This window comes from Phocoena sinus, chromosome 5 (genome assembly GCF_008692025.1).
Source record: "Phocoena sinus isolate mPhoSin1 chromosome 5, mPhoSin1.pri, whole genome shotgun sequence".
NCBI classification, from domain to species: domain Eukaryota; kingdom Metazoa; phylum Chordata; class Mammalia; order Artiodactyla; family Phocoenidae; genus Phocoena; species Phocoena sinus.
Window position 1 is genome coordinate 50,633,372 of NC_045767.1, and position 144,179 is coordinate 50,777,550.

Sequence of the window (144,179 nt, forward strand, 5' to 3'; positions counted from 1 at the left end):
ATGACTTGAACCAGACCTATGTTCTCTGTTTTAATGTTTACAAATTGCAACGTTTATCTCTCACCATTTTTTCTTGCCCTGTGCCCCTTCTATTCTCTGTTTTTGAAACTCATGATATATGCAAGTTACATAGAATGCCAAGTATAGGTCAAAAGCCATCCTTATGAAAAACAAGATAGAGTCTGCTGTTTAATGCAAGGTAGTTTAATATTTCAAATAACACTTTTCGATTTTGTAGTGGAGAGGCAATATGAAATGACTCTTGAATCTCTTACTTCTACTCAAAAAATTTGATCCTAACCTAAGTGTCCAATTCTAGTTTTCTTGAAGGAAAGACCAGGCCTATTCATCTTCATATTTCCAGTGTCTGGCACAGGCCTGGTACACAGTAGGTACCCTCGAAACACTGGCTGAATGAATGGATGGCTGAATGAATGATCGTTTTCCATTATATTTTATAACATTATAAAAATAGCGTTTTGTTGGACTGTTTATACTTTGGCTTGGGCCATAGAATCTTTCCAATTATCTCTGTTTTATTCCCTTATTATTATCTTGAACCATTTATTCACTCCTTTCCTTTGCTTTCCTCTCTCCCTCAATTTTCTACTTCCCCTTTAAAGAGCATGATGAATATTAATTATGTTTTAATATATAAAAATAGCACCCTCATTGCCTTTGATTTTTCTTTGACTTGTCCTTACTCTTTTCCACATCTCTTTTGATTTCCCATTATTTTATGTGAAGTTAAATCTATGAGTCCCCTTTTCTTATTTTATCTTCTCACTTCTTGCCTTTGCAGCTGCCTTTCACTTTGCTTTAACTATTTTTTTTCTCATTGTGTTCAAATTGTTTATGGTCATATCCATCACTTTATACAGGTAACATCTAAATGCAAATATTCTCCCAGAAAAATTACAGGGTGGCAGAGGAAAATAATGCTTTGAAATAAACACTGTATATTCAATTGGCTTCTGAATTGGCTACAGCTAAACAAATGCCTAATAGCAGTCCTTAGAGAGACAAGATTAGTATGTTTTGAAATTAGAAGTTATCTTTTTCTTTCTCTAACTTCCCTTTCCTTTTTGTTTCTTTTATAATATCATAAAGGATTCTTGCAAATGAAGAAGGAGATTTTAGTTGAAACTTTTGGCTTCTTATCACGGAGTACATGTGTGTCTTTAGACACACAGATGAAGAAATGGAATCTGGGAGGGAAACATCAATTTAACTTGCACGTAAGTCATTTTAGACCAAAGAAATGAAGATTTTCTATGCCATCCAGTCCTTTTGTCTTGTATGTGACTCATAAAAACATTCTTAAAGGGTTCAAAACCATGAGAATCATCAACTGTACTTGACTAAGTTAAACCTCTGGTTAATGATGGAGCCAGTATTGTCTAAAGTCGGATCGGAGTCTACCTATGGAAAGAGCACAGGTTTAGAGACACCAAACTAATTTAAATGTTGTTTTGGCATTTACTAGCTCTGTGGCTTTGGGCAAGATGTAACCTGTTTGAGCCCCCAAAACAGGGTGAATTCTAATGACCTCAAAGGATTTATGAGAGTGAAATTAAGCATTGCCTACAAAGAACTTATGAGAGTATCTAACACTCTTTGGAACTATAACTTATAAAGTCGCACCACTATTATTATTGATAATAATATATACGTAATAACTGTAAACACTCACTCTTCTTGAATATGCAGTGATATTTCTCACATTCTTGCCTTTGCACATGCAGCTCTCTTTTCCTAAAATGCTCTCCCCTGAGTTCATCATTTAACATAGTGAACTTTTATTCATCCTTCAAAACCCATCTGTTCATAAATCATATCTTCAGGAAGTTTGCCCTGACCTACTTGAGGAGAACTGATGACTTCACTCATTGAATCATTCAACCAATATTTACCCAGTGCCTTCTGTGTCCACACACTATTCTAGCAAATAGGGAAATGGTTGTGAACCAAACATTTTAAAAAATCCCTGCCTCATGGAGCTTACATTCCAGTAGGGGACATGAACAATAATCAAAATAAGTAAGTGAAATGTAGAGAATGAAAGATAGCTATCAGTGCTATGGAGAAAATAAAGCAGGAAAGAGTACAGGATGCTAAGCCTGGGGGAAGGGGTAGTTTCAATTGAAACAGGTTGGTTGGCAAAGACATATGAACAAAGATGTGAAGGAGAAAGAATGAACCACTTGGAAACTAGGGGAAGAATGTTCCAGAGAGAGAAACAGTAAATGCAGTCTCTGGAGAGCCACATTTTCTTTATGTTACCTATGTCCCATATCTAATTCTATTAGTACATTGATTAAAATATTTTGTAATTCTCGATTATTAAAATTTTAATTAAATATATTTTATATTATATAAAGTATATATTTTAAAATTATGTATTTAAGTGTCTGAGGCTATGAGGCCAAGGATTGTGTCTTATGGATCTCCGTATTCTTATTATGTGGTATAGGATCTGGTCTTCACCGGGTGCTCAAAAATGTCCATTCAATTAAACTTAATAATGACGCTAATCTTCCTTGACAGAGTGGGTGCAGCGTTTCAACTGCCGACCGATCAGGTCAGGAAGTTTTGTCATGAGTTGGTATTTTGCTGTTGGTTACAAAGCAGTGGACATATTCCTTTGGGTTCTCTTGCACTTTCCTCCCCTTTTGTGAAACAACTTCCTCGAAGTTTACTCTCTGATCAGAAGAAGGATATTTGGGATGCAGTGGCAGCAATTGGCGTTGTACAATAGAATAGACAATCGGTAGATTTTAGCTTGTTTTGGTAGCAGTTCTCACTAGTTTTGCTGTTTGCAGTAATTAAGTGCGAGGCATGGCATCTTAAGGATGGAAGGGACCTAGTAGCAGCTAGTTCAGGTGTCATGAACTCCCACGCCTTACAGAGTCAGGTAGGTGACGTAGAGTAATGGGATTCTGGCTAATGGAGGGCGACACGTTGTTTAAACATGCCAACTGTACATCAAATCCAGACATTTGGCCTCAAGCTTAAATGAAGTTTGACTATCTTTAAGGTGTTTTGAAGCAGCTGTAAATCTGTATGTTGTGTAAAAACTCTTAATTTTTCAATGTTGGCAACATATTTAATTTAAAAAAGTATATACATATATATGCTGAAACAAAATGCCAAACAAAACATGCCTGGGTCCTGAATCCAGTCATTTTTAGTCTTATATTTAGTTAAACTCTCCCATTTTATTGGTAGGGAAAATGAGATGTAGAAAAACCAAATGCCTTGTCCAGTCATAGAGTTCGGGTAGGGGCAGGGGCAGGACTGGAAGCTCCCAAAATCCAGGCAATAGTGGACATTATTTCATGTCCTCAAATGCGGATCATGTCTCCTTGTTTTAAAATAAACATGCGGCTCTGATATTCAAATGCATTCATAAACCTCATATATCCTTTTGCTTTCAGTTTGTTTGAAGGCTTAGTGTAGAAACAGTTTCTGTTACATCAAAGATCAAAACATCGGGATTTGGAACATTATGTGCTCATTAGAGTTAGTGTCAAACCTATCTCCCAGGCTCATACCTACCTGCCATTGAAGGGAACACGTCTCATCAACTATTCATGGAAGACCCCAGGGGCTTCCCCTTGAGAGAAGCTGAACGTGTAATTTTCACCACTGCATGGCAACTGCCACATTTCCTCCACCTCTGCCTCTGCTCTCAAACAACCCTTTAATAGTCACTGGTATTAACACTGATGTAAGTTTGACCTACCAAATTCATGATTCTTAAATTGGCTCCCTTAATTTTGCTTGAGGCCAGCGTCTCTACACTAACAGCACGCTATGGAAAAAGGGAGAATTCGGTCCCTACTCACACATTCCATCATGCCATTTTTTGTTATGCTGATACCAAGGAAATCTTTGTTGCCTTTCCAATGTTCCAGAAAACTGTGTGAGTGTATTTGTGTGTGTGTATGCATGTGTGTGTAACACAGAGATTGATCTTTCAGTTTTAATTTATAGACATTATCAAAGGATAATTTACTGATATGAGAAAATAATAATGATACAATACTAAATACTAATTAAATATTTTTTGATAATTTCAGTTTTCATAATCTGAAAACATTTATTAGAAGTTAATTGTTTAATTAATTAATGTATTTCTTCATCCATTTTTTTAAGAGTTAGGTTTTTTGCAATATAATTTACATTACTAAAAGTTATCCTCTTAAGTAGACAGTTTGATGAGTTTTGACAGGTGTAAACAATCTATAACTACAATCATAATCAAGATATGGAACAATTTCTTCCCCCCAGAAGTTTCCTTGAATCCTTTTTCAGTCTATCTCTGCCTCTCACCTCAGACCCTGGCAACCAGTGATATATTTTGTATTCCTATAGTATTGTCTTTTCTAGAATGTCAAGTAAATGGGCTCATACAGTCATGGACTCATATGTAGTCATTCACATATGCCTTTTTCCATGTAACAAATGCTTTAGATTCCTCCATAATGTTGTATTATCAGTAGTTTGCTCCTACTGTTGAGCGGTATTCTATTGTATCAATATACCACAATTTATTTATCCATTACCAGTTAATAGAAATTTGAATTGTTCCCAGTAGTTGGCTATTATGAATATCACTCTTATGTGCATTTGCATGCAAGTCTTGGGGGAACAAGTGTTTTCATATCTCTTAGAGTAGGACTGCTGGATAGTATGATAAAGGTATGTATAACTTACAAGAAATTACTCCACTATTTTCTACCGTGATTGTATCATGTCCACCAGCAATGTATATGACTTGGAATTGCTCCACAAATTTACCCACATTTGGTATTATCAGTCTTTTAAATTTTAGATATTTGGGATGGTTAATTTTATGTCAAATTGATTGATGAGGCCACAGTGCCCAGATATTTGGTCAAACATTATTGTGGGTGTTTCTGTGAGGGTGTTTTGAATGAGATTTACATTGAAAATGGTGGAATTTGAGTAAAGCAGATTTTTCTCCATGATGTGAGTGGGCCTCATCTAATCAGTTGAAGTCTAGAATAGACCAAAAGGCAGAACTGCACTGAGCAAAAAGGGGTTCTGCCAGCAGACTTCCTTCATCTGCAACATTAGCTCTTCTTGCTTTTCCAGCAGCGTGGCTTTGGACTTAAACTGCAACTTCTTCCTGAGTTTCAAGCCTGTTGGCTTTTTCCATCAGATTTTGGATTCATCAAGCCTCCAAAATTGCAAGACAAAATTTCTTAAAATAAATCTTTTTCTCTCTCTCTGTATACACATCCTATTGGTTCTGTTTATCTAGAGAAATCTAATACAGTGTTGTTGTAGGCTTATGATGATGTATTATTGTAGTTTTAATTTGAATTTCGCTGATGACTAATGATGTTGAACATTTTTAATGTGCTCAGGGTCATTTGTATATCATCTTTTATGAAGTGACTCTTCAAATAATTATCCATGTATATTTTGGGGGAATGGAGAGAGCAGGATTGTTTGTCTTCCCATTATTAACTTGCAAAAATTCTTTACATATTCTGGATACAATTCCTTTATATGATATGTTCCTTCCAATCATTTTCTCCCCATGAGTGGCTTGTATTTTCATTTTCTTAATAGTGTCTTTAGAGGAACAGGAGTTTTAAATTTTGATGAAACCCAACAATCAATTTTCTTTTATCGTTCATATTCGTGTCCTATTCAAGGAATTTTTACTTATTCCAAGTTTGCAAAGATCTTCCCCTATATTTTCTTCTAGGCATTTTATAGTTTTAGCACTTATATTTAGGTTTATGATTCATTTAGAGATAATTTTTGTACATGTTGTAAGGTAAGGATTGAGATTCATTTGTGTGCACATGGTTGTTATCAAATTGTTCCAACACTATTGTTGAAATCAGGCTATCTTTTCCCACTGAATTACCTTTCACTTTTCAAAGAAAAGCAATTAATTGATATTTGTGGTTCGATATATGAATTCTCTATTCTATTTCATTGATCTGTATTTCTCTTCTTATACCAATGATACTGTAAATTTAGAGTGAATCTTGAGGTCAGAGAGTATGAGTCTTCCAAATATTTTCATTTTCCGGATTATTCTGGCTATGATAGATCTTTTGTATTCCCATATAAATTTTATATTCAACATGTAATTTTTGCAAAAACATGTTGTGATTATCGCTGAGATTATGTTAACCATGTAGATATATTTGGAAATAATTGATGTCTTAACAATAATGAATCTTCCAGTTCATGAGCTCTGTATTTCTCTCCATTTCTCTATGATTTCTTTAATTTCTCTCAGCAATGATTTGAAGTTTTCAGTGTTCAGATATTGAACATATTTTGTTGAATTAATCCCTAAATGTTTTATGTCTTTAATGCTATTGTAAATGGTATTTAAAAAAATTGATTTCCAAGTGTTCACTTATTGTGTGGAGAATTATAATTGACTTTTGAATATTGAGCCTCTATTCTGAAACCTTACTTAAACTCATGTATTAGTTTTAGTAGTTTTAAAATTTCTTAAGATTCTCTATATAAATGATTTTGTTTTCTGCAAGTGGCAATAGTTTAAAACAATTCTTTAATTAATTGATTAATTCTTTCACCATTAAGTATAATGTTATATATAGCTTTCCTGTATATACTCTTTTTCAGGCCCAACAGGTTCTTTTGAATTCTTAGATCACTGTGAGTTTTTTTCATGATGAAAGCTAAATTTTTTCAAGTGTTTTTTTCTGCATTTATTAAGATGATCATTTTTTTAAAACATCTTTATTGGAGTATAATTGCTTTACAATGGTGTGTTAGTTTCAGCTGTATAACAAAGTGAATCAGCTATACATATACATATATCTCCATATCCCCTTCCTCTTGCGTCTCCCTCCCACCCTCCCTTTCCCACCCCTCTAGGTGGTCACAAAGCACCGAGCTGATCTCCCTGTGCTATGCTGCTGCTTCCCACTAGCTATCTGTTTTACCTTTGGTAGTGTATGTATGTCCGTGCCACTCTCTCACTTCATCCCAGCTTACCCTTCACCCTCCCCGTATCCTCAAGTCCATTCTCGAGTAGGTCTGTGTCTTTATTCCCGTCTTGCCCCTAGGTTCTTCAGAACTTTATTTTTTTAAAAATTCCATATATGTGTGTTAGCATATGGTATTTGTCTTTCTCTTTCTGACTTATTTCACTCTGTATGGCAGGCTCTACGTCCATCCACCTCACTACAAATAACTCAGTTTCATTTCTTTTTATGGCTGAGTAATATTCCATTGTATATATGTGCCACAACTTCTTTATCCATTCATCTGTTGATGGACACTTAGGTTGCTTCCACGTCCTGGCTATTGTAAATAGAGCTGCAATGAACATTTTGGTACATGACTCTTTTGGAATCATGGTTTTCTCAGGGTATATGCCCAGTAGTGGGATTGCTGGGTTGTATGGTAATTCTATTTTTAGTTTTTTAAGGAACCTCCATACTGTTCTCCATAGTGGCTGTATTAATTTACATTCCCACCAACAGTGCAAGAGGGTTCCCTTTTCTCCACACCCTCTCCAGCATTTATAAGATAATCATTTGTTTTTCTCTTTTCTTGTTTGTCTATTTAATGGTTTACATTGATTAATTTTCAAATGTTGAACCAAACTTTCATCCTTAGCATAAACCTCACGTGTTCATGATGTATTATCTTTTTTATGCATTGCTGGATTCAATTTGCTAATTTTTTACTAATGATTGTTGTGTCTACATTCATAAGATATATAGATCTGTGGTTTTTGTTTATTTTTATTTGCTTTTGGTATTAAGGTAATATTAACTTAATGAGCTGGGGAGTATTCCGTTTCTTCTATTTTCAGGAAGAGTTTGTGTCAAATTTGTAATATTTCTTCCTTAAATATTTGGTAGATTTCATTAATGAAGCCATCTAGGCTTGGAGTCTCCCCAACCCCTTTATACCTCTGATTGAAGGCTTTTAATTATAAATTTAATTTCTTTAATAGATATAGAGCTATTTATATTATCTATTTCCTTTGGAATGAACTTTGGTAATTTGAATCTTTCAAAGACTTTGTCTATCACATCTAAGTTGTTGAATAAACAAACAGTTGTCATAAAATTCTGTTATTACCCTATTAACATCTGTAGGATCAATAGTGATGTTCTCTCTTTTATATCTGATCTTGGAAATTTATGTCTTCTCTTGCCTTTTTAAAATAACTTATTAGTATAGTTAGAGGTTTATTAAGTATTAAACTTTTTTAAAAACAGCTTGTTGTTTTATTGATTTTTTCTATTATTTTTCTCTTTTCTATTTCATTGATATATTCATTTTTTAAAAATTTGATTACTTTATTTATTTATTTTTGGCTGTGTTGGGTCTTCATTTCTGTGCGAGGGCTTTCTCTAGTTGTGACGAGCAGGGGCCACTCTTCATCACGGCGCACGGGCCTCCCACTATCATGGCCTCTCTTGTTGCGGAGCACAGGCTCCAGATGCGCAGGCTCAGTAGTTGTGGCTCACGGGCCGTTGCTCCACGGCATGTGGGATCTTCCCAGACCAGGGCTTGAACCCATGTCCCCTGCATTGGCAGGCAGATTCTTAACCACTGCGCCACCAGGGAAGCCCGATATATTCATACTTTTATCTATGCTATTTTCTTTCTTCCCCTTACTTTGGATTTAATTTGCTTTTCTTTTCCTAGTTTCTTAAGACAGAAAATTACAGTATTGATTGCAAATTTTTCTTCTTTTTTCATATAAACATTTCAGGCTGTAAAGTTCTCTTTGAGCACTGCTTTAGATGCATTCCCACAAAATTTGATATGTTTTCATTTTCATTCACTTCAAAATATTTTTTAATGTTCATTGTTATTTTTTCTTCAAAATGTTTATGTGTTATTGGAAGTGTGTTGTTTATTTTTTAACCATTTATTTTTTTTAATTTTTTTTTTTTTTTTTTTTTTTTGCGGTACGCAGGCCTCTCACTCTTGTGGCCTCTCCCATTGTGGAGCACAGGTTCCAGACGTGCAGGCTCAGAGGCCATGGCTCACGGGCCTAGCCGCTCCGTGGCATGTGGGATCTTCCTGGACTGGGGCACGAACCCATGTCCCCTGCGTTGGCAGGCAGACTCTCAACCACTGCACCACCAGGGAAGCCCTAACCATTTATTTTTTTGAGACTTTCCTTGTATTTTTTCTGGTAATGATTTTTAGTTAATTCCATGTAGTCATAGAACGTGTGTGTGTGTGTGTGTGTGTGTGTGTGTGTGTGTGTGTGTGTCTGATTTCAGTTTATTTATACTGATTGAGATTAGGTTTAGTTTTCAGAATATGGTCTATTTGAACGTCTATGGTCTCTCTGAATATCTATGGAATGTCTATTTACAGTGGAAAAAAATATGTATTCTGCTGTTACTGAGTGGCATGTCTTGTAAATATTAATTAATTCAAGTAATTTCTTAATATGGTTCAGGGATTTTACATCTTTACTGATTCTTTGTCTACTTATTCTTTCCAATACTGAAAGAAGAGTGTTGAAATTTCCAGCTACAATGGTTCATTTGTCTATTTCTCCTTTCAGGTCTGTCTTGTATTATGTATGCTAAACACTCGATATATTTTTTTTTTTTTTGCATTTGAACTTTCTCTTTTCTTTTCTTTTTAAATTTAATTTTATTTATTTTTTTATACAGCAGGTCCTTATTAGTCATCAATTTTATACACATCACAGTGTATATATGTCAATTCCAATCTCCCAATTCATCACACCACCACCACCACCACCCCCGCAGCTTTCCCCCCTTGGTGTCCATATGTTTGTTCTCTACATCTGTGTCTCAATTTCTGCCCTGTAAACCGGTTCATCTGTACCATTTTTCTAGGTTCCACATATATGCGTTAATATATGATACTTGTTTTTCTCTTTCTGACTTACTTCACTCTGTATGACAGTCTCTAGATCCATCCATGTCTCAACTCAATATATTTTATATTATTTATTCTTTAAAATAATTCTTTGTGTAAGGCCACTATTGTGAATAAGTATTATTATTATCTCCTCTTTGCAGGTAAGAAAACATACAGATAGAAAGGTTTTATAACTTGCCAAAATAACATACAGTATTTAAGTGGTTTAGCTAGGATTTGAATCTAGGCATTTTGACTCCAGAACTTATTTGTACAGTAAAATATTAAATAAAATTAGAAAGCTAAATAACTATGTTAATTGTTTAAAAGAGAACAAGATAGAGCTAGGAAGCCAGTATTGGATATCTCTCTGTGATGGATTATGGGTGATTTACTTCTTCATTTTATAGTTCTGTATTTTATAAGCTTTCTACAATGAGCATATACAACTGTTACAAAAAGAAAATGTAATTAAATCATTATTATTTTTTTTAAATTTACTGGAATCATTATAAAGAAGGCAAGCCATTGGATTTTAGTAAATTACCATGATATTTATTTGCCCAGTAATTTGCCATAATCCATTTAACTATATCCTTAATTTTCTTTTTAAAATTCATCTAATTTTGCTATAAATAATGCTGTGCTAAATACTATTGCATATAGCATTTAACTGTATTTCTGATTATTTCCTTGGTATAAATTCCTAGAAGTGTATTACTGGCTCAACTGTACAAATAGTACTATAGTTTTTTTTAAGTTTATTGAGCCACATCAGAGAGTAGATGCACAGAATAATTTCCTATCTCAAACACCAGAAGTTACACAGTTTTCATAGTTTAAAGTAAAGGACCTACACAGTTGGACTAGGAGAAAAAAATAGAGATTCTGACATCTCATTATGTCTTAAATATTTAACTAATAGCCATGCTTTGAGAATGTGATTTTATACAATTACCTAAAATATTTTCTTACATTTGATATCTACAATGACATAGGGTTAGATGAAATTATTCTTAAAGTAGATTTGAAAAGAAGCTATACATAGTAGTGATCTCTCTAATTTCCTTGAGCCTTGAGGGCAAGTGGGCAAGGGCTTGTGAACATCATAAGAAATAAAAGAAAACAAACAGTACTTAGTCTGTGAAACCAAGATCGGAGATTCCTATGCTCGTAAGGTGTTCAAAACATTCAAATCAGGGTCACTTATTACATTGCGTGTGGATTAATCCAATGTTCCTGAGATTTCTTCAGATTTTCTCTTTAATTTATGCAGTTTTTATTCTTTTTTAAAACTTAAGTATAGTTGATTTACAACGTTAGGCCCATCTCTGCTGTACAGCAAAGTGACTCAGTTATACACGTATACACTTTCATTTTTTTATATTCTTTTTCAGTATGATTTATCCCAGGAAATTGGATATAGTTCCCTGTGCTATACAGTAAGACCTTGTTGTTCATCCAGTCTAAATGTAATAGTTTGTATCTACCAACCCCAAACTCCCAGTCCATCCCTCTCTCTCTGCTCCCCTCCCCTTGAGAGGTTGTGAGATCAATCACAAGTCTGACCTCTATGTCTGTGAGTCCATTTCTGTTTTGTAGATAAGTTTATTTGTGTCATGTATTAGATTACACATATAAGTGATATCATATGTTATTTGACTTTGTATTTCTGACTTACTTCACTTATTATGATAAGCTCTAGTTGCATCCATGTTGTTGTAAATGGCATTATTTTGTTCTTTTTTATTGCTGAGTAGTATTCCATTGTATACATGTACCACATCTTCTTTATCCATTCATCTGTCAATGGACATTTAAGTTGTTTCCATGTTTTGGCTATTGTGAACACTGCTGCTATGAAAGAAAGACTCATATTTCTTATTCCATATTTATTCTTTTTAGTAAGGAGGCTTATGTTATCCTATTTGTTAAAGAATAGTTGAAGAATTAACAGAAAACAATTTTCTAATTGTTCTGTCACCCAAACAAATGCATTCAAGTTTTGCCATGTTTTCTCCCACCTCCCTTTATGCCTTACCCACCCTCCGCCCCTGGCCAGGTGGCATCTGTTTGGTTTTCACAGGGTTGTAATGACATTTATCTGTATTTCTGAATCTGACTCTAAAACAGAGAAATGTTAAATGTCTACTTTCTTTCATTTTAAGTACTCTTATGATGAAAGATAATGAATGAAAACAAAATTCTTTTCATTTGACTTTTTCTTTCCAGATGGTATTGTGAAATATCATCAGTGCCTCAATATTCGTGGAGATTCATTCCTGGGACCAATTCAGTCAAATTTATTTTATAAATTGATGTTCCTTCTTAGCTTTGTGGTGAGCAGGTTAGTTTTTGGACTAGTGGATATTTGTACAGGAAAATCCACAACCTTTTTATACCAAAATTTATTCACTATTCAGGTGTTAATTTTGTTCAACTTTTGGTTGGCTGATAAATACATGATGTCTTAGCTCAGGCTGCTATAACAAAATACTGTTGACTGGATGGCTTAAACAACAGACATTTATTTCTCACCGTTCTGGAGGCTGGTAAGTATGAGTTTAGGGTGCTGGTATGGTGGGATTCTAGTGAGAACTCTCTTGTTTTGCAGACAGTTGCCTTCTTGCTGTATCTTCATAGGACAAAAAGAGGAAAGAGAAAATAAGCTCTCTGATCTCCTCTTATGAGGGAACTAATCTCATCATGAGGACTCCGCCCTCATGACTTCTTCTAAACCTAATTATCTCCCAAAGTCCCCCCTTCCAAATAGCATCACATTCACGGTTAGGCCTTCAAGATATGAATTTTGGAGGGACACAAACATTCAGTGCATAACACACACATATGAAGATATACATATATAACAGAGAGAAAGATACATATGAAGATATACCAATAGACAGATGAAGATACAACTAAGAAACCTATATATACATAATGTATCTATTTATATATTTCAAAAATGCATACATGTGTATATCTATATCTTCATATATATCGTCACATATATATCAGCCAACCAAAAGTTGGAGTACACACACACACAGTCATATGTAAATATAAATGTAATGGTTTCTGAGTTTTCATATAACTAAGAATGTATTTTTCTTTCAAGCATGAAAGGGACTGTCGTAGAAAGCTTCTTGTAAAAACCCTTCTCTAGCCCTGTAAATGTTGCCACATTGCCATCAGACTTCCACTGTTTTAGATGAGAAGCTGGAGGTTAATTTTTTTAATAACTAAATTTAGTTTTTGTTCCTATATAAATAACTGCCCACCATTTTTTCTATGTAGGACATTTAAAATAATAATTGTAATACAAAATTTCTGCTGGAATGTAATACAAAAATTTTGCCAAAGCAGATATGCTTAGTCTTTTCATTTGTTTTGCCAGTAACTTTATAAGCCTATCACTGTTGTATTACTTTTCTATTGCTGAATAACTAATGACAAACTCAGCATCTTAATACAATACCCATTTATTATCTCACAGTTTCTGTGGGTCAGGAGTCTGTACACAGCTTGATTGTGTCCTATCTTATGGCCTCACTAGGCTACGTCTAGTGTTGACCGCTTCCAACTCATTCAAGCTGTTGGCAGAATCCATTTTCCTACAGTGGAATGACTAAATGCTCTGGATTTTTGTTGCTTGTAGGCTGCAGGTTGCCCCCAGCTCCTAGAAGATTTCTGGTTCCATAGGCCCTCTCACAACATTGAAGCTTGCTTCTTAAAACCAGCACAGAGAATCTCTCTTTATCTACAAAAACAGGATTTTATATTATGAAGTGTAATCACGAGAGTGACATTTCATCACCTTTGCCACTTTCTTTTGGTTAGAAGTAAGTGATAGTTTCTGCAGGTACTCAAGGAAGAGGATTACAGAAGAGTCACTTTAGGGTGTGTCCACCACAAACCCACTCAGGAAATATTTTCTTTAAGTCTAATGATTGGTTCTCCAAATATTTCATTTTTTCCTTAGCAACAATAGTAATTCATGGTTTTCTTAGACTGGGATTCTGTATTTGTAAGGACCTTTTAGATGTTAGTGACAGAAATTCAGTTCTAACCAGTTTCAGCAAAAACAGGAGTTTAATGTAAGGATCCTGGGCTAGGTTAAGGACCACAGGCTAGGCAGAGTTGAAAAGAGCAATGGAAAAGTCAAAAAGTAGCAGGAACAATGGAAGTGAGGAAAGTCTGTTCTTTCAGTGGTTCTTGTCTCATCTCTGCCTTGCTCTACGTGTTGCTTTTCTGTTTCTCTCTCTTGCTACACACTGGCTTTCTTTGCCTCAGTTCTCAGGCTCGACAACAAAGGAATAAATGAATGAGCAAACATAATGCCATTGGAACACTGTTGGTAGAGACTAGTGTCCAGCAACTGTGAGCTACTGTTTTGTTCTCTTATTAGTGTTAGTTTTATTATTGTTGTACCTTACATATTCTGTCGCACCTGGGGAGAAGCTCCATTGCTAAGTAAGGCTGGAGAGGCAATCTTATAGTTCTTCAGGAGAATTTCAACTTTCTCTCCTTTTCAGAAAATTTTATTGCTTGCCTTTTTCTTGTGCATTCTCTAAGATTTCAAATATTTCTTCTCTATCACCCATTCTATTTTCTACTATATCAGTTATACTAATTTCAGTGCAGAATTTCTGTAATTAACTCTTTCTTTCTCCCCAGACTTTCTTTTCCAACTGTTTTGCCTTTCTTCACATGCTATTGGTCTTTCTATCACAGTCTATTCTCTCCTATGGCTTTCTGCTTTGCTTACATAGAGGCCATACTGTTTATATACTTGTAAGAATATAAAACGTTTTCATAGAGGCCATACTGTTTACATAGAGGCCATACTGTTTATATACTTGTAAGAATATAAAACATTTTCCAAAACTTGTTTCTAGCTATTATAATACATAGTTTTCAGAGCAGAGATACGTTTCTTCTCTGTGCTCTTAAGATGAAATTGTTTTGTTTCTTAATTTCAAAATACCCCACCTCTATGAGGTTGTGATTTTATGTTGAGTTCTCTTATGTAATGAAGATAGACCTTTCAAACAGGTACATAAAAGATGCTGCTGTATCCCTTCACTACTCTATCTCTGGGCTGGCTACTAGCTTCCTACTACAAGCATCTGGGATTCTGCACCTGAGGCTTCTCCAACATGCTTGGGTACAGGAGTGCCAGAGAATTGGCATCCCTGAGGGTAGTCCTCATGGGGGTAGCCCAAGGTGGAATGGGAGTTGCCCAGCTTCTTAAATTCTCAGTGGGGACAACTTTAAGGCATGCTCTAAGCTCTTTCCCAGAGGTCTGCAGTGGGTCTGAGCACCAGTTTCTCATAGCAAAACTTGCTTGTTAATGCATTTGTATTGGCTGCCTTCCCTTTTGTTCATTACTTCTTCATTCCCTGATGGAAGCTTCTTGGGACCTCCTCCCATATAATCTACTTGCACCCCAACCTTATCTCAGGCTCTTATTCTAGGGGAGCCCATCTTAAATCTAGTCATCTGTCAACAAATCAGGTGAATAATTTTCTCTTGGGTGCTAATTAGATTATTGTTTTGGATTTAGAGCTGGAGAGCAAAGTGAGGCACATTGTTCACAATCTCAAACAGATTTTCATTTGGCTCTACATTGGTCAATTACTGCTCCCTGCCAGTGAACAAAGGTCAGGAAAGTTGTTCCACCAAATGTACTCTATTTTCCCCATCTTTGCCTCACTCACAGTCCTTTATTTGTAGGGCTTATAAGTTGTAGTGCACTGAACCCTTTGTCTTCATGTTTCCTCTAGTTATTTTCTGAAAGTCTCCATCTAGGACTAGATACAGAACAAGATGTTTAAGTTGGAATAACACTCTATCCAAAAGAACAGAATCTACAGAGACCCAGTTTTTTTTTGTTTTTGTTTTTTAATTAATTAATTAATTTCTTTTGGCTGTGTTGGGTCTTCGTTTCTGTGTGAGGGCTTTCTCTAGTTGCGGCGAGCGGGGGCCACAACTAGAGAAAGCGGTGTGCTTTCACATTGCTGTGCACGGACCTCTTACTGTCGTGGCCTCTCTTGTTGTGGAGCACAGTCTCCAGAAGCGCGGGCTCAGTAGTTGTGGCTCATGGGCCCATTTGCTCCATGGCATGTGGAATCTTCCCAGACCAGGGCTCGAACCTGTGTCCCCTGCATTGGCAGGCAGATTCTCAACCACTGCACCACCAGGGAAGCCCTGAGACCCAGTGTTTGAATGCATTCAATTCTTTATGAAAATGCTGTGTTCTGAATTTGCTGTGGTCAAGAGGAAAAACATCAATTCTGCTCCAAAGAAATGCATAATCTAGTATTGCTTAATATGTAGTCCATAGACCAGCTGCTTCAAAACGATTTGGGGAACAGATTCCTGGCCCTCATCTGAGAGCTACTAACCCATAATTTCAGAAACCTGGGTACTTCTTGTGAATTCTAAAGTTTGTTAAATGACTGATCTAGTGGTTAGTGTAGACTTTTTATTTAATTAAGAGAAACTCAGAGTAAGAGAAAAATGATCTTCTAAGCAAATCATTTTTTGATTCATTTTCCACTAATGTTAAGTCATTTAAATTCAGTGTTTTAATTAGAAAGAGTACCTATCTCCATTCTCCACCCATCTTCTTTGAAGAGACCATTTTGGTGTTGATTTTTCTGTTGGTGTAATTCTGCAGCAATATATTCTCATGTAGCTTCTAAAAATGGTGTGTAGGAAACATTTCCTGAGTCCTTGCTTGAAAATATTTTACTTCCAAATTTTATGGATAATTTGGCTGGGTATAATACTCGAGGTTGAAAATAATTTTTTTCTTAGTATATTTGTGACACCATTCTATTGCCTTCTAGCATATGGTACTGCTGGAAAAATATCAGTCTGAGTTTTCTTATTTTTGTGTGATCAGTTTTGTCTCTCTAAGAACTTTCAGAATCTTTCTTTTATCTTTGGGGTCTTAAAATTTTACAGATTTTAAAATTTGGTGTGGTTTTCTTTTTACTTATTGTGCTGGTACTCAGTAGGTTGTTTAAGCTTAATGCCCTATATTCTTTTGTGTCTCTGGGGAAATGTCTTTCCCTTATTGCTCCAATAATTTATTTATGTATTTTTAAAAAATCCTTTTATTTTGGATGCTGAAACATCTATATCGGTATTCTATACATCATACGTTTGATTGTGTGTTATCTCTCTCTTATCCTTTGTTTTTCTCTACAGTCCAGGGATTTCTGAATTTTATTGGTCATTCTTTATATAGAACTTTGTTTATTTTGGCTTTTTCTTCTTCATGCTGCTTCTTTGGAAATTTTTGATTTTTAATTCATATTTTTAAAAGACCCTGTTAATCCATGTGCGTTTATTTCTCTTCTGTTGTATAGTTTGTATTCCCATTGACCTTAATGATAATATTAATTCTTCCAAGAGTCTAGCAATAAATTGACTTTAGTTTTAGATTTTGGTGTTGTTGCGAGACTGTTTTATGTCTCTATTTGGAAATTTTCCTAAGAAACTTGGAGTGCCTACATCAAGAGCCACTAGTCATATGCCAATTAAAACCAGAATCAGATCCTGTGTTTTTCAAATTAAGTTTACAAACTTGGCTCTTAAATTAATAAACTATGTAATAACATTGGCAGTGTATCAGTTCCTCCCAACTTGTGTTAAGTATTCCCTCACTGGTAATTTCCTTGTCCACATATTGGACCTAATTGAAAAAATTTCTACCTAACAAATGTGATGGATTCATACTTCCAAGCCATTATTTGCACATCTTGGGGGGTATTTTAAGTCAGAGGCTTAAGCCAAGTAGTTTTAATGACCTGAAAAGGAAGTTATCCTGGGGTAATTTATTAAGTGTATGTATGTGTTTTTTAATCTGTTTTTGTCCACTGGAATCCTTAAATAGAAGAGAAACCATCCAAGACAGGTATTTTCAGGCTAGAATACCATGGCGCACATCTGCCTAATAAAGTTGTTGTTGAAGCCCTTCCTGTTGACTTTTAACCTCGGGGTCTGTGTAAAGTCCCTCATTCATTAAGCAGTTGATTCCATTAGCAGCAGGCTGTGTCTGGGATCCTGGAGACCTTGCACCTGGCCTGCTTTATTCCTGACAAATCATCTGATTTTATTGATAGCCACCTGGAAAATTACATTTAGGGCAGGGGGCTCAAGCACACAACTTAGAACCCACTCCTAAAAGAAGCAGCAAGAGGCAACCTACCCTGGTCACCTATGCAGCCAGTCCATAGAAATAGGCATTTTTGAAGGAATGACTCAATATTACTTTGCCACGTTCACTCTGCTATTTCATCCTCTAAGGGATATTTTAAATGAGGCAGGTTTCTCTTCCAGTTTGCATTGCAGAAGGGGAAAGGACAGTTCCCAGCCTGCCATCAGAAGCCTTCAGCAGCCCCTTGACTGGAGTCCCTTGTCAACTCCTATATTATTCTGTCCCCCAGGCCTCACATGATGCTTGTGGGGTGGTGCCTAGCAGTTCTGGAATAGCAGTGCTTCTGACCCCACAGCAAGTCTTCTTTCTGGCTGCCACATTAGATCAAAAACTGTGTGGGATTATCCCTTCAGGAGGCAGTTCTCCTTTTTCAGTTGTTAGCAGGTGTTTCTGAACAGATTCACACTCTCTGGGGAGATGGGAAGCGTGTCGGTGTCAGAGGGAGAGATTTGCTTTGGGTTAGCAGTGATGATGGCACACCTCCACACACTTCATGCAGCTCCCCGAGTTTCATCCAGAGCTCAAAAAAGGCAGAGGCAAAATTGATGAAAATGTTTTCCTTTTGGGGCAGAAGGAGCCAGAAACATCCTAATTACTACAGGAAAAGGAAGAGGCTTTGTCAATTATTTTTCCAAGAAGATGGAAAGCTTGAGGGCACTCCCTGAAGTTGAGTCAGGAAACTTATTTTGAACAGGAAAAAAAAAAACATTGCACATAGTCTTAGAAATGAAACCATCTGTGACCCTGTTTCTTCAGATTTGAAAAGAATGGAGCTTGAGGTTTCTGTGGTTTTTTTTTAGCAGCTTAGGTCTTAGGAGCTCAAGTTCTCAAAAGTGTGCTTCTCCATAGCACTCTACAGTTGCATGTAACTGATCATCACTGATTGGAGGGGGGATTGACTTAGTAAGAAATCAGAATGGTTAAATACCACCAAGAAATAATAGCTTTTGCGTAGATTATGCAGCCTTACTGCTTTCAAGAGCAAGCAATTACTCAAAGTAGACCAAATGAAGTATTGCAAAGCAGAGCTCTTCAGGAAACCTATTTTAACATATAACTTTAAAATGGTTTATAATTCATGCAGCAAATAGCAATAATAAATGTTGTGATAATTGTTTGCATGCCATGCCTCTTGGAAAGAGTTTGGAGTGGAGAAAATTATACTTTCTTTGTACTGGATGGACCTGGGTTTAAATTCCTTTCATACTACCTATTCATTGTGAGATTTTTAATCCACTTAGCTGCTTAAAGATGTGTTACTCACATCTCAGTTTGACAAAACTGCAACTGTTATACGTTACAGGGGTGTTAATAGGAGTAAATTTTTTAAAAGTACATCCACAATTGTTGAAAAGTTTTAAAAATGCAAGTTAGATTCTCATTGCACTTAGAATGAAATCTAAACTCCATGCTAGGAGCAAAGGACCTTACATGCTCTAGCTCCTGCCTCCAATTCCAACTCATCCACTCCATTCACTCTTTGCTTAGCTCTGCGTCCTCCTCAGCTTAGATGATTCCCACTATATTCTGACATCAGTATCAATGGTTTCTTCTTATATATAGTGCAGTATTGTGATTTATAAGAAATATATACTTGGTCATTTAGATGATCAAAATATATTTCTCAGGCTTCCCTGGTGGCGCAGTGGTTGAGAGTCCGCCTGCCGATGCAGGGGACACGGGTTCGTGCCCCGGTCCGGGAAGGCCCGTGAGCCATGGCCGCTGAACCCGCACGTCCCGAGCCTGTGTTCCGCAATGGGAGAGGCCACAACAGTGAGAGGCCTGCGTACCGCAAAAAAAAAAAAAAAAAAATATATATATATATATATATATATATATATATATATTTCTCATAGATATTTGGTCTTAGTCCACAGTTCTGACTCATAGTTCCCCAAACCCTTGGAATTTCCTTTGAAGAGAGTAATAAATGTGTCTTCTGTTATGTTAATGAAGTGACTTTGGGACTGTACCTAGGGCTGGGGGAATGATTGTCCAGAGAATCAACTGTGTGTTTTAGGAGCTTCAGGAAGGGAAGGAGCTGGAGATAAAATCAATCACCAATGGCCAATGACTTAATCAATCCTGCCTATGCAAATAGGCTTCCATAAAAACTCAAAAGTAGAGGGTTCAGAGAGCTTCCGGGTGAACATGTGGAGATTTGGGGAGAGTGGGCATGCTCTGAGAGGGCATGAAAGCTCTCTCTGCACACTTTCCCCATAGCTTACCCTATGTATCTCTTCTATCTGGCTCTTCCTGAATTATATCCTTTTACAATAAACTGGCAATCTAGTAAGTAAAATGTTTCTCTGAGTTCTGTGAGTTGCTCTAGCAGATTACTCAAACCCAAAGAGAGGTTGGGAACCTCTGGTTTACAGCCAGTCAGTCGGAAGCACAGGTAGCAATCTGGACTTGTGACTGTTGTATGAAGTCCAAGGAGGGAATCTTTGGATTCTCTAATTTATAGCCTGTAGATCAGAAACACAGGTGATAACTTGGACTTGCAACTGGCATCTGAAGTTGGGGTGGGTAGTCTTGTAGAAATGAGCCCTTAACCTGTGAGACCTGATGGTATCTCCAGGCAGATAATGTCAGAACTTACTTGAACTGTAGGACACCCAGCTGGGGTCCAAGCATTGCTTGTTGATATAGGGGAACCATGCCCCACCCACGTGTATCTTGAAATTGGGGACCAGAATTCAAATTAGATACCTTCCCTTAACCACATGTCTCTATGTAATATGGGGTCCACAAGCACTACCTCATTGATTCATTCATTTAACCATATTTATTGAGCACCTACTACATGCTGGGCATTGTTCTAATAGAACAGTACTGAACAATACTGCACTAACTAATACAGTACTAAACAATCCCCAGTAGGTCCTTGCTTTCATGGAACTTTCATTTGCATGGGGGAGACAGATAAAAAAACAAGCAAATAGTAGGATGATTTTACATAGTAAAAATAACTATTAAGAGAACAAAATGAAGGAAGGAGCTGGTGTAGTTCAGGTAGTCAATGTCTCCAATAAGGAAGTGATTTTGAGCTGAGACCCCAGCTCAAGCCAGAATCCTGTAACAAATAAGAGGTAAGTCCCCGTAAAAAGAGAAGCTTCCTATCCTGCTCTATGTTAAAGGAGCAGGAGGTTTTGTGAATAAAATAAGCATGGCTAAAAGTGCTCTTCTGCAAGACAGACTTGAGCTGTCACATCACTCTTTCCCACCGAGTTCTTTGTCTTTAGGTGGGCAATAAAACTTTCCCAGGAAACCATCGTGACAGCTGGGGGAAAGGACCTATAATAGGGTCCAAACTTATGAGGTTTTACTATACACCATCTCAAAAGGGGAACTTTTGAAAGCACAGAATTGGATGTGTGGCTGTTGTTCTTTTTTATTGTGAAGAAAGTTGCGTTCCCCTCTCCCCTTTCCTTGGATGCCCATGTCTCCAAGACAATCATTACGTGGCCAGCAGAAGGGTCCTCCTCACTGAATGTGCAGATGGGCTGTCCACGTGGTCTAAGGCTGGTACCACTGCTTCTGGGTTCACTAGGCATTTATTTAGTCAGAGCTATCCCCATTCTGACTGCTTCCGGCCAGTCGATCTGTCCACTGTGGCTATTTCTCCTTCCTTCCCTTAAAATCTCTCCCTCATCGCTTTAATATGTCTTCAGGGAGTTTCTTCTCTCCTCAGTGTGGTGCTGGGAGAGTGTTTTTCTTGAGTTCTCACTTAAAGAGAATTATGAAGCACTGGAAAAAGCTCTTCTGTTGATTAGGCTTTTTTTCCTCCATTTTGGGGAAATCAAATGACTGAAATATAAATTTGATTTGAACAGTTCTTCAATATATTTTTTTCAACATTGACAGGAATTTTGCCTCTGCATTTTGATTTTGTACATTTAAAAAGTGAACCAGAAAGACTCTTAACCACTAAAAGTAGAAATTTCAAGAAGCAATCTATATACAAACCAGCAGAAAGGATTATGATAAAATGTCTTTTTGCACGTCTGATCTGTAAACACATTTAATGGCCCACTCAGAGGGTGATGGTATTATTATTGCAAGTAACATATTCTTGGAAGATGAGTCCCAAATCAATTTTTAACTGTTCCAAGGATTTGAAAAGTCTGTCAAATATGGTTTTAAAAATTGCAGCACTCACATAGGCCTGTTATTTTATATAAAATTTGGAGAAAAAAAAGAAAGACAGGGAAAACCTTTATACTTTTGCTAATGGGCTAGGCATGCATAAGTCTAAAGAAATATTCACATATTTCATAAAAAACATAATATGGTGTTGCTCCAGATTAGTGGTAGGTTTCAAATTTATTCTGTCTATTCTCACATTGTTCAGGAATAAGAGAATTCTTTTCCTATGCCATTGCTCCTAACATATTCTAAATACTCTCATCCTCTGAGTGGTACATTGGATGGGTTCCTTTCCGCAGTTAGTTTGTGTAAAGCCCTGTATAAGTGTCAAAGCATAGACACATCACTCCAAATGAGATGACCAAACATGAGATGGACTTCTGAGGATGAAACTTGAAGGCAACTGAAAGATCCTCTAGATGATGACTCAGAATGCAGCCAGTTCCCTTGAACTGTGATCTAATTCTCTTTCCGCCAAAACTCACTGTTTTTCAGTGTCATCTTTTCTCACCCGAGTGGCTCCTCTTTTCCACTTTTCTCCATTTTACATCTTAATATCTAGACATTGGGAGTGAGGGAAACTAGCTCTGCCAGAGTACATGGAACTCTTTCACCTCCCTTACATAGGCACCAACTGAACTTCATAGTGGAGTTTCTGGGTTTTGTGTCTCTGATTCTAATCTGCGGTACTCACATTTAGCTGTTTAGGTTTAAGGATTAGAGCTGAACAGAATGAGATCCCAGCTGAGCCCCAGCTGAATGTGGCTGCTGCCAGGCACAGACCAGAAAAAAACGCCCAAATGACACCTGACTCTGAATAACTTTGGGTGGTTTATTATTCAGAAAGATGTCTTCTCTTAGGACTTATATGTTAATGTGTTTATAAACCCCAAACCAAAAAAAGTGGCATGTTTATTGAAGGGTGCATTAAAAATATTGGTGCATCAAAATACAAAGGTCATATCCAAGACAAAAGAGGAAGAAAAAAATTCTCTCAGGATTGTTGTAGCCCAATTTTTGTTTTCCTAAGAACTTGATAGTCACCAGTCCACAAATTTGAATGGAGGGAAGATTTGGAATATGCTTATGTGAAGAATGTACTCATAATGCCCTTGGTGGCAGCATCTTAAGTTTTGAAAATTTGGAATAATTATAAATGAAAGTCTTCTTGTCTATGGTGTTTACATAAATTGTAGGCTCTCCAATGATGCTGTGTCAAAAACTGCTATTCTGTGTAAAAATAAGAAGAGATAGTTTGAGGATTTATAGCCAGGGGCTCACATACAAAAGAAGTGGATTAGATTCATTTGTCTCAACCTATTTAGCTACACTTCTGATGGTAATATTGCTACTTGATAGGTCATTTCTCTTTTTTGAAATTCTAAACTGTCACCTTAGAAACCTGACTATTTATTATTATGTGCCATCCTTCAAGACCAGAACAAATCACAAAAGGAGATATATAAGGTATTCTTTTAATGCCAGGATTTAGTATAAATCACAATTTCTTCTTTTCTCTGGAAAAAGAAAGGGGCAGAAGACAGCGATGACAGGGGGTACCTGTGCTTAGTTATATACGATTTGAGACGAGTTAATAGCATGAAATATATTCATACAGTGAACTTCTGCAAATGTGAAATTTCTGTGCTTCATGATCGAAATTCATTACCAATGGAAAGGATTAAAACCAGAGAAAATGACTGGGGAAAGCTGCTTGAAAACATACCAGGCTTGAAAAAACAAGAGAAACGCAAGATAAAACTAAAAAGAATGATCTGGCACTAAGAGAGTTTAGTAAAATTTTATATATATGTACATTTATAAAATCTTCACAGATGATCATGAATGTATGGATGAAACTATGATAGAAAAATTTAAAGGCTGAAATTGTACACATATTAAAACAGAATAATGGCAGCATTTATGGAGGAAAAATACTGTATAGGCTCAAATTTATGTTGGCACTAGCCATAAGACCTCTCTCCTTCCACAAATGTCACCATTTAAAAATCTTGGTTCAAATTCACATTACTTTAATTCTGACATGGAAACTAGTAAAAAAAAATGTTTTAACTTGGATTAATTTGCAAGTGATCTAATTAAAGAAATGAGGTACATTTGAAAAGGGGCAATTTTATGACTTTTAAGTTCACATAGTAATGAGAGTCTGGCTAACATATGTCAACCCCCTTCCCCATCGCCTTTCATCTAAAGACATTTATCAGTGTATTTGGCACTGTGTCTCATGTTCATTCATTCACTCAGTTGTTTATTCCATAACTATTTGAAAGACATCATAGAAGGTGTTCATAAAGCCATAGCAAGAAAAAAACAGACACTGTCCCTGTCTTAGTGAAACAAACAATCTAGTGGAGGTGATGGACATTAACTAAAAATTAGAATTGTGATACATACTCTGAAGGAAAGGGACATAACTGTGCAAGATCATAGTAGAACTTGACTTGAGAAATCAAGGATGATTTTCCTGAGGAACCAGCCTCCTGAAGCAACAGAAGACTTAATCACTGTAAGGGAGGTGTGGGCAATTCACCAAGAGTGTCTCAGGCTCAGAGAACATCGTGTGCAAAAGCTGGTCCTGTGTTAAGGGGGGAACTGTGCGTAGGATGAATTAAAAGGAGAGTATGGCTGCCACTTGGGCGTTCATTGGAATCATAGAATCATAAAATGTTAAGGCTGGAAGGGCACTCAGAATGCTCTAGATCAATCTCTTTATTTTACAGGTGAGGAAACACTCAGAGGGGTTAAGTGACTTGGCCAGGGTGACATTGCTATTAAGTGGTAGAGTTGGGATCAGAGCCCAGGGCTCCTCATTACCCTTTTAATGCTTTCCCACCACACCATGCTGATTCTTTGTATCTGTGTTAATGAGTAGATCAAGATGCTTTGAAATTAGCATAATAATTATTTGTGTATAAATACTGCATTTAAAATACTGCTGTATAACAGAGCTTATCCTTTACCATACACACCTGCTAACTGTCAATGTATTAGTCCTAAATAAGTGAATAATAATTGACTTATCATCATAAAAGGGGTCAGATCACAACCTAGGCTTGAGATTTGCCTGAGTTAACACAAATCCTGAATTAAGGGATTCTAAGTTAATGATATTTTACTGTAACTCATTACCTTATTCAATAACTATAGTGCTGGGTCCTAGGCATAGTGCTGGGGCTAAAATGGTCTCATTTTAGTGAATTAGATCCAGTTACTCCTTTCAAGGAGCTTGCAACCCAGTGATAGCACTTACACACAACATTTTTTTTTTTTTTTTTTTGCATCCGAAATCTGATATCAGTGTTTTGAGGTAAGGCCTGGCACCAAAAGGATGAGATTTCTGGTCAGAATTTTTTTTTTTTTTTTTTTTGCGGTACGCGGGCCTCTCACTGTTGTGGCCTCTGCCGTTGCGGGGCACAGGCTCCGGACGCGCGAGCTCAGCGGCCATGGCTCACGGGCCCAGCCGCTCCGCGGCATGTGGGATTTTCCTGGACGGGGGCACGAACCCGCGTCCCCTGCATCGGCAGGCGGACTCTCAACCACTGCGCCACCAGGCAAGCCCTCTGGTCAGAATTTTGAAAGAATACCTCCCAAAAGAATGTTTAGGGCAGATAACCATTCTAAGATGAGGAAGCTTCCAGCTTTGGGGTGGGGAGGGGGGTTAGGGAGAGAGGAGTGGGAGGAGATTGCAATTGTTGCTTAATTAGACCTTGGTTAGGTCTCCAGATTGAAATTACCAATTGTATTCCTATGACAGATTGTACTACCCTGGAGAGCTGGTGATGAAATCCCGCGGTTGAATTACACTGCACTATAAACTTCATTTGTTCTTAGGTGCTTAGTGATTTGCTGTAATAATGATCATCCATTTGCTGGACAGCTGAGATTTTTTAAAAGCTTGATTGTTTTTGGCATTGTGTTATTAATCCTGGAAGAATGCAACACATTTGTAGCAATTCTCTGTTTGTACAAGCTAGAATATCCATGTCTTATAAATGCTGGCCATTTAATACCTGTGCTTTAGACCCCTGTGTTTTTCCTGGCCATTCTACCAAAGGGTATATACTTTTGTTTTTCATTAACACCACCAGGAATATGCCCATCTCTAAAATTTCAAGGGGATTAATTTTAGCTCTGTTTTATGGACAGAAAGGCCAAGAAAAATCCCCAATGAAGGGTACATGCTGTCGATCTTCTTTGGTAGATGAAAGCCAAACCATTTCAGACAAACCCCTTTCTAAGAAATGCACTGCATACTTCGATCCAAATACTCATCTGATGAGAGTCTAAAACCCCTACTGAATTACACTGGATGAGAACCCTGATTCTTTCAAGATCACTGAAGAAATCGACTCTCATCTCTGATTCTGATACTTTTTAGCCCATCCATCTTGAAAATGTCTATGGAATGATTCTGTTGTACCTTCAGAAATGAAATTCATAGGCATGGATTTTCTCACACAGCAACTTTATATACAAAGATGAGAATAGCAGAAAGGTCATTTCCAAAGAAAGTGACATTTATTCTGTATTCACTGAAAAGCCAAAAGAGTTTTCTCATTCACCCACACTGACTGAGCCCTGCATCTCGCCCAGCAGAGGTGAAAGAGGCTGCTCCTATCTGCTCGTGCATCCAACTTCAGGCTCAAGACCTGTCCAGACAAAATGGCTTCTTTCAAGGATGAACCTGCTGTGTTCATCAGAGACTTTATTTTGTTTATAGTTCAAGCTTGTTTGACAGGTTTTGTTTACTTTGTTCAATACAACTAAGCAAATGCCTGCCTCCTTTTTGGATTAGTTTTGCACTAGTGTTACCCTCCACTATTTTCTCTTATAGGGTAAGGCATTAGCTGTGCAGATTTATACATACATATATATGTATGTATATCATATATATGGATATATATGTATGTTAGTGTATATACATATATGCATGTATATGAATGTGCTGTGCATACATGTATGCATATATATGTATCGTTCAAAGTCAGTGATTTCTAAAGAAATGTAGCCAGGCATCAATTATTGACTCTAATGGAGACCAAGACCAAGAATAGCTGCATAAAGTCAAATCAACAAAGACTGTCCAAACCTCGTATTAACAATGGTTTTGACCTCATTTGCAACAAAATCTTTTCCCAAAGCTCTTGCTGCCCAGACTATCTGCACCAGGTTTGGAACAGCAAGTGCTGCAGAGAAGTCATGCAAGTGCTTTACGTGAACTTGAGAGACAGTTCCCTCTATTCCCACAGTGCTGCTGAGGGATGGGGGATGTGGGTGCTGAAGCAGAGAAAGGGGGAGAATGCCAATGGGGCGGAAGGGTCTCCTTGCATTCTAGTTTTTCCTAAATCAGAGCTTTATAGCCTCTATCCCACATAATGAATAATTAAGAGTTTATTGTATTTTCCTCAATTGAAACTTACTTCACTGGAAGACAGTGTTGCAGAAAGATTCAGCATACAGACTCTGAGTGTAAAGCATGCCTGTGTACCCACCTACTAGCTGTGGAACTCTGGGGACACTGCTTAGCCTTTGTGCTTTTGAATCCTCATCTGTAAAACAAATTTCATAATGGTCCCTGCCTTACTGGGTTATTTTCATGATTAAATGAATTAATACACGTGAAGCAACTGTAACAAATCTTGACATATAGTAAGTGCTCAAAATTGTGAACCATTTGGGAATGCCCCATCAGAGACAATTTAGGTTATTGGGAAACTAAAAAGTTTGAAATGTGAGAGACAATGTTGTTATACTTAGGGCTGACCAGGACCGTAAATCTGGCTGTTAAAATAATAAACAGAGTAATTATTAGAGAATTAACAGCAACTCTTATGAAATTACATTTGAGACTTGAACCTTGCTCGAAATTCTTTAATGTTTAAGACCTATAAATGTCAGAGCTCACTAATTTCTTTGGCTTTCAATAAATGCCAGTGACTTTGAGAATTGCTATCCCTTTAGCTTATCTGGCAAGAGCACAAGCTTAAAGGGTATCCAAGAGGGCAGTGATTATAGTGATGACCCATCCTCTTCTCAGCAGAAAATACAGGTTACTGAGTTCAACCAGCCTTTCAGACCACAGAACTTCTGGGGGAGCTTTTGTGTAGAGTCACTTGAACTAGGTGCTGAATGGGATTTCCAAGGGCAGAGAAGACACAGCCCCTTCTGTTAAAGGGTGCTCTATTCACTAGGAGAAATATGTTGACATACATATAAGTGTATATATATATATATATATATATATATATATACACACACACTAATGTCTAATTCTTCTGGAATCTGCAGAGAACAAGATAATTTTATCCAGTAAAATGTTTCAAGTAACCAAACTTGTCCCATTTGGGCCCCCAGAAAGTGATTTAAATATTTCAGATGGAAATCTTCCTAATAGAAGATTTTTGCATTCATTCAATAATGCAGGATCATCATTACAGACATCAGTTATTGAACTGTGCTGTAGTGTAGGGGGCTACTGAGGTATGAAGGACTGGTTGCCCCTGTCCTAAATGACCCCAGATGGATATCCTTTTTATGGGGCTTCTCTTTCTTTCCTTATGGATACACAGTTAGCTTGCCTTCACTTTCTCTCATTTCTTAGTGGGTTGGATATCCAGAAAAAAAAAATGCCGATTGTCAGAATTCTGCCCAACAGAAATTAATTAGGTCTACAATGGTTTTTTTTTTTAATAAAGGTAAATGCAAGGAGACCATTATCTCTTGAGTACCTCCTGTGTGCTAAGCATTTCTGCATACATCGTTGTCATTTAGTCCTCTAAAAATTATTGCAACATAAAGGATGTTACTGGGGTTCAAAGGGTGTCCTAATTTGACCTAGATGAGTGCTTCTCAAAGTTCAGTGTACATAAGAATCACGAGAAGAGCTTGGTAGGACAATTTCCTGGACACCATCTCCAGAGACACTGATTCAGTAGGGCTGGGGTGGGGCCCAAACACTTGCATTTCTAACAAGCTCCCAGATGATGCTACTGTTGATGGTCACTGATTAAACTGCCCTCGATGATACAGCTGGGAAGTGTCAGATGGAATTCCAAGCAATGAGTGTCTAACTTCAGAGTACATTATTTCATAAACTCACACTGTCTTGACCATGTTGCCATAAATTTTGGCTGGGGAGACATACTTTTGGCTTGGAGTCTGAATTACGCTACACATAGGTCCATTTGGTAGAAAAGTCAATAGCTCCAGACTCAGAGATTTGGTTACCTAATTAGCTCCTATGCTCTTACGCACATGTCAGTATTTATTTCATTTCCATACATATTGTTGGCCAGGTATTGCTGTAGGTGCTGGTGACACAGCAGGAAACAAGAGATGCACAAATTCTTTTTCCTCATGGAGCTTACATTCTTTAAAGGGGAGTTAGACATAAAAAGAAAAGCAAATAACAGAACAAGGTAATTTCAGAAAATGATAAGTGCTGTGAGACAACTAACAGGGGCTGGAAGGATAGGGGACAATGAGTGTGGGGAAGTTCCTCTGGACTGGGCAGACAGGAGAGGCCTCTCCCGGGAGGTGATATTTGAGCTCATACCTTAGTGACATGAAAGAAGCAGGACATTTGAAAATCTGCGAGCAAATTCTTTCAGCCAAAGTGAAAGGTTTCTGATTTGGGGAATTAGCTTAGTGTGTTCAAGAGAGAGAAAGAAGTCCAGTGTGTCAGTGGGCTGTGCTGGTGGGGGGGTGGATGGGTGAGTTGGGGAGCAGTAGGAAACCAGGAGAGAATTAGAGAGCTGGCACAACAGAGCTGGAAAACTAATCTTTGTACAAGTGCTACATTATGGGAAGGAAGAAAGATAAAATCATGAATATTAATAGAATAAAAAAGAGATTAGGAGAAAGGCTTTGAGAAGGGCTTTTTATAAACAAGGACCTGAAGGCAGAGAAGTAGTTACTTGGTTGATATAGGTATGAAGGAAACAACTTGGAGAGATTCATTGAGAAAACCAAGCTTGTATAATGGAATGAGTGAAAAATTGAAGTATTAATTCCATTAGATGTTAATATCTGTTTATGATCAGGGCTTATTTATAGACGCCTGGCAAGAGTTAAGGGCAATAGGAATGGCCTGGAATTTAGTTTGGTTATATGTACATAGGTAATTAAGTAGGGCTTAATGACCACTATGAATTAGAATCACCTGATGCTTAAAGGATACAGCTGCCTGGACCCCGTTCTGGATAAACTAAATTGGAATCTGTGGGCAGTTGGGCCTGGGGTGCTGTGTGTAGTTTTGAGGCACACACCACCCCCAGTGTAGAATCATTATCCTAGAGCAGGTGTTAGCAACCTTGACTGCACATTGGAATCACTTGGTTAAGCTTCAGAAAACAACCCATGCCCAGGTCTCACCCCAATCAATTCATTCAGAATCTTTGGAAGTTAGAGGGTATTAAAACAGCAGCAGCAACAACAAACCTTCTGGCCAATTCTAACATGCTGCTGCCCTTAAGGGATACTTTGTAGGGCTACAAAGATAATGAAACCACCTCCTTGCCCTCTGAGTTTACACTCTAAAAGAGAAGGTGTGAATCAATGCAATGTAGTGTGCCCCTCATAGAAACATTAAAAGTAAAAAGTGGAGGAAAATTAGAGGTGAGAGAGATTAATTCTGTCAATGAGGGGTGGCATAGGGTGACCAACCTGTCCCAGCTTGCTTGGAATTCTCCTGGTTCTAGCACTGAAATTCTGAGTCCTACAAACCACTTAGTCCCAGGCAAACTGGGATGGTTTGTCACCCTACGTGGTAGTAGAAGTTGCAGATGAGAGATTTGAATGGTAAAATGAGCCATGTGCCAAGTGGGCCATATGGAGGTACAAGTAGGGGTGGAGAGTCAGTGGCAGGCTGTGAGGACAACGTGCAAAAAGGCACAGCATGGGTTGAGGGCTTGGAGACATCAGGAGTTTAGTTTCATTGGTAGAAATGTATGAAGGGATTATGCAAGATGAGTCTGATGGGGCAGTTCAAAATCATCACGGGTCTGCCTTATGTGCCCAGAAGTTTTGCATTTTACCCCAAGGCATTGAGGGGGTCGTTGATAATGTTGAAGCAATTGGTGAGGGAACATAGTTGTAGTTTTTGATTTTCATCTTAGAAAGATCCCTGGATGAAGGTATGGTGTCACGTGCTTATTTCCATGGAACAACGCTGACTCATTGGGGGACTAACTCCTTTAACCTCTCTCAACATGCAGATTCATTAGGAAAATGCAGGGGTCACACTGGTACAGGGCAAACTTCAGATGAAAGCGTTTTCATTACTTCTATGGATTCTTCAGATGAAACAGCCTCGAAGTTGCCGCGTATTCAGACACTGGATCCATGAGTTGGGTCTCAGCCCATCTTGGCTTAGCCGCATGCCCTAAAAAGCTCATCAGCTTGAGTCTTGAGGTAGCAGCTCTGAAGAACAGAGCTTGCCCCCTAACACAGATGGTGCTGGGGAGATTAATGAAGGTTAGTTTCAAAGGGTTTTGTACTCTTGGAGGAAATTTCCTACATAGATGTTTCTTCTATAGTACAAATGACAGTAGAATTGCAGCAAAATAAAACATAACCAATTTGGGAAAGACCACACGAATAGTAATCCAATTTTAATACCTGAAGCGTCGTAATATAACATTAATGTTTGGTGGATGATACATTTTGATGTCACTATTTTACCAGTTTCTCTGCTTCTTCTCCATGCACTGGCCCATTTAATGGAATGGGTATTAAATACACTCCTTGTTGACTTTCAGCCGTATCTCTTAGCTATGTTACTCTCCCCTAATTTAAAACAAAATAAATAAACAAACAGTATACCATGCCCTTAGTTAACAACAGTATCACAAATAACATAAACAGCAATAATAAAAAAAAGTAAGTAAATAAATACAAAGTTAAACATTAATCCTTGAAGGAGATATAGCTACATAATATAAATTATTTGGAATGCTTCTGTATGAGAGATTTGTTTCTTTTCCCCATTTACTTATTTATTCAATCACTTATTTATATCAGAACGGGCACATGGATATTTATTTTTCATTATTTTAATCACATGAACCAGGAATCATGAAACAGCATCCTTCATGCCCAAGTTGGAAGGCACTTGTGCAGGAGATCAGCTTCTATATCCTACCTCCTTCCCTCATCCCAGGTGAAGCTGTTGACTCTTCTTAGTATAACTGGACACCTCCCGAGGGAAATGTAGCTCTTACCAATAATTGCCATGGTATCCCAGGGATGCCCAGATAATGCCTTCCTGTATAAGCAAGAAAAGCAACCTATGAGCCCACGTTTCGCTCTATCTTTTTCTTCAGCAGCAACTTAAGGTGGATGCATTCTGCTTTTCATTCTTGTCTCAGAATTCTTTCTTGTTAGTCTTGTAATATGGAAGCTTATCCAATTTATATCTGCCCTTCAAGGGCTTATATTTGGTTGAGTATTTTTTTTTAATCTCTAATTTGATCTGGGACTAATGTCAGATCATTTTTTCACAGCTCCAGTATATATCTCTCATAAATGCACATCACCCACATCTGAAGACTGAAACAAGGGGGCATGCTGTTGGATAATGCAGCCAAAGTTGCTTGTGCAGTTGTTAAGAGTAACAGAGCTATCCTTTAAGAAGAAGCTCAGTTCCTGAGTCAGAGCTTGTGTATACTTGGGGCTTATTCAGATAGTCAACGGAATTCTGAAATGCTTTCTGAATTTCTAAATGAAAGCCTCTCTCCACAGAGCTGCTCTTTGCAGGAGGGCAGAGGGGTATGAGTAGAGGGAGGAAAAACCATATGTGGGGTGTGTGTGTGTGTGTGTGTGTGTGTGTGCATGAGCACATATCCAGGATCCAGGAAGCAGGCAGGGAGCAAGAAGCCACGTGCCTCACTCCCTTTTGCTGTTGTTATTGTTGTTTTGCTTTTCACATTTCCTTTTAAGCAACTTTGTGTCCAGAAGGCTGTATGCTCACATTGGGCATCAGCGGAGAGTGGTCAGTATTGTAAAGGCCTTTCCTGTTACGAGAAGTAGGAGGAGTGAATATGATGGATAAACTTGTGGAATGCTAGTGAAATGCCCTTGGAGGCTGAAAATGTTCAAGCCAGCTAACTTACTGCACCTATCTTTAAGGCTTAGTAGAGCTATGCAGATTTCCCAGACATGACAGTCAAATACAAAGTGATTAGAAGCAGAGGAGAAACAATGACAACCAAAAAGATGAATTGCCTCAAGGAACTTAAATAGAACAATAAAGAAAGTCTCAAATATCGTATCATAGACCTTGGTTTCTGAATGCCCTTAAAGAGCCAGTTACCTGAGAGACTGAAACCCAGGAGTTTCTTATTAACAACTTAAAGCAAAGCTCAGACCCCTTTATAAATCTTCAATTCATTCAGGCTTTCACTCTGAGATGGAGTGCTGGATGGAGTGATTCTTTCCCCTGATGGTACTTAAGAAGACCTGATTTGGAAACACCACAATAAAACTAACTCAAATTCCCAAAGCAGAAAATGCATAAGCAGACATTTATTTCTTCTTCGATATAGTGGAGATTTTCTATAAATTTAACTTCTGATTAGAAAACTTCTTACATTGGAAAATTTCAGCAATGAAATTTCAGTAATAAGCCAAATGCAGGTCTGCTTGAGGTCGAATGAAATTTAGATGAAAAGTCTGGGATTATCAAAAAGAATGAGGGAACTTCAAGTTTCTGTACATTCAAGGTCAACGGGTTGGATTCTCTCATTTTTGATTTTTATGACAGCACATAATTTCTGTTCTAAGTTGGCTCCCTGCTTTTCTTTAAGCAATAAATTTTGGGTTATGATAGTAAACCTCACTTATAATGAAGCCTGTATCTCTCCCTATCTGAATATTTCTATAGCACCTGTCACTTTAGCATGCCAGGGATCACTTCCTTTTATAGAAAATAACAAAAAAAAATGTAACATGATCATTTGATTTTCTGGTAATAGTTTATAGCAGGATGTTAATCCAGTCATTTAGCTATTGAGAAACTGAGGCATAAAGAAATAAGGTCAATAGTAAACAAGTCCTATTGAACTCATCCTCCTCTAAAATAGGGTGCAATACTCATGAAGCATCAACTTCTATGCGTAGTTTGTCGTTTAATTCGTAGCGCATACTCTTTGTACCCACTGTTGGAAAATCACTCTGGTACTGCCTGTGTTCCTCTCTGTGTTGTTGCCTTGAATTCTGATGTCATTACTATACCTTTCTTATTCACTCTTTTCAATCAGTTTGTGAATTATTTAAGGGCAGAGAAAGCGCTTTGAGCTTGTGTGTTTCTCTGTCATAATGCCTAGCATAAATACTCGAACCCCGTTCGATCCAAATGACAGTTGTGACAAGAGATGCCCACTGAGCCATTGCTGGGGACCTCTAGTTTTTACTCAAGGGCTCTCACTTGTTGTGTGCCTTTATAAAGGAGTGAGTAGAGGCTGAAGGTTTTGGGGGAAACCAGAGAGAATTCTTATTCTACAAGATTTTTCCTGAGGTGGATGATGTCTACATTGTTCCTCCTATGGAAGACTTACCTTTTATTCATTCCATATTGAATAAAAGGAAGGACTCTACTCTACGGAAGGGATTTATGGCTGAAAGCTTCCTTAATTATGGGCTAGTATAATAAGTCCTTCCACTATCTTAATGGGGGAATTACGAAGGTCCTTAATAGAAATTGACAGGATCCATTGCCATTGCAAAGAAGGTTCTGTTATGGTCTGGAGTACCCTCCCAACCATCCCTCATTAACATCTCAGACCATAAGGTCTCTGAAGGAAGCACTAATGGTCCACCTCGTTATGATCTGAGGATGACTGCATGACATCCGTATCCATTGAGATGATAATGGCCCTGTAAAAACTGTTATGATGTCAGCAGAAGAAAAAAAAATCTCATTTACACTTTATAATCTTTGGTTTCTAATATACCACAGTATCTAAATTATACTAGAATTATTTTACAAATCTGGCTTAATAGAGGCAGTGCACATGATACTCTGAAAAAAATCAAAATTCTCTCTTAAAACAGCTGTTATCACCCTTATATACTGCATAAATGAAGGGGAAGATTAGTAATGCTCTCATAGTACTGAAATACTTATGAGTAATGGAATAAAATACAAAGACTTACATTTCCCTAATTTACATACTCATTTACTCCTGGGAGTGAAAAGCAGTTCTGTTTTTAGAACGTTCCAAAACAGCAGAGAGAAAAGCCCATAGTAGTAATAATCCTAATAGGAGTTATTGTCAACCCACACTGAATACATATTATGCATTATGTCCTATGATAAGTAATTTTCCTGCAGCATCTCCTTTTAATCCTTGCAAAAGCATCTCTGAGATGGGCATCCCCATTACCCCTACTGTACAGATAAGAATAGAAAAGTGCAGAGTGGTTAAGGATCGTGTCTATGATCATTCAGACGGTCCACAGTCAAGGTGGGATTCAAACTCATTCAGCCAGACTTCAGAGTCATGCCGTGATTACCAGGAGTGTGTTAGGGAAAGTTGTAAATTTCTGAATCAGGAGAAATGGACTCATGCTTGGCCACTAACTGTGCGACTTAGGACAAAGTCTTTCACCCCTCCAGACTTTTGGACTAGTAAATCTTTGGAAGCATTTTTCAACTCCAACATTTTTACTGGCAAGGACATCACAATAACAGAGCTGAAATCAGAATTTTCACATCATTCCCACTATGGCTACTGGTATTTACCCTTAGTGATATCGTTTTTTTCCCATTATAATCCAGTTCAGCTGAACAGTTTTCCCCTTTGGTGCCAAACTGTGGATTTTAACATAACCTAACTGTTTATAGGAAGCATATGAGAAAAGCTATCTTCTGTTACTGTTTAACTTTGTAAAGTGTACAACACACCATTTTTTCAATCAATCTCTATTTGACTGAACAAGGGAAAAATGGAGATGAATATAAACAAAAATCTATTAGTCAAATGCTAGTATTGCCTGTTTATAGCTCTAAGCATTTTCCGGTGTATAAACATAAGAAATCAAGTGAACATTTTCAAGAGATTTCTCTTTTGGCTTATATTTAATAAAATCAGCAGAAAAGGGGGAATCTTACAATAAAAAAAGCGCTGTAGGGGTTCTTCCAGCCTTAAGCTCAGTTAGCTATTTGTCAGAACTCCATCTGCAATACCCACATTCTTCCACTAGAGGGGTGAATTGTTCCTAATGAATAAGGCCTCAGTGTTTGGGGGAGGGTACAGCCTAGGGCTGATAACTTATTGTACGATAATATTGTGGGCTCTGAAGATACACTTGGAGTGGCTTTTACCATAACATTCCTACTCAGTGAAGCTAACTAGAGGATAGCGAGTTCTTGAAAAGAGATTTTAAATATCAAGCCCTAATGGACATACAATCTATTTTGATTTGAAATTATTTAGGCAATGGATGGAAAGAATTTGACCTTTCTACCCAAGATGTAGCAAAAGAAGATAATTTGGCTGCTTGATGACGTGAAGATGGGGACTTCTGAATATCTGAGGGGAAGCTCACTGAGGACCCCAAAGCATTTACGGCTTCTACAATTGTTTTGCAGCAAAAGAGTCATTACAATTTTTACACAAAACATGATTCATTAGGACAGCAATAGGTCCAGGAATAGAGTCCAAGATACTCTACTTTGTTTTTGAAGGTGAAGGGGATGCATTACTGCAGAGTTTACATCCTCTTTGCTCCTGTGCTCACGAGAGACAATGAGCCTTTGACTCCAGCAGGCAAAATGTTGAAGGATAGAAGTGCCATAATCTAAAGGATTGGTTAAAAAGGTATATTAGTATATCCTGACAACCACTGTTTAAAAAGTAAAAGCCAAAAACTGGTTTCTAATGTTCTGGCAAAAGCAGAAATGCTTTAAACAAATTTCAAGGTCTTTCCAGTCCAGTGTTGTACTTTGGCTTTATGTACACAGAATATAGTCATCCTTTTGACATGCTGCTGCTGAAAGAGATGCAAAGATATAAAAATTCATGGAAAGAAGGCAGTTCAAAAGAGACATATTATTAAAAGAAAAAAAAAGCAGGTCAAATGTTAGGAGTTTATTCTCTAGTAGTTTCCAAACTTCACAAGGTTTTCTAAGGATCCTTTCCCAAGGAAACTTCACATGGAACTGTCCATCAATTCACAGTCCTTTCTGTTTGTGGCATGGGACAGTTGCTGATGCCTAAAGAAATATTAGCTGGAAGTTGGGATAGCTTTTAAATTTGTGACAAACACATACACACACAGAGCCAGTCCTCATTATTCACAGATTTTGTATTCTTGAACTTGTCAACTTGTTAAAATGTATTTGAAACCTCACAATCAATACTCATGGTATATTTTGGTCATTCACAAACCTGCACAGAGTGGAGAAAATGTGAGTTGCTGATGTTCTGAGCTAAGTCTAACATGGTGATGCTTTGTTTCCTTGTTTCAACTCTCATACTATAAATAAGTGTCCTTTCGTGGTCTATTTAGGGCCACGTTTTTCAAATTTTTGTGTGCTTTTTTTTTTGGTGATTTTACCATTTAAAATCGTCCCCAAGCACAGCACTGTCTAGTGTTCATGAGTGCAAGAAGGCTGCGATGTGCCATAGGGAGAAAATACATGTGTCAGGTAAGCTTCGTTCAGGCAGAAGTTATAGTGCAGCTGGCTGTGAGTTCAGTGTTAATGAATCAACAATATTATTGAATAAGGTGTTTTTAAACAGAAATACAGATAAATTATGCTAATGTATTTATGGGTTGACAAAAATATTGTAACCAGAGTCTCATAGGAACCTAACTCTTTATTTCTCCTAGGAGCAGTGGTTTGTAATTGACTGATTCAGTTTTTGTGGAGATTTTATAAACACAGTGACTGTGTATAATGAGAACCACCTGCAGAGAGAGAGAGAGAGAGGGAGAGAGAGAGAAAGAGAGAGAGAGGAAGGAGGGAAGGGAGAGGGAGGGAGAGGGAGAGCAGAGAACAGAGAAAAGGATAAAAAATGTGAGTATTAAAATAGTATTAAAATGTCTTTTGTTTTGGAATATTCATCTCTGCTGACAAAGGCATTTATTTTAATTTTTTGCATTAAATCAAATTCAATTGAAGTAGATCAAATACTCCACAACCATAAGAGAAGAAAAAAACAGCATGACAACAAAGACTGGTTTGAAATCAGTAACAGCAATTCAGTGTCTACTTCATAGCTGACTATGAAGGAATTCCCTTAAATATGAATAGTGAAATATCAGAACAGAGAAGAAAGAAGATTAAATACATCAGCAATTATAAAAAATGGAGATGTGGATTCCACATTAAGGATATGTCTGCCAATAGCAGAGACTTAGGTTCTAGGCTGACCTGAATTCCATCCCAGCGCTGCCAGTTACTACAAATGTGATCTTGGGTGATTGATATAAAAGCTTTAGCCTCAGTTTCTTCATATAAAAAATGGAAATAATAATATCCTACTCAGGTAGTTTCTGTGAACTTTATGTAATTTATGTAACACACGTAGCATAGTGATTATTTTACCTATGAGCATTGTTTCCCTTTTTTCCTTTTTGCTAGTGTAGTGTTTGTTTGTTGTTTCATTGTCTCACATTTGAAGGAAAATGAGACCATGATTCAAAACTTTTTATTTAGGGTAAGTCATTTATTGTGTCCAGCCTCATCCAGGTCTGCAGCAATTCCCTAAAATTCCTGTGTGGGTCCTTTGTCAGCTCCTGTACCCATTTCCTACAATAGCTATCTGGAACTATCTTCGATTTCCTCATGCTTCTCCCCTACCACTTCCTCTGTGCCTCTTTATAGATAGCATGGATGCCTACTTCAGAGAAAATAAAGATTTTCAGAAGAGAATTCCCTCAGCTTCCCCTGCCCCGTCTCTTATGACCAAATTATATGCATTCACCCCTATCATTTGTTTTATATCTTTTATTAGGTTCTGGCCAATTTGTGGAGTGGTATGCTAAGTGCTTTACATATTTATCTTATTTAATCCACACAACAGCTTTTTGTAGTAGTTATGACTCTTGCTACTCCAAGTGTGCTGAGTTGAGGAAGATTCTAGGCTAAATCAGAGGATGAAGTGAAAGAGATCTGTGATGAATTACTATGTGTGCTGTGGGCACATGAATAGGTTTTGGTGGTCCTTATGCCACGCAGCTGGCGTCTCAATTCTTGCCAATGTTTCAGTCTCCTAATGGAATTCTTCTCTCTCCGCCTGCCCCTTAAATGTTGGCATTACCCCGTGTCATGCCATACCTTTCCCTTTGTGACTACCACTTCAGTTGCATCAATTGACTCAATCACCAATGCCAGACACTTGGGAGTCATTCTCAAATTCTAGCTTTCCCATTACCCTGCATAGTCAATCAGTCAAAACATCCTGTTGATGTGATGCAGACAATATCTTTGAGATCTGTCCTTTCTCTTCTTTTTCTCTACCAGTAACTTTGTTCAGGTTCATATCATTTCTTACCTGGCTTATTGCCACAGGCTTCTAATGGGTCTTCCAGCTTTTTATCTTGATCCCTGCAATCTGTTCTCCCCAGTGCTATCAAATGTGAATCTTTCTGAAACAGAAATCTGATATCACTGCTTTGCTTAACTTCCCACAATGCCTCTTTATGACTCTTGCCTAAAGGAGCATCTCCTTGGTTAGCTCATAAAAGTCTTTCTGGTCTGTCCCTTGCCTACTTCTACAGACTTTCGTCTCATCATTTACCCCTAATGCTCACTCTTTTTTTTTTTTTTAGGCACATCTGACCACTTTCAGCTCCTTAAACATTGATAACATACTGTCTCTTGCCTTTAAGACTTTGTACTTGTAATTCCTCCTTACTGGAACCCTCCATCTTTTGGTTGTCTAGCTAACCTCTTCATACTTTCAAGAATGCACCTCGGGCTTCCCTGGTGGCACAGTGGTTGAGAGTCCACCTACCGATGCAGGGGACACGGGTTCGTGCCCTGGTCCGGGAAGATCCCACATGCCGCAGAGCGGCTGGGCCCATGAGCTGTGGCCGCTGCGCCTGCGCGTCCGGAGCCTGTGCTCCGCAACGGGAGAGGCCACAACAGTGAGAGGCCTGCGTACCGCAAAAAAACAAAACAAACAAACAAACCAAAAAAACGCACCTCAAGGGGAATTCCCTGGTGGTCCAGTGGTTAGGACTCTGTGCTTCTACTGCAGGGGGCCCAGGTTCAATCCCTGTTCAGAGAACTAAGGTCCTGCAAGCTATGCGGTGTGGCTAAAAAAAAAAAAAAAAGCATCTTAAATACCACCTACACCAGGAAATGTTCTTTGAACAAAGCCCCTTACAACGTGTATTAAATATCAATATTTCTGCAAAATCCCACTCTTAACTCTCATATATTTATTTATTTATTTATTTATTTTATTGAAGTATAGTTGATTTACAATGTTGAGTTAACTTTCTCATAGAACTTCACACATTGTTTTGTAATGGTCTATTCACTTGTCTGTCTCAGTCTTTGAGTTCACTCAGAAGCAGATGCTGACATAAGAATTTGAGTACAAATAGTTTATTAGGAAGCTGAGTCCAGGCAACTCTGGTAGGGGAGTGGAGAAATGAGTCAGGGGAAGGAGGAAAGCCAATAAAGTGTGCATCATCATACAAGTTACCATTTTGGCAACCAGAACATAAATCAGCTGAGGAACTCTGGAAATCAATGTCAAACATACGTCTCAATTGTTTCAAATGGAGGGTGAGGGAGCTGATTATTTATACACCAATATCCACTCATGGCTGTTTTGAGGGGCTATTGCTAATGGTACGAGAGTGTTGGTGGACAGGAGATAACTCCAGGGCACCATCAGCCTGCTGTGTACATAAGCCCTTAGCAAAAAGATGAAGATACTATGAGTGAGAAGTTAGGCTGGTGTGCACAGAAATATAAGGCCTGAGAGAATATGGACAGAAACTGACAGCCCACGCAACTACTTGTATAATAACCTACTTGAGAACTAGGGCCAGAAAACTGAATGCTTAATGTTAAAATATTAACTTCTCCAATGTAGCATATGTAGTAAAACTTAAGTAAATATTGCAGTCCAGTTTTGTCTGACTTCAAATTCTGAACTCCTTTGCTCACACCAGACAGCCACCCGTTCCAACACAAAATAAGAGAGAGGATGAAAATGAAGAGTGTAAAGAGAAGCTTACTATATAAAACAGGTACACTTGGGTGCTTTAGGGATGCTAAAATGTGCTTAGAAAATTTCAGTTCAGCTTATTACGTGCAAGGAACTAGGTTCTTTCCTGTGGGATCACAAGGATTAAGAGACGGCCTCATTCTTCAGTATCTCACAATCGTTTATGTGTGTTTGTATTTGTATATATGAGTGGGTAAGTGTGTGGGGGGTGGTATAGTAGGCAGGCAGATATGCCAGTTCAAGAAAATTTTCAAGAAAAAGATGCCCACTCCACCAATCCAATTTTTTAATTTAAATCTTTTAATGCTTCACCATAGACATAAACACTTCTGGGATGAAATTGCTTATCAGGGATAAACCATAGTACAGTGAAAAGAGCAGTCAATCAGGTGTCAAAAGCCATGGATTCTAAGCTTGACTTTGCATCAAGTTGCTGTGTGACTTTGGATTCATACTGATTTTCCTGGCCTCAGTCTCCTTATCTGTGGAATGGAGTGGTGGTGAAGGGACTTTATTATTTTAGGAGCTGTAAGGTGACTTCCAGATTTATAGCTGCCGTGCCATGCCTGAAAACAAGCTGTAAGCCAGGCAGTGTCAAATGAATATGTTTTCATTTCTTTTTTTCCAAAATGAATTTTGTGACGGTTTAGTATTTACTTTTTCAAAGAATCTTTGCGTTTTCCTTGTAATGATTAAAGGTAACTCATTGATATTCCAAAGAGGACATTTGTTAAGCTTTTATTTCACAGTATAACCCCTTGCACATTAATAGTCAGAAAACTAAGACTTAAATAAATAGAAATTACTGTTTGTCCCAAGGATTAAAGGAGAACAAGTTTGTTATTGTCAAATAGATTTCACAAAGAATATTAGAAGGCCATGCATAAGCTTTATAATAGGACAGGACAAGTTCAATTTTCCAAATTAAGGCCTCAGAAGAGAAAGCTTAATATATAAATAATATACATTTTTAGAGTACATATATTAAATTATAATTAATTATGTATATATTTATATAGGGTATAAAGTTTTTAAATAAAAGAATACACATATATGTAAATAAATACACCCAACAAGATGAGATTCAAATATGGCATCTTATGTTTGTCTGGCTTCTTTCAGATCAGAGAATAGCAATAAATATCTAGTAGGTTCCCCAAAATATTGTTGATTATTTATTGAGTTTTTTCTGCTGTTAGGAGCCCCCCCCAAAAAAAAACTTTCTGTAGTAGGTTCACAACCTTTTAATTTCCTCGCATCTTGAGTTGAAAACAACTCAAAAATGAAAAACATAGAATTAGTCCCCAGAATAAGAGAAGGCATATACATGACTAGAAATATTGAAATTATCTATATTATGTATTAGTTGTATATTTAATATATTATATATGCTATATGTATGTTAATACATATTATTAAAAATGTATTAGAGGTGTTAAGATTGCTCTCATGTTAAGAGCCAATCTTATGTGAGGTCTACTCCCCAAACTGTTTTCTGAAGTTTGCATTTCTTTCTCAGAGATGCTCAATAATCATTATGTTTTAATTGCAGTACAAGGCCCCAGCTGGAGGCTACATTTTGGTTCCTTTGGCAGAGGAAGCCCTGTCTGGGAGAAATAAAGTTTGGGAGAACATAAACATGGCTGCTGAGGCACTAATTCTGCCTTGGACCCTAGAATTCTGTTTAAGCCTTAGGAGAGAGGAAATGCAGACAGAAATCTAAGACAGTGTTTTCACATGCTACTTCCTCTATTGAGGAGAGCCCTTCCACAAAATCCCTGATCTCCTAGGTAAAATTATGCATAATTCAGGTTTAAGCTTTTGGGGTCACTTACTATGGGAAAGATTTCCCTACATCCTTCCCAACTTCTGATCAGAACAGATATTTATGTTATTCACTCTATAGCTCGCTACACTTCTTCATAGTACTCATCACATTAATAATTGACTCTTAGAGTCTTTCTCCATGACAGCAGCAACCAGGCTTATCTTGTTCCCTGATATATCCTCAGAACCCAACATGATACTAAATTATGTTTGTTGAATGAATGATGAATGGTCTAAGCCTGGCCCAAAGAAGAAACCCTATCAATTGAATATCTAATTAATCTTTGACCATTTCAAAAGCAAGGAGGTCACTAACTTGCAAGTAGGTCATTTTGATTTTGAATATTTTATAATAACAGAAAGCAAAGGAAAATATAAAACAAGACCACCAGGAAATAAATTTTATAACAATTTAATTGGCAAAAATTAAGTCTGTTAATACCAAGTGTCCGATAGATTATAAATCAACATGATCTCAAACACATTGCTCGTATAGACATATTGGAAGACAAGTTGGCAATATCTCTCATAGCCCAGTAGTTCCACTCTTACATATAGACCCAAGAGAAATACTTCCACATTTACAATAAAAGGCATGTATGAGAATGTCCATAAGAAGTGCTATGCATAAAAGCAAAAGACTGGAAACAACTAAATGCCCACTAGTAGGACAAAGAATAAATAAATAAATTATAATAAATATATATATAATGAAATATTAAACAGCAGCAAAATAAATAAACTCAGCTACATACAAAAACATGAATGAATTTCAATAATAGGATACTGAGCAAAAATGTCCCAGATGACATGCTGAAAAATACCCTTTACTGTAGTTAAAATTAGGACCTAAAGTAAACACATATACTTGAGGTATATCTGTGTACATAATAATACAATGCTAAGAAACAAAAAAAATGATAAACACAAGACCCAGGATAGTTCTTACATCAGAGAGTGGGCAAGTCGGAGGACAAGGAGATTGTTTCAAGTCTTAGGTTGGATACTGCATTCACAAAATTTCATTATAATACCACTACAATTGGATGCATGAATTCATGCATGAGTAGATGAATAAACCAACAAACAAATAAGCAAACAAGCAAATAAGTGAGGAACATGAATATACGACTATTCACAATCCAAATGTACCAAGGTTTGTGGTTAACATCATTTTGTGCATCTGAAGTCCATTAATACTTAGAGCAAATTATGAGACATGACTTTTTTTTTGCGGTACGTGAGCCTCTCACTGCTGTGGCCTCTCCCGTCGCGGAGCACAGGCTCCGGATGCGCAGGCCCAGCGGCCACGGCCCACGGGCCCAGCCGCTCCACGGCACGTGGGATCCTCCTGGACCAGGGCACGAACCCGCGTCCCCTGCATCGGCAGGCAGACTCTCAACCACTGCGCCACCAGGGAAGCCCGAGAGATAACATTTTTTTACTTTAATTGCCAAGATTTGATTATTTTACTGACAGAGACCAAGATCAAATACCAGTCTTTCAAACAAGCAGAAAAATTCCTGAAACATGATCTTATTCTGTTCTTTTTGTTCATTCATCCATTTATTCAACCTCATTCTAGAAATATTTACTGAGCATTACTACGCACTGGCAACTATATTCAGTATACTGCCATCAAGTAGTTTAAAAACCCAATCCCTAAGATACAAACTAAAGGTCAATCCCAGAATCAGAATAAACCAATAATTATTATAATGGTAAATGCTTCAAAAGTAGAAGTAAATCGTATCTACTGTGGGAGGATTCTGAGTGCTTCCAAAGTGAAACTCAAAGATTGAAACTAATCTTGGTTATCTGAGGAAACTTCTCAGGTGAAAGGACATTTGAATTGAGACCTGAAGAATGCATAAAAGATATTTAGCTGAAAAGGAAAGTATTTCAAGTAAAGTAAACAGAATGCTACAACAGCTGGAAATGAGAGAATGACTCATTAAATGAGAGAATGACTCATTAAATGAAATAAAGTAAGTCTGGTATGGTCAGAGACAATGAGAAGAATAGCAAGAGATGAAATCGGTGAGGTAGGCTTAGTCACATTGATGAAAGCCTTGAAAATTATGTTATAAAGTCTGAACCATACCCAGGAGAAATGGAAGTCCATTTAAATTTTACAGCAGAAGTATTGTAATAGTGGATTTCCACTTCTTAAAGATCTTACTTTCTTATAGATGAGGAAAGAATTGGAAGAGGGACAGGAGTGGAGGATAGAAGATCAGTTAGGAAGCTCTTTCAGTGTTTTATGGGAAGGATGACAGATGCTTTGATTTGGGGATTTGTGATGGAAACAGGAAAAAGTAGTCAACTTTGAGAGATATATCAAAGGAAGAATATATAGAACTTGGTTTCTGATTAAGATTATTCTTTACTTTTGTTGTTCTCTTATTGTTTTAGTCTGATATACATAATATTTCTATTTATTTATTTTGATTTATGGCTGCATTGGGTCTTCATTGCTGCATGTGGGCTTTCTCTAGTTTTGCTGAGCAGGGGCTACTGTTCGTTGCAGTGTGCGGGCTTCTTATTGTCACGGCTTCTCATTGCAGAGCACGGGCTCTACGTGCATGGGCTTCAGTAGTTGTGGTTCATGGGCTCTAAAGCACAGACTTAGTAGTTGTGGTACATGGGCTTAGTTGCTCCATGGCTTGTAGAATCTTACTGGACCAGGGCTCAAATCCGTGTCCCCTTCATTGGCAGGTGGATTCTTAACCACTGTGCCACCAGGGAAATCCCCATATGTGTTTCTTATTTACCATGCTTAAGATTCACTGGTTTTCCTGTGTCTCAGTGTATTAGGGTAATTAACACTAGCTGCTGTAACAAATAACCCCCAGAGTCATTGATTTAACATACTACAAGTATTATTTCTTGCTCATGCAAATTTCAATGCAGATGTTCCTGGGTAGTGGCTTTCCTGGGCTATTATCCTCTAAGGAAGAACTCTGAAATCCAGGTTTCTTCAAATTTGACATGATTTCATCATGTTTAGTGGAGAGAGAGAGAAATGGGGAATGGGAAATGTGCACCTACTTGTAACTATATAAGTCAGTAAGTGACCATTTCATTTTTTTTTTCTGCTTACATTCTTTTTCTGAGAACTAGTTGAATGGCTCTCCTAAATGCAGGGGGGCTTGAAAAACTAGGTTACTGTGCCAAGAGCAGTCTCCCACACTGAGAATTAGAATCTTTGAGCATTTCACAGCTATTAACCCTTCAAATATTGTCTCTAGCTCATTCTTTGTATTCTCTCCCTCTGAAACTCCATTTAGAAGCATATGACCTCATTACCTTCCATATTTTAAAACAATCTTTCATATTTGACACCTCTGCTCCTTTGTGCTGGATCTTAGGTATTTTTTTTCAGGTTTCTTCCAGGTTACTAATTCTCTCTTCAGCTGTGATTAATCTTACATTTCACACTTTTACTGAGGTTTTTAATCTTAATGATTACACTTTTTTATTCTGAGAATTTCTATTTTTTCAACTCTACTTTTGATAGTCTAACTTCTTGTTATGTTTCAATTCTTTTTATTTATTTTTTTAAAATGCTTATTTAAATTTTGTGGCTGGGAATTTCAGTATCAGAAGTTCCTGGGAAGTCTACTTCTATTATTGGTTGATTCTTCTGACTTTTATTCTGGTGGCCTGTTTCCCTTTGTGTTATTAATTTTGAATTACAAATTCTTGTTCAAATGGTTGGGCTTTATCTGGAGAAATTCTGCAAGCGTTTTATTAGAGCACATTTTTCCAGAGAATATCTATGTTTGCTTCTGCTTGACACACTAGGGTTCTACTAACCTGAAATCATTTTTAATTCATTATTTTTTAGCATATAGTTTGTCAGATCATATAAATAGTACAAATGATTCCAACTCCACTTAAGGGATGGCTTGATTTTAATAAATTCTCAAGAGAAACTTTTGTGTTCATCTAAGTCTGAGCTAAAATATATGTTTCTCTCTTTCCTTTCAGGCAGATTTTTTTTCTTCTGGTCCATACTTTCACACGGCCCCTTAAGTACTCTGGCTTCTAATTCTAAATCCTTACCTTGAGTGAGCCCAACATCACTGAAACACAAGTCTCTGGGTGACAGAAGATTTATACATGCAGTCAGGGTAGGTATAGCTTCATCACCCCACTTATTTTCTTATTTTCAGCTTCTTTTATGATCTTGTCCCCCTAAAGAAACCTCTTTTTACTTGCAAGCTCAGCTATGTATTTTTAAAGATGATTATTATATTACAATTCAATACTCCTAGATGTTTCATAGCAGAAAACGTTTTGGGTATCTAGTTAGCCACGTTTTCAGGTGTGGCAGTTCCTTGTAACTAATCAGATAGATAGAAAATCCTCATATATATACTTCCACAGTTTCATTTATATTGCTGACTGCTAAAGCTATGTGTTTTTCTATTTTTTTAAACCACTGACTAGTGTTCCCAATTTCATCACAGTTACCTCAAACTCATTATATTTAAAATAGTATGCCTTGTCTTCCTCTTTTCCCACTTTGATTCTCCCACATCTGGTTTTTGCCTGACTCTCACATCTCTTTCTCAGTTAGGTCCATGAGAGCAAGCTCAGTTCTGCCACATTCTTTGAGGTTAAATAGACTGAGCACTATGTATTTCCAGCAATCTAAGTGCCACCATCCAATGAAAATCATAATTAAGCCATATTTCCTAATCTTAGGATCAATAACTCATTGCTAATGAAAGAACATTAAAGACACCCCTACACTGTGAGTTAGCCCAAAACACTGAGTTAAGTTTTCTCTTAGTATTCATTGGTAATACTGGGTGGGGATGCAGACAGAGGGACCCCTTTATTTCAAAAAGGACCATTGGTACTGACAAAGGGAAGTGACAACAATGTGGGAGGTGATAGTAATGTCACATTCTAGCAGAAATGTCAAGGTCAAGTCACAAGGCAGAAAAGCAGCAGATTCAGGGTAGTTGGTAGGGATGAGGTCGGCACTAGTAGCTTTATCAGAATTTGAATGGCTGCCAACAAAATCACATAAGGTACTTGGGACTCTGCCTGAAGACAGAGGGAGTTAGAATGCTTATATATTAGAAATTACATTGAATGGAAACTCAGAGCCACAGACCATATTTATGACTATCACGGATGTTCTCTTTCAGGCTGGAATAATAAGAGTTATCTAAATATTACTCAAGTACACTTCAATAGGAAAATTGTAATATAAATAAATAGAGTAATACAAATAAGTGCTGTAAGAGTATCGAGAGATGGAGATGTAATTGTGGGTCCCTGAGAACAGAGAAAACTGATGCATTTTGGCCATTTCAATGAAGAATTAAATTACATGCATATAAAAAATGTGGTTTGGGATTTCTCACACTGAGACAATTTGAAATGGTTATTCAAGGTAGGATTTTCCTAAGACAACAGTATTAGGATAGACATCATTATTTTGTAGTAACCAAAAAAAAAAAGGGTGGGGGGCTTCCCTGGTGGCACAGTGGTTGAGAGACCGCCTGCTGATGCAGGGGACACGGGTTCGTGCCCTGTCTGGGAGGATCCCACGTGCCGCGGAGCGGCTGGGCCCCGTGAGCCATGGCCGCTGGGCCTGCGCGTCCGGAGCCTGTGCTCCGTAAAGGGAGAGGCCACAACAGTGAGAGGCCCGCGTACCAGCAAAAAAAAAAAAAAAAAAATTCAAAGTCTCAGTGACTAAGCTCAGCAAAGATTATTATTCATTCAGGCAAAGTCCACTGCAAGTCTAGCACCTTTTTAACGGCAGTTTTTCACAACAGAACTGTTTTTTCAATTCTCTGTAGGATGATACATATGATCATCATTCTAGATGCGTAAGGGAGAAGTCAATTTGCCCTCACAAATTAGGGCTTAATTGTCTCTTGAGGCCTCAACTGTAGGACAACTGTCCTCCACTTACTAAGGCAGCCATCTAGGCTGAGGGAGATCCCATCATCCCATGCCTGCGTAGACACATGATCTACTCAGTCAATGTGGTAGAGGAAGAAGAGACAGTTGGAAAGGTATTGACCAGCTCTTTTCTACTTCTGCCCAGAAATTCACAGGTTATACCTAACCATAGCCACTGGCCAGATCTAGTCTCATGAATTCCTCCAATTGCATGATGACTGAAAATTAGAATGAACCAGATATTGGTGAACACTAGTAATGTCTACCAAAACAAATTATGGTGATAGTTAGGAAATAATGAAGTCTGGCTTTGATTTGGGCAAGAAAAAAATCAGATATTGAATGCTTTTTAAAAGAATCATGAGAAGAAAATTCTTTAAAGATAATGTGATTTTCCTACCAACAGAGAGAAGGCAGTCTTAGGATTTTATATGATGGGAATAAGTAATATGGCTACAAACTACTAAAACTACTTTGTGAAACCACATTTTTAGAATTAGTATATAAAATGTCAATTTAAAAATACATTCCTTGTGGAGTTATTGATCAACAAGTATAAAGTCTCAGTTAAGCAAGTAGTAGGGTTCTAGAGATCTGCTGTACAAAATTGCACCTGCAGTTAACAATACTGCATTGTACTCTTAAATTTTGTTGAGGGATGATCTCATGTTAAGTGTTCTTACAACAACAACAAAAAAAAGAAAGAAAGAGAAAAAAATTGGAGGATATATGCCAAAATATTGTCAATGTTTATTACTTCAATGATAGGATTTTCTTCTAGTTCCTCTGTATTTTCTAAATTTTTGACAATGTTCATGTGTTTATACATATATAATGTATTCTTGTATGTAAAAGTACAATGTATATGTATTTCTATGATGTATATGTATTACTTTGCAAAGTAAATATATATATATGAAGAAATAAGAAAATATATTCTTGATTCAAACATTAGAAGTGTGCAAAAATCTTTTAAAATATGGTCTAAAAGTTGGCTTTATTTTAAAACGTTGAAAGTTACATCGATATTTATGCATTAGAAAACATAAATATTATAAAATATAAACTGAAAATATCTTCCTTTTTGATCATGCTATGTGGCAGTTCCATTTCTAAAATATGGAAAGTTTCGATTTGTGCGAGTGTGTGATTTACCAAAGATCGTACAATGAACACAAAACAAAGTCTGATGAAAATCTTAGTTAATTTTGAAACAAAAATCTTTGCTCTTTTCATTATAACATATATGTGTATAGAGTAAATTAAAATATGTAATTACTTTTTGTAATTGAAAAATGCTGTTCAAATTAAATGATGTACATAGATGCACTTCAAAAATTCTTAATACTGTATTAAAGACAAATATTATTCACTTTTTCATATGTTCCCTCATTACTAAGGAACCTAATGGTATATGAGAAGTCAAACACAAAATATTCCCTGGTTTCTCTCTTTCCATTTCTTTTCTCTATTTATTCAGTCTTAAATCCAAGTTCAGCAATGATATTTCTTTACGGTCCCAAGATGTCTGCCTGCACCTCCAAGGGCTACTACACCCTTTGTATATATGCAGAAAAGCAAAGTGCACCTCTTCTCTCAACCATGGAACCAAAAAGTCCAAAAAGTCTTGAACTTCATTTTGATTGGCTCTTAGGTCATGTACTTACCCCAAAATAATTTTGCTGTGGCCAAATGGCTAAGATTTTACAAGGCCCACCTCTATGACAGGTTAGAAGTCAGCTTCTCTGAGGCATGTGGGCTGTGAGGTGGAAGAATTAATATCTGAGCCAAAAGTAGGGTACTGTACCAAGAACAGGGGAATGGATGCTAAGTAGCCCGAGGTGGCCAACTTTAGTAATACAGGTATACCGTGATGAGGACCTAGACTATGCCGAGACTATGATAGGGAAAGTGGGAAGACAGTGATAATTAATGCACTGGTTTTGATGATGGCTTGATATAGGAAACAATATAGACACTGGACTTAGTGATTGATAAAGAGCATCTGAAAGCATAAAAGTTAGGGAAGATGACCATGTCCATTTACAGATTGTCAGATATGTCACTTTGAAGACTCTTGAACAAGAGAAAAGGTAGCAATAATGCCCTTACTGGCATATCATTTTTAAAGTCAAATATCAATTTTCTAAGTAGTTGAAGTTTGCAAGTGACAGATTGTGTAAACTATTTTTAATATAAATCATTATAAAAATGAATTACTCACCTACTTGTCTTCCTAAAAAGAGTTGTATTTATATGTAATTTAAATCTTTCTCCATGATTTTGGGCCACCATTTCTAAGAGAAAAGGACATTCTAAGAGACAGGATATCCTCTACCCTGTTTTGTTTTCCTCTTATTTCTTCTGTCTCGCTATAAGGCATCAGCTTTCTCTTTTTGCACCTGTCTCATGCAGTGTCCTACTCTCCTAATTTTCTGCCTCTAATATGGTACAAAAGGAAAAAAAAAAGCCATGCTTGTTGAAATTTTTTGTTAAACCAGGCAATAGGCAGCAAATTAGGGTCAATAAAGACTGGATTTAGGATTGGGGCTATAGAGGGCTTCCCTGGTGGCACAGTGGTTGAGAGTCCGCCTGCCAATTCAGGGGACATGGGTTCGTGCCCTGGTCCGGGAAGATCCCACATGCCGTGGAGCGGCTGGGCCCATGAGCCATGGCCGCTGAGCCCACGCGTCTGGAGCCTGTGCTCTGCAACGGGAGAGGCCACAATAGTGAGAGGCCCGCGTACTGCAAAAAAAAACAAAACAAAACACTGTCGAGATGTAGGAAATCAACTTTAAAGTTTGTGGTAGCCTAATGCACCATTTTCTCTGATCTACATGAATGCAAATATCACAATTTTATTAAGGTAGAAATTAAAACAAAGGTAGGCTGAGGAGTCATTTTATGGACAGATTTAATGCCAAGTACACGTTGAGTCTCCTTTCCCTTTATTTGGTTTTCTATGCTTCCCCTATCCACCAGTCCAGTCACACGATAATTCTTGAACTTCAAAGTACATCAGAATCATCTGGGGAGTTTGTTAATAATCCAGACTCAGGGTCCACTCAAGAGATACTCTGCAGCTGGGGGTGGGTATTACACTTTAAATAACTTTCCAGGAGATTCTGACTAATGCATTCATTTGTCAAATCAGTCATTCATTCAACAAATATTTATTAAGCATTTAATATGTACCAGGCACTGGAATATAGTAATAAACAAAGCAGGTGAAACTCCCTGATTTTCCCTTGGGATGGGGATATAGGAAGAAGTGACAGTTAAAAATATATAAATATAGTGTATTTAAAAATTGTAAGGGGCTTCCCTGGTGGTGCAGTGGTTGAGAGTCTGCCTGCTGATGCAGAGGACACGGGTTCGTGCCCCAGACCGGGAAGATCCCACATGCCGCGGAGCGGCTGGGCCCGTGAGCCATGGCCGCTGAGCCTGCGCGTCCAGAGCCTGTGCTCCGCAACGGGAGAGGCCACAACAGTGAGAGGCCCGCGTACCACAAAAATAAATAAATAAATAAATTTAAAAAAAAAAAAAAAAAAAAAATTGTAAGGTTGCCTTGCATTCAAATTCTCCCACATTAAGTAGTATTTTGTCATCAGTGGGATGGTCCTGAACAAGTATTTTATATTCTCATGCACTAAGTATAAAATTCACCATCACAACACTCTGTGAATGCAAAGTTCAAAGACTTACTTTTCATTATTTCTCTATGTCTGAAATAAACTTAGTTCTCAAGGCTCTATTTCTCCCACTGACTTAAAACCGAATTTTGTCAATTCACAGTCAGTTTGGGAACTTCCACTTTAAATGAAATCTCTCATTCAGGATTCTCCTGTCTTTCTTTTCTTTCCCTAAACTCTGTAGCAGGGTGTACCTATTATCCTGGCAAAAATGGAGGGTTGTGTTCATTTTGGTTGCCTCTTGGTTGGACCTCCTCTGGTGAAATTTGTTTTCTTTGAATCAGCAAAGCTGAGTGAGGAGATCACTTTCTCCCCCTGCTGGCTGGGCTCCTGCTCCGGCTGACACTGGCTCTCTGAGATGCAAATCTCTGTAAATTTCATCTCGCACCAGGCATGAGTTGTTCATCCCAAAACTGATCACAGCAAGCCCATGGGGCATCCACTGAATCTCAGTTTTAACCACCATCTCTGCCACTCTGGACATGCAGGAACTTTTGTTAAATACCTCCCTCAGGGCAAGTATTCTTAATAAAAAAGTATGGAGGTGATCATTTAACTACAAAATAGGAAAGAATAATTCTTAGAGAATACTTTTTAAAGAATATCTTAATAAATTGTCTGAGTCAGTGATATTGATACTTGGAATATCCTCTGGGGTGTTTCGTAAAGTAGGCCAGGCTATCCTTTGTGAAGGGAACTCATGCAAGTTTGGTGCTCTTAGTAACTACTATGTTATTATCTTTGAGGTGACATTCCCCAGTGCTGTTGGAAATAGTTTAATTTAAAGTTTATTTCATGTTGCAGGTATGAATAATTTTCAGACCTTATTCAAAAAGAGAAAAAGAAATGTTGTATTTTTGAGATCCATCGATAAGTACAGATTATACACCAATGTAAATAGACAAAATTGTTATGTTTATTTCTCTTCTGGTGAATATAGTTAATAATAAAGTACAATAAGAAATATTAATTGATTTAGGTGTATCTTAAATGAAATTATTTAAAGCCAGACAAGCTATTTTTTTTTCCATCAGTTTGAGTCTTTATCTGAGCTGAGAGTTCTGGAAATGTTTATACTCAGGCAGTGGTTATAATTCACACTTGTAGTTATAATTCACATTTGTATTTTTGAAAGCCCGTCATAAACTAAAGTCATATTAGTTACTGACAACCTAGTTAAGCAGTTCTCAAAAATAGAGTCTTGGGATACCTGTGGATCCTTGACACTTTCAATAGCACCAAGAGGCCAAAGCTATTTTCATAATAGTACTAAGATATTATTTACCTTTTTCACTCTTATTTTCTCATGAATGAATTGTGGAGTTTTCCAGAAGCTGCATGAAATGTGATGATATTGCTTTGATGGTGAAAGGCATGCACACATATATTCTAGTATTTTTAAATGTCTCTTTTAATTACTAATACAGTAAATATTGATAGATATAATCCACATAAACAAATACTTCTGGGGATTCTCATTATTTTTTAAGAGTTTAAATTTGATCAAAATGTTTGAGAACTGATGAACCTAATTCATTGAGTTGACATATCTTTTCCCCTTAAATTAACAGTGGTCATATATTTTCTTTGGAGCTGGTAAACTCAGGGCTTGTTTTTGTTGTAGTTGTTTGCTTGTTTTTCTTTCTTTCCCACTCCATGTATCTTCTAGACTTTGTTGTTTTTCTCTAGCTTTTCTCCTTTGCCTGGTGTTTCAGAATACAAAACAAAGTGGGATCTGACGAAGAAGTTCTTTTTCTGAGGAAGAAAATATAATAGTTATAACAAATTTTTAAAGGTGCTGAATTATTAAAACAGATATTTGGGTTAAGATGGAAACTCGCACATATCAGGTAATATCATGAGATGTGAGACTGAGCATCAAATAGAACTTATATAGTAATGTCTGGGTACTAAGTAGCAAACTCTCCCATGCTTCACTTGAGGTGTACAAAGAAATCAGGGGAATAATGGAGATGGGAGGCAAGATGTCTTTGGGGAACACTGAGGTATTAGGCCCATCCAACCCTCCAGGGTGAGAGATGGGGTTCCTTCACCCTTCACCTCCAGTACTTAAATGGGCGACTAAGAGCCTGATGGGAAAACTCCTGCATTTTGAAGAGGATGTAATTAATGATATCCGACTTTCGTAATAGAAATCTGGAAGACCTGAGATTGATTAACCACTGCTATCCTGCTGGATGGACCAAAGCAGAGATGTTCAAGATGAAGAAGAACCTTCACACCTTGGGGGAAGTATGTGTGAGTGATTCTACTGGCCTAGACATGAACATGTGTATGTCATATATATCATCTATTATACTATGGTATGTTGTATTATGAAGAAAACAAATCTTGATGATAGAGATTGAGTTTGACTGATGGGGACTTACTCCAAAACAGTTGGGCAGAAGACCAATATGAACAGGTAACATTTCAGTTAAACTATGAATAACAAGAAGGAGTGAGCCATGAAATGATCAATGCAAAGAACATTCCAAGCGGAGTGAATAGCCAGACTATGCATGGGCTCTGCATGTTCAGACTGTGGTCTTTGAAATCCACTGAGGCTAGAGCCCAAGCTGACTTGTGCAAGATGAGATTGGAAATGGAGGCAGGGACCAGATCATGCAGGGTCTTACAAGCCAAGGTAAGACCACACAGTTCTGCTGATGTATTCTTCATGCTTTCTGCAAGTGCTACAATAATTTTCCAGACCCTCAATAAATTGGAGTTTCCATATTCTTTTTTATTTTAGAGTTTTCAAGGAAAGTCATGGGAGGTATAAGTTGATGGGTTATGTAAAGGCTGAGAGTGTCTGCCTCTTAAGTTTTATTAATATCTAGTTAATACCATAAAGTCCTCTAATAATGGTCCAAAACATTAATTTTAGCAAAGGCTGTATTCACCACATGAATGCCCCAAGTAGCAGCAGAGATTTGGGACCAGGTTTTATAATTCTTAATCTATTTTTATTTCCCTGATCACCATATTAACTCTTGATTTTAATAATGCTTCTACTAGAAAGCATCCTGTACATTTGGCTGGTACATCCAGTTTAGAAAAATTAATCCAAGTCAATCAATTTCCTTGGTAATATCATGATTATAACTTTACTTTTTATATTGAAACTCTTCTATATAATCTTTTTGAAGGATCTGAAGCATTCTTCATTTGGTATTATTTTATCCAATCAACAAATATCTCTTATCTATTCTTTCAGGTGATATTAAATATGTATTAAGTATACATTAAAATATATCAAATAAATATAAATATATAAAAACAATATATTTATAGCTATATATACAATAATCTAGTATAATGGTATAAAGATCAAGGATACTATAGCTAATAAAACCTGTAGAAATTGAGAGACAATGGAACATCTTCCTTCAGGAGGAAAAATTTGAACTTGGCCTTGAAGGGATGATAGGAGTTGGATTAGGAGACTGAGGTGGATGAAGCATGTAGGCATGAGTTGATATAAAGAGTGAAGATGAAATCACATGAAGCTTATTTTGGAGCACTGAGAATGTCAATTTGGAAAGATGAATATATTAGTGAAAAGAATTGTGAGTAATAAGAAAATTGGAAAGGGTGTTTCAAGCAGAAATAAGTTATCTTCCCTGATTTAACTATGGATGTGACAGAACATTTAGAAGTTACTCTGAAGAAATATTTTGGATCTGCCTGGAAATTCCTCCTTTTTAGTAATATGTCAGTCACCATGAACAGCCTTTAAAATACTCAATCAAGATTTCCCATTTACCTGTGACCTTTCTGAGAAGCATGTTCACAAAATAACATTTAAAAGATTATGGACCATACTGCAGAACTAGCAAAATTTTGTGGGATGATCATTTTAGTCCGACCATTATAAAGTCATGATTCAGCTTTGGAATTCACCAGAATTATTTATAATTGCCACAGATATTAACACCTGCTCTCATGGCAATTCATCATTAAATGTCACATGGGGAGAAGAAGGATGAAGAAATCTTGTTTTCTTTAAAGTCAACCTATATCTCTTTAAACCAACATTTTTGATTTGACAGAAAACTATAACATCGTCACAAACTGGAAGAAAACAATACTTTTAAATTTAGGGTCCAACTCTCAGAGCTAGATTTGAAGGGACAATCACACACAGCTCTCTACCTGTGTCTTGCCTCAATTCTTGGCAATGCAGTTTAAGCACTATTGTAACTCCTTATTCCTGCTGAAAATTAGTTCCACTTGTTTTGTCTTACAAGGAACATTAATGTTGCTTTCAGCTTTGCTCTCCTTCAACTCTTTCTCTATACTTTCAGCAGAATGGTCTTTCTGAAATCTGAGGCAAATACAGATCTGATTATGCTATATCTTGTTTAAAATCTTCCAGTGATTCTTGATTCTTTTCAGGAAGAAGGTTAGACTGATCATGGCAAAAGAGATCACCTCACTAGCTTCTAGATTTCAGCTTATTTATTACATCCTCAGGGAGGCTTTCCCTGATCTCTTCAACTAGGTGAGTTTCACAGCACCCTGCATGTTTTACAGTTTTAGCACTTATCACAACTGTAAATGTACAGCTGTGGCTGTGATAGATAAAATGTCTGTTTTCTTCACTAGAGTGCAAGTTCTGTGAAGACAGGAACAAAATATGCTTTTTAAACCCATTCCATCCTTAGCCACTATCACAGCACTTTGACAAACTGAAGAAACTCAATACATAGTTATTAATATTATGATGTTTCATGAGTGAGTGAATGGATGAACCTATGACATGTGCAAAAACTATAGTCATCACCTGTTAACATTCACAGAATCATAGTGTGTTTGGGAAAAAAGTACTTTTGAAAACTTTTATTTTAAAACTCTCATTAGTTAGGGAAATTGAAGCCTAGAAACCAAATGACTTGCTCAAGATTGTACAGTTAATCACAATGACAGAACTGGACTTAGAATGTAGGTTTTCGCTACTACTCTGAACTCTTTTTATTATGTTATAGCTCCTCTCATCTAATCTCCTCATTTCAAAAGTGCAAGCTCTGAGCCAGAATTGCAGGGAATTAGTGCAGGAGTTGGGTGGCTTCAGTGTCTCCACACTCCTTTACACTCAGGGACTATCAGGCAAATATTTGAATGTCGGTGGTCTGGGAGAGTGGTTTTTGGCTTACTGACTTCATGGTTCCAGGAACTCTTACCCTATGCTTTATTAGTCTAGTCATTCCTAATGTACATATATCATAGTAATGGAAGAACTAGGAAACTGAGTCTGAATAGAACAGGGAAATATCCATACTTCCAGCCAAAGAGCTAAACGGTCAGGTCCAGTGATGGTAATCCCAGTACAGGCTGTTCACATACAAAGAGCAACAGCCATACATGAGAACTTGGACCTATTAATTCACATCTTCAGCTTTAGTTTATCCATCTTTAAATCCATTAACGATGTTCTTAATTCTAAGATGTTTTGATTCTGAAAATGTTTCAAGAAATTCTCTTCCTCATCATTGCCTTTTTTTTTTTTTAACTTTGCCTTTTCTGGGTCAATTTCCATAAATTTGTTGCCTCTTAATTATAGCAGTGGAGCTCAGTGTGAAGGAAACACCACACAATGAGTCCCCCATTCATCATAATGTCCCATTACTGTGAGGGTCAGATCACCTAATGTCTTCGCTCCCTTGGGTAGCTCAGGGTTACCCCTAGGTAGTCAGGTAGAGTAGCAGGTTGGCCATTTAATCTCACCTCATTCTCCATTTCACTCCCTTTCTTGTGAACACAAAAGAACTTTAAGCGATCTATCCAGCGGCATTGAAATGCCAACCTTAGTTGATACTTTGAAAACTCAAAAGCCTTTTACAAGATGAATAGCAAACTGTGGATGACAGCTCCTGTGGAGCCATTATTGAATTGCAGCCCTTATGACTGCATTACTTTGGATTTAGATAAAAGACTCCATACAAGACAAATGGTGGGAGGACATCAAACAAGATTGTGTCCATACAGTGACAGAAGCAATCCAATTGAAGAAGCTGTTGATTTCCCCAAGGTTCCATACTATTTCTTCCTGAGTAATTTATATTAAAGAAGTAAAGATTTTATATTCAACTTTTATTTATATTTTTCTCTAAAAATACAAATGTCCAGTTGTCAAGTCAAAGTCTCACTTCTGCTCTTGCCTGGAAGAGAAATATCGATATAGGAACATGTTAATTATTTTGTATTGTGTTTTATTTAACCACAATAGCAGTGTGTGTAAAGGTTATAGACTGAGAGTTACAATCTATAATGATCAGATAAAAAGATTAGTCAGCAAATCTATAGTTCCCTGTACCACCAACAGGAAGCTCGGTATATTCAAGGCAACAATGAGTACAAAGGGTACAGATAAACATCGGGCACCTTTATTTAGATGAAAACTAATTCTTGAGAACTTCCACTACCTCATTAATTATGTACCAAGCTTCAGAGGCTGAATTGGGTGAAGTATCATTAGGGGCTTTTGGAATGTGTTGAAAATGCTTCTGGCTCTATGAAAATTGTGTGAAATAAGAGCTTTTCTTTCTGTTGGTCTGGCAGATGTTCCCACAAATCCAGTTCCTCAAAGGGGCAAGGATTTCATGGATAGAACTTGCACACATTTTTTATATCCTAAACCTTGGGAACAACAATGCACCAGGCTTTATCTTACGAAGTACCATCAACATTGTATAAAACAGAGATTTAAATCTTAATCTACTTAATAAAGAAATAGCACCCTTCATGTAAGTTTTATCCTAAAAATGCTATGTTGACATCCTTTTTTTAACTTTAAGCTTTTGTGATGACACTGCTCTCATGAACTTTTACACTAAGTGTGTCCTTTGCTTTTCCTGTTTTATTTGGGATTATCTACCTTTCTCCTACCCTTCCATTATGTAAAAATAATCTATTGATAAGTGGATTTGGATTCAGATTAGCTGAATTGTGAACTTTGAATAGAACCTTTGTCGTTGAATGGGGAGAGTTGTTTAAGATCTCTTTTGGAATTACATGTAACTTCATTCATTTGTATAACCACATGTTTTGAATGGGGACTCCCCTCTTAGCATGTTTGACTTGGAGTATTTTCCAAAATCAGACTCGCTCTCTTCTGGACAATTATTCAAGTACTCAGGAATTCATCAAGATGAAAGCAGAATGTCATTTGTTTGGAATAGAGTCATGTAGGAGAACAAATTTCAATAACATAACAAATCAAAAATAGCTTCAGTGGTGTCTAATAGGTGATTCCTGCTTGACATCAATAATTAATATAAAAAAGGAAAGAAAAAGAACTGAAGAATTGACATAATTGAACTCATAAGAACAGTTTGGCTCTCTTGAAGCCATCTTCAGATATTACTTTGTGTGGTTGCTTTTAGAAAATATTTTTCCATTCGAATTTTCCATGTTAGAATGAGCATATATTAATTTACTTCTTCTGGGTCAGAATATACCCTTAAATGTGCTCCTGCAACTCCCTCATACTGAATCTACTATGAAATACAGCCTATATTATGTTCCTTAAATGCAAAATTCCAGAATTGTGTGTATATGTGTGTGCTGTCAGTCTCTGGGAACTTGTAAACAAACCTAGCTACTGCTGACTGTCAAAAAAGAAACTGTGCCACCTTTCCTGTTTCCTTTTGGATGTGTATTTGGGAACATGTTCTGTTCAGTGAGCTCACCTGGGCTGTGGCTATTTGCACAGCAATTGAACCACTGAAGAAGGTTCTGATTAGTTTTCAGTAGAACCAATCAGTGGCCTTCTGGCTGATTGGCTGAGACCTGGCGTACTAGCAATCCTATCGCACCTCAGGGCAGACTAACAGTTGTGACTGTAGTTTAACGAAACACTTTGACTTCAAATGTCAACTTAGCTGAAAACTTAATTCCTCTGTCTCCCTTCTCTCCCTTACTGTTTTCCTTCTGTTTCCCTCCCTCTTTCTTTCTTTCTCTTTTTCTTTCTTTCTTTCTTCCTTCCTTCCTTCCTTCCTTTCTTTCTTCCTTCCTTCCTTCCTTCCTTCCTTCCTTCCTTCCTTCCTTCCTTTCTTTCTTTCTTTCTTTCTTTCTTTCTTTCTTTCTTTCTTTCTTTCTTTCTTTCTTTCTTTCTTTCTTTCTTTCTTTCTTTCCTCCCTCCCTCCCTCTCTCTCTTTCTCTTTCTTTCTTTCTTTCTTTCTTTCTTTCCTTCTTTCTTTCCTTCCTCCCTTCCTCCCTCCCTTCCTTCCTTCCTTCCTTCCTTCCTTCCTTCCTTCCTTCCTTCTCTCAATGCCACTGTGACATTTCACACTCTACAAAGTAATTTCACACTCTGCCACTGCCATGCTTCAGGCCCTCATTGTTTCTTGTCTGGATTGCTATGGAAGGCTCATAACAGCTCTTGTTCCTCCCCTGACTGCCTCCTGCTTCCACCCATACAATTGCTATGCCCCAGTATTCCATCCTCCACAATATAGTCAGAGTGATTTTTCTGAAACACAAATCTGCTGACAACATCCTTCTGCTAAAAATACTGCCGTGGTCCCACACCTCATCTAGGGTAATGATCAGACTCCTTCACAAGGTATCCAGATCCTTGCCTGGTCTGGCCCTTGCTGACCTCCCTGGCTTTATCTCCCATGCTGTCGCATGTACACTTTGCCAGGTACACCCAGCCTTCTCACACATCCCTCTTTTACACTTGCTGGGCAATGTCCATCTTCCCTCCCTCATACCTTAACCTCACCTGACCTATTTGGCCTGGCTAATTCTTACCTCCTCATCAAGGCTTAGCTAAAGCATTATTTACCATTGAGATCTTCCAAGACTAACCTCCCAGGAGTGCTCTCCCCAAAACCCCCATCTCACAAATACACACACACACACACACACACACACACACACACACACACACACACTGACCCAGACTGTGACATTATTCCTACCACAACATTAACTACACTGCTGCGATAACATTAATTACAATGTATTGGAATTGTTGATTTACTTAAATATCACTTTTTCTAGAGCCAGGATTCTTAACCTTTTCATACCATGAACCCTTTGGCTATTTGATGAAGCCTGTAGACCCATCCTCAGAACCATGTTTTTAAACACATAAAGCAACAAAAAAATTTGATTACAAAGAAAAAATTATAATGATATAAAGTTACCAAAATATTAACAAAACATATTCTAATGTATTATATGTTTTAAATATATTTAATAAAAATTTTAAAGTATTAATTAAGAATGCCTAGCAGCAAGTCCACTAATTATTGTACTTTAGAAGTGGTGGTTAGTAAAAACAATATTTCAGGATATCTTCTGCCACTCTCATATGATATTTGTAATTTTTACTTGTGCCAAAGTACTACTGTGGCTTGTTGTCTACATTCCTGATTTTAACAAATGCTAAATTTTACTAAAGGTAAGCAAAACTAAACATAATTATTATTTCAAACCAAGTTCATGGAGAACCTGAATTCTAGGATCTTTGTTTCAATTTTAGACCATAAGTTCTTTAAGGGTTTCATTTTAATATACCCCGGACTTGTATAGTACTGGAACATAGAAAAAACTTAAAATGTTTGTCAGCCAAATGTATGAAGGAAGAAATAGTTTAATATTTCATCTAACTTAAACTTTACAGGCTTGTTCCCCCATTAATTAGGCTTTATTCTTCTGATCACATATTCAAAAATTGAAACTCAGAAAGGTTAAGTGTACTTTCCTAGTTCACAGGGCTTAAAAATGTCTATTCCACCATAAAATGGCCTCCCAGAATGTTGTGTCCAACCTATCTGGTAATCAAGAGAAAGAGAGCAAGGTCATGGAAAAGTTATGCTATCAGTTCCTACAAGGAGAAGTGATTTCATACCTTTGATAACTCTTGGCTTCCATTATATTAATGTTCCATCAAGTTGGTCAGTGGACTACGTGATATTCATCTGGACTTGATGAGAAAAGCTAGGAACTTACAGAAGATGATCCTGCCATCCAGGAGAATCTGTCTCACCAAGAGAAATGCTTACTCGGGCTCAGAAACAATCAGAATAGCAAGACTAAGGATGGAAATGCCACTTCCCCCGCAGCTCGCTCAGAGAGCAGCACTTGTATAGACCTCGCTTTTTGTTTCATTAGCTCCCTTTGAGCCGAAGAAGAAAAGCAAATGACTGAAACTAGGACAACCCTTTTCATGTTTCAGGATATGAGCAAAGGACAGTTTGGGGCATTCTATTCTGCCCTGTGCATTGAAATACTCGGACCATTGTGGGACACAATGGCTCTCCTTTCAGGAAGGTAGCTTGTTACTGTGTCTTTCTGTTGCTCTGTTTCTCTCCTATCCTTTTGCCTGCTTTAGTTTCTTTCAGTGTCTAGTCTACAAAGAAACTACTCAGTAGCAATGCCTGGGAAGGCTCCTTAAGGAAAAGAGAAAGAGAAATTCTCTCTCCGCTCCCCAACACACACACAAGGGAAAAGAAAGAGAGGGAGGCAGTGTCAGCCCTGGGATGTACAAGCTATGAGGATGCAGCAGTACAAAGTCACTTTAAATACTCCAAACCCTTGTTTCCCTGGCAGTGATAAATCAAACCAAACAAGGAACAGCTTATATTGTCAAGCTCTGGGAACTTGCTATAAGAATAGGTAAGCTCTTGACATCTGAAATGTCTCTGGTTTAGGTATATCCTGATCTTTTACTTTATGCCTGTATATTTGATGAGTCAAAATACATGTATCAGAAATCATACCACAGTTCCTGGGGGACTCCCACAATAAGATGTGTTGTATAATATTTATATAAGGCAGTGAGACCCTGAATAATTAAAATACTTTAGAACAACATTAATTTAATTGTGAAGCCTTAAGATAACCCCTCTTAGCATCTTCTCATGCTATTACAATTTTTAAAAATATTTTACATTATCTTTTTCTATTTTACTACTCCTAGTACCCACATTTTTTTTTTAATTCTAAGCATCTTACTATAATTTATGGGCATAATTATTGCTTAGTAATCATGGTACTATAGATCAAGACTTAGATAAAGTTATGATACTAGAAAATACAGTGAAAATTGTTTTCTTCTCCCAGAGAAGGAATTGTGCTGGGGTTAAGAAAGTCCATGAAGTCAGATAGCTCTGAGTGTGACTCACAGGCACAGGACTCTGTGTGTCCTATAACAAATGGCTTAACTTCTTTTATCTAATTTTCTCTTTCAAAAATTGTGGTGATACAATTTTACAGCCTCGTTAATATGGTTGTCTTGAGAGTTAAATAGGATAATGTATGTACTATGCTTAACTCAGTGTCTGGCACACAATATGAATCTAATAAATACAGAGTAGTTGGTATTACCCGGGTCCTGTTGTAAACTTGTTTCATTGTGATCTGTCTTCAAATGGCATGCCCAATAAGGATTATTAATATACAACTAATACTTGTCTACACTTTACTGTTTACAAAGTATATTTAAATACATCAATACCTTTAAGTCTCATAAATTCCAAGATCCATTATCTTTCTTATTTTACCAATCGGGTGGCTGAATCTTGGATAGGATGTGATTTCCTGAGGGTCCAGGCAAATACACAGTAGAGTAAGAACTAAAATTGTCTTTAGGGTTCCACTTAATTGGTTCTCATTAACTGAAGTTTTACCTTAGATGCAACTGAATCTCTGATAAGTAGAATTATTTTTCTTTTCTCATTTCTTATAGTCACTTGTATGGGCTACTAAAGGCTACAGCTTTAGTGTGCAGAATAGCAATCTGGCAAGCTGATTAAAACATAAATTTCTCTCCCCCTTCCCCTTCCAGACCCTAGAAATTTTGGTTCTAGAGATCTGGGACAGAGCAGAGAATTTGCCTGCCTCATAAGCTCTCAGGGGATGGAGAGCCTCTTGTTTCAGAAACTACATCTTCAACAGCACAGCCACAACTGATTTCACCATCAGTGGATGTCCCGAGATATGTTTGTCACAATCCAGAAACCCATCTGCAGAAGAAACTTCACAACCATGCTGTATTGTATATATCTTTAAAATTCTTTTGTATATCATGATGCTTTGCCATATTAAAAAACCTTTCTGGCTGGGGAGAGACTGTCCCTCCTGAGGCTAGCCAATGCTTAGAGACAGCAAAGAACTCAGCTGGGAGCATACCTTTGATATATAAACTAACTAGTCCAGATCCAAATCGCCTCTATCTGGCCCATACACTGAAGGAAGCAATATTCCTCTGATTGAATCGTCCCAGGGTTAGGTACCAGGCAGCTAGAGACCACTGTTATGACCCAAAGCCCAACAAAACTATTCAAACTAGCCAATCCTAACTGTTTTCTCTACCCTGTTTTGACTTTCTCATGGAAACTCCATAAAGCTTTTTGCCTAAGCTTTCTGCTTACTCCTGTCTTTTGCTATTTGATCAAAACGTGGCACTTCCCCTGTGACTCCGCATGGCATGCGGTGATCCCCTCTTTAGGACCTAGGAATAGAATAAACTTGTTTTCTTCTGTCCCTTCTGTGTCCCCTCTTGTGGCTACACCTAACTGCCCATCAACTAAAAGAACACAGAATACATGCTATCTTCAGGCAAGAAAGGAAGGTGCAGCTCTCTTTTCCAAATGAGTTATCCTGAGTTGTGCATTTTCAGCAGTCATTCGGTCCAGCTCGCAGTCAGGCACCTGTAGCATAATGTCATTAAGGGCACTGGTGATCAAGGCACGCCTGCAGATTTCAGGCGTGGTTTTAGCACATAGGACTTTCCATTGTCTTCTGACGGCAATTTCAGCCTCCTGCTGCCCAGCCCCTATCTCTCATTAAACCTCTTTGAATAGCCCTGCAGCAGCCATGAATCATACACTGAGGGCTTCACACAGGCTGGGTTTATTGAGCTGCATTATAGGAGACTATATCTCAGATGGCCCCGGTGCAACCAAAACAATCTCTCTCTTTTAATTCTTCCTGTCACCTCATTAAGTATATGGCAACGTTGACAATAAAACACATTTTCGCACAAACACAACACACACACTATCCCCAAAATGTAACATTTCCTCCTCTTGTATTCAGATGTGGTTGTAAATATCCAGTCATTGAAAGATTCATTAAGCAAACATATGTGCCAGGGTACTGTATATAACCGACAGAGGCAAAGAACAGTCTCTACGGGCACATAAAGCAATTAAAAATAACTGTGCTTCAAAGCAGGCTACTATAATACAAAGGTCAGGCCCATAAATATGAACAGGATGGCAGTAATGTCTCTATCCAAATATACCCCCAAACACACAACTACAACAGGTCAGAATTCAAAGGTTAATGTAAAAAAAAAAATCTGAAATTATGCTATATTCTTCTTATGACTTTTTCTTCTTGTCTTTTCATCAAAGCTTAATATATGTGAATCCAGTGGAAAAATTGTATCAGGGCCAAATATGTGTCATCAACCAGTATTTTATTCAATGCAAAATATTTATCCTTGTACACATGACAAAATGAAGGATCTCTAGCAAATTTTCTGTGGAAGGTAAATGTCTGTCGCTTGTTTTTACATGAACTGCACTGAAGTTTCAATTCCACTCAAAGCTGTAGAGAGACTGTTCTGAGGACCGGGATAATTTTTGCAGTAACGCACAGAGTGTGATAATAAGGTTTAATGCATGATTGTAAAGAATGTGCTGACAGATGGAAAGGGAGCTACCTTGGTCTGCACAGCATTCACTTTTATATATATTTAAAAAATCATACTTCACCTGACTCTGGTTCAAACAGCAGTTCTTCCTCCTGCTGTCTTCCAGGAACAGAAATATTTTAGAGTATATAGAAAAATTCCAACCCCCAGTGGACTGATTTGCTAAAATTTCAAGTTCTATGCACATCAGAGTATCATAGGTCCTGTATTACCATTCAAGATGTCATGTGCAATGAAAAACTTATTCCCTCCAACATGAATTTCTGTGTAGTATGTGCCTTAGATAGCGAGCAAATAAATGCAGCAAGGAAAAAAGATGTGAACAGAATGGTTCCCACAATGGAGAGGCACTTCCCCTCTGAAAAGCAAAATGCCAGCTTATTTGCCAAGGATTAGTTTGCACCAAAGGAAATTAAAATATGAATGCAGATTGTATTAGAGAATTCAGGTCATCTCTACCTCTCCATGATGTTGTGACATCTCAGAAAAGGGCACCGTGAGGTAAATTCCTTACTCTTTTTTTTTTTTTTTTTTTACATCTTTACTGGAGTATAATTGCTTTACAATGGTGTGTTAGTTTCTGCTTTATAACAAAGTGAATCGGTTTTACATATACATATGTCCCCATATGTCTTCCTTCTTGCATTTCCCTCCCTCCCACCCTCCCTATCCCACCCCCCTAGGTGGTCACAAACCACCGAGCTGATCTCCCAGCTGATCCCCCTGTGCTATGCAGCTGCTTCCCACTAGCTATCTATTTTACGTTTGGTAGTGTATATATGTCCATGCCACTCTCTCACTTTGTCCCAGCTTACCCTTCCCCCTCCCCGTCCTGAAGTCTATGCTCTAGTAGGTCTGTGTCTTTATTTTCATCTTGCCCCTAGGTTCTTCATGACCTTTTTTTTTCTCTTAGATTCCTTACTCTTAAGGATAAGGAAGCAACAATGACCAGCCCATCCAATCCCACCTCCTGGCTTCTCTAAGGTGTGGTGTCAGCTTTCTAAGGGAGAGAAAACCAGCTCCTGCTGGCTATCTTCTGTCTTAGACCTTACAACTATGTTCTTGGAAAAACCCATTCCATGCTTAAAAAAAAAAATAGGAAAAACAAGAAAACTCAACCACTTTCCATTCATCCTTTGGACCAAATATACCTATATTCTCTAGGGCTGCCATTACAAAATGCCACAAATTGAGTAGCTTAACAGAAATTTCTTGTCTCATAGCTCTGAAGGTCAGAAGTCTAAAATCAGGATATTGCCAGAGTTGGTTCCTTCTGAGGGCCATGAGAAAGGATCTATTCCAGGCCACTCTCCTTAGCTTGTAGATGGCTGGCATTTCCCTATATGTCTTTTCACATCACCTTTCCTCTGTGTCCAAATTTCCCTTTTTCATAAGGATGTCAGTCTCAGTAGTATTGGATGAAAGCCCATCCTAATAACTCCATTTTTACCTCTGTAAAGACCCGATTTCCAAATAAGTTCACATTCTGAGGTACTGGGGGATTAGAACTTCAATATGAATTTTGAGGACACACAGTTCAACCCGTGATGACTACTGGATGCCAGATTACCTTTGTATATGTGTGGCAGGGAAGAATCATCCAACAACTATTAGCTCCTGATCTCTTCAACTCAAGTGACCTTCAGCTGCAATCCACTTACACTGCCTAATCATTTGCATGCTCTATCTAGCCTGTACACTGTATACACCCATCAGGTGTAAAAATTTAAATTCAAATACTCCATCCTTTGACCACTATCTGCTCATACCAGTTTTCTCATTTCTCTACTTCCTGTACATCATCAGTTACAACTTATGTTATTGTATGGAACGTTAGTGTTTTAGTATGGTTAATGGTACACAGGGGAAGATAAATGGTGTGTGGTCAAATACATTTAGAAGAATAGGGTTAATAAAAGTAGAAATACTTCTTTACTGAAGAAATTTAGTACACTAACATTTATTCTGAATAACCAAGATTTGTGACAGCTTTAAACTAATTTATATGAGCAATTAAAAAAATAGCAGTGAGGCCTAGTGATCCACAGAACATCAGTTTGCAAATTAGTGGATTACAACTGTTTTTTAATCCAGAACCCCTATTTCACTCTTTCCCTTCATTCTAGTTATGTTTCTAGTTATGTTTCTAGTTATGTTTCTCCTCCTTAAGATTCTTGGATATATCACTTACCCCAGTTGTTTGCTAAATAGTCCTTCCATTTAGTCTTATTTTCAAAGCCACCAAGCAACTCTGTGCCGTGTCTATTACCACATGCACACTCATGTTCTCTAAACTTCAATGGGCCTCCAAGCAAGAATATCCATGCTACATCCTTTTCCCCCCCAGACAGAATATATTTATCACTATTTACTGGGTCATCTGCTCATCTACCTCACTCTCATCTCCTATATCACAGTGTAAAATGATAGCACTCGTTGCCATTAGGTTGGGATTTGCTCAGCTCACAGACTTCTCACTTTCTGTCTATAAACAGTAAAAACAACATGCATGGACACAGAGCTTCTTCCACTGCCCCCTCCATTATCAGTGAAAAGCCATTCCTCCCTGAAGGCAAATGAATCCTCCCTGTCTTTATCCCTATTACTCCTGCCATCTCAGGGATCACCTCCATCTCTTTCCCATCTTTTTCTCCTGTATCTTCAATTCTACTAGTTCTTTCCCCTAGTATATTAAACCAGATCAAGGGGTCTTGTTTTAATTTTGTTTTCCTTTTTTCACAACTCCCTTCTTGAGTTCTGATTTTATCTTCCTTTTTTTATTGTTGTTTTAAATTTTTTTTAAAAATTTCTTTTCCTTTTAAAAATTTTCTATTTTTTTTGTGGGTTTTTTTGGTCTTTTTATCTACCTTTTTTTTTCAGTTTAAAAAGCTAGTCTTTTTTTTTTTTGAATCAGCTATACATATACATATATCCCCATATCTCTTCCCTCTTGCATCTCCCTCCCTCCTACCCCCCCATCCCACCCTTCTAGGTGGTCACAAAGCACCGAGCTCATCACCCTGTGCTATGCAGCTGCTTCCCACTAGCTATCAGTTTTACATTTGTCTACCTCTTTTTTTTTTTAAAGATCTACCTTCATAATTTCCATGTTCTCACCTCCAATAACTTTCTCAATTTTCTGAAAAATCTAGGCTTTTCCATCAACATTAGAACTGTTTTCTAAAGATGTCTCTTATTTGCCATATTCACTGGGCACAGAGAAGAAAGTGTGGACCTTGGGTTTACAGTTTAGGATTTCAGTTTTATTATTAGCTTCTTAGCGTTGTGATCACTGATTGTGTTTTTAGACTCCTTCAGCTTTGGTTTTTTCTTCTTTTAAGGGGCAATGTTAATTTCATCTGAGCAGGATCTCTGGAATAATAAATTAGATATTATATGAAAGGCTTCCAACAAAGAATGAAATAATGCCATTTGCAGCAACATGGATGCAACTAGAAATTATCATACTAAGTGAAGTAAGTCAGAAAGAGAAAGACAAATACCACATGATATCACTTATATGTGGAATCTAAAATATGGCACAAAGGAATAGATCTACAAAACAGAAACAGACTCACAGACATAGAGAACAGACTTCTGTTTGCCAAGGGGGAACCGGGTGGGAGAGGGACAGAGTGGGAGTTTGGGGTTAGTAGATGCAAACTATTACATTTAGAATGGATAAACAACAAGGTCCTACTGTATAGCACAGGGAACTATATTCAATCTCCTGGGATAAACCATAATGGAAAAATAATATAAAAAGGAATGTATATATGTGTATAACTGAGTCACACTGTTGTACAGCAGAAATTAGCACAACATTGTAAATCAATTATAATTCAATAAAAAAAGAAATTAAAAAAACCCACCACAACTACAACAACCACCAACACAAAGGCTTCCAGGAGGCAGGCAGTAGTGGTTAATTCCTTCCAGGCGACCCACTCTCCCTAATCCTATGACACTGTTCTTTATTGTCTCATTGAAATTCCCTCTCCCTGTTCATGGAGTAGCATCACCTCTTGAATCTCTTCTTAGTGCTTTAGTTGCTCTAACCTCTCTCCTTTCCTTCCCACGTAGTGTGGATATCTGTCAAAGTTTTTCTCCCCCGAGTTTTCTTTCCTTCTTAATCTAAGTTTTCAGTTTCAACTACCATTTGCTAAGGATTTACTTTAAAAAAAAAAAAAAGAGTTTGCAACCTGAGCAATTTGTCTAACTCCAAACTAGTATATCTTAAGTATTTACTGAGGATCTCCCCTTAAATGTTCCATAGGAAATTCAAATATAAAATGTGCAACACCGAATCCATTGTCTGTGTGCACCAGAAAGCTGCCCCCTTCTTGTTTCTTTGTCTCAATAAATGACACCACTTTTGGTATACATAAGATAATTTTAGGTGCCATACGACCATAGCAATAGGTACCATTTAATTAGATAATAAAAATAGTATTCACTTTTCATTTTTTAAATTCAAATCCTTCAAGCTACATCAAAGAGGAAGCTTCTGTTTTGGACTTAATATGTCTTTAGTGCTTCTATAGTATTTCAGAAACTCCCATTTTAACAAATAGAGATGTTTCAGAAACTTTAACAAGTCGGACCTTGAGAGAGTTGACTTTGTCAATTTTATGTTTAAATTCTATCTATGATAAATTATTCTCATTTTACACTTATAGTTTGGATATGTTTTTAATCAAAATGTATTTAAATGACAGTCAATTTAAAGGAAGATATTAAATAATATTACATTACTATAATAATATAGGGAAAATCATGAAGAGGGTATGCAAAAGATGGTGTTTGGGAAACATAGTATAACTTACCTTTTTCTCTCAAGACCCACTAACATTGCCTTAGCTTAATTTTCCATAAGTTTTTACGTGAGATACTGCAGTGATTTTCTACTTGGAATCCTTTCCTCTTGTCTCACTTTCCTCCTATTTACCTTCTAAATCACTGCCAGGGTAAGTATTGAAAAGCCTGGATTACAACACCGTGCTTTCTGTGATTAATATCCTTCATTGAGGACTTATTGATTTTTTTTCTTCTCAGCACCCTACAGCATTTTGGTCAGACTGCTTCCTGAACTTTACATGTCCTTATGTCCCAAATGTGTCTACCCGTCTCCCATTGGTTCTTTAGTGCTTCAGTCAGAATTTCTGAATAAAGATGATGGGATAAATACATCCATATCTTATCCCATCCCAGATTCTCACTAAAATGATCAGAGAAAAACCTAAGTATAAAAGTTTGTTGTTGTTGTTGTAGAATAAAAATAATTGGGAAATATGTAAAGGACTCAGAAAATGACACCACCCACAGAAGTACTCCTACTGACATATGAATCAACTTCCTCAAGGCATAGGATTAGCTAAACAGCTGTGAGCAATAAACAAGTAAAAGTTTCCCAAACTGCTACTTTAATATGGGTTTTAAATTGCAAATACATTCTTGAAAGAGGCAATTTTGATACTGTAAAATGTCAAATAATAATCATAATCTAATACACTAGATTATAAGAAAAAAGAAGGTAATAAAAGAAAGTAATTTGTTTTAATTATCAAGGGATAGTGATTAGAAAGAGGTCATTTAAAAAATAACCTTTTGGGGCTTCCCTGGTGGTACAGTGGTTGAAAGTCCACCTGCCGATGCAGGGGACACGGGTTCGTGCCCCGGTCCGGGAAGATCCCTCATGCCGTGGAGCAGTTAGGCCCGTGAGCCATGGCCGCTGAGCCTACACATCCGGGGCCTGCGCTCCGCAACGGGAGAGGCCACAACAGTGAGAGGCCCGTGTAATAATAACCTTTTTATTTTAGAACAGTTTATACTTACAGAAAAATTATAAAGATAGTAGAGAGGATTTCCATAGAATGTGCATGTTGTCCTCTATTATTAGTGTCTTACATTTATTATGTTTAATGGTGCATTTGTTACAATTCATGAACCAATATTGTATATTATAATTTAAGTCCCACTCTTTATTCATATTTCCTTGGGCATTACCTAATGTCCTTTTTATTTGGTTCCAGGATCCCATTCTGGTACCATATTACATTTACTTACTGTGTCTCCTTAGAATCCTTTTGACTGGAATAGTTTCTATGATTTTCCTTGTTTTTGAAGACCTTGACAGTTTTGAGCAGTGCTGGTCAGATTTTTAAAAAAAATTTTTTTGATGTGAACCATTTTTAAAGTCTTTTTTTAAAATTTGTTACAATATTGCTTCTGTTTTATCTTTTGCTTTTTTGGCCATGAGACTTGTGGGATCCTAGCTCCCCAACCAAGGATTGAACCCGCACCCCCTGCATTGGAAGATGAAGTCTTAACCACTGGATCACCAAGGAAGTCTCCTGGTCAGATATTTTGTAGAAAGTCCTTCAAAGGGATTTGTCTGATGCTCCTTTCATGACTAGATTAGGGTTCCTTTCATGACTAGTTGAGAGCATCACTATGTGGGTTTTGGGGAGGAAGACCACAGAGGTAGAATACCATTTTCATCACATCATATCAAAGATACTTTCTATCCACAGGACTTATCATTGTTGATGTTAACTTTGGTCATCTGGCTAAGATAGTGTTTGTCAGCTTTCTCCACTGTAAAGACTTTTTTTCTACCCCTCATTCAATACTATATTCTTTGAAAGGAAGTTGGAATGTACAGCCCACAGTCAAGACGTGAGGAGTTATGGTCCACTTACCTAAGGGTGGGTAATCTACATAATGTATGCAAATAAAAACGTCATTTAGCTGGTTAGGAAAATCCCAGGATGGAGTGCAGAATATGACAAAACAATCTGACTGTATTAAAAATTTAGGAAACATCCTCACTAAAGGAGTTGAGAGAAAAATGTGCTGATCTAAGTAACTTTGGAAATTAATGGAATCCGTAAAACTAAAGTCAAAAACAGTACATAATTACTGTAATTTAGATGATAATGTTGCTTCCTACAGGGTTATTAGTTAAAAATGATCATACTGCTATACATGTATACAGGAATTGAACAATGAAGTAAATGGATGGTAGATGGTGAGAGCCAGGTGGGAAGTGAGAATTTACAGGTAAGAATGTTTTAATGGATTAGAGTTGAGGGCATCACTATGTACTCATGTTTACCTTAATATACACAGATAATAGCATATAGAAATATTTACAGAGAAGTGCACATACACTGGTTAGTATACACATATATATTTCCTTGTTCTGTCAGCTGAGACAGTCTGGAAGCAGCAATGTCCCAGTATCAACAAGTATATCTGGTACCCAGGTCTTAGTTCCTAAGTATTATTTTTCAATAAAAGAATGTAGAGTTCCTTGGAGAAATGGCTAATTCATGGACTGGGGCAGGAAATATAAAAGATGAGCCTGAAGTATTTTGCAGTGCCAGAGGTAAGGAAATGCTAAGAAAAAAATATTTTAAACCCTATTATGATGGGACCATGTCAAAGGACCCAAGAGACTTTAAAAGAATTCTCAGTGGCCAAAGTTGTTAACAATGTGAGCAAAGAAAATAATGTTGGACTATAAAATAAATATCTGTGAGTACACATGGGTATAAATAAATTTTTGAATAAATAAATAAATGGGGAGAAGAGACAAGTCTCCTATACAGAAGAATTCCAAATAAGATATGTGTGATTTTGGCATTTGTAATTTTGTGAAAGAAAAGTCCAATGTTTTTTTCTCAAATATTTTAAAGTAAACCTGAGGGAAAATATATGATGAAAACAAGATTTCCAAATTCCAAGTCAGCATTAAAAATAACAAAAAAGTAATCATAGGCAGCAAAAATGAACACTCATAAAGGAAATTTAAAATGGAGGACAAAAGATCAAATTTAATATTCATTTTATTTTCCCATATCAAAAATATTAATTTACTAGTTCTATGATTGAACTCAGAGAAGTTTATATTGAAAAATTGTCCAGGCTATTACAAAGTATATTAGACATTGTGAGCTACTGATATTGAGAAAATTTTGACAAAGATAATGAAGACAAAGAGATAATGCACTTATGTTGCATTAGGAAATAAAAGGAATGCAGCCTCAAATATGGAGGACATTAAAGATAATTTAAAATTCTATATATTTTTGAAAGTATCAATGAAATAGAAAATTTTCCAGAAAAGAATTTATTATAAAAATTGATATTTTATGAAGAAGCTTAAAAATAATCTCATAAACATTAATGAAATAGAAAATATTATCTAGGAAATAATTACCAAAAGGTTATTCTTACCAATAATTTTATGTTGAGTTCTTTGAAACCAGTTTTAAACTATTTCTTATTACAGTTGTTGATGAAAAGCTTCCCAATTTCAATTATAAACCAAGCAAAATTCTCTATCAAAACACGAGAAAAGTGAGTCAATTAATAAAAAAGACTAAAGATATTTAGAACCATCACTGCAATATATTAGCAAATCAAATGTAGCTGGTTATTAAAAGGTAACACACTGTGACCAAATAGGTTTTTATTCCAGGAATGCACTAACAGTTCAATATTAGGAAGCCAAGTAATAATTCATAACAATAATTGATCAATGGAGAAGAAAGAAAAAATTTATCTTGATAGGTGTTGAAAAGGCATTTAAAAATAATTCAACATCAATTATTGATAAAAAAAATGTTAGTCAGCTAGGAATAGGAGATAAGAATAAATCACCAAGGTGATGAAGGCTATTTCAAACAACATTATAGCTAATTGTAAAAAAAATAGAATCTTTCTGCATAAAGTTAGGAATAAGACAAAAATCGTTATTACTGTTTTTTTAATTTTTAAAAAGTTGTTTATTGATGTATATTTTATAAACAATAAAATTCACTCTTTTAAGTGTTTAGTTTGATGAGTTTAAACGTGTAGTTACATAATCATCAGAATAGTATAAAAGGAGTATTTTCTTCACTACGTATATTTTCTCTTGTCTGTTTCTCTCCCTCTGCTCCCAGACCTGATGACTACTCTTCTACTGTATGTCCCTGTATATTTATCATTTCCAGATTCCCTGTAAATGGAATCATATAGTATATATGTTCTATACATAATGGGCAATGCTTTTAAAATTCATCCATGTTGTCCATCCATATATCACTAGTTCATTTTTATTGCTTAATAGTATTCTACTATACGTACGTATTACAAATTATTTGTTCATATGTAAATGATGCATATTGGGGTTATTCTAGTGTTTGGTTGCTATAAATAAAACTGCTTTAGACATTGCATACATGTCCATAAGTGAACATAGGTTTTCAGTTCTCTCTGCTAAATATCCATAAGTAGGATTGCTGGATTTTGTTTTATTTTATCTATCTCTGTCTCTCTATCTCTATATATTTATGAAAAATTGCCAAATTATTTTCTAGAGTGGTGTACTATTTTATCTTTCACAAACCATATATGAGGAGTTCTAGTTTTCCACATCATCATCAACATTTAGCATTGTCAGTCTTTTTAGTTTTACTATTTCAGTAGGAGGTAGTGATATCTCATTGCGTTTTTAATTTGCACTTCCACAGTGACTAATGATGATGAGCTCTTTTTCTGTACATATTTGCCCTCTGTGATTTTCTGTGTTCACAATTATCCTAATTGTGAATAAATATAGTTATTTTTTCCCTTACTGTATCTTTATCTTAAAATCTTGACATCAGGTAGAGAGAATTATCTTTTTCTTCTCATTGAATTTCTGCACAAATTTTAGAATCCCCTCAATTTCTAACAACAAAACAAAACAAAAACAAACCTGATGTAATTTGAATTGAGATTGCCTTGAATCTATTGATCAATTTCACAAGAACTTACATATTAACAATATTTAGTCTTTGGACCATGAACAGTGTATTTTTTCATTATTTAGGTCTTTAATTTTTCTCAGTAATGTTTTATAGTTTGTAGTGTACAGGCTTTGCACATATTTTGTTAAATTTATCCCTAGTAAATAATGTCTTATGATGCTACTAAAAAATGTATTCAATTTTCTTTTTCAATTTCCAATTATAGACTGTGAGTATATAGAAATACAATTGCCTTTGTTCCTATTGACCTTGTATCATGTGATCTTGCTAAAGTCAGTCATTTCTTTTTTGTGATATCTTTGTTGGAGTATAACTACTTTATAATGTTGTGTTAGTTTCTGTTGTACAACGAAGTGAATCAGCAAAAAGTATACATATATCTCCATACCCCCTCCCTCTTAAGCCTCCCTCCCATCCTCCCTATCTCACCTCTCTAGGTCAAGAAGAGACATCTACCACAATGTTCATTGCAGCACTATTTACATTTGCCAGGACATGGAAGCAACCTAAATGTCCATTGACAGAGGAACAGATAAAGAAGATGTGGCATATATATATATATATATATATGTATATATATATATATATATATATACACACAATGGAATATTACTCAGCCAAAAAAAGGAACGAAATTGACTTATTTGTAATGAGGTGGATGGACCCAGAGTCTGTCATACAGAGTGAAGTAAGTCAGAAATAGAAAAACAAATACTGTATGCTAACGAACATATATGGAATCTAAAAAACGGTACTGATGAACCTAGTGGCAGGACAGGAATAAAGACGCAGTCATTTCTTTTTGGAATGCTTTTTTTTTGTAGATTTGTGGTGATTTTCTGTGTATAAAATTATGTTATTTTTGAATAAATATAGGTTTTTTTTTCTTTTTGCGAGCATTTTGTTTCTTTTCCTTACCTTATACTCTTTGCTAGAACTTCTGTTTCAATGTTAATTAGAAGTGGTAAGGGCAGATATATTTGCCTTGTCCATGATCCTAGGGCAATATCAGTCTTCCACAAGTAATATAATGTTATCTGTGGATTTTTAATAAAAGCCAATTTTTAGTGTTAAAACTTCTAAAATTAATTGTGAATTCAAATATAGTTTTTATATTTCTATGATTTTTATGTATTTATTTTAAACTCATTAGAGTTTTTATTAAATTTTTGCTATATTTTCTTGATAAATTCAACCCATTATTTTTATGTAGTGTAATATTTCTTTTTCTCAAGTCTAGTTTGTCTGATATTAATAAGCCATTCCAATTTACTTTTGATTAGAGTTTGTGATATATATTTGTGCATTCTTCTACTTTTAACAAATTTATGTCCTTATATTTAACATTAGATATTGCTTTTTGGTCTGCTCTACAGTCTATGTCTTTTAATTTAGTGTTTATACAATTTGCGTTTAATATAATCTATTATCTGGCACGTTTTTTTCTATTTGTCCCATCTATTTTTTGTTTCTTATTTTCACTTTCTGACTTATTTTAGATTGACCCCTTTTCATATTTTTTATCTTCAATATTAACTTATTTATTATACTTATTTTATCAGATGCTGTCATGTTTACAATATGTCTTTAATTTATCATAGTGTGCTGCCAGATCATATTATATAACTTTATGTAAAGCATAAGAAACTTAAAATGGAGTATGTCCCTCCTACATTTTGTGCTATTTTTTTTTTGAATGTTTAATACTTTTTTTTTTTTTTTTAAACATCTTTATTGGGGTATAATTGCTTTACAATGGTGTGTTAGTTTCTGCTTTATAACAAAGTGAATCAGCTATACATATACATATGTTCCCATATGTCTTCCCTCTTGCGTCTCCCTCCCTCCCACTCTCCCCATCCCACCCTTCCAGGCTGTCACAAAGCACCGAGCTAATATCCCTGTGCCTTGCGGCTGCTTCCCCCCAGCTATCTACCTTACTACGTTTGTTAGTGTGTATATGTCCATGACTCTCTCTCGCCCTGTCAAAACTCACCCCTCCCCCTCCCCATACCCTCAAGTCCGTTCTCCAGTAGGTCTGCGTCTTTATTCCTATCTTACCCCTAGGTTCTTCATGACATTTTTTTCCCTTAAATTCCATATATATGTGTTAGCATACGGTATTTGTCTTTTTCTTTCTGACTTACTTCACTCTGTATGACAGACTCTAGGTCTATCCATCTCATTACAAATAGCTCAATTTCATTTCTTTTTAAGGCTGAGTAATATTCCATTGTGTATATGTGCCACATCTTCTTTATCCATTCATCCGATGATGGGCGCTTAGGTTGTTTCCATGTCCTGGCTATTGTAAATAGAGCTGCAATGAACATTTTGGTACATGACTCTTTTTGAATTTTGGTTTTCTCAGGGTATATGCCAAGTAGTGGGATTGCTGGGTCATATGGTAATTCTATTTGTAGTTTTTTAAGGAACCTCCATACTGTTCTCCACAGTGGCTGAACCAATTCACATTCCCACCAGCAGTGCAAGAGTGTCCCCTTTTCTCCACACCCTCTCCAGCATTTATTGTTTCTAGATTTTTTGATGATGGCCATTCTGACTGGTGTGAAATGATATCTCATTGTAGTTTTGATTTGCATTTCTCTAATGATTAATGATGTTGAGCATTCTTTCATGTGTTTGTTGGCATTCTGTATATCTTCTTTGGAGAAATGTCTATTTAGGTCTTCTGCCCATTTTTGGATGGGGTTGTTTGTATTTTTGTTATTGAGCTGCATGAGCTGCTTGTAAATTTTGGAGATTAATCCTTTGTCAGTTGCTTCATTTGCAAATGTTTTCTCCCATTCTGAGGGTTGTCTTTTGGTCTTGGTTATGGTTTCCTTTGCTGTGCAAAAGCTTTGAAGTTTCATTAGGTCCCATTTGTTTATTTTTGTTTTTATTTCCATTACTCTAGGAGGTGGGTCAGAAAGGATCTTGCTGTGATTTATGTCATAGAGTGTTCTTCCTATGTTTTCTTCTAAGAGTTTGATAGTTTCTGGCCTTACATTTAGGTCTTTAATCCATTTTGAGCTTATTTTTGTGTATGGTGTTAGGGAGTGATCTAATCTCATACTTTTACATGTACCTGTCCAGTTTTCCCAGCACCATTTATTGAAGAGGCTGTCCTTTCTCCACTGTACATTCCTGCCTCCTTTATCAAAGATAAGGTGTCCATATGTGCGTGGGTTTATCTCTGGGCTTTCTATCCTGTTCCACTGATCTATCTTTCTGTTTTTGTGCCAGTACCATACTGTCTTGATTACTGTTGCTTTGTAATATAGTCTGAAGTCAGGGAGCCTTATTCCTCCAGCTCCTTTTTTCGTTCTCAAGATTGCTTTGGCTATTCGGGGTCTTTTGTGTTTCCATACAAATTGCAAAATTTTTTGTTCTAGTTCTGTGAAAAATGCCAGTGGTAGTTTGATAGGGATTGCATTGAATCTGTAGATTGCTTTGGGTAGTAGAGTCATTTTCACAATGTTGATTCTTCCCATCCAAGAACATGGTATATCTCTCCATCTATTTGTATCATCTTTAATTTCTTTCATCAGTGTCTTATAATTTTCTGCATACAGGTCTTTCGTATCCTTAGGTAGGTTTATTCCTAGATATTTTATTCTTTTTGTTGCAATGGTAAATGGGAGTGTTTTCTTGATTTCACTTTCAGATTTTTCATCATTAGTATATAGGAATGCCAGAGATTTCTGTGCATTAATTTTGTATCCTGCTACTTTACCAAATTCATTGATTAGCTCTAGTAGTTTTCTGGTAGCATCTTTAGGATTCTCTATGTATAGTATCATGTCATCTGCAAACAGTGACAGCTTTACTTCTTCTTTTCCGATTTGGATTCCTTTTATTTCCTTTTCTTCTCTGATTGCTGTGGCTAAAACTTCCAAAACTATGTTGAATAAGAGTGGTGAGAATGGGCAACCTTGTCTTGTTCCTGATCTTAGTGGAAATGCTTTCAGTTTTTCACCATTGAGGATGATGTTTGCTGTGGGCTTGTCATATATGGCTTTTATTATGTTTAGGAAAGTTCCCTCTATGCCTACTTTCTGGAGGGTTTTTATCATAAATGGGTGTTGAATTTTGTCGAAAGCTTTCTCTGCATCTATTGAGATGATCATATGGTTTTTCTCCTTCAATTTGTTAATATGGTTTATCACATTGATAGATTTGCGTATATTGAAGAATCCTTGCATTCCTAGAATACACCCCACTTGATCATGGTGTATGATCCTTTTAATGTGCTGTTGGATTCTGTTTGCTAGTATTTTGTTGAGGATTTTTGCATCTATGTTCATCAGTGATATTGGCCTGTAGTTTTCTTTCTTTGTGACATCCTTGTCTGGTTTTGGTATCAAGGTGATGGTGGCTTCGTAGAAGGAATTTGGGAGTGTTCCTCCCTCTGCTATATTTTGGAAGAGTTTGAGAAGGATAGGTGTTAGCTCTTCTCTAAACGTTTGATAGAATTCACCTGTGAAGCCATCTGGTCCTGGGCTTTTGTTTGTTGGAAGGTTTTTAATCACAGTTTCAATTTCAGTGCTTGTGATTGGTCTGTTCATATTTTCTATTTCTTCCTGATTCAGTCTTGGCAGGTTGTGCATTTCTAAGAATTTGTCCATTTCTTCCAGATTGTCCATTTTATTGGCATAGAGTTGATTGTAGTAATCTCTCATGATTTTTTTTATTTCTGCAGTGTCAGTTGTTACTTCTCCTTTTTCATTTCTAATTCTATTGATTTGAGTCTTCTCCCTTTTTTTCTTGATGAGTCTGGCTAGTGGTTTATCTATTTTGTTTATCTTCTCAAAGAACCAGCTTTTAGTTTTATTGATCTTTGCTATTGTTTCCTTCATTTCTTTTTCATTTATTTCTGATCTGATTTTTATGATTTCTTTCCTTCTGCTAGCTTTGGGGTTTTTTTGTTCTTCTTTCTCTAATTGCTTGAGGTGCAAGGTTAGGTTGTTTATTCGAGATGTTTCCTGCTTCTTAAGGTGGGCTTGTATTGCTATAAACTTCCCCCTTAGAACTGCTTTTGCTGCATCCCATAGGTTTTGGGTCGTTGTGTCTCCATTGTCATTTGTTTCTAGGTATTTTTTTATTTCCTCTTTGATTTCTTCAGTGATCACTTCATTATTAAGTAGTGTATTGTTTAGCCTCCATGTGTTTGTATTTTTTACAGATCTTTTCCTGTAATTGATATCTAGTCTCATGGCGTTGTGGTCGGAAAAGATACTTGATACAATTTCAGTTTTCTTAAATTTACCAAGGCTTGATTTGTGACCCAAGATATGATCTATCCTGGAGAATGTTCCATGAGCACTTGAGAAAAATGTGTATTCTGTTGTTTTTGGATGGAGTGTCCTATAAATATCAATTAAGTCCATCTTGTTTAATGTATCATTTAAAGCTTGTGTTTCCTTATTTATTTTCATTTTGGATGATCTGTCCATGGGTGAAAGTGGGGTGTTAAAGTCCCCTACTATGAATGTGTTACTGTTGATCTCCCCTTTTATGGTTGTTAGTATTTGCCTTATGTATTGAGGTGCTCCTATGTTGGGTGCATAAATATTTACAATTGTTATATCTTCTTCTTGGATCGATCCCTTGATCATTATGTAGTGTCCTTCTTTGTCCCTTTTAATAGTCCTTATTTTAAAGTCTATTTTGTCTGATATGAGAATTGCTACTCCAGCTTTCTTTTGGTTTCCATTTGCATGGAATATCTTTTTCCATCCCCTTACTTTCAGTCTGTATGTGTCTCTAGTTCTGAAGTGGGTCTCTTGTAGACAGCATATATAAGGGTCTTGTTTTTGTATCCATTCAGCCAATCTGTGTCTTTTGGTGGGAGCATTTAGTCCATTTACATTTAAGGTAATTATCGATATGTATGTTCCTATTTCCATTTTATATATTGTTTAGGGTTCGCTACTATAGGTCATTTCCTTCTCTTGTGTTTCGTGTCTAGAGAAGTTCCTTTAGCATTTGTTGTAAAGCTGGTTTGGTGGTGCTGAACTCTCTCAGCTTTTGCTTGTCTGTAAAGGTTTTAATTTCTCCATCAAATGTGAATGAGATCCTTGCTGGGTAGAGTAGTCTTGGTTTCAGGCTATTCTCCTTCATCACTTTCAGTATGTCCTGCCACTCCCTTCTGGCTTGTAGGGTTTCTGCTGAGAGATCAGCTGTTAACCTTATGGGGATTCCCTTGTGTGTTATTTGTTGTTTTTCCCTTGCTGCTTTTAATATGCTTTCTTTGTATTTAATTTTTGACAGTTTGATTAATATGTGTCTTGGCGTGTTTCTCCTTGTATTTATCCTGTATGGGACCCTCTGTGCTTCCTGGACTTGATTAACTATTTCCTTTCCCATATTAGGGAAGTTTTCAACTATAATCTCTTCAAATATTTTCTCAGTCCCTTTCTTTCTTTCTTCTTCTTCTGGAACCCCTATAATTCGAATGTTGGTGCGTTTCATGTTGTCCCAGAGGTCTCTGAGACTGTCCTCAGTTCTTTTCATTCTTTTTTCTTTATTCTGCTCTGCAGTAGTTATTTCCACTACTTTATCTTCCAGGTCACTTATCCGTTCTTCTGCCTCAGTTATTCTGCTATTGATCCTATCTAGAGTGATTTTAATTTCATTTATTGCATTGTTTATCGTTGCTTGTTTCATCTTTAGTTCTTGTAGGTCCTTGTTAACTGTTTCTTGCATTTTGTCCATTCTACTTCCAAGATTTCGGATCATCCTTACTATCATTATTCTGAATTCTTTTTCAGGTAGATTGCCTATTTCCTCTTCATTTGTTAGGTCTGGTGGGTTTTTATCTTGCTCCTTCATCTGCTGTGTGTTTTTCTGTCTTCTCATTTTGCTTATCTTACTGTGTTTGGGGTCTCCTTTTTGCAGGCTGCAGGTTCGTAGTTCCCGTTGTTTTTGATGTCTGTCTCCAGTGGCTAAGGTTGTTTCAGTGGGTTGTGTAGGCTTCCTGGTGGAGGGGACTAGTGCCTGTGTTGTGCTGGATGAGGCTGGATCTTGTCTCTCTAGTGGGCAGGTTCACGTCTGGTGGTGTGTTTTGGGGCGTCTGTGGCCTTATTATGATTTTAGGCAGCCTCTCTGCTAATGGGTGGGGTTGTGTTCCTGTTTTGCTAGTTGTTTGGCATAGGTTGTCCAGCACTGTGGCTTGCTGGTCGTTGAGTGAAGCTGGGTGCTGGTGTTAAGATGGAGGTCTCTGGGATATTTCCACCGTTTAATATTATGTGGAGCTGGGAGGTCTCTTGTTGACCAGTGTCCTGAAGTTGGCTCTCCTACCTCAGAGGCAGAGCCCTGACTCCTGGCTGGAGCACCAAGAGCCTTTCATCCACACAGCTCAGAATAAAAGGGAGAAAAAGTAGGGAGAATTAGTAGAAGTATGAGTAAAGAAAGAAGGAAAGGAGGAAAGGAAGGAAGGAAGAAAGAAGCAAAGAAGGAAAGAAAGGAGGGAGGGAGGGAGGGAGGGAGGAAGGAAGGAAGGAGGGAAAGAAGGAAAAAAGACAGAAAGAAAGATGATACAGTAAAAATAAAATAAAGTATAATATAGTTATTGAATTAAAAAATATTTAGGAAAAAAAAAAAAAAGGGACGGATAGAACCTTAGGACAAATGTTGGAAGCAAAGCTATACAGAGAAAATCTTACACAGAAGCATACACATACACCTTCACAAAAAGAGGTAAAGGGGGAAAAATCATAAATCCTGCTCCCTGAGACCACCTCCTCAATTTGGGGTGATTCGTTGTCTAAAGGAGGGAAGGAAGGAAGGAAAGAAAGAAAGAACGAAGGTAAAGTACAATAAAGTTATTACAATTAAACTTAATTATTAAGAAAAAGAATTTTTAAAAAAAAAGTCATGGACGGATAGAGCCCTAGGACAAATGGTGGAAGCAAGAGTATACAGACAGGATCTCACACAGAAGCATACACGTACACATTCACAAAAAGAGGAAAAGGGAAAAAAATCATAGATCTCGCTCCTAAATTCCACCTCTTCAATTTGGGATCATTCCTTGTCTATTCAGGTATTCCACAGATGCAGGGTATATCAAGTTGATTGTGGAGCTTTAATCCGCTGCTTCTGTGGCTGCTGGGAGAGATTTCCCTTTCTCTTCTTTGTTCTCACAGCTCACAGGAGCTCAGCTTTGGATTTGGCCCTGCCTCTGCGTGTAGGTCGCTGGAGGGCGTCTGTTTTTTCGCTCAGACAGGACGGGGTTAAAGGAGCCGCTGATTCGGGAGCTCCGGCTCACTCAGGCCGGGGGTTGGGGGATGGGGGAAGGAGGGGCACTGCGTGCGGGGCGGGCCTGCGGCGGCAGAGGCGGCGTGACGTTGCGGCAGAGGCCGGCGTGATGTTGCACCAGCCTGAGACCCGCCGTGCGTACTCCCGGGGAAGTTGTCCCTGGATCCCGGGAACCTGGCAGTGGCGGGCTGCACAGGCTCCGCGGAAGAGGGGTGTGGAGAGTGACCTGTGCTCGCACACAGGCCCCTTGGTGGTGGCAGCAGCAGCCTTAGCGTCTCCCGCCCGTCTCTGGGGTCCGCGGTTTTAGCCGCGGCTCGCGCCCGTCTCTGGGGTTTGCGCTTTCAGCCGCGGCTCGCGCCCGTCTCGGGGGCTCGCGCCCTCAGCCGCGGCTCGCGCCCGTCTCTGGGGTTCGCGCTTTTAGCCGCGGCTCGCGCCCGTCTCTGGAGTTCCTTTAAGCAGCGCTCTTAAACCCCTCTCCTCGCGCACCAGGAAACAAAGAGGGAAGAAAAAGTCTCTTGCCTCTTCGGCCGGTGCAGGCTTTTCCCCGAACTCCCTCCCGGCTAGTCGTGGTGCACTAACCCCTTCAGGCTATGTTCAAGCCGCCAACCCCAGTCCTCTCCCTGAGCTCCGTCCAAAACCAAAACCCGAGCTTCAGCTCGCAGCCCCGCCCGCCCCGGCGGGTGAGCAGACAAGCCACTCGGGCTGGTGAGTGCCGGTCAGCACCGATCGTCTGTGCAGGAATCTCCCCGCTTTGCCCTCCGCACCCGTCGCTGTGCACTACTCCGCGGTCCCGAAACTCCCCCCTCTGCCTCCCGCAGTCTCCGCCCGCGGAGGGGCTTCCTAGTGTGTGGAAACTTTTCCTCCTTCACAGCTCCCTCCCACTGGTGCAGGTGCCGTCCTTATTTTTTTGTCTCTGTTTTTTCTTTTGCCCTACCCCGTTACGTGGGGAGTTTCTTGCCTTTTGGGAGGTCTGAGGTCTTCTGCCAGCCTTCAGTAGGAGTTCTGTAGGAGTTGTTCCACGTGTGGATGTATTTCTGGTGTATCCGTGGGGAGGAAGGCGATCTCCGCGTCTTACTCTTCCGCCATCTTCAAGGTCCCCCCCGCTACTTTTTGTCATATATTTTATTTCTACATAAGCTATAAGCTCCATGATACTTTGGTATTATTTTTACCTTAGATAGTCACTTATCACTTAAAGAGATTAAAAATAATGAAAAAATATTTTATATTTACCCACATATTTATTCCTTTTCAGGTGCATTCTTTTTTTGTGTAGATCCATATATTCTTCTGGTCTCATTATCCTTCTGCCTGAGAACTTAGTTTAATATGTCTTGTAGTGCAAGTCTGTGATAAATTTTTTTAGCTTGCACATTCCTTAACACGTCTTTATGTCACCTTCATTTTAAAAATTGTATTAATAAACTTTATTTTTAGAATCATTTTAGATTAAGAGACATTTTTAGACTTACAGAAAAATTGAGTGAATAGATAGAGATTTCCCATGTACTCTCACACAAAGTTTCTCCTATTATTAACATCTACATTACTTTGGTATATTTGTTATGATTCATGAACAGTATTAATATACTATGGTTCATAGTTTATTCAGATTTCTTTAGTTTTCAATCTACTATTCTTTTTCTGCTCCAGGATCCCATCTAAGATGCCACATTACATTTAGTTGCTATGTCTCCTTAGACTCCTTTTGGTTGTGACAGTTTCTCAAACTTTCCTTGTTTCTTGATGACCTTAACAATTTTGAGGAGTGCTGGTCAGGTTTTGTAAAATATCCTTCAATTTGTTTTATCTGATGTTTTTCTCATGATTAGGCTGAGGCTGTAGCACTTGAGGAGGAAGATCACAGAGGTAAAGTGCCATTTTATCACATCATTTCAAGAGTACATTCTATCAGCATGACTTCTTATCACTCTTGTTGTTAGCTTTGGTCACCTTGCCGACATAGTGTTTTTCAGGTTTCTCTGCTGTAAAGTTACTTTTTTCTCTCCCGTGTTTTCATACTGTCCCCTTTGGAAGGCAGCCATTTTGTGTCATCTACTCTGAAGGAGCAAGGAATCAGGATCCACCTCCTTTAGAGTGGATTATCTACTTGGAATTCTTCTGCATGGGAGATGCTTCTCTTTCCCATTTATTAATTTATTCAATCATTTATTCATATGTGTATGGATACACTGATATTTGTTTTATACTTTGGTTTATAATCTAATACTATTTTTTTTTGCTCAAATTATTCCAATTTTGCCATTGGAATCTTTTTCAGATAACTCCAGTACCCTTTTGACATCCACATCAATTTAAAAAAATTTTATTTTATGCGCTTTCTTACTTTCTGCCATTATAAGATGCCCCAGGCTCATTTTGTACAGTTCCCATCCCAGTCCAAGAACCAATAAGTCCTGTTTCCTTTTATTGGAATGGCATTAGAAACCAGTATCTGGAGGTTAGATATATTCATTGCTACTAGACAGTTGTTTTGTTTTGTTTTTTTGGCTTCTTAACTGACAAAGCAAGGAAATATATGTGTATATGCTAACCCGTGTATGCACATACACCTATAAATATTTCTTTATGTAGGCATTTATATTTACATTAAGTTAAACATGAGTTCATACTGAAGGCTCCAAATCTAACTATTAAAACATGGATCATTCTAGCTTTTTCCCTCAGCCAACATAAATTTCCACTCCAATAGTTGCAAATCTAGCTTCTGCCATCCTTCATTCATTTACTTAATTGTTCAGGTCCAGTATACACTTATAGCAGTATCATATTTGTTAACCTATACTTCCATGGAAAACTGCTTTAACTACTAAAGGACTTATGTACAGCTCCTTTTGCCTTTAGCCTTGTGGACTTCATTCATTTCTAATGTGATTTAGGGCAGCACCTTTCCCCTACTTTCTTCATTGAGGTCATTTCATACATTTGTAATATAATTAGATTCTCTTGTCATCCTCTGTATTCTCTACTAGGATCCCCTGACCTCCTAAAAGATTTTTAAAATTTTTCATACATTTTTTGTGTGTCTTAAACTATTGTTTGTTTTAATAATATATAATGTCATGCGTTCATGATTACAGCATCCTAGAGTTTCACCACACTAAAAATCTCCTATTTATCTCCTTTATCTATTTATTTCCTCAAACTCGAACTCCTGGCAACCACTGATCTTTTTACCAACTCTATACATTTGCCTTTTTCAGAATGTCATATAATTGGAATCATGCAGGTTATAGCACTTTCAGAATGGCTTCTTTCACTTAGCAATGAATTCAAGCTTCCTCCGTGTCCTTTTATGTGGCTTAATAGCTTTTTCTTTTACTATTTAATAATATCTTATTGTATGGATACATCACAATTTGTTTATTTACTTATTGGAGAAATATTGGTTGCATTAATTTTTAGCAAATAAAGCTGTTTTTCATGTGCAGGCCTTTTTGTGGGCTTAATTTTTCAACTCATTTGTACAAATATCTAGGAACATGATTATTGGTTCACATGTATGGTAAAAATATGTTTAAATTTGTAAGGAACTGCCAAACTGTCTTGGAAAGTGGCTGTACTATTTTGCATTTCCACCACCAGAGTTCTTGTTGTGCCTCATCCCCATCAGCATTTGGTATTGTCAGGTTTTTTTGGATTTTAGCCATTCTAATAGGTTTGTAGTACTACCTCATTGTTGTAGTAATTTGCGACTCCATATTGTAGGTATTTGAAAACTTTTATATGCTTAATTTTTGTCTGTTTATCTCCTTTGCAGAAGTCAGTTCAAATCTTTTGCCCATTTTTAAGTTGAATTGTTTTCTTATTGTTGAGTTTCAAGTTCTTTGCATATTTTGGACATCAGTCCTTTATCAAATATGTGTTTTGTCAATATTTTCTTACACTCTGTGGTTGTCTTCTCATTCTTTTAACAGTGTCCTTTGCAGAGCAAACATTTTATATTTTAATAAAGTCCAACTTATTAATTTTTTTCTATCATGGTTTATACTTTTGGTTGTATCTGAAAAAGCATTAGGAAATCTAAGTTCACCTAAATTTTATTCTATGTTTTTTCTAGAAGTTTAAAATATTTGGATCTTTAAATTCGGTCTATGATTAATTTTGAGTTAATTTTTGTAAGAGGTATAAGTTATGTGGTTAGATTAGGTTTTTGTTTTTATTTTTGTTTTTCTGGATATGGATAGCCAGTACCATTTGTTGAAAAAAAAAGGTTCTTTCTTAATTATATTATCATTGCTACTTTATCAAAGTTCATTTAATTATATTTATGTGGGACAAATTCTAGGCTCTCTATTCTGTTCCCTGTTCTTTTGTTAAAACCATGCTGTCTTTATCACTGTAGCTTTATAATAAGTTTGAGGCTGGGTAATGTCAGTCCTCCACTTTGTTCTTTGTCCTCGATACTGTGTTGGTTACTCTTGTTCTTTTACATTTTCATATAAACCTTAGAAGCATTTTGTCAATATCCACAAAACACCTTACTGATATTTTGCATGGATTGTGTTGAATCAATAGATCAAGTTGGGAAGAATTGACATCTCAAAAATATTGAGTCTTCCAACCCATGAACATGGACTATATCTCCATTTATTTAGATTTTTAAAAATTCTTTCATCAGAGTTTTACAATTTTCACATATAGATCCTGTGTGTATTTTGTTAAATGTGTACCTAAATATTTTATTTCTGATGTTAATGTAAATGATATGGTATTTTACATTCAAATGCCAATATTGTGTATTGACCTTGTATCCTATGACCTTGGTGTAATCACTTATTATTTCCTGAATTTTTTCAATGCACTGGGTTTTTCTACATAAACAACCTGTCACCTGTTTAAAAAAAAAAAAGAAAAGAAAAATCAGTTTTCTTTCTGTTCTATTTGTATACCTTTATTACCTTTCCTTGTCCTAGGTAGGACTCCTACTATAATGTGGAAAAAAAAGTGGGGAGAAGACATCCTTGCTTTATTCTTGATCTTAAGGGGAAATTATCCTGGTAACTCACTATTAAGTAAATGTTAGCTGAAGGTAGTTTGTAGATGTTATTTATGAAAGTTATCATCTATTATTACTTTTCTGAGAGTTTTTATCATGAATACATGTTGGATTTTGTCCAATGCATTTTCTGCCTCAATTGATATAATTTTTCTTCTTTAGTCTATTGATATAGTAGATTACATAAATTGATTTTCAAATGTGGAACTGGCCTTGCATAACTTGAATAAATTCCACTTTGTCATTTTGTATAATTCTTTTTGTACATTATTGAATTCAATTTGCTAATATTTTGTTGAGGATTTGTGATCTATGTTCATAAAAGATATTGACATGTAGTATTCCTTTTTGTAATGTCTTTATCTGGTTTTGGTATTAGTGTAATGTCAGCATCGTAGCGTTAGGAAATCTTTCTTCTGTTTCTATTCTCTGAAAGAGATTGTAAAGAATTGGAATTGTTTCATTCTTAAATGTTTGGTAGAATTCACCAGCGAAACCGTCTTGGTCAGGTGATCTTTGTTTTAGAAGGGTTTTAATTATTTGTTTAATTTCTTTAATAATTATAGGCCAATTCTATGATCTATTTCTGCTTTTGTGAGAGCTTTGGTAGCGTGTGTCTTTCAAAGAATTGGTCCATTTCATCTAAATTATCAAATCTGTGGGCCTAGAGTTGCTCAGAATATTTCCTTATTGTCATCTTAACTGAGAGGATCCATGGGATCTGTGGTGATGATACTTACTTCATTCATGATATTAGTACATCTGTGCCTTATTTTTTCTTCATTATTTAGTGTGGTATCTGTTTCTCCATCCTTTGTCTTTTAACCTATTTATGTCTTTATATTTAAAGCAAGTTTTTGTAGACTACATATAGATAGGCCTTTTTTAAATAATCAGTTTGAGTCTGTCTTTTAGTTGTATTTAGACCATTAACATTAAAATTGATTATTGATATATTTTGATTAGTATCTACCATGTTTATAATTGTTTTATGTTGCATTTGCCTTTTTCCTATCATTTTATTTTCTCCTCTTTTACTTTTGTGCCTTCTCTGGTTTTAATTGAACATTTTATATTATTCTACTTTTCTCTTAGCATATCAAGTACAATTCTTTTAAAAGTTTTTTAGTGTCTAACCTAGAATTTGCAATGTATATTTACAACTATTCTAAGTCCACCTTCAAATAATACTATAACAACTTCATGGATAACATCAAGTACCTTGTAACAGACTTTCCCCAATTTCTCTCTTCTGCCCCATATAAATTGCTCTAGTTTCTTTCACCTATCCATATGTTATCAGCACTCAGTATATTGGTACTCTTATTTCTTTGAATAAACATTTATCTATTAAGAATTTTAAAGTATATGATTTTATTTTACCTAAGTTTATTCCTTTGCAGCTACTGTTTCTTTATGTAGTTCCCATTTTCTACCTATGTATTCCCCTTCTATCTGAAGAACTTCTTTTAATATTGCTTGCAGGATGGGTCCACTGACAATGAATCCCATCATTTCTTGTTTGTCTGAGAAAGCCTATTTATTGCTGACTTTCGAAGGATAATTTCTCTGGATATAGAATTCTAGATCGGTGGTTTTGTTTTCCTTTTGACACCTTAAATATTATATTTTACTCTACTCTATTCTTCTTTGCATTGTTTCTGATGGGAGGTCCACTGTAATTCTTAAGCCTGTTTCTCTATAAGTAAGGCATATTTTTTCTCTTGGGCTTTTGATTTTTTGCAAGATTTTCTCTTTGTCTTTGGTTTCCTGTTATTTTAATATTATTTGCCTTCACGTAGGGCTTTTTGTTTGTTTGCTTTCTTTTTATATTTTTCTTGCTTGGCATTATCTGAACTACCTGGATCTACTGTTTGGTGTCTGCCATTATTCTGGAAAGTTTTCAGCCATTATTAATTCAAATAGTTGTTCTGGGTATATTTCAAATTGTTACGCTTATCCTTTCCCTGCCTAAAACCCAAGGGGATGTTTCTTGGTTCTTCAGTTCAAGAAACTGATGGAGTTCCTGGAGGTAAATACCATGAAAATATATGTTTATGTGTGAGGAGTAGAGGGGTCTAAGACCACAACCCCTAGGAGTTTCTCATTCCTACACTAGGGAATCAGCAGTTTGTTAAAATTACTTTTCAAACATTCCTACCACTGTATGGCTCCAGTGGCTTCTGCTAAGTGTTAGGTGATCTTGGTTGTAGTTTTCTATCTTCTCCTGTCTCTCCTGATGTGAGGGTGGCAGTTTTCTCTATGACCTCAATTCTATGATGGGTCTAAGAAAAGTCATTCATTTTCAGTTTCTTCAGTTTTTTCTTGTTGTAAGAATTAGAGTGATGACTTCCAAGCTCTTTACATGTTGGATCAGAAACCAGAAGTCTTGCCTTTGTTTTGCAAAGGTATTTTCACTGGATATAAATTTCCAGGTTGATAGTTTTCTCTCCCAGTTCTTTAAAGATGTTCCACGATCCTCTCACTTGATTTGTTTCCAATGAGAAATATATTCTCATCCTTATCTTTGAACATATGGGGAGAAATAAAACAATCTAGGGTCTGAGAAGAGGGAGAAAAAGCTTTAAAATCACACAAACATTTATTTAAAGATGAATTACCACATCTGGAATAAGAAAGATGGGCTAATATGTCATTTTGAGGAGGACAACTGTGGCAGATGAGCTGCTAGTCTTGGGGTGATTTTGTCACCTTAAATACATTTTGGGTCCACAGAACTGAGTAAAAAGTGAGGTTAAACATAGTTTTCTTCCCATGCTTTCATGGATAAGATGGTGAGAGCCACTGATACCTGGGAAGTAGAGCAGTCTTCTAAAAGAAGTGATAAAGAAATGTATAATAAAATATGGTCAGCTTTAGGAGAAGTCTCAGTAAGTCAAATATTAAGGCCCTAAGTTCAAGAACATGGCAGGAGAAATGACAGGTATGACAGTGGTGTTAAAAACTCTGGTTTTCCCTGAGAGAAAAAGCAGACTTCTATAAATCAAGCATAAACTTAATAGTACTTAATCACAATTGAAACTTGGGAACTAAGCAGAGGTGCCCCAAAGAATCTGGATACTTAAAAAAATTCTTGCATTAGATGATATTTCCAATTATTTACCTATAAGTGAATTCCCTCAGTTACAGGATTAAGTCCCAGAGATTTAAAACAAACTCATAAGCCTAGCTTCTTAGACCGTGATATTAAAGGGCACAACATGTTTCATTCAATCATTAGTGGCCATTCTCTTAATGAGTTAAATGCATGCCACATAGAATGCAATCATGATATGCTTAATTTATTATAACATTTTACTTGATGGCAGGGAATGTTTGACATAATCTCCACTTTGGCCTCCAAAAACTTATACACAAAGAATAAACAAAACTGACATAGAAAGCCTAAAAATTTTGGAGGCATAATAAATATATTATACTAATGTATAACCTGAAAGCAGAGTATTGTAATATGGGTCTTGTGGCATGAAGGCATCTAAGTGATAAATAAGTCCAAAGTAGAGTATAACTCAAGAGGAAAAAGGATCTAAGTGTTTAGGTTGGGTATGCAAATCATGGTTCTCCTTGTGGTTGATTTTATTTATTCAGTCAAAGTTATTGAAAATCAGATATATCACATAAATTTCACTGGGAAAAATAATGATCCCAGATCTATTGGTTTTTTTGCAAGGAATTTACACTCTGAAGGGATAGACTAGTAAACAGGTTGTTAAATACAGAGGGTCATGTTCCCTAATAGGGATAGTTACAGGTTACCAAGGAAGTGTATAAGAAACCCTGTGTGAACGAGGAAGGAGGAAAGAAGGTCATCTAATTAAAAGAATAAATGCCAAAATGAAGACTAAAAATATGTATATCTCCCCATCACATTATCTTTAAATGTTTTGGGGTAAGGATAGGGAGATTTATACAGATTGTCCCGTGTTTCTCAAGGTCCAGTCATCATCAAGCCAACTTTCAAATTTGGCATTGTCCTGTACCAACTGTACTTGTACTTAATATTTTTCTTTATATTGATTTACTTTTTTGTTTAAATCATTTTGTATAAAAAAAGAGAGTTTATATTTCCAGTATAAAAGGAAGTCAATTATACATTAAGTAATCAAATAAAATGTGAAACAAAAACAAAATAATATTTTAGATATATTATTGTTAGATATTATTGTTTTGCCTAGGAAGACTGAACACAAGAAGATGGGTAAGAATTTAAAATGTATTAAAGGGAGACCTTCAAGATGGTGGAGGAGTAAGACATGGAGATCACATTCCTCCCCACAAATACATCAGAAATACATCTACATGTGGAACAACTCCTACAGAACACATACTGAAAGCTGGTAGAAGACCTCAGACTTCCCAAAAGGTAAGAAACCCCCCCCCACATACATGGGTAGGGCATAAGAAAAAAAAAAAAAAACAGAGACAAAAGAATAGGGCCAGGACTTGCACCTCTGGGAGGGAGCTGTGAAGGAGGAAAAGTTTCCACACACTAAGAAGCTCCTTCACTGGCGGAGATGGGGGATGGCGGGGGGCGGGGTGAAGCTTCAGAGCCATGGAGGAGAGCGCAGTAATAGGGCTGCAGAGGGCAAGGTGGAGAGATTCCCACACAGCAGATCTGTGCTGACCAGCATTCACCAGCCAGGGCGGGTGGGGGCTGGGAGATGTGGCTTGGGCTTCGGAGGTCAGATCCCAGGGCGAGGGCTGAGGTTGACTACATAAACACAGCCTGAGGGGGGCTAGTGCACCACAGCTAGCTGGGAGGGAGTCCAGGAAAAAGTCTAGAACTGCTTAAGAGGCAAGAGAGCATTGTTTTGGGGTGTGCAAGGAGAGGGGATTCAGAGACCACCTAAATGAGCTCCACAGACAGGCGTGAGCACAGCTATCAGCATGGACCCCAGAGATGGTCATGAAATGCTAAGACTGCTGTTGCAGCCACCAAGAAGCCTGTGTGCAACACAGGTCACTATCCAAACCTCCCCTCCTGGGAGCCTGTGCAGCCCGCCACTGCCAGGGTCCTGTGATCCATGGACAACTTCCCTGGGAGAACACATGGCACGCCTCAGGCTGTTGCAACATCATGCTGGCCTCTGCTGCTGCAAGCTCGCCCCACTTTCTGTACCCCTCCCTTACCCCGGCCTGAGTGAGCCAGAGCCCCCTAACCAGCTGCTACTTTAACCCCGTCCTGTGTGAGTGAAGAACAGACAACCTCAGGCCACCTATAGGCAGAGGCAGGGCCAAATCCAAAGCTGAACCCCAGGACCTGTGCGAAAAAGGAACAGAAAGGGAAATTTCTCCCAGCAACCTCAGGAGCAGCAGATTAAATCTCCACAATCAACTTTATGTATGCTGCATCTCTGGAATACCTGAACAGAAAACAACTCATCCCAAAATTGAGGTGGTGGACTTTGGGAGCAACTGTAGACTTGGGGTTTGCTATCAGCTTCTAATCTGTTTCTGGTTTTATGTTTATCATAATTTAGTATTTAGAGTTTATTTTCATTGGTAGATTTGTTTACTGATTTGGTTGCTCTCTTCCTTTTTTTTATATATAAATTTTTTCTATTTTCTCTTTTTGTGAGTGTGTATGTGTATGCTTCTTTGTGTGATTCTGTCTGTATAGCTTTGCTTTTACCATTTGTCCTAGGATTCACTCTGTCCGTTTTTTTTTTCTTTATGTATAGATTTTAGTGCTTGTTATAATTGGTGGATTTGTTTCTTGGTTTGCTGGCTCTCTTCTTTCTTTCTTTTTTTTATTGTTACTTTTAATTTTTAATAAAATTTTTTATTTTAATAACTTCATTTTCTTTTCTTTCTTTCCTTCTCACTTTTCTTCTGAGCTGTGTGGCTGACAGGGTATTGGTATTCTGGCCAGGGGCCAGGCTTGTCCCTCTGAGGTGAGAGAGCCCAATTCAGGACAGTGGTCCACCAGAAACCTCCCACCTCCACATAATATCAAACAGTAAAAGCTGTCCCAGAGATATCCATCTCAATGCTAAGACCCAGCTCCATTCAATGATCAGCAAGCTACAATGCTGGACACCTTAAGCCAAACAACTAGCAAGACAGGAACACAACCCCATCCCTTAGCAGAGAGGCTGCCTAAAATCATAATAAGGCCACAGACACCTCAAAACACACGACTGGAGGTGGTCCTGCCCACCAGAAAGACAAGATTCAGCTTCATCCACCAGAACATAGGCACCATTCCCCTCCACCTGGAAGCCTACACAACACACTGAACCAACCTAAGCCACTGGGAGCAGACAACAAAACCAACAGGAACTACGAACCTGCAGCCTGTGAAAAGGAGGCCCCAAACACAGTAAGTTAAGCGGAATGAGAAGAAAGAGAAACACACAGCAGATGAAGGAGCAAGGTAAAAACCCACCAGACCAAATAAATGACAAAGAAACAGGCAGTCTATCTGAAAAGGAATTCAGAGTAATGATAGTAAACATGATCCAAAATCTTGGAAATAAAATGGAGAAAATACAAGAAATGTTTAAGAAGGACCTAGAAGAACTAAAAAGCAAACAAACAATGATGAACAACACAATAACAGAAATTTAAAATTCTCTAGGAGGAGTCAATAGCAGAATAACTGAGGTAGAAGAAGGGATAAGTGACCTGGAAGATAAAATAGTGGAAGTAACTACTGCAGAGCAGAATGAAGAAAAAAGATTAAAAGAATTGAGGACAGTCTAAGAGGCCTGTGGGACAACATTAAATGTACCAACATCCGAATAATAGGGGTCTCAGAGGAAGAAGAGAAAAAGAAAGGAACAAAGAAAATATTTGAAGAGATTATAGTTGAAAACTTCCTTAATATGAGAAAGGAAATAGTCAATCAAGTCCAGGAAGTGCAGAGAGTCCCATACGGGATAAATCCAAGGAGAAACATGCCAAGACACGAATTAATCAAACTATCAAAAATTAAATACAAAGAAAAAATATTAAAAGCATCAAGTGAAAAACAACCAATAACATACAAGGGAATCCCCATAAAGTTAGCAGCTGATCTTTCAGCAGAAATTTTGCAAGCCAGAAGCGAGTGGTAAGACAGATTTAAAGGGATGAAAGGGAAAACCTACAACCAAGATTACTCTAGCCAGCAAGGATCTCATTCAGATTTGACAGAGAAATTAAAACCTTTACAGACAAGCAAAATCTAAGAGAATTCAGCACCCCCAAACCAGCTTTACAACAAATGTAAAGGAACTTCTCTAGGCAGGAAACACAGGAGAAGGAGAAGACCTACAATAACAAACCCAAAACAATTAAGAAAATGGTAATAGGAACATACATATCGATTACTACCTTAAATGTAAATGGAATAAATGCTACAAGCAAAAGGCATAGACTGGCTGAATGGATACAAAAACAAGACCCATATATATGCTGTCTACAAGAGACCCACTTCACACCTAGGGACACATACAGAGTGAAGGTGAGGGGATGAAAAAAGATATTCCATGCAAATAGAAATCAAAAGAAAGCTGGAGTAGCAATTCTCATATCAGACAAATTAGATTTTAAAATAAAGACTATTACAAGAGACAAAGAAGGATGCTACATAATGATCAAGGGATCAATCCAAGAAGAAGATATAACAGTTGTAAATATTTATGCACCCAACATAGAAGCATGTCAATACATAAGGCAAATGCTAGCAGCCATAAAAGGGTAAATAAACAGTAACACAATAATAGTAGGGGACTTAAACACCCCACATTCACCAATGGACAGATCATCCAAAATGAAAATAAATAAGGAAACACAAGCCTTAAATGATACATTAAACAAGATGCACTTAATTGATATTTATATGATATTCCATCCAAAAACAACAGAATACACTTTCTTCTCAAGTGCTCATGGAACATTCTCTAGGATAAATCATATCTCAGGTCACAAATCAAGCCTTGGTAAATTTAAGACAATTGAAATCTTATCAAGTATCTTCTCTGACCACAACGCTATGAGACTAGATATCAATTACAGGAAAAATTCTGTAAAAAATACAAACACATGGATATTAAACAATACACAATAACTAAGAAATCACTGAAGAAATCAAAGAGGAAGTCAAAAAATACCTAGAAACAAATGACAATGAAAACACGAGAACCCAAAACCTATGGGATGCAGCAAAAGGAGTTCTAAGAGGGAAGTTTATAGCAATATAATCCTACCTCAAGAAACAAGAAACTTCTCAAATAAACAACCTAATCTTACACCTAAAGCAATTAGAGAAAGAAGAACAAACCTCCCAAAATTCCAAATTCCAGGGAAAGAAATCATAAAGATCATATCTCAAATAAATGGAAAAGAAATGAAGGAAAGAAGAGAAGAGATCAATAAAACTAAAAGCTAGTTCTTTGAGAAGATAAACAAAATTGATAAACCATTAGCCAAACTCATCAAGAAAAAAAGGGAGAAGACTCAAATCAATAGAATTAGAAGTTAAAAAGAAGTAACAACTGACACTGCAGAGATAAAAAGGCTCATGAGAGATTACTACAAGCAACTATATATCAAAAAAATGGACAACCTGGAAGAAATGGAAAAATTCCTAGAAAAGCACAACTTTCTTAGACTGAACCCGGAAGAAATAGAAAACATAAACAGACCAATCACAAGCACTGAAATTCAGACTGTGATTAAAAATGCTCCAACAAAGAAAGCCTAGGACTAGATGGCTTCACAGGAGAATTCTATCAAACATTTAGAGAAGAGCTGACACCTATCATTCTCAAACTCTTCCAAAATATCACAGAGGGAGGAACATTTCCAAACTCATTCTACGAGACCACCATCACCCTGATACCAAAACCAGACAGTTATGTCACAAAGAAAGAAAACTACAGGCCAATATCACTGATGAACATAGATGCAAAAATCCTCAACAAAATACTAGCAAACACAATCCAGCATCATATTAAAAGGATCATAAACCGTGATCAGGTGGGGGTTATCCCAGGAATGCCAGGATTCTTCAATATTCGCAAATCAATCAACGTGATAAGCCATATTAATAAATTGAAGGAGAAAAACCATATGATCATCTCAGTAGATGCAGAAAAGGCTTTCAACAAAATTCAACACCCATTTATGATAAAAACCCTTCAGAAAGTAAGTATAGAGGGAACTTACCTCAACATAATAAAGGCCATACATGACAAACCAATATCATCACAACCAACATCATTCTAAATGGTGAAAAATTGAAATCATTTCCTCTAAGATCAGGAGCAAGACAAAGTTGTCCCATGTCACCAGTATTCAACTTAGCTTCAGAAATTTTAGTCACAGCAATCAGAGAAGAAAAAGAAAGAAAAGGAATACAAATCAGAAAAGAAGAAGTAAAGCTATCACTGTTTGCAAATGACATGATACTATACATCAAGACTCCTAAAGATGCTACCAGAAACTACTAGAGCTATTCAATGAATTTGGTATGGTAGCAGGATACAAAATTAATGCACAGAAATCTCTTGCATTCCTATACAACTATGATGAAAATCTGAAAGAGAAATTAGGGAAACACTCCCATTTACCACTGCAACCAAAAGAATAAAATTCCTGGGAATAAACCTACCTCAGGAGACAAAAGACTGTATGCAGAAAACTGCAAGACACTGATGAAAGAACTTAAAGGTGATACAAACAGTTGGAGAGATATACCATGTTCTTGGATTGGAAGAAGCAACATTGTGAAAATGAATATACTACCCAAAGCAATCTACAGATTCAATGCAATACCTACCAAACTACCAATGACATTTTTCACAGAACTAGAATTAAAAATTTCACAATTTGTATGGAAACAAAAAAGACCCTGAGTAGCCAAAGCAATCTTGAGAAAGAAAAATGGAGTTGGAGGAATCAGGCTCCTGGACTTCAGACTATACTACAAAGCTACAGTAATCAAGAGAGTATGGTACTGGCCCAAAAACAGAAATATAGGTCAATGGAAAAGGGTAGAAAGGCCAGACATAAACCCATGAACCTATAGTCACTTTACTTTTGATAAAGGAGACAAGAGTATACAATGGAGAAAAGATAGCCTCTTCAATAAGTGGAGCTTGGAAAACTGGACAGCTACACATAAAAGAATGAAATTAGAACACTCCCTAACACCATACACAAAAATAAACTCACAATGGATTAAAGACCTAAATGTAAGGCCAGACACTATAAAACTCTTAGAGGAAAACTGTCAGAACACTCTATGACATAAATCACAGCAAGATGCTCTTTTGACCCACCTCCTACAGAAATGGAAATAAAAATAAAATAATCAAATGGGACCTAATGAAACTTAAAAGCTTTTGCACAGCAAAGGAAACCATAAATAAGACGAAAAGATAATCCCCTGAATGGGAGAAAATATTTGCAAATGAGGCAACTGACAAAGGAGTAATCTCCAAAATTTACAAGCAGCTCATGCAGCTCAATTTCAAAATACAAAGAACCCAACCCCCAAATGGGCAGAAGACCTAAATAGATATTTCTTCAAAGAAGATATACAGATTGCCATCAAACAAATGAAAGGATGCTCAACATCACTAATCATGAGAGAAATGCAAATGAAAACTACAATGAGGTATCACCTCACACCAGTCAAAATGGCCAGCATCAAAAAATCTGCAAACAATAAATGCTGGAGAGGGTGTGGAGGAAAGGGAACCCTCTTGCACTGTTGCTGGGAATGTAAATTGATACAGCCACTATGGAGAACAGTATGGAGGTTCCTTAAAAAACTAAAAATAGAACTACCATAAGATCCAGCAATCCCACTACTGGGCATATACCCTGAGAATACCATAATTCAAAAAGAGTCATGTATCACAATGTTTACTGCAGCTCTATTTACAATAGCCATGACATGGAAGCAACCTAAGTTTCCATCGACAGATGAATGGATAAAGAAGTTGTGGCACATATATACAATGGAGTATTACTCAGCCATTAAAAGGAACAAAATTGAGTTATTGTGAGGTGGATGGACCTAGAGTCTGTCATACAGAGTGAAGTAAGTCAGAAAGAGAAAAACAAATACTGTATACTAACACATATAATGTTTTATATGTATATATATAAAGAAAATGGTTCTGAATAACCTAGGGGCAGGACAGGAATAAAGCTGCAGATATAGAGAATGGACTTGAGGACACAGGGAGTGGGAAGTGTAAGCTGGGATGAAGTGAGAGAGTGGCATAGATATACATACACTACCAAATGTAAAATAGATAGCTAGTGGGAAGCAGCTGCATAGCACAGGGAGATCGTCTTGGTGCTTTGTGACCACCTGGAGGTGTGGGATAGGGAGGGTGAGAGGGAGATGCAAGTGGGTGGGGATATGGGAATATATGTATAGCTGATTCACTTTGTTATACAGCAGAAACTAACACACCATTGTAAAGCAATTATGCTCCAATAAAGATGTTAAAATACATAAATTAATTAAATATATTAAAGATGGACAGAATTAAACTGAGAATTTCTCCTTGACTTAATCAGACTGAAAGTGTTAAGATGACTGTATCTTTCTACCTGATTTGAAGTTTAGGTACCACAAACTAAAGCCATTACATATGCCTGCTAAAATCTTAAGTCACATAGTAAGTGTTCCACATTTTGGGAAAGGCTGGGATACACACAACAAATATTTAGGAGGAGTAGGTAAATCCTAAAGCTAAAGGAAGGAAAGAAAGTCAGAAATTCTGATTTTTTAAAGTAAAAAACATATCTCTTTGGAAGTTAGACATCGAGTCCAGCCACATACTGAGTATCAGGCTCCATCTAATAGCATCTGTGTATTTTCATGTTACATTCTGACCTTTCCATTATTAGATTCTATATCATTATATTGAATTGAAGTCAGGCTCTATGTAATTCCCAGACACTGGTTCTATTGATAACTTCCTGAGTGACTCACAGTCCCTTGAGGATAACGGAGTGTAATTCCTCTTATACTGGATATAAATTCACCTGTATCTCTCTCAATAACAAATGAATGAAAGTATGTTATAAGAATAGCCCCAATCTTCTCTAGTTTATAACAAGTAAGATTCAATCCCAGACTAGTGGTTTTTAATTATTTTTCATCCTTTGGGATTCACCTACCAACTAGAAAACAGTGTGTCCCACTGGGAGATGCATGGGAGAACTATAGTTCCAGGGCACGAAGCAAGTCTATTTTTGGTTTCTCACTGCTTTATAAAGATCTGGAGGTCAGTATCACTTTCTGTAGTTTTCTCTTTTCTGGTATAAACATCCTCAGATGCTTCAAGCTCTAATTTGCAGTTTGTTTTTTTTACCCTTATCACTTGGATTGTCATCATTTTAGTGGACTTTGGTTTGCTAGTATCTCTGAATTCATGTGATCATTTGAGCTACTACATTTTATTGTTGTCTCATACAGAAATTGTAGTCAATGAAAACCTTAAATATTTTCTTTTCTTTTCTCTTTTTTTCTATATGAATTGCTGGTTTTCGATAGCTCTTTTAGGATAATCTTGGATCCACGTCAGCTGGAATTTCCATGCAAGAAATAAGGTAAAAGTAGAGGGAGGCTGACAAAACGGTTGAGAATAAAAGAAAATAAAGCAGTGAACTTCAAGTGGGGCATATATTAAATTATATACTTATTTAATGTGCATTAAAATATAACTAATCAAGATGGTGTAGTAGAAGAATGTGGAACTCAACTCCTCCCACAAATACACAAAAATACATCTATAAACGGAACAGTTCTCACAGAACACCTACTGAACACCAGCAGAAGACCTCAAATACCTGAAAGGACAAACTGGTTAGGACAAAAGGAAAAAAAAGAAAAGAGGAAGCAAAATGGGACCTGTGCCCCTGGGAGGGAGCTGAAAAAGAGGAAAGGGTCCCACACCCTGGGAAGCCCTCTCACTGGTAGGGAGACCAGCTGGGAAAGAAAGGGAGCTTCAGAGGCTCAGAGGAGAGCACAGCAAATGGTTTGTGGCAGGCAAAACAGAAAGAGACATGCACAAATGGTCCATCCCACTGACCCAGTCTAAGAGGTATGTCCGGTGGTCCAGGCAGGGACTGGGTGCTGGAATTCAGGATTCAGAGGAGAGACGCAAGGAGAGGACTGGTGTTGGCTGAACTGAGACAGCCTGAAGGGGCTAGAGCATGGTACCACTGCAGCCAGGGTAGTTCGTGGAAGAAACCCAGACCCACCATAGGAACAAAGCACCATTGTTAAGTGGTGCACAAAGCTGGGGGTGTAGCACCATAGCAGCCTCTTTCTCCATATGCCAGCCCCCACTTGGCCTCTGTGGGTTCCGGGAGAGTGAGCCCCAGCCATCTCTTTTGGGGCTCCTGCACCAACCTCCACTTTGGCAGAACCTGGGAGCAGACACCAGTGGGTCACCCTTGTGCCGAGGTGGGGCTGAAACCACAGCTGAGCCCCAGGAGCCATGCAACTTAGGAAGCAGGGCTGAAATCTCTCCTCACGGCTGTGTGAGCCATTGATTTACACCTCCACTGCCAGCTTTGTAAATTCAGCGTCTGTGGGACATCCCAAGTAGAAAAACGAGTGTTCCTCAGCTGGGACAGGTCTGGCATTAGCAGTTGTGGACTTTGTGTGTGTGTATGCACGCAGGGGCTGGGCTGGGCCAGGGTCTGAGCCGCCTCCATATCTCTCACAGTGGGTCCAGATGTGCAACTACTGCAGTCCTGGGACCTGACTTCAGTGGATCTGTATTGGTAGCCTTGTGAAAACAATGCCTGAGGGAGACCAGGGCCAACTGCCATCATTCCCATGGTTGAGGAGGAGCCAAGGGCAATGCCAACAACAGTGTACTTTGTGAACCTGCACAACAGGTGACAGGTGACACCACAGAGCACACTCACAGGTGAACAACTCCAGTGGAGAAATACTAGACCCACGCAGGTTACACAGGGACTTTCCCACATAAAAATAGCCCTCCAAGACCACAGTAGGTAAACTCATAGAGCAAGAGAAATATAAATAAAATGAAGAAGCAGAGGAGCCACTCCCAATTAAAAGATCAAGAGAATTCCCCTGAAATAGCAATGAAACAGACCTCTTCAGTCTAATAGATGCTGAGTTCAAAAAGGATATAATGAAAATACTAAAGGAATTAAGAAAGGCTATTGACAGAAATGCAGATTACTGTAAAAAGGAACCAGAAACTATAAGGAGGAGCCAAGAAAAATTAGAAAATTCATTTGCAGAGATGAAAGCTGAACTAAAGGCAATGAATAGCAGAATGAATAATGCAGAAGAAGGAATAAGTGATCTGGAAGATAGAATAATGGAAATCACCTAATTAGAACAGCAGACAGAAACCCAAATGAAAAAAAAAAATGAAAGCAATATGAGAGACGTATGGGCTAATATAAAGCATGCTAACCTATGCATAATAGGGTTCCCAGGATGAAAGGAAAGAGAAAAGGGGATTGAAAATGTATATGAAAAAATTATGGCTGAAAACTTCTCAAACCTAAAGGAGGAAACAGATATCCAGGTACAGGAAGCACAAGGATCCAAAAAAAGATAAACCCAAACAGACCTACACCAAGGCATATTATAATTAAAATGGCAAACATTATAGATAAAGACAGGATTCTAAAGGCAGCAAGAGAAAAACAAAGAGTTAATTACAAGGGAACCTCCATAAGGCTATGAGCTGATTTCTCTACAGAAACATTGCAGGGCAGAAAGGAGTGGCAAGATATATTCAAAGTCCTGAAAAGGAAAAATCTGCAACCTAGGATACTCTACCCAGCAAGATTATCATTTAGAACAGAAGGAGAGATAAAGAATTTCTCAGACAAGCAAAAACTAAAAGAATACAGCAATATTAAACCTATCCTAAAGGAAATATTGAAAGGTCTTCTCTAAATAGGAAAGAAGTAAGAATCTATAGGAAAGAAAAAAATCACAGTTGGAAACTAAATCACTTAAATAAGCCAGTATACAGATTAAAATAAAATCAAATAATTTCTGTGAAAATGATGATAACCAAAATGAACAGCAAAAGGATGAACATGAAGATGTAAAAGAGGACATCAAAATCATAAAATGTGGGGGAGGAGAGTAAGAAAATGTAAATTTTCTTTTTCTAGAATATGCTCGAGGCTGTATGACTACTAGTCTGAAGCACATAGATATAGGAAGGGGTTAACATGCTTGAAAAACAGGGCAATCACAAATAAAAAACATGTAATAGATTCACAAAAACCAAAAAGAAGAGAACATATGCATAGTACAAAATAAAATCATAAAATATAACTATCAGAGAAATCTGTGGTTTCATAGACATTTTTAGTTAGGATGAGTCTATGTTTAAAAAGATAATTGAATCATTAGCTATCAAAAAAATGCAAATCAAAACCACAATGAAGTAGTACTTTACACCTGCTAGGAAGACTGTAATCAAAAAGTCAGATAATAACAAATATTGGTGAGGATGTGGCAAAACTGGTATCCTCATACACTGCTGATGAGAATATAAAATAGACAAGGAAAATAGACTCAAGGTTTTCAGGGGGACCAGTTGATGAATGACTGCTAATGGGTATAGGATTTCTTTTGAGGGTGGCAAAATATTTAAAATTGATTACAGAACTCTGAATGTATTTTAAAAATATTGAGTTATACACTTTAAAAGAGTAAATTGTATATGTGAATTATATCTTAAAAAGGCATAAAAAGTAAGTTGATTTTAAGTTGATATAAATAAAATAACATACAAATATATTATATATATAATAAATTAAATGAATACATAGTATACATTTGCAGCAGTTCAGAGATGTTTCACTGCAGTGTGAGAAAACCCAAATAGTGGTGGTCTAACAAGTGGTCCAAACAAGTAGGTATTGATATTTATACGTAAGAAGAATTGCTGGTGATAGGTGGTTCAGATCTTTGTTCACTTGCTTAAATTCTATCAACAAGAACCCAAGTATCCTTTTGCTTTTCAATTTTTGGTGTGTTGATGGTTCATCCCTTAGGTTATTACCTCATGGCTGCAAAGTGGCCACCAGATATTAAAATGCTCCTGGTTAAGCAACTATATTCCAATAAAAATTAATAAAAAAATAAAATGCTTCACGTTGTCCATACATTGTCTCCTTCCTGTTCACTTGAATGATAGGGAAAGAGTTCATGGAACTATATGTGTGAGTCTCTGCTCAGAAAGAGTCCACCCAGGAGGAGAGCCCAACCAGGAATAGCCACATTGGACTTTGTGAGAATGAGAAATACATTTTTGTTTGCTAAGCTACTGAACCTTAAAATTTTAAGTTTTTCTATGACATCATGTAGCCTTCTTGACCAGTGCAGCATGGGGAACATGAATAGAGAAGAAGTGCTTCTGCCTTGACTGGGCTCCTTGACATCATGAGCATGGGCTTTGACAAAATTTTACCACTTTGGTCATTAAAAGGATTTTTTTTCTTTCTGGAATAATGAATAAGACAAAGCTTGCTTTTCCTACTCCTCCCCTCTTTATTTTTCCAGGGCATCATTTTTCTTTATTAATAGAGTCTTGCTATTAGAATGTTGCCTAGAATCTAGAAGACATACAATAAGCAAATGGTAGAAGAAGGAAAAAAGGAAGGTGATGATAAGGGATGAGTTGAGCATATCAAGGCATGAAAGCATGGTGGTCAAGAACACCAATTCTAGAGCCAGCTGGCTGGGTTCAAAAATCCAGTTCTTATATTTACTAGCTGTTTGGCCTTGGAAAAATAACCTCTCCATGCCTTTGCTTCCTCATCTATAAAATAGTTAAAATAATTGTGCCTGCTTCATAAAACTGTTTTGAGGAAGTGAGTTGTATGTAACATGCTTGGAACAGAACTTGGCATGTAGAAATGTTATGCAAGTGTTAGCTATTATTATTATGGTGTGAAACTCAGAAGTACTCTTTCTACCCTAACTCCAATAGACTACTCCATAGGGTTTCTTATAAATCAGTCTCTCCTCTTATTGTACCAATAAAGCCATAATATAAAATTAGTAATGAAAATACTATTTCTAAAATTTTAATCATGTATGCTCATTATATGTAAGCTTATTTCCCTTTCTTCATTCTGTCTGCAATTAAAGCTAAGTCGTCAGGTTTAAGGCCTCGAGAGAGAGACAGAGAGAGAGAGACAGAGACAGAGATAGAGACAGAGATAGAGAGAGAGAGAATGAGTAAACAAGGTAAAAGTCATTGCCAGAGAGTAAGAGAAAAAGGAAAATTCTGGCCTGGCAATTGTGGGAAGGAAAAGGAAGAGTTAGTAGGAAAAAGTCTCCTGATCTTCCTCCCAGAGAAAAGAGACATCATAACAGAGGAAAAGATAAAAGCAACAGTGCTTTGATGAACTCCTCCTTATATTCCTGGCAGAAGCTCTCTGAAGACGTGGAATGAGCAGGGGTGGGCAAGGATGAAGATGTGGAATGAGCAGGGGTGGGCAAGGATGAGCCCAGGTTAATAACCCAGAGCTGGACACTGAGATCCTGAGTGGAAAGGGCCTGACAAAGTGTGGGGGATGAAGAAAGCTGATAGATTGGTTGGAAAACTTAACAGGGAGTATTTCTGTGACATGAGGATGTTACTCTATAACTGAAGACAACTGAGTAGCATCCAGATTAGGGATGGTCTAGTTGTCAAAGTCTGGACTCTGGAGCCACTACAAGAAGTGAGATGGGGCTGAGAACCTGACCAAGTCAAATGGACAGACCACAGAGCCCCAAGGGCAGACAGCAGCAGCACATCCCACCAGGAACCCCAGAGATGCAGCCAAATGTGCATTTCAAAAGATGCCTGACAGATAGTGCTCACTCAGAGACCAGCTGCCTGGATGTGGAGGATGGGAGCCAGATGTGAGATATCACCTCTTTACCAGCACATATAGGCTGAAAGCTTTCTCCTACTCTCAGATACTATCTTGGTAAGGAGCAAAGGAAAGGAGGGTGGTCTTGATGGGATATTTGCAAGATATAGTTGGGCTTAAATTGAGAAAGAGGAATATATTCATAATTGGTGAGTTCTGTAAACCTCCCTGACTATCCATTGGTCAGTGTCTTCTGATTAGATGTTTACAGAAAAATAAAGCTTTTAAAGATTAGATGTTTACAGAAAAATAAAGCTTTTCTTATCATCCATTTATTTGTTTGTTTAACATCTTTTATAATAAAGTGATAAATTTAATGTGCTTATTTCACATGCTTGTATTTAATTTTCAGATTCATTTTATTGAAGGCTGATAGACCACAGCAACACTCCCTTTTTACACCTTTCTCGAGGTATCTGGATATTACTTTTTCATCACCAAATGGGAACCAGTTCTGCTGTTAGGTAAGAGCCAGCAAAGCCTCCCAAGGGAGAGCTAAAGTAAAGGTATTCTGTGTGCTGCCTCAGTGGCAAGAAGAGGGCTTGTCCTGCTTGGAGGAATGGGAAGGACTAGAGGAAGTGGCAGTTCACAGAGAAGACCCAAGGATGAGATCCTTCCTTCTCCAAATAAGACTGGAGAAGATTCTGGAGAACTGAGATAAGGTGGAAATGGTGATGAAGATCTGTTGAAACCAGTAGTGGTAGCCCCATCGTACTGTAGGAAGCAGGGCCTACAGTACAGGGCCAGGGTGGGAGAGTGGGGAACAGCTGGGAGGATGCAGAGCAGAAGCCACTTAGTCCTCTGAGCACCTGGAGTGAGTTTGTGGATCTACCACAAAGAATGTTCCTTGAGGGAGATTTTCAATTTTTAAGGTAATCTACACATTTAATATTTGTTACATTATATTCTATTGATTAAACCTCTGTGATAAATTTGTGTTTCATGTGTTTGCAAGGAGAGTGCTTCAAGATAACCTGGTAGATTTTATTTTCTTAGCTCAGCTTGGTGGGGACTCTGCGAATTGAATTATAAAATTCTCTTTTATAAAGCAACACATTTAAAAATCTCCATACTCTTAGAACGTAGTTCTTATTGAAAATGTTAAACTATTGATACGGCATTACCACCTACTAATCCAAGTGAATGCCAGCAGATATGCCACTTGAATGCATAGCAGTTAACTACTAGACTTGCCTTGGAGCTAGTGAGTCCATTTTTTGAGATCCACTTTAAGGTCATAATGTAAATTAGATAAAAGTTTATAATATATAGGCTACACCATTAATACTAAGAGAGAAAAAGTTGGAAATGACCTAATAGATTACACACACACACACACCAGACTTTATCAGCTACTTATATAGGCATGCATTTTATATACACATACATTTATGTATAGGTGTGTACATATGTCTGATGTGCATGTATATGTATTTTTTGCACATTTCTACATATTTGTAAATGTATATATATATGTTTACATATGGGTATATTCCATGTTTTATATATGTGTATGGTTGTATTTATAAGTATTTCTATCCATCTGTTTATATATAGGTATGTATGGATAGGTAGGTAGATAGGTAGATAGATAGATAGATAGATGATAGATAGATAGATAGATAGATAGATAGAAAAACAGAGACCAGAAAGAAATATATCAGAGTGATATGAACTGTGGAATTATGGACAATTTTTGTTTTCTTTATACTTTTTTTCATCTAAATTCACAGTATTTGGCAAGCAATAACTTTATTGTGAGAAAAAGAGTGACAACAAAGTTATTGTAAAAACTAATTCGGAATACTGTGGTAGGAGTTTCTCCAATCCACAGCTATACCAAGAGTATGAATGTAAAAACTAATGCACCAGAGAACCCAGTTCCAAAGCCAGAAGCTGAATCATTCCTAGTGATGAGCAGGACCTAGAATTTCCACCCATTTTATCTCTCAACCCAACACACATCTTTGTTTTGCTAAAGACAAGGCATCATGAATGTCAAAGGGTGAAGACATAAGGGTGAGGTGTCACAAACAAACAGAAAGGGAGTCCAGAAGCTGACTGTGTGCTATACTCCCAGCCCTGTGGCAGGCATTGTTTCAACCTCACAACCCGCTGGGAAGTAAACGTTTCTCATAGGATGTGAAATAAAGTGCAAAGTACCCAAGGCCACATGCCACAGCAAGTGGCCAGGATGTTTTTCATTTGTTTTTCCATTTCCCTTGGGGCAATACAAAGAGGGGAGCAGTAAGTGCACCTCCTGCTTTGGGGCAATGGGAGGGAGCTGGTACCAACTTTGTGTATTAGTTTTCATTTCCTTTTTTTGTTTGTTTGTTTTGTTTTGAAAATGATCCCTGTGTTTTCCATTCATTTTATTTTTATGTTTTACATATTATTTTTCATATTCTTTTCCATTATGGTTTATTACTGGATATTGAATACAGTTCCCTGTGCTATACAATAGGACCTTGTTGTTTAACCATTCTAAATATATATAATAGTTTGCATTTGCTAGTCCCAAACTCTGAATCCAACCCTCCCCTGATCCCCTTCCCCTAGCTTTCATATCCTTTTAACACCTCTTGAATCATTTCCTCTCATTCCAGAAACTCCCCTTCTGTCCAAGAAGAAGTAGAGTATTATGCAATGGCGCTCTAATGCAGCTATGTATGAATTTGTACTTACCAGCTGACAATGAATGAAATAAGACAAGATGCACTTATTATAGGAAGTAATTTCTGGTACTTGGCATGTGACTTATTGATTGCTGTTAAATTTTGGCTGAAGCTTATATGTGAAATAAATGTATATATTTTTAACCAGTTTCCTCCTAATCTGACTGAATTACTTATTAAAAGTCTAATGGTTAATAACTTAGATACTCAAAAGATTCACATATTTAAGGTTCTAAAATTTATCTGACTGGATTTTCTTTTGAATACCTTGTTCTTTCTAATGGCATTTCCCTAATATTAATGCTGAACTGAAACCAAAAATAGCAAGGGGGTAAGGACTCAGAATAGCAGGAACTGAGAAGATCAGTGTAATCAGCAAATTAGGGCTATGTACAAATCATGCAATTGGCATCATGGGAGCAGCAAGGACCATGCCATGTGGAGAAGAGAACACTCAACGTTGATAACATTGATTAGCATTAACATTGATCGCATAATTCAGTCACTTCCAGGATGTTTCAGGATGCTAATAAATAAAAGATGACACTCTTTAAGAATGGTGGCTTCTATAGTATTGTAGCCAGAGACAGCTGAAATGTGGGGTAGGGGTGTTATTTATTTCACCAGAATTCTCTTGACTGAGCTCTGACTGGGAAACCCAGACAGAGCTGTTTCTCAAAAAAGGTGGCAGAGATGTTGCTAGAGGTCTCAGGGGGATTTATGCAGCAACTAGTTTTGTTTTCAAGACCTGGATGTTCTCCATTTCTGTGCTTTAATATCCTGTTCAACCCAACCCCTCCATCAAACCAGTGTGCTCCTGATTCTCTGCTCCCTTAGCTCTAGATCATCCTGGGTGGCATTTCACACTCAAGGCCTTTGTTGATTCCTTCTCTCTCATGTTAAGTGAAACCCTTACCTATAGTTCTTCATAAGTTCTAGGTACAGAACCTCTCTTTCTCTCTTTAAAATTCATAGCAGTGAAGGAATTCCCCCAGATCACAAGGTCAAATACTCTGCTGACTTAAGCCTTTGTTTCTTTCCTGTACACCTCACTATGCTAACTCCTTTAGTTCTTCATTCTCATGTACTAACTGGCACTTATGTGATCATCATTGATAAAGATTACAAAGGGTCATAGAAGCACAAAACCTCCTAATTAAAAGTCAGTTTCTAGCGGGCTGGCCTGACAGTGATCCATTGAGTAACTAGACCTTTTGGAATTTACACCAAATCCAGGTTCCTTGGATGCTTCTAATGATGAGGAGCTCATCTTTGTACAGTCTTTGAAATCAGTTCTTAGAGTGTTGAAATCTGTTTCCAGAATGCTCTACCTTATGATTCTAGCTTTGCATATGGAGCCAAATGATGATATTAACTAATCTATGTATTGTTTACTATGTCAGGACTGGTTTTAAATACTTTAAGCATATTAACTTATATTAACTCAGAGAAATCTCTGAAAAGGTACTAATATGCTCATCTTAAGATAAGGAAGCTGAGCTAGAAAAGAGAAGAATTTAGAATTGCTAAGAAGTGGCAGCGCTGGATGTAAAACGAAGTATGTAGCTCCAGAGCCAACACACTTAACCATGACCAATCACTACTCTCTTGTGATTTCTTTTACAGTCTACTTAAACCAGACTTCCACTTTTGACACATAAAACACAACCACTTTCTTTCATGCTTTGGAGTTAACCAAAGAGTCAACACAGTTAAACTTTTTTTTTTAATAGACACATCAACATTTAGATAAAAGGCAAGGTATGGAGTGAAGAGAGAATGCTCTTTGGTGAATTTACGCAATTAATTTACTTGAATTGGGCTGTCCAAATTCCTAATCTTGTTTTGCTATTTACTAGCAACAAAGCACTGGACAAAATAGCCCATCTGTGCCTCATTTTTAAGGTGAATATAATAACATCTCTACCTCATAGGATTTTTTTTAGTTTAAGTCAAACATTTGGAATATTGCCTGGCACACTGTCAGCACTCAGTAAATATTAGCTATTGCTTTTAATATTGACATGATTAAATAAAGTGATATTGGTAAGTATCCTATGACAGTGCCTGCTGCTTAGAAATCACTCAATCTATATTAACTTTCATCATCCCATTTACTATTTTTATTTGATGTTTTTACATATGTACTTTAATATCCAAGGGCATAAGAAATATGAATTTGGAATTTCAGGGTCCATAGCACACCCAGTGGGTAAACGGCTTCAGGTATACTGGGCAGACTTTGTGTTATCCTCCCAGTAAACTCCCAATACCTCTTAACAACTTAGTTTATGGAATCACTATTTAGGTTCAGTTAAGATACCTGTACCCATTTTTTCTTTCCTTTAAGCGTCAGAGATTCAGCCTCTTTTCTTCAACTGTCTAAAGTGACAGCTACCCACAATAAGTTCTTAACATACCCTATTTTTTTGATTAGTATGGCAACACTGCAATGTATGTCCTTTCAACCCATTTCACATCTGAGAAAACTGAGGGATGGAGAGGCTACCCAAGTAGTTTAGGAAATAACTCAGTGGGAATTCAGACTGATTAACTTCAAAAACCAGATTCTTAATAGCATACTTCATGTTTCCAAGTACCATCAGAAAAACAGTTCTCAGTGACAATCTTAACTGGAATTCCAGCGAGTGAGTCCGATACTGTGCTCTCTCCCCTGTAGAACTAGAAACCAGGTACATAGAAAATCTGTCTGGAGCTTCTATCCCGATGATATATACTTTAGATATCCCCAAATAAAAATACAGCAAAATAAAGATACGGTATAATATGGAATAAAAATGAGTGTATCCTGAAGATTACAGATAATGAGATGTGCTTATATTTCCACCAAATTAATGAGCATTTTTATTACCCATTGATAAGACAAGATTTCAGATCTAGGGGAAGAGTTTAGATACTGAGCAGTTGAACTTAGTGAACTACCCAAGGTAGTAAAGTGATATAAACTTGTCTACAACCTTCTCCCTTCCTGCTCTATCACTTTCCAAGTCCCAAGTATTATGAATAAAAATATTCAAGCTTAAAGACCAGAAATAACAATTTTCAGGCCACTTTAAATGAAATTGAAAGACTTTTCAGGAGCTCCAAAATTTATATAAATTATAAACAGGTATTAGAGGGACACTGAAAGTTAATTGGCTGGTTTGCCAAAAAATATATAATTTGATTAGATATTTCTGTGTACCTGAAAGAGAGGTACTGGATAACATTTGTGATTAGGCATGTTTGTACACACACACAAACATACACACAGACATTAAAATGGATTAAATCTTCTGGAGGCATGTTGTCACATTCCTTGAAGAACAACATTTAAATACCAATTTGCTTGATTTCCTCAGAGGGTTAAAAATGACTCCCTTATATCTGATAATGGACCTGTACTTAGAAGTTCTTTTATACCCTGAGAATCTCAGGCTATACTATTAAAGCTGCATAACACACCACAAAATACCAGGAGATCAAACCGAGTAGCAGTTACCAAAAACATTTTTCTGCTATCTCCCCAGATTTTCCTATGTGGAGTGCTAACTCAGTAAGTGTTCACTATACATAAACAAAGTATAGGCTATAACTCTGCAAAGAACTTACTACAATCTTTTCTAAAGTGATTTGCTTTGTTTGATAAAATAGTCTTTAGGGGAAACTCTAATGGACAGAAGTTAAAGATTCAAAGAAAGGAAACCTGATCCATTTGAAAGTGAATAGGGGGCTGCAGAGCAAAGTAAAAAAATATGCTGGTGCTGACTCAAAAAGTGCTGACTTCCTCTAGTAGGTCATCTTATAGGTCTATCTTATACCACAGAGGAGTGTAATTAAAAAGCGCTGATGTTGGGTACCAGGAAGAATCTGCCCTCTCCAACCCTTGTTGAAGCTGCGATGGGAGTCACTGTGTTGAATCTGTGGCATTGCAATTGTATCAGTAGCCCAGGATACAATCAAACCCCATTAGCTCAGATTCCACTGGTTCTGAATTTACAAGAATTCAGATATGACTTAAGAACTGATTCTTGCTGAGCTAAAAATCTCCAGATAATTTCTTCTTTTGTGAGTATCAGGGTCTTATTCAAAAGACCAAGATAGTCAAATGTTGTAGTGGTTGCATCAACAAAGAGCTTCCTATTTGAAGTTTTGCTGAAGTTTTGGAATCCTCATTTCGCATAGAAACTCATTACTATGGGAAGTAGAAGTGTTAGGCAGGCCTAGTTACGTCAAGCACAAAAACTGGTGTTATTGAAATGATTGCTGAATACAACACAAGGTAATTTAGTGTTTGAGTTTAGATAATGAGATTATGGATAATTTTAGATTCTACATTTCTTTATTTTCCAGTTAAAAATACAGAAGGTGTCATTGTATAATGTGTAAGTCATCAAAAAGCATTTTTTAGGAGTTGGAAAATAGCAAACATTTACAAATGTGATTAATTAGTGCTGTGATCCCCTCCTGCTTAAATTCAATAATTATATCCATTTCACCTTAGTTTATAAAAATAATCTTACATGATAAAATACATCTTTATTAGTTGTATTTATAAATATGTCATAAAGTAGTTTATTAAATTTGTCTTTCCTTTATAGAAGATGGCACCTAGAATATGATCTGACTTGATATTGTTGATAATCTTTGGGAGCACAATGAATAATTATAAAAGCAGTATTAACTTTTCTCAACAAAGTGATTAGAAAGTATTCTCTTTCATATATATTAGGATATATAGGGTACTAAATTACTACCCTATAGCTACTACTACCATTGATCCCTTACCCTACTGCCAATTAGAAATCTAAATATTTCCATTTATGTTCCTATCTGAATTTCATAAAGGCAAGTTGAAAACTTCCTCCCTTAACTTTACCACACAACAGCTGCACAGCTTTTTCATTTGCTGGGTAGGGTTCAATGGAGCCAAATGATAGAGCACTTTATTTGCTGTGGATATAGATGCACATTAATGTCCCCAGTATGAACAGGGTGCAAATGATACACAGTCCATCTAATACACAAGCCATTAAAATGGGAAGATTTCTCCTCCTCCTACTCCACCCCTTTGCAGTAGCTTCTATGAATACAGTAGGCTTATTCCTGTATTAGTGTAACTTATATCACAGCTGCTAGTCATGTGATCTGTGGACAGGAGTTGGTACACAGAGTTTGTTGCTGGTATACAAATAAAAAGAGTCTAGAAACTTTTATGGCAATTTGCCATCACTGTGACATTCAAGCTCATAGTCTATGGACTTACGTCATTGCACTGGTCACTAATTAGTTTTAATGTTGTCTATCTTGTGCAATGGATTCTGTGTAGTATGAGCTGTCTATTAATATCAGTGCAACAGGTTAGAAAAAGAACTGATCCTTCAACCCTGATAGTTTGAGAAACATTGGTCCACACACAGAGGATATGATGTACATACAGAGTACAATTTCAAGTTGTATCTGAAAAGGCCACCTACAATAATAGTGAACATAGGGGAAGGAGTTCAAGATGGTGGAGTAAGAGGACACAGAGGTCACTGCCACCCATGAATACATCAAAAATGCATTTACATGTAGAGCAATTCTCACTGAAAATAAACTGGAGACTGGCAGAAAGACTCTTATATAACCAAGGCTATAAGAAATATCCACATGGAGTCAGGTGGAAAAAGAGCAGGAATTAGGCTGGGATCTGTGCCCCAGGAGGGGACACAGAAGGGGGGGATTACACAGTCTTGGAGATCCTCCTTGGGGAGTGAGTGGTTCAAACCACATATTGGGCATACCAGCCATGGGGTCCAACACCAGGAAGACGATTCCTCATGGCTGGTTTGAAGACCAGTGAAACTGGCAGGGTGACTGTGAGAAACTCAAACTCTGCTCATGAAGAGTATGTTCACACTTGCTTGCTCTGAAAACAAGGTGGAGGAATTAAATTGAGACTGCCTGTTACTCTGGCTGATTTCCCCTGACTACCCCAGCATGCAACCTGGCCCAGGCCAAGTTCTTGCTCTGGCCCCTCTTGCTCATGCTGTGCAGCTCCCAACTAGGGTGAAGCCTGCCATTGGTGAGGACAGTGCACAGTTGTGGGGAAGCAACCTGCTTGGACCTGGCACCATATCTGAACAGGGTGAGGGCAACCGTTACTGGAATGGAACAAGCTAGAACCCAACCCTTGGGGCTTCTGCTCCAGTACCTTGGGAAACAACCCCACCTCTGATAGGGTGGTATTGGCCACTGAGCATAGCAAAAGCCTGAGCTCACACTGGGCTCTGGCTCAAGGCTCTCCACTTCCACCCCTACCTCCTAATCAGGTGATAGCTGTCAGCACGCCTTGAAAGAAGACATGACTCATTCCCACTTCGGATCCAGGTCTCCCACCAAAGCCAGAGGTCATGCGCAGAGTGCAGAGGCATGCTTCCACACAAAAACATCACTTCAAGACCAGAATAGGTAACTGTTTCACCTAATTTACTAGAAACAAAGAAAGTTAAGCAAAATGCAAAGACAGGGAAATTTGTTTCAAATGAAAGAACAAGGAAAAAAATGAAAAATACAACTGATGAAACAGAGATAAATAATTTACCAGATAAAGAATTCAAAGCATTAGTATTAAGAATGCTAATTGAACTAGGGAAAAGAATAGATGAACACAGTGAGAATTTAAACAAGGAACTCGAAAATAAAAAAAGAACCAGTCAGAGCTGAAAAATACAATAGCTGAAATGAAAAATACACCAGAAAGAATGAAGAGCAGACTATGTGATACAGAAGAACACATAAGTGATCTGGAAGATAGAGTAATGGAGATCATGCAATCAGAACAGCAAAAAGAAAAACAAATTAAAAGAAAAACAAGAACAGTTTAAGGGACCTCTGTGTATTAACATCCACATTATAGGGGTCTCAGAGGGAGAAGAGAGAAAGAAGAAGTTTGAAAATATATTTGATGAAATTACGGCTGAAAAATTCCTGAAACCGAAGAAGAAAACACATATCAAGGTACAGGAAGCCTAGAGAGTCTCAAACAAGATGAACTCCAAGAGACCCACATCAAGACATATCATAATTAAACACAAAAGTTAAAGAGAGAATTCTAAAGGCAGCAGGAGAAAAACAAAGAGTCACATACAAGGAAACTCCAGTAAAAATATCAACTGATTTTTCTGCAGAAACTTTGCAGGCCAGAAAGGAGTGGAATGATATATTTAAAGTGCTGAAAGGGAAAAACCTACAACCTAGGATTCTCTACCAACAAGATTATCATTCAGAATTGAAGGAGACAATGAACTTCTCAGAGAAGCAAAAACTAAAAGAGCTAATCAACAATAAACCTATCCTAAAAGAAATGTTAAAGGGTCTTCTCTAAGTGGAAAATAAAAAGCTATAGTAAGAAGCAAGAATTTACAGAAAAGGAAAAAATTGCACTACTGAAAGCCAGTATCTAGTAAAGAATGTGGATCAACTAGTTAAATAAGCTACTATAAATATTAAAGACAAAAAATTGCAAAATTGACCATAACTACAATAAACAGTCAAGGAATAAACATGAAAATGTACAATATGACATCAAAACCACAAAATGCGTGAGAGGGGAATAAGGAAAATGTAGATATTTTAGAATGTGTTTGAACTTAAATGACTTCCAGTTTAAAACAAGTAGATATATTTATAGGTGAACATACATGAACCAGATGGCAAACACAAATCAAAAACCTACTATAGATGCACAAAAACTAGAGAGAAGAAAACACAAGTATGCTACTAAAGAAAATCATCAAACCACAAGGGAAGAAACTAAAATAAGAAGAAAGGAATAGAGAAGAAATATAAAACAATCAGAAAATAGGTAACAAAATAGAAATAAGTACATACCTGTCAACAATCACTTTAAAAATCAATGGAATAAATGCTCCAATCAAAATGCATAGGGTGACTAATTAGATTAAAAACAAGATGCATCTATATGCTGCTTATAGGGGACTCACTTCAGAACTAAAGGCACACACAGTCTGAAAGTGAGAAAATGGAAATAACAAGAATGTAGGGGTAGCAATACTCATATCATACAAAATAGACTTTAAAACAAAAGGCAGAGAAAGGCATTATATTATGGTAAAGAGATTAATACAAGAAGCGGATAAAACATTTGCTAACACATATACACCTATGCTCCTATGCTAACACATAGGAGAACTTAAACATATGAAGCAAATATTAACAGACACAAAGGGAGAAATTGACAATAATACAATAATAATAGCGAAATTTTAATACCTTATGTCAATGGAAAGATCATCCAGACAGAAAAGCAATAAGGAAACAGTAGTATAATTACACACCAGATTAGCTGAATTTAATAGATATCTACAGGACATTACATCCAAAAACAGCAGAATACACATTCTTTTCAAGTGCATATGGAACATTCTCCAAGATAGATCACATTCTAGGCCATAAAAAATGTTCAACAAATTTAAGAGGATAGAAAATACATCAAGCATTTTTTTTCTGATCACTATTGTTATGAAACTAGAAATGAATTACAGGAAGAAAAATGAGAAAAACACAAACATATAGAGAGTGAACAACATGCTACTAAAAATCCAATGGTCAGTGAAGAAATCAAAGAGGAAAATGGAAAATACCTGGAGACAAATGAAAATAAAAAACTGTTTTCCAAAATCTATGAGATGCAGCAAAAGCAGTTCTAAGATGGGAATTTATAGTGATACAGGCCTACTTCAAGAAACAAGAAAAATATCAAATAAACAACTTAACCTACCATCTAAAAGCATTAGAAAAAGAAGAATAAACAAAGCCCAAAGTGAGCAGATGGAAAAAATAATAAAGACCAGAGAGAAAATAAATAAAATAGAGACCAAAAATTAATAGAGAAAAGATCAATGAAACCAGAAGCTGGTTTTTGAAAGATAAACAAAATTGATAAGCCCTCAACCAGGCTCATCAAGAATAAGAGAGAGGACACAAATAAACAAAATAAGAAATGAAAGAGGAGAAATTATAACTGATATCACAGAGTTACAAAAAATTGTAAGAGAACACTACAAGCAGTTATATGTCAACAGACTGGACAACCTAGAATAAATGGATAAATTTCTAGAAAGATACAAGACCGAATAAGGAAATAGACAATTAGAACAGACAATTAGAAATAGGCAATCTGAACAGACAAATCACTAATAGTGAAATTGAATTAGTAATAAAAAAGTCCCAGCATACATAAGTCCAGAACTGGACAGCTTCATGGGGGAATTCTATCAAACAAGAAGTGATAATACCTATCCCTCTCAAACTATTCCAAAAAATTAAAGAGGAGGGAATTCTTCCAAATTCATCCTATGATGCCACTATTACACTAATATCAAAACCAGACAAAGACACCAAAAAAAAAAGAAAATTACAGGGCAATGTCTCTTATGAGTATAGATGCAAAAATCCTCAACAAAATATTAGCAAACCAAATTCAATAGTATATAAAAAGGATTATAAACCATATCAAGTTGCATTTATTCCAAGGATTCGAGGATGACCAAATATCAGCAAATCAATCAATAAGATACACTACATTAACAAAAGAAAGGATAAAAATCACATGATCATCTCAATAGTCACAGGAAAAGCATTTGACACAATTCAACATCCATTTATGATAAAAACTCTCATCTAAGTTGGAATAGAGAGAACATACCTCAACATAACAAAAACCATATATGACAAACCCACAGCTAGCATCATACTCAATGGTGAAAAGCTGATAGCTTTTCCCACTAAAACTCAGAAACAGGACAAGGATGCTCACTCTAGCTACTTCTATTAACATAGTATTGGGAGTTATAGCCACAGCAATCAGACAAGAAAAAGAAGTAAAAGGAATCCAAATTGGAAGAGAAGAAGTAAAACTGTTACTGTTTGCAGATGACATGATACTGTACATAGAAAATCCTAAAGATGCTACGAGAAAACTACTAGAGCTCATCAAAGAATTTGATAAAGTTGAAGGATACAAAATTAATTTACAGAAATCTGTCATATTTCTATACAATAACAACAAACTATCAGAAAGAGAAATTAAGGAAACCATCCCCTTTATCATTGCATCAAAAAGAATAAAATACCTAGAAATAAACCTACCTAAGATGGCAAAATACCTGTACTCCAAAAGCTGTGAGACACTGATGAAAGAAATTGAAGACCACACAAACAGATGGAAAGATATATCGCGTTCTTGGATTGGAAGAATGAATATTGTTAAGATTACCATACTAACCAAGGCAAGCCACAGATTCAAAGCAATTCCTATTAAAATACCAATGGAATTTTCATAGCACTAGAACAAATAATTTCAAAATTTGTATGGAAATACAAAGGACCCAAATAGCCAAAGCAATCTTGAGAACGAAGTACAGAGCTAGAGAAAACATGATCTCTGACTTCAGACTATACTACAAAGTTACAGTAATCAAAACAGTATGGTACTGACACAAAAACAGACCCATTAATGGAACAGAATATAGGGTTCAGAATAAATCCACACACTTATGGTCACCAATTAATCTATGACAAAGGAGGCAAGAATATACAATGGAGAAAAGGCAGTCTCTTCAATAAATGGTGCTGGGAAAACTGGACAGCTACATGTAAAAGAATGAAGTTGCAACATTCTCTAATACCAGATACAAAAATAAACTAAGATGGGTTGAAAATCTAAATGAATTTCCAGAAACCATAAAACTCCTAGAGGAAATCATAGGCAGAACACGCTTTGATGTAAATGGTGGCAGTATATTTTTTGGACCTATCTCCTAAGGTAAAGGAAACAAAAGCAAAAATAAACAAATGGGACCTAATTAAACTTAAAAGCCTTTGCATAGCAAAGGAAACCATCAACAAAATATAAAAACAACATACTGAATGGGTGAAAATATTTGCAAATAACATAACTGATAAGGAGTTAATGTCTGAAATATATAAACAGCTCATATGACTCAATATCAAAAAAACAAACCACTTAATTAAAAAAATGGACAGAAGATCTAAATAAACATTTTTCCAAAGAAGATATATAGATGGCCATCAGGCACTCAAAAAGATGCTCAACATTGCAAGTCATCAGGGAAATGCAAATCAAAACCACAACAAAATAGCACCTCACACCTGCTCAAACGACTATCATCAAAAAGGCCAGAAATAACAAACATTAGTAAAGATATGGAGGAAAGGGAACCCTCGTACACTGTTGGTGGGAATGTAAATTAGTACAGCCACTGTATAAAACAATATGGAGGTTCCTCAAAATACTATGAAAAAGGACTACTATGTGATCCAGCAATTCCACCCCTGGATATTTTTCCAAAGAAAATAAAAATACCAATTCCAGAAGATATATGCACCCCAATGTTCATATCAGCATTATTTACAGCTACCAAGACATGGAGGCAACCTAAGTGGTCATCAACAGAGGGCTGGATAAAGAAGATGTGGCGCATATATACAGTGGAGTACTACCTGGCCATAAGAAAGAATGAAATTTTGTCATTTGCAGGAACATCCATGCATATGAAAGGTATTATATTTCACGAAATAAGTCAGACAGAGAAAGACAAATACTGCATGTTATCACTTATATGTGGAATCTAAAAAATAAAACTAATGAATGAGTATAACAAAACAGAAACAGACTCAGTGATGTAGAGAACATATTAGTGGTTACCAGTAGGGAGAAAAAGTGGGGAGGGGCAAGATAGGGTTAGAGGATTAAGAGATACAAAGTCCTATGTATAAAATAATTAAGATACAAGGATATTGTACAGCACAGGGAATATAGTCAATATTTTATAATAAGTTTAACTGGAGTAAAATCTATACAAATAATAACTCACTACATTATACATCTGAAACTAATATAATATTGTAAATCAACTATACTTCAATAAAGAAATAATATAGTGAACATAGATAATAAGCCATACGCTAGATCCTAAGCACCATGAGGGCAGGAGTCTCATCTGACTTATTCGCCATTACGTCTTGCAGATTGCACAGCGTTTGATGTGTTAGATACTCAATAAGTCATTATTGAGTAAATGCATAAATAAATGACACTACAACTTATGATTAAACACTTTTGACTCCTTGGATTAATACACACTCCTGAAAATAGCTAAAGATCAGCAAACATACAAAAAACAAAGCAAAACAAAAGCCAAAAAAAAGAGAGGCAAAACCATTTCAGTTCAATTGTGAATGAGTCCTAACTTCCTAGGACTTGACTGTATACAAAATTTCCAAGGTTACACTAGTAGAATTTGAGGAGTGTTTCTTTTCCCAGGAAACCTTCATTGCTGTATACAAAATTTCCAAGGTTACACTAGTAGAATTTGAGGAGTGTTTAATTCTTTTCCCAGGAAACCTTCTCTGACATCCTTAGCATCTTCTTATAGAACCCAATATTTACCCAATCATAGCACATATCAACACAGAGTCAGGGGTTAGGGTATTGGCAGAATTGCCCACTAAACTTTCAGCTCCATGCTACATTCCTCAGCCTTTAGCACACTTGGTAGGGGCTCAAAATTTTAGTTGATTTGAATTAATGCTTACTTTATATTATAAACCATGCTTTGTGTTTTATATGTACAGCCCCACAGTAACTCAGAGAGGAAAGCATTTTTTAAAACTTGTTTTATAAATGAAGAGACTGAGACTTAAGAAGGGTAAATCATTTGCCCATGATCATCCAGTTAGTAATTGATTGAATAGTTTTTCACATGTATTCTATTTCACTGGAGCCTGTATTTCCAACCATGCTATTATACTGCTTAATGGTATCCAAAACTTTAGCCCAGTGGGGGACCTAATTTGTTAGACTCAAGCTGCAGTTACTCTTTAGGCCAAGAAATGAGATATAAAATTCCTTTCTTCCCACAGAGGCAGTGTGGACTCACACAGAAGCAGTTAGACAAGAAAAGGAACTGAGGACTTTGGGATTATTTTGACAGAGGTCATTCCCAGGGTAAAGCAATTAGCTAGCATCTCACACCAACCTGGATGAGAACTACATGGCTTCCAAAGCATAAGATCAGTCACAGATAAAAGAAAACAAAACAAAGCAAAACTGCATGAGCAAATGTAGGGAAGAAAAATAATAGCTGAAGATAGTGGTGGTGGTTTGAGCCATTTGGGAGTTACTCAATATTCCTGGGTATCTCTGAAGTTTATAGGAAATGTACATGTTATTAAATTTCTATTTGTTTTTCTCTTGTTAATATATTTTATTACAGGAGGGTTTCAGCCAAGAACCTAGAAAGGAAGAGGGGAAATTGTTTTCCTTTTTCTACAATAACAAGCAAAGAGAATATCCAGAATCTCACAACTCCTTAGTGAAGTGGAATTAAAAATAAATATCAGAGACTGATTTGCCATATTTAGTATATATCTTTTCACTTATTCCAACTGAATATCATTTATCATTTTTAGTCTATGAATATCATTTTTAGGTAACCATTAATCCTTTTGTCATGATAAAGTTCCAAGTTAAATCATCTCTTAGAGTCTTGTGATAAATAGCTATAAAAATCCAATGAACCCTAAGTTAAAATTAAAAGCTAGTTCTATGTTATTCATATTGGTAGCTACCAGGCATGCGTATTCACATTTAAATTAATTAAATTTAAATAAATTAAATATTTAGTTCCTTAGTCATATTAGCCACGTTTCAAGAGGTCAATAACCATATGTGGTTAATGGCTGCCACACTTTGGACAGATTCCACATACTGGACATGGAAATAGAACATTTCCATCATTGTCGAAATTTCTATTGGTCAGCACTGTTCCTGTTTCTTCTGCCTGAAGTGGACAAAGCCAGTAAGCAGTGTCCTTCGTAGACTGTTGTCATTCTCAGGATTATTGCATTCTGATATGCCAAGGATATGATCAACCAGGGATACTCCTGTTTAAGCCTGTTGTCCTGGCATAAATATTAATAACGATCTCAAAAATGTTCCAATTTGGTCAACAAATTAGGGCCAGCCTAATTGGACATTACTCATGATTTTCATTTCTTTCCATTCAATCTGTGTAATATGTGGCATGTTATTTTACCTTTCTAGGCATCTCCTTCCTCTTATGTAAAACGAGGATAGTAGTAGCTCCTTCTTTTGGTTCTATCTTGTACTGCTCTCTCCTACTTCCTGCAGTGATTAAAAGTATCAAATAAATTCCTAAAAGGCAGAACTTTTGCATCCTAGTGCTTTGCAGTATGTATAATATATAATATTATTATATAACAGACACTCAAAAGTGTCTATTACATAATAGGCATTGAAAAGCACATGATTCCTGAGGAAAGTTTCAAGTTACATATTCTGCCTCTCTCTGTCCCAGTACAATGATGGGTGTACCTTCAATCTTCCATCAACCAATCAGGTGTTCTCTCCCGGTACCTTGACTCTTGATCATGTGGTAGATACTGGTTATAAAGTGTGTATTACAGCTGAAATGAGGGTGCATTATCCAAGGATGTTCCTGCTGCTTTGCCCTACTCTTTTTTCCAGTCCTATCCTTTCACTCCCCAGTAATCATGTGAGCCTCTCACATCCCTCCATTAAATTCTAGTTTTGCTTAACATAGACAGAATTTCTTTCTTTTATTTGCACCCAAGACCCTAAACAGTACAACTTTAGAGAGAGAACTTTTAACTTGAAACTGTCAGTGGTACTAACTGTACTAAGCAACTCTACACATTTTTGTTGCAATTTACTCAATGCTGAGGCTCACAGAGACATCTCACTTACTCCATTCCAGATGTACATAATAACATCTAGGTAATCATATGTTCCTCCACAAATTAAGATTGTAAGGTTAAGATTAGAGAGTTCCCTTCTTCGGAATACTCTTCTTCAGATATCATCACAGTTTCTCCAGATGTTTATTAAGCAAAGATTCCCTTTATAATCTGCTCCCAAATTCAAGGCAACTATTCTCTTGGCTGATGCTCTGCTGTATTATTATGTGGGTCACAGTTAACTCTCCACATTTTCACTATCTAATTATTGTTTATGGTTTTACTTTGGATCCTGTACTTCAATTACCTACTCTATATTGAACAAACATACTAAGTTTCCTTCTATTTATTATATCTTCCATAAATTGTATTGCCCATCTAGGATAATGGGTATTGCTTGCACATTTGTAACATTTCAAATAGCCTAAATTTTCTGATAGTTTAAGTGTAGGGTGTGCTACTGTGGGGCTTGAATACTGCATATTGGAAAAATAATAGACTTCTTGAGTTCTCCTAGCCGTGTGTTTTTATATTAAAGTTAATTTCCCCCTTGGTGGAGACTGCCACACAGTAATGACTATATCATTGAAAAGTCTATGAAATAAAGCGTACTATCCTCTCAACTGAAAACTCTTCCTAAACATTTCCATTTTAAAGGAAAAATCTAACTACTGAGCAAACCAAATTTGCAAAGAGAATTTTCATTAGCATTTGGCTGGTGGAGGGGGGGTCATTTCTTTTTTTGAAGGAGAGAAACATGGCCACAGAGACGGCATCGAATCATCCTCCTTATTCTTGAGATTTGCAAAGGCAGATCTGTAACTGCCAGGAAGTCCCTGGGTTGCCTGTTATAAACCGTAATCAGCCAGAACTGATTACTCAACTCTGGTCATTTTCATCTACAAACAAATTCACAAGTTTCCCAGACAAATATGGATGGGCTGGCAAATTTAAATTTCAAATGAAAAAATACCTTCCTGTAATGAGTTCACATACCTTTTATTTAGACTTCCAAATGCCAGCATAATGTGATTAATTTTGATGTTGTTTCTTTGCACCACTTATGAGAAATCACATCATCAGTCATATTATCAAAATTAGATGTGGAGAAGACCTAGCTTGTCACTAGGACCCTTCCCTGTGCCAGTACAGACTTGTTTTAGTCAGTCTGCTGTACTTTTTAATATTTTCTTCAATCTAATAGTAAACTTCCCTTGTGATCATGCATCTACCATTTCCATTGTAATGACATAAATATAAAGAATGAGAGTTGGTTTTCTTAAGAGGATGCATCTGTTTATCTTCTCTGCCTTTTCAATAAAGAAAGATCATGGTGAACATTTAGGAAATAAAAATAAATCCAATATATTGTGATCAATAATTTCAGTTATGATCAAAAATGATCTCTAACATTTTCATAGAATTTGTACATATGTTATGCAAATTATACATAGCACAGTAGTTGTTATATGAGCAACATTTTTTTTAACATCTTTATTGGAGTATAATTGCTTTACAATGGTTTGTTAGTTTCTGCTTTAAATCAACTGTACATATACAAGTAACATTCTTTTCACAAAAATTTACTGGGTGCCCTTACAAGCCTTCAATTTGTTCTATATATATATATATATATATATATATATAAAAATATATATATCAACGTATATATACACACACACACGTATATATACATACACACACGTATATAAAGTACATATAGTATATCATATATATATTTACTTATGCTTTTAAAATCAGTTTATTGAGAGTTTATCAAGCAGTTTTAACTTATTGAGGTATAAAGCTAAGGTGTTTCTATTTTTCTCTGGTATCTGTCTTTAGACTTGCTCTGTCAAATTCTCTTCTCACATCCTTCAATGAAAATTTGCATACATTTTGATTATTAAAATTTCAGTCCAGATTACAATTTTGAACTCCAGTCTAGGAGTGCAGATGCTGGAGCCATATTCTATTGATTTCAATGCCAGAACCACCAACTACTAGCTTTGGTTCCTTGACTTAGTCACTCAAACTCAAATGGACTTCATTTCCTCAGCAATCAAATGGAGATAATAAAATAACCTACATTATGTGGCTCTTCTATATGTAGAGAACTTGGAATATTGCCTGGAATAGAGTGAAAGAAATATGTATTATCTATTAATATAATAATTGTTATTTTCATTATCATTTTATCACTTCCCTCAACACATTCTTATGTCTCAAAGAGATCTGGTTTTGGGAAGGGCCATTACTTTCCCTCTTCATTCTATTCTAGCATCTGCCCTTTTTCAAACCCTCAGGAATCAGGAATGGGAAGGGAGGTAAGTGAGAAACCATTTTCTCAGACTTGGTTGCAGGAAAGTTTCCCTTATCTCACTCTGGCTTGGTACCTACAATTCACTGTTGGTGTTTCTGCCAATGTTTTGGTCTCCACATGGAGAGTGTGTATAATTTTACTGAGTCAGTGATCAGCTTTAACCTAACACTTTCTATTATGGTTAGTCCATTTAGAGGAGGAAGTCATGCCTCTCTCCAGCTCTTATCAGCAATTCATGCCTCTAACACGTTCTCTTAGTTTTGTACACTTGGCCAGCCCAGGTTATCTGCTTCTACCTCAAAGCTTTGGGCTCTTTGGAATCGGAATAGCCGTTTTCTTTATCAATGTTTTTTGAGGCCTGCAGAAAACTGGGATAGGGTGGAAAGCTGCCCCGTTTTCTTCCTAGGCATACTATATTGCGATCCCTTTTTGTTGTGTTGTCAACCCTCTCACTTTTAGAAATCTCCAAACAATAACCAGACCTCAGTATCAGTGCTCTTGTAAGCCCCTAACCTTCAGAAAATGCAAGTTATTCTCTCCCAACAACTCTTTTACACTAGTTAATTAATTATCTAGTAGGAAACAGAGATGTAAGTTCTTCTTCTTTTCATACAATGCCAATCTCTAAGAAGAGGTTTCTTCCTAACACCATGACTTAGCTTTGCGAAGGAGTGGAAGGGCACTAATAATATGGTCCTTCATCTTTGGGCATCAAGCACTAAACCCAGGGAAAAAGGAAAAATCCCACTCAATTTTGTGTTATACATTTATGTGTGACTTATAAATCATAGCATGCAATCATTAAGCATATGTCATATATTTGTCCAGATTAATACCAACATTTTAAAGATTATTAGATGGCTGGCATTGTAGTAGACTCTCTACATATGTTCCCTGCTTAATCATCCAAACAATGTTATTAATCCTTTTTATACAGAAGAGAAAGCTAAAGCTGAAGAGTGCCCAGCTCCAAAATTCAGATTTAGTATAGCATTTCCATATATATGTTAAAAAATGGACAAGAATAATATATGGGGATAGACTTTAAAAATTCTATAGCTAATGTACCATAACTAATATTTGTATTTTGAGATTCTCAGAACGGAATCAAGTCAATGGATCAAACCAAGATTTTTGGTTCTGCGGTTTCTCAGTGGCCTTTAGTAAGTGCTGCAGCAGCAGCCTCTTAGGCCTTGACAATTGAAATTGTAGTATCTGTGTTCCCAGGCACCATAATCACCATAAAAATGAATACAAGACCCAGTCTCCTCCTTTTTCAGAAACAGGACATAGGAAGGACTCTTCTTCCTAATCATAGCAAGTCAACCATATTGGGAGAGGTGAAGAGGGGAAAAGTTTCCATCTGGCAAAATAGGAACACTATCAGGAAATGTGTTGGGGTGTGAGAGTGAAGGGGATTTTTCTTATTGTCAGCGAATGTGACACTTTTTATAAATAAGTAAATGCACATATACTTATGACCAATGTAAATATCACATATTATCCCTTGGGACGGAGAGAAAATGCAGCTCCAAAGCTTTGTAAGCCCGGTGATTTTCAAAAAATCATAATGATACAAGTATATTTGTGCATACATTTTAGGGAAGCAGTCAAGCAACAAATAATCTTTCATGTGTACTTGAGGGCTCAAAAATGGTCATAATCCCTAGCTTAGGCTCAAAAAATTGTTTGGTGGTTCTCACCAAAGTAAGAGTTAATTTCATTTCTCGTGGGCCCCACCTGCTAGAAATGCTGGCGTGGTGACAGAATGCAATCATGTGCCCAATTAGGCAAGCAGTTGCCAGCTTTACCCAATGCAGTACAGGTGCACCATCTCTAAAACACAACAATTACGCAGTTTACTTACATCACAAGGATACTGTTGAAATTCAGTTGAAAAAATGAAGAGGGTAGAGAAGGCTATCAGAAGGCCAAACAACGAAGTGAAAGGAATCTCAAAGTGGGGTGGGTTTTAGCTATGTAAGGATTAGAAATAATTTATCAATATATAGTACACCTAGCATACAATAGTTCCTTAACAAATGATGGCTGCCTTATTATCACGTTAATTGTTCTTGAGCTTATATAACCTAAGTGACATAAATATACATTTTTGATTTAAAAGAAATGATTACAGAAGGTCACTTCGTTGCCTTTTCTGTGTAATCCAAAGGTAAATCACAGAGGAAACTGCTGTGTGAAAGAGTACTGCTCGCTCCATTTTACTGACGAGAAAACTTAGTAGGGGTCTGTTTAGTCCTTTAGGGCTCCTATAACAAATTACCATAGAGAGGGTAGCTTATAAATAACAGACACTTAAATCTCATAGTTTTGGAGACTGGAAGATCAGGGTGCCATCATGGTCAGGGACTGGCAGAGGCCCTGTCCCAGGATCAGACTGCTGAATTTTCACTGTGTCCTCACATGGGGAAGGCAGGAGGGAGCTCTGTGGGGTCTCTTTCATAAGAACATGAATCCCACTCAGTGACTCCCATTTATGTGCAGAATTAGCACTCCAGGGTGGTGTAGAGAACTCTTCATACTCTGGCCTTGCTTTCCTTCTAAAATAGTCATCACCTCCCTTCTATGCCGTAATCATAACCCTCTGTATTTCTCACCTGTGTCTTTGTGACAAAGTAGCTGGTGTTGACTTAAGCTCATATTCCTCCCTGCACAGTATGTAGTTATCACTAGGTGTCACTTCCCAGACAAGGTCTACATCTCCCAGTCCATCTGCATCAAGGTACAACGTGAGACCAGTTTTTACCCACGGAACATAAGCAGAAGTGACTGGTATCACTTCTCGGCTAAAGCTCTTAGAAGCAGATGTGCCTTCTCCAAGCTCTTTCCCCTTCCACTTGATGGATGCAGAGTCCTCAAAGTCCCAGATGCTGAAGTCACCAGTTGGAAGGACCCTTCATTTTAGAAACGTCAAGTTAAAAATAGTAAATTCCCGGGCTTCCCTGGTGGCGCAATGGTTGAGAGGCTGCCTGCCGATGCAGGGGACACGGGTTCGTGCCCCGGTTCGGGAAGATCCCACATGCCGCGGAGCGGCTAGGCCCGTGAGCCGTGGCCGCTGAGCCTGCGCGTCTGGAGCCTGTGCTCCGCAACGGGAGAGGCCACAACAGTGAGAGGCCCACGTACTGCAAAAAAAAAAAAAAAAAAAAAAAAAAAAGTGAGTTCCTGATCAGGAATGGCCACTGTGGATTGTAATGTAAGTGAGAAATTAATTTCTATTTTGTTAAGCTCCTGAAAATCTAGGGTGTATATTTAGTTACAATAGCTGGTATGACATAACTAATACCTTGTTCCATCTATCCAATCTATCTAGCATGTTCTTGCCACTCCAGGTATCCATCATTCATTTAAGATGATCTTAAATGCAACTTCTTTGGCATCTCCTCCTAAATCCCTCAGTCACAGTTCATACCTTCCTTCATTACATTTCCCTAGCTGTTTGTCTTAGGTTATAATTAATTCCGTCCATGGAAATACTCACCACTAAATTATGAGCTTCTATGGGTAGGAACTCTATCTTAATCACTTCCTACCCTCCAGAGTGTCACACACAGTATCTCACAAACAGTAGGTGCTCAATAAAAGTCTGTTACACTCAACCGAATGAAATCAAATTCATATATCTGAAAGATTAATATGTTTCTTTCATTCAAGATCTTAGGGCTAGTATGAAAAAAGGAAATCTATTACTTCAGTCTGACTCTTTAACTTGGCAGATTAGAGTGAAATAAAAATGTGTCCTGGATAAAATGAAAATGCATTGTTTTACATAAGATATAGCAATTTTGAGAAATACATTGATTTAATGTACTTGGGTCTGTGAAAAATCTGTTGGTTTAAGCTAACTGCCATTAGCTTCGATTAAAATGCATTGATTTAGGTAAATGTTGGTTAGGATAAATGTTACCTGACTGTGGGAAAAAAAAAAAAAAGCACAACATTTGCTTAAGCTGGCGTTGGAGCGCAGGCAAAGAGAATGGAGGTGGCAGAGCAGTTGTGGGGGAGTGGAAGGGGGACGGGGGATGGGGAGCGTGGTAGGCAGCCAGGCAGAATTCCTCCCTGTGCCCTGCTTCACGGGAAGAGGGCCAACTGGGGTGGCCAGTTAGGGGGTCACTGAACTTTGACTTTATGTTATCTACAATCCATACGTGAGTAGAGTAGCAACGAAACAAAAGTTTACTGAAGTTAAAATGTTTCTGAAAAAGACCCAATCAGGTCAATTCCATTAATTCACTTAAAAAGTGAAATCATTCAGCTGAGTTCATAATGACAAAACAACCAGGTGTAGCTGGGAGACAGCATTTCTCACTTTTTGACAAATGGTTTTAATGCTTTTATTAGATTGAACAATATGACAAAGCCATATTTTGTGGTTATAAAAAGTTGAATATTGGCTATTTCATATGGTTCAGCCCAGTAGATACTGCCTAAGGGTGATTAGAGGAAGAAATAGATTGTACTTTTTTTTTTTTTGATATTCTTAATTGTTTCCCCTTCTGATCTTTGAGGGCAGGGAATACACACATACACACAAGCACATGATACATGCACATGTACTCACAGACATATGCACACTCTTATTTATCCATCATCCATCATCAATTTATCATCTCTGCATTTACCATCCCAAGGAAGTAAGGGTCTGGAACATAACAGGTACTCAGTAAATATCTGCGGAAGGAAGACAGAAATACAGGCATAGAGATGTTAAGTGATGGCAGATAAGATTAGAACAAAGGCATCAAAAAAACAATGAAGAATTTCAATTAATTTATTTAACCATTTAAATGTTTTTCATTGGAAAAATGAATTTTCTTCTTTTTCTGTGTGTTTTTCATGACTGGAAGGAACCAGATGTCTTGGCAATGAATACTGTGTAAAACATACATAAATTAAGCAAGTGCATAACAAGGAAGTCTCATTGTTAAGGGTGCGGAGAAGATGTCAATGAAGATTGGGGAAAGGGATGAAGACATCTGGGTAATGCAGAAGTAGGAAGTGGGAGGATAGTAATTGTAAGGATGTATATGTGGGGTATCTGGACAGGCAAGGGTCATTCAGAGGGAGGAGTCAAAAAATACTCAAAATATATGAAGTAACATATTTCAAATAAAAAAGGAGAATATTTCAAAATATAAATAGGAAAAGAAAAAATTAAAGGCAATACGTTGGTAAGTTTCATTTCTTTCTTCTTTATCTTCTCCTGTTTCTGAAATGGGATACAGTTATTGTTTTAGTTTATTTGTTTTAGTTTATTTTTGTTTGTTTAATTGCAGAGACTATTTTACCTGCAAATCTTTCAAGCCTACAAAAAAGGTGTTATCTTAACTGTTTGTAAATGTCAAAATGGTTCATCAGGCCCAAAGTTTATCTCCATAGTTACTAAACAGCAACAACCCGCTCTTCTGAACACTGATGAGACTTGAGTTCTACCATTTTAGGTTCTGACTACCTATTCCTTGTTAAAAATTACTCCACTGTAATTTCTACAGTGGAGTAGAAGTTAGGAGAACTGACTTTTTTATCATAGGTTCTGTGGCTAATTTCTGGGCAACATTTGACAGGAGCCCTTTAAACTTTCTGAAGTTTTTGATCTAAAAATTAGAGATAAGCATAATCATTTTGGTTTATGACGGTTGTAAAAATAAGATAAAATAGTGTTCAGTATTCAATAAATATGAAAAATCATCACTGAGATCCCACAATGAGCAGGTGATAATGCAGGGCAATTTCACATACTTTACCTTATTTAATCCTAATGGTAGCCCTCTGATAGACATTATCTTCACATTTAAAGAAATGAGGCTCCCCTGTCAAAAGTTAAGCAATTTGTCCAAATGTAAGATAGGCACTTAGCAAATATTTTATGAATCAACTGATGAATTACTCCCTAGTCCCCTCCTTTGGCATTCCTCACATTTAATTATTTACATAAAGTAGAACCTTGCCAATGTAACAAAGTGTGTCTAGGGGGAGATCTATGCTAAATAGAAAAAGTCTGAATTATGAAATATTTGATGAGTATAAATTCACCCAAATTTCCTTGCAACTTTAGAGCTCTGCTTATTTGATCAACTTTATGGAGTACGTGGTCATAGGGTGTACATAGTACACAGTGATACCAAATTTGAGATTTTATCATTATAATTATTATCTAAGATTATTTGATATCCATTCATTCATTCAGCCAATCAACAAATGTTTAAGGGGCTAAGTAGTGGGAATTCAGTGGGGAACAAAACTAGGTAGTCCTTGTTTTTGGAAGGTTTCTAGAATAGTGAAAGAGATGGAATTATTCAAATTGTTACCAAAAATTTGTGAACTTGCCATTGTGGTAAGCGTGACTCTGCTGAGAGAGGCTATAAGAGAAAGGTTTACCTCAGTGAGAGAGACAAGGAAAAACTTGAAGTGAAATATGAGAAGTGATATGAGAAGGGAGGTATGTCCAGGGCAGAAGGAATGGCATAGAAAGTGATCTCTAGCAAGAGAGAAAGCTGGAGTGGTGAGAATAAAGAAATTTATCCTGCAGCAACATAGGGGGTCAACATTGGCTCCCTCTGTCTTTTCCTTTTCCACAGAACCAATCAAGAGATGCAGAGGCAGCAAATAGATGGAGATCAGAATGAGTAGAGGTAGCACAAAAGGCTAGGAGCGTCACTCAAAATGAAATACCCTTCACAGGGAAACAGATGGAGTAGGGGATAAATAATCCCTTCCCCCAAAAGTTGAAGAAAATTGTTTTCAGGTAGAAGATAAGGATGGAGGCAGGGCTGGACTGCAAAAAGCTGGTCTTGTAGGTGACTTTAAGGAAATCTATCTTTATCTTAGGAGTAATAAGAAATTAGTGAAGGATTTAAGAGTATAGGTTATAGATGACATTTTGAAAATCTATTTCTAGCTGTTGCAAGGAAAAAAGATTGGAAAAGGAGAATAGTTAGGAAATGATTGTGGAAATATAGGCAAAGAGTAGTTGGTCTAAGGTGGTGTTGGTTATAGTTGCAATGGGAGACAGACAGGCATGAGAGCTATTTAGTACATAAAATGGACAGGATTTGTTAAAGGCTTTTGAAATGGGGAGTAATGGAGATATCGAAAATGACATGTCATGGAGAATGATGAATGGTGGTTTGATTTAATGAAATTGAGGAAACTGAAAGAGAACCAAGTTTGGGGAGAGAAGATTTCAAGTTAGTTTGAGTTGACTGAGTACTAGATGCCTTTGAAAGTAGCCAACCATTTGCCTCCATATTAATGTTTCAAAATTAATTTATACACTTGATTTATCTCAGCCATATTGTTTATACTACCTAATTACATGGCAAACGTTTTTCAAGTCTACCTGTCAAGTAATCATTATAAATTTCATAATAGTGGAATATAAATCAACGTGCCTTTTGTGTTTATAACTCTAAACTGCTGCTCTATTCAGAGATTATTCTAGATTTTTGAAAAGTGAATTTTTTTCTGCATTTATTATTGATGTGTTTTGTTTCTGTGAAGTAATCACCATGCCTTCTGGGCAGCTCTTAAGGAAACCCTATTTGAAACAGCATAGTGGGCAATCTTTCTTGAGTCTAAACAGAAGTGAGTTCTTTACGCTATCATCACGTGCAGGCAAGTTTTTCAAGAAAAGAGGCTTGGAATGATTTGCATAGGACCACTGAGTTTAGAAGGAGCTGTGATTTCATTAAGCTCACCTTGCCTTCCAGTAAGACCACAAGAAAAACATCTCATTAAAGAAGAATGTGCCCTGTGTTTAAATAAAGCTTATAAGAAAACTCCTTTACTTCTTTCCCTAGGTCTTCCCCAAAACTTATCCACTATTTGTCACCTCAAAAGTTTTTCTTTACTTCAAATCTAAGATCTACCTACTGGTGGTAGAATTTACTTCTTTTTCTTCTCCTTTTCCTTCTTCTATTTTTTTTCCTGAATGAGTGGTTTTATAGAGGTAATTTTCAAAGTTTAAATCTATCAACTGTTTAAGGAAAATACACAGAGCTAAAGACTATTGCATTTTAAGTGGAATCTAAAGATAAATATTCACTCACAGTAGTAGCTTTAAGTATTTTCATGGAATTTGGGGGGGAATATTCAAGTGTAAAGAAACATCATAATTTCTAAAATAGTTCATGGAACTCAGACATAGATAACCCTCAATTATACCTACTAATGGAGGAATGTCTGCATAGAGATATGAAACCTCCAACCAGTAATTTCAAATGTCTTCACTAAAATTTTATGAGGGCAATATCTGAACTGATTTTCACTACTGTTCTTTTCTTTAGCCTCTGCCCTTCTGGTTAAGGAGCTTCTAGCAATCACATTGACATGGTTAATGTCAAGAAGAATAAAAGAAGGAAAGTGAAAAATGGGCAGAAGACCTATACAGACATTTCTCCAAAGAAGATATACAGATTGCCAACAAACACATGAAAGAATGCTCAACATCATTAATCATTAGAGAAATGCAAATCAAAACTACAATGAGGTATCACCTCACACCAGTCAGAATGGCCATCATCAAAAAATCTACAAACAGTAAATGCTGGAGAGGGTGTGGAGAAAAGGGAACCCTCTTGCACTGTTGGTGGCTATGTAACTTGATACAGCCACTATGGAGAACAGTATAGAGGTTCCTTAAAAAACTAAAAATAGAACTACCATACAACCCAGCAATCCCACTACTGGGTATATACCCTGAGAAAACCATAATTCAAAAAGAGTCATGTACCACAATATTCATTGCAGCTCTATTTACAATAGCCAGGGCATGGAAGCAACCTAAGTGTCCATCAATAGATGAATAGATATAGAAGATGTGGTACATATATACAATGGAATATTACTCAGCCATAAAAAGAAACGAAATTGAGATATTTGTAGTGAGGTGGATGGACCTAGAGTCTGTCATGCAAAGTGAGGTAAGTCAGAAAGAGAAAAACAAATACCATATGCTAACATATATATGGAATCTAAAAAAAAAAAAACATGGTCATGAAGAACCTAGGGGTAAGACGGGAATAAAGACACAGACCTACTAGAGAATGGACTTGAGGATATGGGGAGGGGGAAAGGTAAGATGGGACAAAGTGAGAGAGTGACATGGACAATATATACACTACCAAAGGTAAAATAGATAGCTAGCAGGAAGCAGCCGCATAGCACAGGGAGATCAGCTAGGTGCTTTGTGACCACCTAGAGGGGTGGGATAGGGAGGGTGGGAGGGAGGGAGATGCAAGAGGGAAGAAATATGGGGACATATGTATATGTATAACTGATTCACTTTGTTATAAAGCAGAAACTAACACAACATTGTAAAGCAATTATACTCCAATAAAGATGTTTAAAATAAAAAAAAGAAGGAAAGTGAAAGAAGACAGAAGATGACTGTAGAAGGTGTACAACCCAGATTGAATTCTATACAAAAATCAAGCCTCATATTTATTTACAATACGTTTAAAAATACAATTTTGTGTTTTTGTATTAACTACAAAATATATTACAACATTCTTCTCTATCACATAGAGATTGATGTGAGAAGACACCTTATTGGGCCTAGTAATTCCCACTCAATGCCCTGAAACTTAAAAAACACTCAGCTCTGCTGTAAAAATAATTCTACATTGGACTCATGTAACACTTCCTCTGACAGTCTTCCAGGGTTGAAAAATTTATGGTATCTTCGTTGTTCTATTGGGATAAACACATTTTAGAAACACTTCAGCTTTGCTTTTGTTTTTATTGTGTCAAACAACAAGAACAACAACAAACAAAAATACAAACTATGAGTACAAGATTACTCAGGATCCCATCATTCCGATAGCTATTTCAAGGGCTAAGATAAATTATCTGCAGTTATATGGAGACTATATGGCTGCATGGACCAGGAGATTTGGTCTGTCTTAAAGATAGCTTTACATTTGTAGTGAAAGCCATTTCCATGAAAATGATGATGAAACAGTACTATTTTATTCTGTTGGTATTGATTAATGTGCATCGTATGTCACATTTGATTCCCATTAAGATTTGAAACACATGAAATCTAAGATTTCAAGCTTTAACAACACAGAATCATGATATCTTAGAAACAGAGAAGGCCAATCTCCCTTCAGTGTAGCAATTCTTTGTGAAACTTCCAGGACAAAACATAGCTGAAGCCTCTGTTTGATACTCCCACGGATGGAGAACTTACTACTTCACCATGCTAATTGTTTCTCTGCAATATTGCTGTCTCAAACAGTCTACCTCATATGTATGCAAGTTTATCCTATCTGTTGGTCCTATTCCACTGGGGCATCACAGAATACATTGTTATTTCCATAGCTACATTTTCAAATGTCAGAAGACAGCTAGACTTGTTCCTCCAATCATTTCTTAGAAAAATAAACACTGTTCCTTCCAGGACTTTATGTAAGACATGATTTTCAGCTTCTTGGTCATTCAGTTTTTTTCTGATCTAAACATGCTTTATTTGGTCAATAACCCTCATGGGACAAAATAATACCCTATAGGTGGCTCGAATTACAGGCAGTAATTTGAAGCTATCATCTCCCTTACTTGGGATGCTAAAATGCCATTAATTTAAAGCAAAATCCTCAGGTGGTTTTAAAATTAACCCTATTCAAAATAAGATATCTTTTATATTATTCTCTTTTATAGTTCCTCAAAATTAACCCTATTCAAAATAAGATATCTTTTATATTATTCTCTTTTATAGTTCCTCTTTTTAAAATGATGTGAAATGTACATGCATTAAAATACATAAATACTAACTATGCAGTTTTAACTTGGTAATACCTCTTTAACCAACACCCTCTCGCAATATAAATATTTGCACCTCTCCAGAATGTATCCTCATGTCTCTTTTGAAACAATTCCCTCTAGCCCTAACACAAGGACAACCCCTGTTCTTATATATTTTTCTTTATCTTAGTGCTTCCTGTTCTTGAACTCAGATAAATTAGGTTTGTTGAGTCTGATTTCTTTTGCTCAAAATTAAGGATGTGAGATTCATCCATGATGTTTTTAGTATTAGTTTGTCCCTTTTGATCACCCAGCGGTATTCCACTGTATGATTATATCACAATTTGCCAGTCTTTTGCCTAGTTGATAGAATTTGGGTTGTTTCTAGATTTCTACTATTGTGGATAATGTTGCTATGAATTTTTGTGTACAAGTCTTTGTATAGATATACATTTTCATTTCTCTTGGGAGTTGCCTTGCTGGGTAGTATGAAAAGTGTATGTTTAAAATAGAAGAATGATCAATCTATTCTCCAAACCATCTGTAATATTTTGCATTCGTACCATTATGTTCCAGTTGCTCACATCCGCAACAGCATTTGGTGATGTAAATCTTTTTATTTTAGCCATTCTAGTCAATAGGATGGCCATGCAAACTGCTTTGGTTTGTCTGGGACAGTCCAGATTTATGCTTGATGTCCAAGTTTAATTCTCTCTCTCTTTAGTGAGAACATTTAAATTCTACTCTTTTAGCCAATTTCAATTATACAACACAGTGTTATCAACAATAGTCACCATGTTATCTATTAGATTCTCAGACCTCATTCATCATATAACTGAAAGTTTGTATCCTTTTACCAACCTCTCCCTATTCTCCCCTTAATCCCCCAACCCCTGGTAACTGTTTTTCTACTTTTCTATTCTCTGTTTCTGTAAATTTGATTTTTGAATTTTTTATTTCCTTTTTAGATTTCACATATAAGTGATACCATGCTGTATTTGTCTTTCTCTGTCTGGCTTCTTTCACTTAGCATAATGCCCTACACGTTGATACATGTTGTCACAAATGCCAAGATTTCCTTCTTTTTTAAGACTAAATAGTATTACATTATATATATATATATATATATTTTTTTTTTTCTTTTTCCATCCATTGATGGACACTTAGGTTGTTTCCGTACCATGGCTATTGTGAAATTATGAATAATGAATGCTGCAATGAACATAGGAGTACACATAACTCTTTGAGATAATTATTTTGTTTGGATATATATTCAGAAGTGGGATTGATGGATCATATGATCATTCTTTTTTTTTTTCGGTACGCAGGCCTCTCACCGCTGTGGCCTCTCCCGTTGCGGAGCACAGGCTCCGGACGCGCAGGCTCAGCGGCCATGGCTCACAGGCCCAGCCGCTCCGCGGCATGTGGGATCTTCCCAGACAGGGGCACAAACCCGTGTCCCCTGCATCGGCAGGCGGACTCTCAACCACTGCGCCACCAGGGAAGCCCTGATCATTCTATTTTTAATTTCTTGAGGAACCACCATACTGTTTGGCACAGTGGTTTTATCAGTTTATATCCCCACCAACAGTGTACAAGCATTCCCTTTTCTCCACATCCTTGTCAATATTTGTTATCTCTTGTCTCTTTGATAATGGACTACCTAACAGGCATGAGGCCAGTTTAATTTGTAATAGTGCTCCTTTTGCTCTTGAGAGTGTTGCAGTTTGGACAATGAATTATATGGTCAATCTGGTTAATCAGGGACTCTGGTATGACCTATACCCTAGTGGTAAAGGGTCATGTCTGCAAGTACCAGGAGCTATTTGAGGGCAGAAGAAACATGCAGGCCATATAATCCAGATATCCTACTGAGAGGAACAGTTTCTGGAAAATTTCTCCAATGAGAGTCACGTGTGTTAGAAGCAGATGAGCAAATTTCTAACCAATTTACACCATTAAGATTCATCACTATTAGAAATGCAACTAGAATCAATAAATAGCGTAAGGCTCTTTGTGAGTTTCCAGCATGGCAAAGCATGTTATTTATGCTGCATAAAAAAATTTCCAAAAGCTTAGTGTCTTGAAATAACACATGATTATTATCTCACTGTTTTTGAGGGCAGGAGTCTAGGCATGACTTAGCTAAATTTTCTTCTTCAGGGTCCTACTAGGCTGCAATCAAAGTGCCAACAAACTGCCTTCTCATCTGAAGACTCAACTGGAGAAGAATTCACTTCCATGTTCACTTAGGTTATTGGTACAATTCGTTTCCTTGCAGCAATAGGACTTGAAGTTTGGTTTTATTTCTGGCTATTGGCTGGAGGTCACCGGCTCTAAGAGACTGTCCACAGTTCTTTGCTATGTGGACCTCTCTGTAGGCAGTTTACAGTATGGCAGCTCGATTCTTCAAGGCCCGTAGGAGAGCAAAAGCTGGGTGGCTGGCAAGATGAAGTGTTATGTAGCATAATATATGAGTGACATCTCAACATCTTTGCCTTAATTTACTGGTTAGAATCAAGTCATAGGTCCCACCTACACTCACACAAGAATTACACAAAGACATGAACTTCAGGAGGTAGGAATCATGGGGCCACATTAGAGTCAGTTCTCTTCCACACCCTGCAATATTATCTTAACAGGGCATTAGAAATTACTAATTTTCTTTTGTCTACACTTTTCTTAGAAGAAAAAAAGAGAACGGTTTTCCAGAATGAAAGCTAATTGGGGTAGGAGCTTGAGCTATCTATTATAAATTGAATTTTAACCAGTGGCTTAGTTTTCCAGGGAATTCTATCTATCTATCTATCTATCTATCTATCATACATTTTTCCATTCTTAGTTTCAAGCTTATTCTTCCAAATGTCTTCTAATATTTCTGCTACTAGGCCATGGTCAAATCACATTAAGCTTTTCTTGATTATCTTAGTTCACAGAAATTTCTCTCTTCTCTTCAAGTCAGATATATATTGGTATGAATCCTGACTCTATCACTCACTAGATTTTATGAACTAAGGAAGATTATTTAACCTTCCTGAATATTAGCCTTTTTGTTGGCAAAGTGGGGATAGTATTATTTGCTTCACCTGCTTCTTGAGAGGTGGAACTGTAACTATACACAAATAGCCTGGTCCACAGAACATCCTATCCAAATAGTGTTTCCTTTATTCCTCTCTTTTTCTTGCCTTTCTCTACTCTCTATATCATTTTTAACACTCAATGCATATTAGTCAGCATAGTTAATTCTGTTATGTGTATATGTATACGCATCTGGGAGATATCTGTTATTATTACACATTGCATTTTTGGGGGTGATAATTTCAAGTAGGTTTTCCAGCTGTGGTGATGGATCTATACTGGTCCATCCACATTCTCTTCCCAATCTCTGGAATAAGTTGCAGCAAATCTATGAAATGATTAGGCAGGTTACCCTTATCCAATATTTGATCACTTCATTATAGAATTCATTTTGTGGTGGCTATCCTTATTATTCTAGGCCCTGTTATATTCCGATCTTAGGGCCTCTTTCTCTCTCATCTTCTTAATAGTCTTTTGGAACTCTCCAGGGGGAGGGGGGAATGTTTAGGGCCCTGGTTTACGGTTTTAGGTATTAGATAGCTTTCTTTTTTTTTTTTTTTGCGGTATGCGGGCCTCTCACTGTTGCGTCCTCTCCCGTTGTGGAGCACAGGCTCCGGACGCACAGGCGCAGCGGCTGTGGCTCACGGGCTCAGCCACTCCGCGGCATGTGGGATCCCCCCTGACCGGGGCACGAACCCGTGTTGCCTGCATCGGCAGGCAGACTCCCAACCACTGCGCCACCAGGGAAGCCCCTAGATAGCTTTTTTATGATACCTGCCAGAAAAGTTTTAATTATGTAAATTCCTCATTATATAATTCCAGTGGGAAAACCATATTCTTTAAGGAACACTCTGGCACTTCATTTTTAAAGTCCATTTCTAAAATTAATATGAAGTAGCATAACATATTTCCCCCCAAAGGAATAACTTTCATGAATTTCCCCTGAGAGTATTTTAAAAAATATATATCCTTACATAAATAAAGGCACAGACTTAACCTTGTAACTTAGTAATTTCAGATGGAATAAATAAGTTATACTCAACTACTGAGCTGGTCATCTTATCACTTTGAGCCCCAGGTTTTTGTTTATTAACTGAGGAATTTGGAGCAGGTGATTCTTTAGTTCCTATGGGCTCTACAGTTCTATAATTTTGGAACATTTCTGTTTATTAATTTCTTTTTATAAAATTACATTCATTCATAATTTATTGTAACTTTCAGCTTTCTTTCTTCATTCTCAAGCTTGTGTACATGCTGGTTCGAGAACAGGATAAGTCTGTTAAAGTCACATCAGGAGTTTTTACATATACATTTGTGCTGGTCAGGAGGTATACAAAGATAGAGATTTCCAACTAAGGGTAGATAATTAGGCATCCCTTTCAATCTCTACTTCAAAGAGAATAGAACTTCTCTTTGTTATCAACACCAAGAATACAAACCAGGACGCCAAAACCAATTAACAAGAATTTCAGAACTGAGTCTAAAGAAAACGTTTCAAGTTGCTTTCTCAGAAGTGAAAAGAAGTGGGTATGGGGGAAGACTATAAATATCTTTTAACGTTCAGGTGGCAGAAGTTTGCATCTGAACAGCAAAATTGTCTAGCAAAATCTGAGGACATGCAATAACTGACTTCTACATTCTTGAGCTACAGATATTCTTCTTGAATGTCTAGAATATTAACGGATGGGAGATAGCCAGCATATGTCCATCACTGTTCTCAGTACTGAACATGCACACATCTGACAAGGCTGCTACCCAATCATTCAAGTGTGGCTAAAGGGGCTCATTTCTGACCTGCAGTCTGTTCCATGTTGACTGCAAATACAGTTTGTATTCTGGAGCCAGCAGGGCCACCCATGGAGCCTGTCATTCAGCAATTGGCAGAGATATGATCACTCTGCCTTCAAAATTACATCATGTTTTAAATCAAATTTATGTTCTCTACTTCTGGGAAACTCATGATTCCCCTACTGTTCACTTCCAAATTTCAGAAGGGCATCCCTGTCTTCTTTGTCCTTTTTCCAATTGATAAGAACCAGTAAAATCCTCAAACCCAAGAGCACCAGTGCCTAGGCAACTACCTTCTACAGTGCCCTTATTTCATAGAACAAATGAAGAAAGCTTCACACAAGGAAGTGACTTGCTCAAGGTCAAGCAGGAGAAGGCAGAGATGGAAATGATAAGTCCCATTTCTTGACTTCCAGTTCCAAGGGCTTTCTCTGACTCCATGCTACATCAGTGTGATCTCTTGGGTGAGCTTCATTCTGATCTGTTTTTTAATATGCATCCTGCTATGACTGGCCCAATATGACCTTCACAGCTCATTATTATCATTGATCCTTATATGATGAACTTCATAAATGAACAAAAAGTAAGGTAAATAATTATGTTAGACATGCTTTCCTAGTACACTGATTTTACTCAAAGTAATAATAATCTTATATTGTAAGAGTACTTTGTAGATCCAAAAAACACATTCATATATTTGATCACTTTGATATATATATTTTTTTCCTTTAAGGAAACTCTGTGAATTCAGCAAAATGATTGGACCCAAAGGCTGACAATGACTATGTAGCAGATTCACCTTATCATACAGAAATATCTATTTATCCAAGTGTAGGTGTGAAATGGTTAATCCACGCATCCTGATTAACAGAGCGATGCATTACATATACTATCTAAACTTTTTTTCTTTGTTTGTTTTTAACTTTTTTAAAGTGCATGTATTTTAAAAAAATTATTCAAAGCCATTTCAGACTTTAATACCCTCCATTTACAGTTATTACAATAGAATTTCATTCAAATTCCCATCCCACACTACAATCCAGTTAACAAAGGTTTTGAGTAATGCTGAAGTAACAACATTTTATATTGAACTAAAGTGCCAGACATTTCATTTAATTTAGTATACATTTTGCTTATTT